Source organism: Anser brachyrhynchus (genome assembly GCF_964034855.1).
Source record: "Anser brachyrhynchus genome assembly, chromosome: 5".
Classification (NCBI taxonomy): Eukaryota; Metazoa; Chordata; class Aves; order Anseriformes; family Anatidae; genus Anser; species Anser brachyrhynchus.
Genome location: NC_137699.1, coordinates 55,055,790 through 55,187,991, shown reverse-complemented (window position 1 = coordinate 55,187,991; position 132,202 = coordinate 55,055,790). Strand labels below are relative to the sequence as shown.

General features: G+C 47.7%; 1 protein-coding gene across 1 annotated transcript; it reads right to left on the bottom strand.

Annotated features, from left to right (window-relative positions):
- Positions 1-46,291: 46,291 nt before the first annotated feature.
- On the bottom strand, positions 46,292-130,560 carry RCOR1 (REST corepressor 1). The gene is made up of 12 exons (XM_080593964.1): positions 130,138-130,560; positions 129,975-130,034; positions 88,443-88,526; positions 70,726-70,778; positions 66,552-66,713; positions 63,746-63,864; positions 60,166-60,244; positions 55,650-55,844; positions 54,585-54,662; positions 53,797-53,854; positions 53,028-53,257; positions 46,292-50,715 (listed from the first exon to the last, which is right to left on the bottom strand). The coding sequence occupies exons 1-12, from the start codon at positions 130,340-130,342 to the stop codon at positions 50,674-50,676; spliced, it is 1,365 nt and encodes a 454-aa protein (XP_080450090.1). The 5' UTR covers positions 130,343-130,560; the 3' UTR covers positions 46,292-50,673.
- Between the last annotated feature and the right edge of the window lie 1,642 nt (positions 130,561-132,202).

Here is a 132,202-nt window from a genome sequence, read left to right as displayed (position 1 = left end):
GCTGTGGGATGGCATATCAATCACAGGCATCCACCCTGCAGAAAAGTGGACAAAGAAAGGTAATACTTCGTAGTAGCTTCCCTCGTGACAATAAAAAAGAGCTCCTTTGAAACTCAGGAGAGATGCTGAGGCTACAACTCTGTAAAGAACCCTTGGAACAGCGGGAGATGTATGGAGAAGTCATCAGGTCAGCTTACTTAGGACCAACACAGGAACAGGACAAGGGGATTTCACCATTCACTAGGTCACCCCATAACACTCCCCAGGTTCTTCACTCTTTTCAGTCTTCCTAGATTATATCCCAAAGAGATAAGAGCCCACGTCTGAGCCTGCACTGTTTTCCTGGGTTCAATTTCCAGAGGGTCTGCTCTAGGATGCTTCCCCTAGGGCACTGAGAAGGGTGCTTCCACGTCCTGAACTAGCTGCATAACTTCAGTTTGCTGCTTAGCAATGAAGCGTTCCCCTCGTGCAGACAGATATGAGTTAAAAATGCACAAAATCTAATGTCATTTTTGTGCAGAACTGAAAGTTGAAAAAAAAAAAAAAAGCTAAATTCTTCTTTGGCCTCGGTCTTACCTATGCTGGTTGGTCCTTGTGCAATCTCTGCAGAATTAAACCACAGTAAGCCAGAGCAGATGGGAGACCCTAGCCTCTCCTGTTCTTTTAGAGATAATACACAGTCATAAAACCGAAAAATAGTATCCCTGCCACCTTCAATTTCCACAAGGTATTGGGAAACTTTCTGATCTGAGATGCAAAGTGGAAAGCTGTGGCATTTTCACCGACTTTCCTGGAGCTGCTCCCAACCCATACTGTGGTAACAGATTGCCGACTCAGCTGAGATCAGACTTTTTTTTCCTCTAGCCAGGCCTCCCATTTCAGTGGTTGTGGAGAGAAGGTGGCAATCTGTGTCTTTTCCTGGAAAAGTTATTTCCTCCAGGTAATGGTATTGCTGCAGAAGTATAGCCTTGCATCTTTTATAGACTTCAGGAAATTCTTTATTTGTAAGAAGGGCATATCTAAAACTCAGACACCTTTGAGGAGCTACAAATTGCCAATTCTCCCAATTTTTATCATAAGTTTTGTGATATTTGAGGCTTTTTCCTCAAAGTACCAGCTTCTGGAGTGATGTGATTACACAAGAAGCTCTCATTTTTCTTTCACTTAAACAAAAAGGCAGTAATTTTCTTGCTCTCATGGCTGCAGAGGGAAGGCTTAAAAATATAACCTGAGCACACTGCGAAGGCTCAGAAAACAGAAGGCAAAGCAAAATGAGTTGAACATATATTCTCTTCTAAACTTTATAATTAGAAGCCCATGTCATTTTTTTATTATTATTTTAAGATGTGACTCATGATTTTTAAATTATTTGATTTGGCAATACTGTATAGATTGACTATGCTCTTGGATAAAATTCTTTGTCACGCTAAAGGCTGAACTGAGCCAAGAGTAAATTCACTATAAACAATTACATATATTGTCTATTCTTGGCTTTTTTAAAACATCATCTACTCTTTACAAAAACTCTATAACACAATGAAGACTAATGGAAAAGTATAGCTTTCATCCCAGCCAAGCCCCAGTATATGAAAAATACAAAAATTGAAAGGCCCGACAGAAAAAGAAGCTAATAAAACTTGAAATAGTTGAGATTTATTTCTTTACAGTGTAACTTCTCCTATACCCACAGGACCACATTCTGTTCTGGGTTACACTAGGGTAAATCCAGAGTAAATCCAGTAAAATAATCTGACTTTATTGGCCACAACTAATATATTTTGCAGTGAATTGATATCAGTTCTGCTGGGTGTATTTGTCATTCCATTTCTAGTTGCAGCATTTATATCAAAATCTAGTAAGAACAGTGTGACTGGGGAATTGAGGAAGTACTAACATTAAGCCTGAGTGCGCAACTTCTGTTTGACTGATATCCCTTCTGTCCTGCTTCTGATTATTAATTCTGAAGCCTTTAATGATGTGATCACATACTTCCCCCAGGATCATCTACCTCTCTGAGTAACAGATCGCTCTGCTTGGGGTAGGTCTGCAGCAGGAGAGATTCTCGACTTCCAGATCTCTGTTTCCTCTTAACCTTAAGAGGTACTTGGAGCTACACAAACCGTGTCCAGCCGAAAGTAGGTGAGAATGGGGTGTTTGCATACCCAGCTGGTAAGGAGTCCAAGATTGCAAAGAGAGTTTACCATGTTCTGCTTGAAATACCTTGAATGAGAAAGAAAAGCACATGGCCTGAAAAGAAAAAAAATGATCCAGGAGGCAACCTTGTAGTTTTCTGATCTATAATCAGAGGGTGTTACCCACTGCTCTTGGCAAGGTCTTTGCAGGGACAGAGGTACTCGATAATCAAAGTTAAAAGACTGATAATGAAATTTATTTCTGAAGCCCCACATAATTTCCCCAAAATAACAGAGCAAAATGAAACCCTTTCCAGGCTGATATGAAGATGAACTTAATGTTTGTGAAGCCCTTCAAACCAGCAGTGATGAGCACTGGAGAAAATTTTAGGGCTTGAGCTACCGTATCGCCAATATAAAGCGAGGGGAGTAAAAGTCTTAGATGTTAACTCTCACACCCTCCAACTCCAAGAGCACTCATCCCTCAAACTGCCCTTTAAAATCCTGGTTACTTACTAAAAATCACCTGGATGTGATTCAAAGGGCAGAAAAGAAGGATGTGCCAGAGGAAAAAAAAAAATATACGGCATCCTTAGCTAGGAGGAAATAGATGGTCTTTAAAACAAGTCTGTATAACATGCAATAAAATGTGTAGGGGACAACTCATTAAATGCTGCAGATAAAACAAAATGACTAAGGGATCCTCTGCCTCTCTCTTGTACCAAAGAAATTTGAGTCCTTTGGAAAAAAATAGTATCCCATTAAGAGCTGCCTCATAATGCAGTCTTTATTCTGTCATTTTTCTGAGTCATCTGAATTTCTGAATCACCTGAACTTCAACCTCATTGTCACTTGCACGTATAGATTTCTATTTTGGGGAGTGGGGAAGGAGTTTTAATACTTTTTTCTTTTTTTGATGTGGCATCTGGAATCATTCATATCCTCATGCTCAGGAAGAGGTGACTCTTTAGATCCACTCCACGCACTTCTGCTGCTTGACCTAATGGAATATCTGCTCACAGTACTACAATGCCCTGTAGTCTGGATGCGAGAGCACCTACCCTGCCACAGCTTCACAGCTATTCATTGACAACGGAACAGGGAGGCTCAGCAGCCAGGCTGCCTGTCCGTGCTCTGATGGGGGGATGTCACACACCTTGATGGGCATTCCCCTAATACAGACCTTTCTGCATCCCTGCCCCATTCTTTTCTTTACATCCATGGCTTGCTCTTGCGCTATTCACTTTTCCCACTGTTTTCACTTCACTCTCCATTGCTCAGGGATCTCATCCTCATCCCAGCTTCTCTGATGACCTACTTGCAACCTCCATCTCTGGATTTTCCATCCAAGTACAGTTCTCAGTGACTTTTCACCAAGGACAGCTGCCTTTCAATGAGGTTAATTCCTGTTTCTCCTCCCTATTGCTAATTTCCCTTTCCTTTTTCTCCCTCTCACCTCTAGGCCTATGCCCCATACCAGGGTACCATTGTGAAATCTTTGCAAAAAATAAAAAAATAAAAATAAAAAAAGGAGGTTGTTTGTTGAAGACTGCCATGGTACAATCTGAGCTCTGACTCGGTGCTTGAACACTACAAGTACACCCTAACACAAGTATTGAAATGACACAAAAATACTTTGAGAAGTAAGGGTTAATATGGTTGCCTGTAATTCAGGTTCACAATTTCTGTAGCCCATTGCACAGTACACTTCACAGAACTTACACAACTTTAAAGTTAAAGGAAGAAACCTGAAAGGCTGGATCCAAGAATTAAGAATGTTAACATGTGCTCCTCTCTGCTTAAGAAATCAAAGGAAGGGAGCTCGTTAGGTTGACACCATCACTCCTGGAGGTTCCTAGACTTGTTTTTACAACCCAAATGAAATAGGAGGAGTTGTCTGGTGAGGATATTTATTGGAAGTGAAGATATACAATGGAATGATTTGGTAAACCCAGGGGCTCAGTCCATCCTGTACCCTTAAAGAATCAGGCAAAAATCACCACTTTTCTTGTGGCACGGTTGAAGGCCTTTCCTCACTGAAGAAGATCAAGGATAACAGGTTTGGAAATCTAAAATTCACCTAATTTCTCAACCAAGAAAAAAAGAAGAAAAAAAAAAAAAAGGATGATTTTACTATGAAGCTTTAGGAAAAGACACAACTTGCAAGTAAAAGGGTCAGAGAAAATATGGCATATCATGAAGCCTTCACTGATAGCAATAACACACTTAATACATCAGTGTCAAATGTTTATGTCCTTGGTGTATTCTAGTAATAACTTATGTAAGACTGTTTTTTTCTCTAAGCTTATGTGTCTCTTTTCCCACAGTTCACAGAAATGCTGCAGTCTAGAATAAAGTTTGGAGGGGACAAAGACAAAACAAGACTGACTAGATAAATTATTAGGGATAGACTGGGATGCTGGGACTCAGAGGTAGGTGCTGCAATCTCTGGAACAGAATTTTTCCTCACACTTTCTCCTCCATCCTTTTCCCTTCCCTCAAGGATCTCTAATTATTTCATGCAGCAGAGAAAAGCTTCAAAAGGTTTGCGGGGTCCTCTCTTCCAGCATAGTTGCAGCTACGCCTGGATGCTCCGCTGTTGGGCAGTAGGTGAATGGATCTCTTTGTCAAGTGCTCTAACCCCTGTCTCTTGTCTCATCTCCAGCAGCTGACACAGAAACAGCAGAAACAACAACAGAAAGACTAATGCAACAGAGCCAAGTTTCAGACATCTGGCTCCAGTTTGAATTTCAGACGGAGAAAGGCACTGCCTGGTGGCATGCAGTGAGATGTCTATGCCATGGGAAGGGGCAGATCAGAGGGGCAGATCAGGGGCTTTAGGCAGATGGTCTCTTGAAAATGTATCTGTGGCAGCGTAAGGAACTAGCTCTTTGCCCTTCTGCTACTTCTCCTGGTCTGAAAACCACTGCTTTCCCCTAGCAGAGCTGGCAGAGTTGCTCATGATGTAGCTCATCTGCTTCAGTGCAAAACCCACCTGGTCTGGCTTTGCTCTGGGGTGGATGAACCACATTGCGGTGACAACAGTGATCTTAGGGAGAGACCTGGCAAACAGTTGAAAAGACGATCAAGTCCTAAATTGCTGCAGCCTCTTCTGAAGTGATAGTGTGCATCTAAGGATGTCTCCTCTTTCCAGGGCCTCCTTTGGACTGCTTTAGGTAAGTGTCACTTCAGCGTACTGGTGTTTGTGGATCCCCTCCTGACGCTCCCTTACCATCTGCATGTGCCGGGGCACCAAGGGAGCTAACACAGACCCGTGGGTTCTGTGGCTGGTGTGTATCTCTGTGTTCTTAGGACCACAGCTGTAGGACAGTCCTCCCTTCACAGGGAATAAATGTACTAACAATTTGAAGCCACTAGTAAAAGACAGGAAGGAGTCGTTTACAAAAAAGGTAAAAAATATACTTTTCCAATAACTTGTAGGATAGGGATTTTTTCTCATATCAGTCTTACCACAAAGTTAGTCAGGCTTAGCCAAGAGCCAGTTGTTCCTAAAGGGAATATCCTTTAGCTAAAATATTGTTGTCTGTGTTACACGATGGTCCAAAGAATCATTTTAAATTTGCCTTCAGCAAACAAAATCCAATAGCGGCAGTAAGGTGTGGAGAAGCCAGCTGGTGCCTGCCCAGTCCTCACGATCTGCAGACACGCGCCAAGCCAGCAGACTGCCTTTTGAACCTGGAATGTTTTTACTATCGACTGACTTTGTTTTTGTCCTGTCTCCTGCCTCCCTCCCTCGTTATCACTATGGTGACTACCATATCACAGCCTGTCTCGCAGCCGTTGAAACCGTCTCTCTCTCTCCCTCATTCATCTTTTCTTCCTTAGCATCCTTTTTCCCTTCAACCCAACCCTGCCCTTTAAATGAAAGGATCGGCTCTGGACCAGGGCTGAAGTCATCTCAGCTGTCCAGCCTGTCCCTGCTGCGTGCTTGTCTCATCGCTCATCAATCATCTCCTGAACTACTTCAGTTTGCCAAGCAACATTTTAAGGCAAACCAAAATAAGCAGTGGTTCACCTTGAAGCACACACTTCCAACTGTGGCAGCCAAAGAGCTGACTGACAAGCAGCTGTACAACAAAAGGGAGGCGAACAAATGTCCTAAGGTAAACTTTCCCTTCTCTTACTACAGACTCCTCTATAAATACAGGTAATAACTGCTCATCCATCTTCCCCTTATTGATTTAATCTGATGTCAAACCCACCTTTTCACACGTTCTGGAAGAGATCCTGTTTTCCTCCACGTGTCACCTCGCATCACCTAGCACAGCGGCTGAGAGGAGCAGAGTTCAGGAATGATAACGAGCTGTGCTCTTTCTGATGCAAGACACAGCCCCAGAGGCTCGAAGGTGCTAACTCAACTCCAACTTGTTAAATGAAGTCCGAGGCTTCAGACAGCATCTCAGGCTTGTGTGTTTGCCTTAACGTATCGAAAGAGAGAGAAAATATTAAAAGCATCTGAGACGCAAAGGATCAAGTTAGGCTGTTATTTTTAACATTGCTTATTCCATTTCCAATTACCTTTTATCCCAATTTCCTATAGAAATGAGGCTTATGAGATCAACCGGGCAATGCATGCCTCTCCCCACCATCTTCTTTCCCCCATCAGCCAATCTCAAGAGAATTTAATAGAGAAAGTAGAGCTCTTCCGAGATAATTAAATTCTCACAGGATTTATAAAAGCCAGTGGCCAGGAAGCAGAGTGTGGTTTGAACCTTCCCAAGTTGACCTCTGGTGCTTTTTCTCCCGTCACCCAGTTTTTAGAATATCACTTAGCTTTAAAATACTGTGTGTGAGGAATGCTGTCAGGGAGAAGAAAGGGGAAGTGGAGCGCTTGGGGAAGCGGAGTGCTTTGGTGGGCACACACAGGGTGCGTTAGCTCATGCTACATGCAATAGCCACCCAGTGCCACCATGGTAAAGGCCGAGCACAGGAGCCCTCCCGGCTGTGTGCAGACAGCATGCCCAAGGAAGGTGGTAAAGGGATGAGGGCAGGTTAATGCAATGCCAAGAACACAGGGAAAAAAAAAAGGAAACTTCTCGTGTAGCTCTGTGGCTGCAGCCATGCCGCTGTGAATGATAAACTTCTGAGTGGCACGGCTCACGGTCCAGGCAAGGACTGCCCAAACCCTGCTCTAAAGGTCTGAAGTCTGACTTCCATGAGCCAGAAAAGGAGATTGGACATTAGGGGACATGTCATCCTGGAAATGTCTAAATATAACTTTACATTAGATGAACACGGGGTGCTGACAATGACTGCCACGAACGTGCGACCTTAGTATAAGGATGAAGAATTAATCAATTAAAAATGCATGATAGGAGCTAACGGGCAATGCGGGAGTGCAGAAAGGACTGAGTGAAAGCCAGCAAGGAGCAGCTGTAGCCCAATTCTTCTGCCTTCAGCGGCTGTGCTGTGTGGTCCCTAGTACCAGAGTCACATTGGCTGTCCCACCCCTGTGCAAAGAGCCGAGGTAAGCCCCGAGCTGTCAGGAGCTGCATGAACGAGCTGTAGTCCCCATAGTGAAATGGCAGCCAGCAGAAAAAAGAGGTTCCCTAGTGGACTATGGTCAGCTGGTAAATGGCCAGCGGTGGAGGAGTTGGTGGGTCCCATCTCTGGAGCACGGCCAGTTCTGGAGAGTCTGCTGTGGCTAACGGGGAGATGCGAGGCCTTGAGAGAGCACCCGCCATGGGGGCGTGGGGCGAGGAGTCTCCCCCTTCCCCTGGTGCTCCCCTTGCACAGTTCCCGTTCCCCACTGCCACAAGCACAGCTCGTGAGGCCCCCAAAGAGAAGAACGCTCGTGGTAAGGGAAGGGATGGGTTAAAGAGGAGGAGGAAATGACAAGACAATCTCAAGAGAAGCCTGGAGCAGCAGAAAAACAGGGAAGCCGTGAAGTTCAGGGATGATGGAAAGAAGGAAGAAAGCCAGCCAGCTGAAGGCAGCAGAAAAGCGCTGGAGAGGCCAGGGAGGCAGGACGGCCGAAGAACATTGAAGAGCACAGTATCATTTATGCTTTATGCAGAGATAACAGAAGACCTGAGTATAATTCACTTAAAAGTCAATACTGCCCTTTACGTGATAGGAACATAGATCTGCAGAGAAACAGGCTTCATTATTTTTCCTGCTTACAGAATGACCTAATATCGGGGAAAGCCACTCTTTGGCTGGCTGTTATAAGGTACTGGAGGTGACAACAACTGTCCGCTTTGGCGAAAAGGGAAAAGGTTATTTTAAATGGGCCAGAGCAGACATTGTTTTCTTTTGTTCCTCCAGAGGAAAAAAGACAAGAGCACACAAATGGAGAGAGAGAGAGACAGGGAAGAGCTGCGGAGACAGAAAACACAGCATCTGTTTTGGTGCCGACTCTTCCTCTCCATCTCATTGTGAAAGAAAGGGCACAGCACGCAGTCTTATCATTTCCTTTGAGATGATTTGTTCCAGTTTTCAGCAGTTCAGGGCACAGCTCAGCCTGTCTGAGCACCCTCACAGCACTGTAACAAAAATACAGTCATGGGTCTGGCTGATCCAGACTTTGAAACAGGGGCACGAGGAGACAGAGGAGAGAGGAAGAAATAAGCAGAGGGAAAAAGAAAATAACACGTATAAGTCCACCCTGGTGGAAATTAAGATTTCAGCCAATTCCTTTACCTCAATTTCCCTGCCTAAATCATTTTTCCAGAAGCAGGTGGAAGAAACCCATCAATAACTCAGTGGATGCTGGGGTTTGAGAAGAGCCTGGGCAGGCCAGCCCAAATAGCAAGAACCTCCTCAGCAGTCTGTCCTCCTCACCCTGTGCCTGCTGCAGACCCCAGATGGGCAGAAAACCCACTCTCCCATCATTTTATCCTGTATTAATGACCTTTCAGTTTGCCACACTCAAATTTAGTGAACCCCTCAGCTGTGAACCCTGTGACAATAGGTCTTCTGCTCCAATCTATTCCATTTATTTTAAATTTTTTATTACTTTCATCTTTTAAAAAATAGTACATGATGCACTGAGTTGAACCTTGTATTACCCCAGATAATTTAAAGGTGTTGCTTTCTGCATCTCTACCCTGCTTTATTAAAACAAAATCTGCTTTAAGTTAACAGAGCAGACCGCAAAGGAACTCCTGCACATCCTCCCATCCCCTACAAAGGGAAGGGGCTTCAAGAAGAAGGCTGCTGCATCCCCTGCCCAGCACTGCAGTGCTACCCCAGCCTTTCCCACCTCCACATTCAGAAAAGGGCACTTCTGTGTTTCCTGCAGCACCCCACTGCAGCGCAGCTCTCTCCGTGCCCTGCAGCACAGTGGGCTGGCTGCTCACAGAGAGAAACCAGCCCCACCACTGAGGGGTGGAGGTTGGCAGGGCCCTCTGGAGGCCACCTGGTCCAACCCCTGGTCAAGCAGGGCCACCCAGAGCAGGCAGCACAGCCCCTGGAAAGGGTCTGAGGAGCCTCAGAGCCCCTCATAAACCAGATCAGAGCCTTGGCCCAAACCAAGGGAGCACAGGAGAGGCACTGCAGAGCGAGGTTGTCCCCTGGGAATGCTCACAGGCTCTGCCAAGTTCACATCCCCTCACCTGGAATCAAGGAGAACACAGCTGCCAGGACATGGCTGTTGGGTTGGATCCTCTTGCAGGCGGGTTGGATCCTGCTGTCGCTTCCATGGCACACATCACACGGGTGTCCCTGAGGGAAGAGCACAGGCACAGTCTCAGCATCACATTTTCAACTCTAAGGCTGGAGCACCTCCACGCACACGGAAACATCAGGTGTCCAGCAAATTCTCAGTTTGAAAGCCGAGGTGGTCTTTTGGCTAGGTTTTAGCTCAGGAGGGATTTCCAGGATCGTGGTTTCCCACTTACCCAGTGCCGATCTGCCGCTCGCTGTTTGTGTGCTTCCTCTGCAAAGTGGGTAGCAGCACCTGAGGAACCACCTGCTGCCTGTGGGGGATACATATTTCTGTGTCGTTTTCTTATTCAGTTGTTATGTGACAGGCTGAGGATCCCAGTTGTTAATTCTCCTCTCCCTGTTTCTTACCATGGCCAGTCCCACCTGAGTCATGCCAGCAGAAACATATTGTAAAAGTACAAATGTGAGAAAAAATGAGTTGTTAAAATGTTGGCCCTGAAGTACTGAATGAAGCAAAGAGAGCCTCCTGAGAAAGCCTGCTCTGCTGTGTTTTATTAAACAGAAAGAACTTGGAGACACCAGAGAGCCAGCTATTTGCCCAGGTCCCAGCGAAGAGATTTGATTTTTCATTTTCTCTTGCCTCTGCTCCCTCAACTTGCCAGGAAGGGAGGAGGATATAAACGTCTCTCTGGTTTGGCAGGAGGGCCCTGTTCAGACCCTGACCAGGCTGCTGAAAACTGAGGAGGCTGCTGGCAGGAATCTGCATCTTCATTTTATTCCAACAAAACTTAAAAAACTAAACAGATTTTTACCTCCACCCCCCATAAACTTTGATGCTCTGAATTGGTTTGGTCTTTGCTTTTGCTTTGGGGCTGTCGTCTTTTTGAAAAACCCGGGTGTTGCTTCAAGAGAAGCCTTGGGAGCTGAGGGAGTGTTAATGATGAGGAACACGGGTAGCCAAAGAGTACGCTGGCCGAAGAACAAACCCAGTAATCCTTCAAGGAAATTAAACATTACTGGAATAGAAGTTAATATTTTAATATACTTTTGAATGCATTTTTAAAGGTACGGAGCCAAGAGTTACATGACTTCTCCAGAAGCTGAAGTGTTCTGGTTTCTCTAGGTTCCCCCCAAGCCCCACAGATGACGTGTGATACTGGGAGTTTAGCTGCAAACACCCACAGAAGGACACCGGTCTTTTTTAGTCCTCGGTGCCATTTCTTGCCCTTCCATGGAAATACCCGTTTTGAGTCTCTTTGCCTCCATCCCCTCCGGCAGCCCTTAGTCCTATTGCATGTTGGCCTGAAAAGAACAAAAGTCAGGCAATTCTTTGAGGAGTTCACATATATTAGGACACCAACGCTAGGGAGGATTTGTCTCCAGCTTAACTTTGGAAGGTTATTTGGAGAAATGATTTACTACCATGGTGTATTCAGGGTGTTCTGGATATTGAAGTGAGGGTCGGTTACTTCTCTTATTAAATAAGAGGTCGCTGGCATGTTTTCAAACAAGCCAAACCTCAGCACAACCTGAGACCTGCAATGGGAGGCCGGTCCCCCTTTCTCACACATCAGCCGGCCAAATCCAGCCCTTGGCTGCAGCTGTCTGGGTGGAAGGCACGGTGACGTCCTTCTTGTTGTTGAAAAATAACAGATTTCAAGACAAACTCTGTTTTTTGTTTGTTTGTTTGTTTGCTTTGTTTTGTTTTGTTTTTCAAAATGGACAGCAGCTTCTAAGTTGGAAAAACACTTTTTTTCTCTGTAATTACTAATTTCCTAGGTTCTTACCAAATCTTGTTAGCTCTTATATGCAAGACTTGCAAGACTGATTTTTATTTGGACGAGAAACAGAACCAAAATCCCAGGGAGAGCTAGGCAGCACATGCTCCTACAAATATTGGCACACAGTTTTCAATGGTCCAGGGCCGCCTGAGCTTTTGGAAACAACGTCTCGAGAAGCTGAGACGCGCATGCTGCGAAGGAGCAGCTTTCCTCTTGGAAGCGTAGCATTTCCAAGAAAAGGACATTCTGTTCTCTGCCACCTCTAAAAACAAAGCTGATTCTGTCATCTCCATGTTTGTTTTGCTACAACTGATATTTTTAAATTGTTTATTAAATACAGTGGTGATTTAATTGAATGTTTGCAATAGCAAGAGATCTGTGCTATTGGCTTGAGCCAAGTGCCAGAAGGCATGCAGAAAAACTTCCCCCATCACGCTGCTGTTGCCAGGCCTCCATGGCTTGCAGAAAATCCCTTTCTGATCACCCAGTACTAAACCTCCTAAATACTGTCCCCTCCCTGCCAGCACCAACTGGGATGAAACTGCTGTGAGAAGTTGTCTCAGAGGCCAAACTCATTAAACTCTGGAGCCAATGCACAAGGGGTCCATCTTTAATTTCACCTTATTTGTCAAAAATTGTTTGCCAGATCGTACCGTAACCACAATATATAGAAAGAGTCCATGCAAAAACCTCACTGCATTTGCCAGAATCATGGGATTCATGCTGCAGTACTATTGCACTGGAAACTATTACAATGAAAGCTCATAAATATTTCATTGCAGAAGTGACCAAATATGAAATGCATTCAGCAAAAGAATTTCAAAGAAAATCTTAAAAGATTCCATCTCAGGAAAATGAAAACATGGGGGTTTTGGTCTGGAAACTGACAGAAAGACTGTGATTCTGTAATTGCAATGCTAAAACAAATATGAGAAAATGCAGAAATCAGCTTTGTAGTGATGAGATAAAGTCAATGCCCATTAAATGACGGCTTACACAAAATACACCGAAAAGAAACCCAAACACCACAACATTAAAATTACAATATTAAGACATAAATCCACAAAAGGGGAATTCTGAATTAAATCAACTTTCTGCTTAATGCATTCTTATAACGTCACTTTTCCAAAAAGATACTTTACTCCCAGTACATTTTCTTTCTATGTACTAGGCCACAGAGTAAGAATAAATAAATGATTTATTTACATGGTTTAAATAGTGTTCTGTATTTCACAGTCACAGCTAAATTAAATATATGGGACGCAAGACATCCAGAAATATGACCAAGCTACCAGGACTGTATTTAACAACGGCTGTCTCTCTTCCCGTCACTCTCCACAGCCCAAAGCCACTTCTGCAAGGGAATCAGTGACATTTATGACCCCCTACCCCATACTTCCCCTCAACACCACCCCCCAAAAAAAAAAAAAAAAAAAAAAAAAAGGAAAGTAAATCACAGAATCACAGAATCATCTAGGTTGGAAGAGACCTCCAAGATCACCGAGTTCAACCTCTGACCTAACACTAGCAAGTCCTCCACTAAACCATATCACTAAGCTCTACATCTAAACGTCTTTTAAAGACCTCCAGGGATGGCGACTCAACCACTTCCCTGGGCAGCCCATTCCAATGCCTAACAGCCCTTTCGGTAAAGAAGATCTTCCTAATATCCAACCTAAACCTCCCCTGGCACAACAAGCAAATAACAAGCAATGGAACCCCCTGCCTTATCCCAGGGGCTGCCCTCAGCCCTCTCTCCCGCACGCTCCTCATTGCCCGCCTGCAGCAGCGTGAGGCCTCCCCTGAGAGAGGCACCACGACAGCACCGGGGAGACCCTGAAAGGAGAAACAAGTAAGGGCTCAAGGGCTGAGAGCTCGGTGTTTCCACTAAAACGGAGAAAAGATGCTCTGGGTGACATCTTGCCCTTGTTGAGGGTTGAACACTGGCCCGAGCTACCTCCAGTAGAAGTCCTCAGGCACCTCTGTAAAGCTGGGCCTGGCCCTGGGTGGAGCAGAGCCCAGCCAGGAGGTGAGGGAGCCTGACCTGAGCTGAGCGGGGTGAAGGAGCTGGTCTCCAGGAGGCCTGGGCATCAAAGCGATGGTGGAGACAAATGGGGGCAGAAGTGACAGGGAATGCATGTGCCAGATGCCAAGGGAAACAAAGCTAGAGACCAGTGGGAGAAAGGTGACATAGAGGAAAGGACTGAGGATGCAAAAATTGAGGAAAGAAAGGAGAAACAAAGAAAATTACTGTAGTCAGTTTGAGGGGGAGGCACTGACTCCCATCTAGACAAAGCCTCCCTTCAGTTTCCAAATTCCCCATACAAAAATGTGGACAAGAAAAATATTCCTCCTGCTCCTGATGAAATAAATTGGAACATGCCCTCTAACAAAAGCTGCTGAAGCAGAGTCAGCACTGGCACGAGAACAAATGGGTCTGAAGTGGCCGTGAATACATTTAAGGGGGAAGTGAGAGGTGCGGTTCTGGAGCAGCAAGGGGCAGAAGCTGAATTTGGTGTGAAATGGAGCATGATGCATTCATTAAAGGGATTATATAATGTGATCACCCACAAAGACAGGGAACTTGTTTCGACAATCCCAGAGACCCCCAAGCCCATTCCCAAATCCCACTGAGCCATCTGAGCCCCCCTTTTGCCAACCTCTCATGCTTTCATGGACTCAGCAGCACCACACTTCAAGAGTAAAGGACAAAGACATAACACAAATTTAGAACCATTAATGTGATGCCATACATATTTATACTCTTACACTGATAAGGACCAACTTTTTGACTCATGAATACAGGGCCAATCAAGTGCCGCAAGAGCACACACAGATCCATCCCAAAATAATGCTTTATATATATTTCAGGAATGAGCCTTAACTATACTTAGGATAAGGAATTTGTCTTCATGTGATGAGCCTGACCTCATCATCTACAATAGGAGCAGTTGTGAGCAAGCAGACGCTCCTCTCAACGGCAAGGTCCAAATCACCCATATATTTCATACATTTAAAGTACTGATCTGGAACCCATTGCCGTGGCGTCTGGGTGCCTCGTAGTCTGCCTAAAAATAAACAAATATCAGTTACCCGAGTGGGTGACTCATGATCATACATGAGCCCCTCACAGTGTGAGCAGGCTGGCTGGTTAATTAACTCAAAGTCTGACTAACAGATGATCCTAATGCTACCTTCAAACTATCATCACTTTAATTAGTATGTGTAAATGGGCCCAAGTGCACAAAGCCAACAAACTAGTTTCCTCTTCCCTCCTACATCAGCTGCTAGAAAAAAAAAGAAATCCCTATTCTGAGGCCCAAAATCATCCCTATTGACAAGTAACACTCCCAGAGCTCTTTCTGTCCCACATTCAAAATACGGGCAGAGGAGCAGGTTTTCACTTCATCGTACCAGCAGGGAAAACATACTGGTGCAACTCTTCACCAGACTGTGAACCCAGCACAAAACTCAATGTACTTTTCAGATAACTGACATGATGCTAGTGTAGCTTACTGTTGATATTTCTGATAACTTAACCTCACCATCCATCCCATTCCACATGACTAACAAATGCAGTCTATTGGGACAGTACTTGTGAATCTTGACCTCATAGACAATACTGCCTTAAATAATACAAATATTTTGAAAGAAAACATTTTTAAAAGAGCAGAGCCCTTTGGGCTGTGACAGGATGGTTTATTCTCTCAACTTTAGCTTTTCATTTAAAAAAACCTCTTGCTTACAAATATGTATATGCACACATGAGCATCTCTCTCTCAATATATAGATATGGATATATGGGACCATATGGGAAACTTTTTACCACGCCAGACTCAGCCCAGGGGGATCTATGCTGGCAAGCACAGGAACCTCTGCTGTCTTTTGACTCAGTAGCAGCTCTGTCACTGCCAGCAACATTAGTTCAGTTACCATTCAAAAACGCAGAATAAAAGTCTGGGCTTAATTTTCTAATAAATCCACCACACTCAATTGTTTCAAAAATAAAAAATAAAAAGAAATAAAGGTTCACCTTTCTTGTTTCAGAACAGAAGTAGCGTCATCTCCCTAGGAAGTGTTACAGCTAGCCGCCTTTAAAACATACTTGAGTTTTAAACCCATTTCATTTTCCACATGCTGGTTGCTCTCCAGTCCAAGCAACTCCTCTGGGTTGGAGAGGGAAGGAAGGGGGATCCCAACAGACATTCCTCATCTATGATCAGCAGCTATAATTGCACTTTCTTTTACCTCGCTCTAGCATTTTCCAAACCCCACCGTTCTCATGCAGGGAAAACTCTTCGGAAGTCAATATGGAACTACCTCTCCAGAGTCAATGAGAATTGACTTTTTCAGTGTGCCTGCAGGTGCTGGCCACTGTCGCTTTTTGACATCCTGCATTACACCGGCTTTGTGTGTACAAATGAGTGAAGTTGTTCCCTGGTGACTGACTTGAAGAGACTTATTACTACCGACAGCTGCAGGAACTCTCTTTTTGCTCGAGAGATAAAAATGTGTGTTTTGGAGCCAAAGAACCAGAGAGTCAGAATAAAATGCACTGAAGCTGATGATAAAACTCCCACCAGCTTCAGTGGGACTGAGTTCACCCCATCTCAAGGCTCCTGGTGGATATGTGCAGTTGTGCCTCGTAGAGTTGTGTCTTCCTTATCCCGAGGGTCTGCTCGGCCACGTGCAAGTACAGCGATGTCAGGTGTAATGTCAGAGCTCAAAGTGCTCTCTTATCTACATCAACCCTATCATTTTCTGTTGGAACAGAAGTGTATGGGCCAGCGCCATCTAATGAATGAGAACAAGATCTGGTCTCATAACCCCTTCCGTGGGATCCATCACACCCAACTGACATTACACTCTTGAGGCTTAAATGCACACTTCTCTTCACATTACTGCTTGAGTTTTCTGTCAGCATCCCAAAATGTGTAAAAACAAAGATCATTCAAGTTTTCACCTTACTTTATTGACTACTTAAAAGTGGTGTTCACTAGTGCCTACGTAATTATCTAAGTGGGATAACACAATGTCACAAAAAATGCCTTTAGAGCCACAGGACTACATCACCGGCTGAGCTGTGGATACTACTTGTACCATGAAAAATACTAAGACTTTGTCTTATGTTATCCTTCAAAAGCTGTTTTTTTGCAGGAGTTATGAATGCGCATGAAAACAAATGGAAAAAATGTGCTGCAGAGGCAAACACAATGCTCACCACAAAAGCTGGCCCAAAGGAAAAAAAATTCCAACATCGCTTTGTGAGGGCTTTGTTTCAGGGAGAATAATTAGCACGAATAGTGCAAATATGCGTTCTCTGACCTAACCAAAAATCTGAACAAAGGCAAGAAAATCTTCACACTGTGAAGTTTTTTCCTTTCTATTTTAAGATGACAGTGAATTTCATGGGACATTTTCAGCCCGATATTAAGAAAGTGTTAGAAAGTATGAGCAATTTCACATATTATACCTGACTCTTCTCTCCACACTGAATGCTTTTGTGGAAGCATAATTTCAGTTGCATTCTGAGCTTCCCTTTCACTCTAGAATAGAGCCAAGAACTGCAACGGAAACAAAATAACCTATTTTACAAGAAAATAACAGTAAAACTGATTATACAGAATATATCCTCAAAATTACCGTGTGAATACACTAGAAAAAATAGAGATATTTTAATTACTTTGGGTAAAAGTAGTGTGTTACTGAAGTGGGTAGCATCCTTTTAGCATTAGCAAAAGCCAACAGTTTGCACTGGGGGGTCAGCACGTTCTTCATCTTTAAGCAATGAGGTTTTCTCATATTAGGAACATACATGCACCTCCCTCTGCTATCAAGATTTTTTTTTTCCTAATTCTGTTAAGGAAAGCAGGGGATGACATAATATATATATATAAATACCATGAAAACAAAGGATGAACTTAAAATAAAATTCAGACTGCAAGTTTTATTTTTGTCTAAAATATGTCGTTCGTGTCAATGTAGTAGGTGCTATGACATTACACTGCTGTAAAGTGAATTCTGTTATGAATGTTAGTAAACGAGAACATTTTCTGTTGTAACTTCCACCTGGAGACTTGTGTCTAGGTTTGTTTTGTTTTCTGAACCGAGATTTTTTTTTTCCTACTTTAAAGTTCCTGTGTACAGAACACCCTCATTTTTGATTGTGTTTTGTTTTAGATTTCAGCATCTAAAAAGGAATTCATCCCTCTTGGTTGGTCAATCCCTGTGGTGTGGTAAGAGCCCATGCCAAGAGGACTGCCCCTACCAGCACCCTCACAATTTACCCCTTTCCTGTGGCTCCCTGAGACCTTTGGGGAAGAGCTGCTCACTTCTCCTTCACCTTCTCTTTGTTGCCAAGAGCCTAGAGATTGTGCTTCCACAATACTTCATCCATTGCTTGTTTGCTAAGCAATTCCTCCAGGCTCCAAAGGACACACACTTGGCCCCTGTCTCCTTTGTCTGCCGTACACTGATGGCTGAACCAGGTCAGAAATTGTATCTAAAGTCCATGGAGAGCTCAGAGTCCAGAGAGTTTCACACGCGTTGTTTCATGACACCAGTAACAGAGGAGCTTGGAACTTCCCGTGATCATCTGGCCATGAGGAAAAGACCATCCTACACCACTGGTGCCAGGGGTAGTGCGGTTGGTATCACTGAGGGCAGGCAGGCAAATTTTCAGAAATCCCTGCCCAGCCCTCACCTCCATGACTCAGTAACCAGCTGATCCTGCTACACCTCTGCCAAGCCAGTTCGCCCCAGAGGCATGCCCCGGCGGTGCCAGCAGTGCGAGTGTCTGCAGGAGCCTCGGTGTGCACTGCTCACGTCCTGGAATACCTCCAGAGCACCTCCAGGCGAACGGTGTCAGTGCCAACGCCGGTTTGCAGGGGCAGCACATGCTCTCTCTTAATGGTCTTTGAGCACAACTCTAAGGTATCCTGGTACCTTGGCACAAAGCGTGTCTCAAGCTCTCACACATCCTCCTCCTGAAATGCAAGAAGGAAATTGCAGCCTGTAATCACCCATCTCTACCATGCTGTCATCATTTTCATCACCAGACATTGGAGAGGCTGTCCTGCACTCGTGCTTTGACCAGACCTGAGTCTCTTTGAAAACCCTGAGCCACAACATCATGAGGCCCTACCTTGGACCTTCACACAGTAAAACAGACAAGTGCAATAAAAGAAAACAGGTAATACTGCATACAGCAAAATAAACAAACTTTCTGTGGACTTCACCTGAGAGTGGGCCTGCAGTCTTCCCAGACACCCCAGCAAAGATGAGTTGCTGCCTCTTCCCCGTCCAAGCAGTGGTAGAAATGGAGGGTAGGGGACAGGCAGCAGCAGGACCTGTGCCATGGAACTGTGTTTGCCATGGCAAAACGTGTGCTTGTCACACACCTCGAACGGGACACCTCGAATGGGTAGGTGCCTGTTGCTATTTTCTCCCCACTGGCCCACTAACGCCAGGGACTGTTCTCACAGTGAAATAAAGAGGTAAGCTTTCGTAACAGGGGTAGGGTTGCAAGACCAGGATCACAAGGACTGGTACATTCATTGCTCGAGAAGAAACCAAGACCAAAAAAACCTCTCCCAGTAACGGGCTACTTTCTCTGGACCACATTTGAGGCCTGACATTTCAGCTGTCAGCTGTGCTCTGAGCTGGGGCAGCTGAGAGGGTGACTCCCCTCTGTGGCTATGCGGGCAGTAACGTCCAGCGAGGGTTTGGGTGATCAGATAGGGGCAATCGGGCTTCAAACTGCTGCCACGGGACCTCCGGGGCCTCCTCCGACCCAGCCCTTAGTCTTTGTGGCTTAGCCATCCTCACAAAGATAAAAACTTCCTTTCTCCACTTGCGCCTGTCTGGCTCCCACAGTAGCTGCAGGGGTTCAAAAAGCATGCGGTGCAGCACCCCTAAATCCTGTGGTTTGTTTCTTCATTTTTCTGGCAACAGAAAAGCATTGCGGTTAGTTAATGTTGTAAAAAGGATATTTTTCCCTTCTGATTATCCCCACCTTCCCCAGCTACAGGCAACATCTCCCAGCAAACACCCATGCGGAAACGCAGCTCATCGCAACATCCTTCGGCTGGAGATCTCAGGCTGGCTCTTGAGAGAGCAAACCATGCCAGCAAAATCCTTTGCAAGTGATACAACTGCATCAGCACTGGGACCTCTGCCAGCACAGCTATTTTTTTGGCAAGAGAAGGGGTAAAAAGCCCCTGCTCCGACCAGTGGAACTAAGCTGGAAAACAGAAGCACAGGGCATTGCACCTCTAACAGGGTCTGCCTCCTGTGCCCCCCTTCTCCATCCCCACTTTCTCCCAGCACCGCTTACACACACAGCTTCAGGTCTGCCCGGGAAGGGGAGGGATGTGCTGCTAGCTCCTCCTGAGGATCCAGCCAAAACCCGGTGTAAACAAACACAAAGGACCTGCGGGAGACGAGGGCCGTATGCTGCGAGTCAGTTCAGTAACTCGCTCATTCACTCCTGACCTCACTGAGCACGTAACCCGACAGCATCGCCACGGTTCTCACTGCAAAGCTTTTGTTTCAAAGGGAAACGGCTTGAATGGTCTTCATGGAAAATAAATTAAAAAAAAAAACAACAGCGAGATAGCGTTTTGTCTGTGATAGCTGCAGTGCTGCTGTTTCATCTGCGGAGCGCTGCTGGAAGCAGCAAACAGCCAAAAAACATTGCTGCAGCCTGCTCACCGTAATGAGCAGTGAACTTCATGGATGAGTTGGGACCGTTTAATCGATAGCGTTATTAAGCAAAGCTCGCTTCCCCCCTCACCTTCCCCCCATGAAGAAGAGCAGCTCAATAGCGAGCCGTGTGCTAACGCGACTGCAAAATTACAGTTTAACAAATATCTCAGAAAGGGGAAGCTGCACGCCTGGTTTGGCAGCAGCCGTGCCCTAGCCCTCTCGCACGCCTCGCTGCAGTGGCACAGGTGGGTGCGAGGGGCGAGGGCACCCTGACACTGCCCCAGCACCGGGTGCCGTGCTCGGGCACAGCGGAGCACGCAGGGACACTCGGCACAGCCCGAGTGCAATTCCAGTGCCTCTGCAATCTTGTGCCTTGCTTTTTGTTGTACCAAGCGGTGCGTGGTGCAGTCTGACAGTGCCTGAGAGGAGGCTGTGCTACAGCTACACGTGCACGCAAGCAAACTGAGGCAGCGAAAAACAAAGTGTACGCAGCCACATCGCTGTTGACACGCAGGTAAATGCTGAAGGCGGACTCTCGTCCTCCTTGTTAACATACCTAAGCCTCTTCTTGATTTAGCAAGCTGATACTATTTGGGCAAAACACCCCAATCAACATATAAGTTGGCAGGGATGGCGAATTCTAAAGGCTTTGAATAGTGTTGACACAATTCCTAGCTTGAAAGCTTATAGCTTACAAACAACATAACACGTAACAACATCTTGTATTGATTTCATTAAATAATAGCACTGGGTAGGGGCAAATTGTTCCCAACAGCAGCTTTTAGGAAAATCACTTTACAGTCCATAATACCTGATAGAAACGCACTGCTGGCAAGCTAGACCAAGGGGAGAAAGAGCTGAATCAGAGGCCCCCGGGGTGCGGTGCCGGTCTCTGCTGCAAGGGTGTGGGAATCCTGCAGCAAGCGTTACCGATTCTCCTCCAGCCCTGCAGCAGCAGCAGCATGTGACTGCTTGCGGTCCCGGAGCCCTGCTCTGCCCTGCTCTGCCCTGCCTGCCCGGGAAATGCAGCCCGAGCCCTTTGCTCCACGGTGCAGCGTCAATCCACACGAGCAGAGCTTGTGCTGCTCCCAGGCAGATCGTGCTGCAGAGCAAAACATGGCCGGGGCAGCCTGGGACGTTTTGCAGGCGCTGCGCTGGTGGGGTTTTACCAGAACAACTAGATGTAGACCCCGGGAAAGCAGCCTGGGTGCAGACACCGTTTATCTGCCAGACTGAAATTCTGCCAGCTAAATGTTCCTAATCTCTCCTCTGCTCCCCTTGCCCCAAACAAGCCCTAGTAGGGAAAAAACTGCTTGGGGTACATCCAAGGTTTTGTGTTTTTTTTTCCAACGCAAATCTGTCAGGCACCTATTGCTTCTCATCACACCTCCAGCTTCTCATCACACTCTGCCAGCGCCGAGGCGAGGCCAGAGCCTGGCCTCAAGCAAGATGCAAGGGAAAAGCCTCTGGTTTGTCAAATTAGCTCATGCTCCGAGCGGCACGGACCACATTAGGTCCTGGCGGGGCATCAGTTTAACCTCTCCATTAGTTCCCATCAGCAAATGCTGCTGCCCCTGCCAGGGTGGAGCCCACTTAATTGGGCTTGTGACCTCCACATTCTCTGTCTCCTCTCATTCAGAGCAGACTCATAAAAGCACAGACACTGCCAGCCAGAAGTGGGCTATTAGTAGTAATAGTAGCGGCGCTGTTATTATTAGCTAGTCTTTTATTTATTTTTTAGGAAGTTATAGTGCCGGACTGCAGACCTGCCCGTAATGCTTTTCTAAGGGGGGGTGGGAGGAGCAGACTCCCCGGCACCAAACCCATCATTAATCTATTTTGAAAACAAGATCTTGTTTTCCACATCTCCCTGCATGTCTCACTTGGATTCTGCCAACACATTTTTATGGTGGTTTGGGATTTTTAGGGGGTTTCTTGGTGGTGGGGGAGGAGGTTAACGATTGATAAGTACACTGGCTGGCTTCGCGGTGAGTCAGGAGAGCAAACTGCAGCCCGTGCCCTTGCATCCAGTAAGCAAAGCCCTTCTGAAGCCCCTCTCTGCGGGGCGCTGCGTGTAATCGCTTCCAGCTGGCAGATGTGCCCATTTCGATGCACAGCGGCATCTGGAGGCGCCGGCATCACCGGTCACTCATGCAGGAGGTTTGCTGGGGGAACGTGTCCCAGGAGTGTGGTTAACCCCCCAAGAACCAGAGTGAACACAGCCTGACCAACCTCAGGATCCTCCGCCAGTGCTCTGCAAAGCTGCCTTTTACTGGTGCATCCCCAAAGGGACAGCTGCTTCTCCCACGGTGCAGGCTCCCCAGCCCAGCCACCCCATGGCAGAGGAGCCATGGGCCGCAGGCTCAGCCAGGGCACCATCCTGCCCACCTGAGCAGTGCTCACCCAGTTCAGAGGTCCTCTCTTCATCACTGCTGTGATTAAAGATGAGCCTCGGCTACAAGCTACAACGTCAGAGATGATCTGAGTGGTTTATAATGCTGGAGGGAGGCACTCCGAATCGGAGGAGATTTGTCCTGCGTGTCAGTTAAGACTAGCTTAGGCTCAGAAGCTAGCTCAGCCCCTGGCTGCAGTTGTTTGAGGGGGAGGTGTGCTGTCCTGGTAAGAAGAAATCATTGCAAAGGGTTCACCGGAGGAGAAGCGAGCTCTGCGTTAGCAGCCTTTGCAGGCAGGAGCAGCAGAAAACCAGCAGTTTTTCTGTGAAGATGCTCATGAGAGCTAAATGATAGCACTTCAGCTTATAGCTTTAGACCCTGTTTGGGGAATTTCCAGCATGCACGATTCATTCATTTGCTTTTTCATGGGGTCCCTCAGGAGCTTTTGTGCAGTTACAATTGTGTGTAGCAGAGCACGAAACCTGGCTTGCCCCCTGGATAGAAGGGGCAGCCCCATCCTGTACCAGGTGCTTTCAGCAACCTGGAGGAAACATGTTGCAGTTCCTCGCCCTCCAGACCAGCACAAATGTTGGTAAAAGGCATCTGAGCAATCAGCAACCCAGAGGTGAGAGCACAGACCTTGGGAAACAATGTCTCTGCTTCAAGCACCACCTTTGCCTCCAAGTGATCCTATACAAGACCCCCTTCTCTCTCTGTGCCTCAGTTTCCCTCTCTGTAAAATGGGCTGGCAGGTCCAATCAGTTCTGACCAATCTTTGAAAGGTCCCAAGGGGAAAGGAAAACAATAATCTTGGGTAAAGGAAAAGAAATGAATAGTCAGGTGAGAAGCCTGACACAGCTGGAGAAAGCGAAGCAGAAACTAGCACAAACAAGTTGGGGGCCAATTCACTGACACCCTCGGTAGAGGGTCTCATCAACTACCGACACTCAGAAAATCCTGGCAGATAGAAGTTCATGTTTTATCTCTAAATAATGCAGAAAGTCCCAGCTGCTGCAGGGAAAGGAGTCCTCCCCCTAGGACAGAGCCAGAACGGCTCAAGAGGACGTGAGCGTGCTGCAAAACAAATCTCACATAAAGGCTACTGCGTGCTTTTCTCATTTAAAACGGTGTTGTGCTTATTCATCTTTGTGCAATGTCCCCTGTGATTGCACATGGCTACATGCAATACTGGAGAAGTTAGGAGAAATTCAATTATATTGATTTACAGAAGAAAGAGACAATAACAAATGTAATGGGTAGTTGTTATTCCATATTTTATCGTGATCCATTAAGACTTCGGTTTCTAATATCCTCTACCTTTAGTGTGAGAATGAAATTAAAACAATCATTTTCAGGATGAGGCTTTTCTCCACGTAAAGCCCTGGGCTGCCAGCTAACCAAGTGCAGGCACACATAAATCAAGACCTACTCAAATCTGGGTGCATTCAGATCCTTGCTGGAAATAAATTGAACCTGTTTCCTCTCAGAAATGGTGCTTCTCAATAGCAAATATGCCAAGTGGTCATCCCACTCTAATACAATGCAAATCTATTTGTGGAGCAGATAAATATACAGAAGGAAAGAAAGGCTTTTTGTTTGAAGATGCACGTCCTAATTACCAGGTAGGTGACCACACAGCCACAGCAGGGAAATGGAAAACTCCAAGCATTAAGGTAAAGCAGGTGGAGCATTGCCGGTCCGTAGCATGTTCCAAGCACCACTGATCAAAACCTGATTGATTTTAACAGAGCCTTGAAAAAAGAGAGATTTTTGAGAGAGGGAAAGAAATCAGTCATCCAGACTTGAGGTTACTGGCTAAGAAATCTCTGGCATCTCCCAGTGCTGGATACGCATATCACCAGTGACAGCTTAATGTGCTGCTGCTGCTCTGGCACGGGGCACGCAGCTCCATCTACACAAGCTAAAGCCCTTGAGCCTCCCCTAACCCCGCTTTCCTCCTCTGCCTCACCTGTCATTAGGATTCACATTCCCCTACAACAGGAGGGCCCAGATTAAACACAAGGTGCAGCCCGTTCTCCAAAACCCTTCCTTCCAGCAACAAGTCCTGAACCTCTCTTGCTCACAGTCAGGCTATCCCCACAGGAATTTCCCTCCACAGGGTTCAGACCCTGCTGCTGACAACACAGCCACTTCTTTCAAAAACACACAGAAAATGACTGTGCTTTATTACGGTCAGAGGCTAAAAAGTTGGTGAAGCACATTCCAGTGCTATGATATCGCTCTGAACAGAAGAGCAATAGGATGCAGCCCTGGCTCTTTGAGGTAGAGCATTCTATGTTAATTGTGGTTTGGGAGCCCTGCTCAGCATTTGAACAAATGACCATTTGTTTCCAGCATCTTAAGCTATGACTGCATCCAGTTTATGGTGATTTAACAGAGTATTTACAGCTGAGGTTAATCATTTCCCTGCAGTATTTCTTATCTCATTGCCATCACTTGACACCCGGAACAGCTCCTCCCCATCCACCTTCTGAGACTGCCTGGACCAAGCAGCAATGTGCTGCTGAAACCGCAGCAAGGCCTCCTTTGGCGTGCTCCTGCCTTGGACGGAGGCAATCTTTGCCCAGCTAAAGCACTGTCTCCTTTCCCCAGAAATCACTCCCCAGGTCACAAATCTCCCCCCACAAGCCCATCAGTGCTGACGGCGACGAGGCGGGGAGACGCACGGCCTGCCTGGTGGCTGCTCTTCCCAAAACGACGAAAGGCAGAGGAACCTGGCCGGCCTTCCTCCGGTGAGAAGACGCTGGCGCTGCTGCAGCTCACAGCTGTCTGGCGCTTCTCCAGGCCAGGCTGGTTGCTCTGTAAGAAGAGCAAGCAGCCCACAGCATGCTCCCCAGCGAGAGGAGACGCGAGGAAGGCTCACGGCCCAAGGAAGTTCCCCAGCCCTCGCCTGCTGAGAGAAGCCTGAGGCACCTCATAGTCCCAAAACACCTGTGGGGAGCCAATGTCCACCCCAGCCCCGGCCCCGGACACCGCCCAGAGCACCCCCTGCTCCAAAGGGCTCGTGGTTTCTCTCAGCAAGCTCCTTTCCCTGGGGTGGGATGAGCCTGAGGGGGGGAGCTGCCCTCCAGGCTCTGCCCTCTGCCGCAGAGCATGCGTTTCGCATCCATGTGGATGGACAGCTGCTGCCTCACAGCACACTCTTTCCAAATTAATCCCTCCTGGCTAACACACAGGTCAACGGCAAGCACAAGTTAGTGCAGGCTGGCTCTGCCCCAGCCCCGAGATCATCCCTTGGGTCCCTCCAGGGTCCCCCTTTGGGGACTGAGGGCTGGGGGCTGGGTGGAGGCCCCCGGCAGGCACACGTGGCTCTGAGGGGAAGCAGCAGCTGCAGGCCCTCCCCAGGGAGCACGGGCGAGTTTCGGTGCCACTTGTAAAGGCACACTTTCTCACAATTAACCCTCTGGCCCTCCTGCATGCCCTGGGCCAGCCTATTGCTGCCTCCTTGGCATTTCGGGGATTTAGGCTCCTGGAGATCTACAAGAGGGTGTCAATACACCAGGTGTGTCCCCAAGCAGGAGGAAGGAGCAGGAGGAGCAGCAGGGCAGCATACACCTCCACCCAGCTGAACAAGGCTCTGGATGGCACAGGGGGCTTTGAGACACCAAGATGGCTGAGGCTGAGGGCCTCAAGCGGCCATCTCTCCACTCCCCCCTCTTCTACATAAAACTGACGCCCTTTGCAGGGCCCCAGACCAGCTCTGCTCCTTGGTGCCCGTGCAAACCTCCACCTTGTCAGAAGTATGATCACATAAGCACAGGAGATGTGGTCTCGCAGCCAGACCTTCTCCCCTGAGTTCACCACCCATGTATTTGATAATTCACGGATTCAAATATTCTACCTTTTGCCATTTAACCTTTGTCAGCAAAGTTAATTTGCAGAGGCAAATTGTGATCTCTGTGGGATAAAAAGCACATTTTCTACTGTGTTGTACATAGTAACAGTTTCTATGTGGTATTCCACAGAAATACGAGTCTTTACAGGACCGACTAAATATAACAACTCTAATGAAGTTACCTCTGGTCTTAAACATAACATGCTGCCTTCCAAACGGCAGGGCTTCAGCACACACATTGTTCCCCTTCATCAGAAATAGGGGAGCAGGGAGGCTGTTTTTCTGTCCTCAGGTAACTTTACCTGCCTCCTCTTTAGCCCTTCACTTTTTCAATACCAGGTGGTGCCCCCTGAGTAGTGTCACAGCCCTCCTGAGCTACCTCCTCCTGCCCAGGACACTTCCCTGCAACCACTGGTGCTCTCCGTGGCCTCTTGAACTTCACCTCTGCCATTGCAAGAGCCCTTTACTCCTGGTCTTCTTGGCATCTCCTTGCCTCACCAATTCACATCACCACCCAAATCCCAGCAGAGAACAGCTCTGCCACATTTTGCTACGTGTATTTTTTTTGATTTCTGGTTACTACCTCTGTATAAAGAAGGACGTAAAGCTTCTATGAAAGAAAACAATCATATACCATCATCAGGATGAAAAAAAACTAAGTGTTGCCTGAGTTGCCTGGTTAGATAGGGCAGAACTGAAATTTCCCTTCAGAAGTTCACAGCATAGCTGCTTCAAAACCAAGGACCCGTAACGATCTCCTGTAGTTATGGCTATGAATTTGGCTGCTTGGGTTGATCCCTGCCTGTGAGTTATACAGGGTGGCACCCAACCCAGCAGCACGGCCGCTCAGGTTAAAGACACACACAATAACTTCCAGGGGTTTGGACAGCAATGGCAGACAGGGACTGCAGCCTGGCCAAAGAGCAGGGTCCCTTGGACCACCGCACCCTAATGTCCGTGGTTATTAAACGCATTTCTTTGGGCCATCTGCTCCTAAAGCTACCGTGAGAGTGCAGAGCAGGCAGAGGGGTGGCTGCTTACAATAGCTGCTTCTGTTTAGCGTCTTATCTGGAACCTGAGTCACAGTTGGCTGCCGGTCCAGAACGGAGAAGCAAAAGACACCCAAAAGAAACGTAGTCAGCTGGAGCGCTGGTTTAGCATTTCACTAACAGGCTGCCTCTCATAAAATCACTTGCAACTTACATTATGTACACAGAGGGAAAGAGCACTCCAGGAGTTACCGATACTCTACAGACACAGAAATAAACAATTGTTTAGCTACAATTGTGTACAGTTACGGAAGGCAGGGTGGATCAGTATCTCTATTATGCATTTCAAGCTCATGGATAATAAGAATCGGATTTTCCTTTTCTACCTACTGTCTGCTTTCTCTTACACTGCAGGCAGTATCTGAAGAACCCAAATGAGCAACGAGTGCTTGGTGATGTCGCCCTCAACCTGAGCAGATGCTTATTTGCACAGAATGGTCTCCGTGATAACAACCCAGGCACCCAGTCCCAGCACTCCTTCACATTGCACACCCACACTCTGTACCTTACGGAACTGGGCTGTGTTGGCTGAACACTGGGAGTTCCTTTGAAATGCCCATTTCACGTTGCCTTTAAAGGCCAGATCCAGCCAGCAGCACACAGTACTGCATACATTGTGATAAGCTGTAGATCATAGTTTGGCAGGAGACTGACCTGCAGATTGCCAAGTTGTCCAGGAGCTGGTAAAGCAGAAACCTTGCTGCCTGCTGCTAACACGGGTGTGCCGGGAACCTGTGAAGCAAGCACCAGGTCCAGGTCATGAAGTTTCTCATTGCTAATAGTAACTGGCACATCTGGCTGCACCTCAAGTCACAGCTGACAGCATTTTGGCTGGGGTTGTGCTGTACACCACCCCGTGGTCTCCTCTGTGCAGGGCATCCAGCCAGGGACGGGGGTGATGCCACTGCTCTGATGGCTGCCCCCCTCCTCCCTCTGACTAATTCTCGTGATATCACTGGAAGATCATCTGCCCTGGGGGAAATTTGAACTTAGGATGTTCAAATTCCAAGGAATAGTTCAATTTACAAGCCTAGACCCGGAGCTTTGTGCTCTCTGCAGCCTGAGATGCTCTTACAACACCATGCAAGTGAAGCTGGGGACACAGCATGACACCGAACCACCCCTTGCATGATACGTCCTCATTTTTTGTTTCCCCACTCCTTAACACTGTTTGCTCAATTGCTCACCACCAGCAAGTGAAGGAAGCTCAGCAATCACGTTCACCCTGGCACCTGGTGCAGAAACCCAGCTTGAAAGCATGGCAGGGAGATCTGCACTGGGGACTGCAGGGCCAGGAGGGTGGCAGGGGCAGGAGGCATGCCCTTCCTTCTGCCTTGCTCCCTGTTCAATGCCCAGCACTGAACTGGGAGCTGTGCTTTGCTCAGGGAAAGAGCATCAGCGCCCCCTCCGAGGTCGGTCCCAAATCTCCGCACCTCTATTTCCTTTCAAAGATTTTTTTCCCCACTAGTCCAAAAGGGTGTGAGCTGTGTGCGTGAAGTGAGTGCTGGACGCCACAAGCAGAAGCCTGCAGCAGCAGAGAACAGCCTTCTCCAGATAATCCGCTTTACTGGTTCACCGCAGCCCCTGGAAACTCCTCACCTTACCCAGGCTGCTAACACAGAACAAGAGCAGGCATCACTCCAACGCACAGCCACCAACAAATTCAGATCTGTTGCTGGTAAATGTGAGGGAATGCTTCACAGCTTCATGCATCTGCAGCCTCATCTCGGTCATATAGCAATGAATTATTGTTTTTGCCTTACCTGCCGCCTCCCCTTACGTCTTCCAGGATGTGAAACAATTAGCCTTGGATGGGGGGAAGACAGCCTCCAAGAAGTGCTTCCTCCGAGTTCGAGGAGCAGGGGAGAAAGAACATGCAAAACATTTCCAGCCCAAGGAAAATGCATCAGGAAAACAGTCTGACACCAGGGAATTCGACAGAAACATTAGATAGGATTGCCACTGAAACAAACCAGAGACGGATGGAGAATTTTCAAGGTTTGGACATGTATGTTTGTTGTTTTTTTTTCCCTTTTTTTTTAATACAAATAAATTTAGAAATAGAATGCAGAGGTGCCCCTTTTGTATTGGCTCAGCTCAGAAGATGTTGATTTAGAGTTTTGGGGAGGTTTCAGAAGATAGCGCTTGCTTTTGACGTATCAGCTGGCTTCTAGGCAATGGACACACCACTTTGTTTCCCCTTTGCTAATTTTAGCAGAATATTGTCATGTGGCACTACATTTCCCTTCTCTGATATGTGTATATATATAACACACACATATATATATAACACATACAAAAATAAAAAAATATAAAAATTATATATATATTTATACATACGTTTGTTTCCCATGTCTGTATTTTGGACCTCCCTTTTTCTCTCCAGGCATCCTTATTGACAGACCAATAAATATTACAGCATCTCTTGCCCGTGGATTAGGAGGGCTGGAAATATCTGTTCAAATGCTCAGAATAATCCATTTTTTCACTGCACATAATAGGGGAGGGGAAGAAAGACTCATAAGCCATGATGGGTGATCAGACAGAGGAACAGCATGTACACAAAACACTCTGCAGTGTGTTTGGAATTACGCTGTGCCCATTTTTGAAAGCTTAATTTGTCATTTCAGGATTTTGTATACCAGAGGATACAGCTGCAGGCTTGAATCATTGTATTCCCATCAGGGCAGCTCACAAAAATCATCTAGGAAGCAAACCATGTAACGGCATTGCAAGGTATGTTGTTTTCGGTAGGCCAGCTAAGAACAGGTTTGCCAAAAAAAAAAAGGGGGCACTGGAAAAAAAACAAACGAACAACAACAAAACAAAACAAACAGTGAAACAGTGTACCTGTCGGTCTGGAAAGGCAGGATCAGGTCTCGAGTGCTTGAGTCAAGCGAAACCTCCTGGTCCTCCAAAGCACCCAAATGTCTCTGGATGCCCCAGCCCAGTCTCCCTTCCCAGCACGATGCATTTCGGGACTGGAGGAAAGCCACACCAGTTTTGCAGGCAGGCTTTACATCTCCAGTGCATGCTGGATGCAGACAAGACCAAGGCAACAGAACTTACTGAAATTGCCGCTTTTCATAATAAATAAATAAATAAATCTTTTCCCTTTATTGCAGGAAAGTTAGCCACCAACACGCAAAGCTTTAAGAACCCAAGGAAGCCCAAGTGGATAAAACAGAAAAGGTGAAGGAGAAACAAGATTTGAAATTAAATAAAGGATTATAACACTTGTCTCTTGGCTGTGAGAATCTGGAAATGTGAGACAGTGAGGTGCCTAGCACCAGAAACGCCATCAAAAAAGGCTCATGCAAGATTTCATTTTTATGAAGATGTACTCCAAATGAAGACAAGCAAAGCGTGGCTTTAAAATAAATAAAATTTTTCACAGTCAAAAAGATTAGTTTTGCTCAATAGTCTACAGCTAAGTGGGAAGAACAAGTTGGTTATTAGACTACACCAGAAAAGAAACAGCAGAACACTGCAGTCTTACAATAAATAAATAAATAGAGGGATAACAGTTTCATATGAAGACAGAAGCTGCCAAGGTCTGAAATAGCAGATTTATATCAAAGCCACAGCCTAGCAAAATGCCTAGTTTAAGGCTAGATTGCAAGGGCTGTCAGAGACACAAAGCTGGAAAAGAGCCTGCTAAAAGGGCCTGATTTGATGTCAGCCTGAGAAGAGCAGCAAGAATTCACTGCTGCTGCAGACGACGACAGCAAGCCCTGCACACACAACCACGCTCTAGCACGGTGGGACGAGTCGGCAAATCCCACTGGAACAGAGAGCCAAAGCCAGAACTGCAAGACCAAAGAAAAGATTAATGGAAAATTAAAACCCGTTAGCAGCTCGAGCACTTTGTCTGTGGACCAGCTGATGACCAAGAACATCGTGAGGAGCCACAGAAACCACCAGAAAGTACCTTTAGAAACCTGCCTTCAGCAGCCCAGTGCAAAGACAAGCCACAGCAGCTAAGGAGAAGAATGGTTGGTGGGGATTTCTTGGAAAGCCACAGCAACCAGCGAGGGAAACATCAGCATAAATGTGAAGACATCTTATAAATGGAGCAGTCATGTGAGGGTGGATTATCTGAAGTTTCAATAAAGGGGTTGAAAAGAAAATGTAATTGTGGCCATTGTTGGACAAGTGACTCAGATATCGCAGAAGGAAAATGATTTCTGTTGTAGATATCGGCAAGCTAGATGTCAGAAGAAAACAGAATGCTGAAGAGTTTGTTTCAAGCAACAGCTTCCTATTTCAGGGCTGAAAACATTCTGAGCTCAGCTCAGTTTGAGTTCATCTCCCCAAACCTTCACATCTCCAGTGCGGAACCTGCATCTGCAGCACCTGTCTGGGAGCTCTCGGAGGGTAAGGGAGAGGAGCCAACACCTCCAGCATGCTGTGCATCTGGGCTAGGTTAGACACCTAGCTTAGGTCTCACTTAGGAGGAGATATTTTAATGACTCATATCCTATAGCTTGGTGTTTTTCTGCATTGGCTAAAAAGTGAGTCTTTACAAAGTAGATACCTGCAACATCAGCTGGTTGGCCACCAGCATGCAGAAACAGGGTGGGATTCATCTTACCTTACTGAACACAAACTTCCATCATAGGACAGGAACTTGCAAAGAAAAAAAAAAGAAGAGAGAGAGAGAGAGAAACAGAACTAAAGAAGGGCAGAAAAACAAAATAAAAGCATGATCCCCAATAGTGGGTGAAGGCAATAGAGAAAGCAATACTTCTAAAGCAAAATGAGAGAGGCAGAATTTTTTAAGAAGACTGAACTAATGTTTCTGAACATACTGGAGGAAGCCAGATTCACAGTCCAAGGCTGGCACAGGCCTTTTTATGCTGGGAAGACAGATATTGATTTCGGATCATCGGTCTTAGAATCCAAAAATAACATTATTAAAGATCAAAAACCAGTAACCACGTGGTCTCCTGTTTAAAAGTCTGTCAGTCAGTCACAGCATAACAACTAAGGAAACAGCCGCTAACAAACCACAGCTTGATTGTTACAAGTTTAAGTGATTTTGTTGGTTGGTTGATTGTTTTGTGTTTTTGTTTGTTTGTTGGGGGCCGGGAGGGGGGATAGTGAAGGAATTCCTTAGAGTCTGAGGCAATTTGGCTCTGCCTGGGATATCTCCTGCTCATCCACCTTGTGGGAAGCGTTGCTCACAGTCCCAGGGCTGCATACAAGCATGTAATGAGGCGTTTTTCTACGTGCAGGGAGGCAGTTCCACGTGCCTCATGCCTACGAAGGGCTGCCATAGGAAAGCTCTCCTGTAAAAGAAACAGAAAACCTTTCAAGATCCCTCAGAGCAAGGGGAGGTGGCACTCTGTTCATCCACGATGCAGACCCAAACCTGCTGGGGCTGAGCTCACTGCAGAGTAACAGCGGTGAGGGGGACCTGGGGTGGGTGCAGAGATGCTTGGGACACACAGGAGCAAGGCCAGCTCTGAGCACAAGCAGGTCCTGCTGCTTTGCTTTTGCAGTGCTGCTCAAGTTCTTCCTTCCAAATGACCCTGTGAGACACAAAACGTGGAGTCCCAGAGCACTCCAGACAGAGCACTTCTGGGAATAACCAGTGCTTGCAGCCAGCGACAAGCAGAAGATGCCTTTCCTCAGCTGGCAAGAATATTTATCAATTTGCTACATCCAAGCGTTACATCCGGCCAGGTAGTGATGGGATTTGTGCCCCATACATCACAGGCAGCCAGGAGCCATGTGCATCCTGCAGCCTCACCCTTCTCCAGGCTGTGTGACCCCTGGGTCCCCCTTCCCACGACTCCTGGAGACCCACGGGGATGCTGCTGGCTCCCAGCCCAGCATCCACCCGCACGGCGGCTGCACGAGGCCCCAGCTCCCATGGTGGGATAGGAACCTACCTTCTGCCTCCTCGGTGGCCCCCGGGAATTGCCACGGCTTCTGCTAAAACCGGTCCGCAGACAAAGCGCTTGAGATGCTAATGGGTTTTAATTTTCCATGAATTTGCAAGCAGCAGTATCCTGCAAAGCTTCGGGTGATTGTTCATGCTTCCTCACCTAGTCTAACATTTATTATATTTTTCAAACAGACATTAGTATTAATTTAATCTTGATTTTTTTTTTTCTTTCCTGAAGCAGGCTATAATTAAATGTCCTTTTCCCGTGACATTTGCTAGGATATAGTGAGGCCAGGGCTTTTTTAAAGACTCATTCAATATAACTAGCTTTTCAATTAGTGTAAGTGCACGAAGTAAACATTTAGAAAAACAGCCCGGTCCCTTGAACTCATACATATGGGACAGTTTGATTTTTAACTGACTGTATTTTTTTTTAAATGAGAGGAAGCCTGACTGAATGGTAGAAGTCCTAGCGAAGCATACATGTAAAGCAAGCTGAATTTCTTTTCATTTTCTCCTCACTGCTGTAATATATTTTCCTTTCCTCAGCTGAAGCTTCATGTTGACACTTCATCTCTGCATTGCCCTTACTCAGGTAGATTTTCATGTAGGAAATTTCCTACTGAGCAACACTGTTTTACTGAATAAAGCTGGTTCCCCTTTGGTCCATCACATCAACATGCCCGAGCATGGACTGACAAAGGTCTGTGTAACATTTCCAGTGACTTACCATTTCTCTTTAAAAGCAATCACAGAGAAATATGGTATTCTTCTTGTTCCTATTTTTTCAGGGAAGATTTCTAAAAAAAGGCCTCCTTCAGGGGCTCGCAGACACCAACCCTGTGCTGAGAACAAGGTCATTAAGGCAGGAGCCGCATCCTGATGTACATCAGCGCAGCATCTCCCACCTCAGCCCCTGACCTTGCTCAGGGTGCTGGGCATGCTTAGGCAGCGCTGTACAGTACCAGCAGTAATTGAGCCTTTAATAAGTTGTCTCAAATTACCATAGGAGCCATTAAGGAAAGGGACATTTAATTACAGTTCTCTGTTAGAGGGGGGAGAAAAAAAAAGCCACGATCATTTTTATTCATCTCTGCGGAGCGCAGTGGCCTGGGGACGTGCTCTGAGAGGGGACACGCTCCTGAAGGCACTGCTCAAAGGCTGGGGACAGAGCCCGCGGCACAGCATGAGGACATGGTGGGGGACATGGGCAGCATGCCTCGCCCTCGGATCGCTGTGAATCACAGGGACTTCAGGCCCTAATCACCGCCAAGACCTGCAGAAACACGGTGACGGCGCTCAAAAAGAAACCCAGCATCCGTGCCGCTGGTCCTCTTCCCAATAATCCTGTTACAGCACCAAAATGAAGTGTGATTATAAAAGCCAAGTGTATTTCTAAAAATAAAGGAAATACCAGTAAATGTCTGCGTATGAAATGTAGCATTTTATCTAACACTACCAATTGAGCTAAATGCTGTGCTGCACATTCTGCTGTTCCCAGAATAAGCACAGTGCATCTCAAATTGATTTACCCTTATTACTCATTTTGTACCAGGGTTTGCAAATTTCTCTCCCAGTGCAGAACATAATTTCTGTCTGTTGCTCATGGATGGCAGCAGGCTGACTCCAATAAATCCCACTCGGTCAGAATCGAGCATCTACATAATGATTCCTCCTAACCAACCGACTGAAGCGCTGCCCGCGCTTTCATGTCAGTGCTAACGGGGGGCGATTTCAATAGTTTCATTTGTTGTTCCTTTAGCCTCCGTTATAGATTCCAGAGCTTTCCAATTATTTCAGACTCTGGAGATGCTTTCATCAACTGAGGTGCAAAGTGATCCTCCAGGAGATGAGATGCGAATGCTGTCATTCCCAGCTAGAAGCTCACCTTCATGAGGGTTCAGCCGTCAGCCGCCTCCGACTGGCACTGAGCACCCAGTGCCCTTTTCCCATTTCAGCCGATTGCACTTGGGTTGAGTTGGAACAAAACAGGCCGTGTTGTCGGGGTAAAGGTTTATGAGCAATTTAGCAATGCTGCTATAACGTGTTTATTTTTGCTCCGTTGGTTTCTACAGTTACTACGTACTGACGAGTGGCCTCAGCTTTGTACGAGGCTCTCCTTTCTGTGCCTGGCATTTCCTGCCCAACAAGTCTATGCAGGGCTCTTATCGATAATCCCTCGCCGTGCTCAGTATTTGCTCGCAGGAGCTGCAGCAGGGATCGGTGCTCGGTTTTCCCAGGCACCGTGCTCACAGGCAGCACCGGATCCCCCCCTTTTTTTTGGATCAAACTGCAACAGGTGGGCATGGGAGATAAAGGGGGGAAGAGGAGGAGGAGGAGAAGTTGAAGGCTGAAGCCGACCTGCCTGGCATACTGATGAGCCACCTCGGTGCGCTGCCGGCGGATGATTTCCCCATCGCTCCTTACGGCGGCGAAAGCACGGCGCAGAGGAGCGCTGCGCGGAACAGCAGCCCGACAGCAGTGCCTCTGACTGAGAGGCAACATCGGGAAAATGCTGCAGAAGGAGACCAGCACACCTGGTCTGTCGTGCTCCCCATCACCTCCAGCATCCTTGTGAAGGGACATGATTTACGGGAGCCCCCTCTCCTGCCCCAGCAGCCGAAGCCCCCTTCTCTGCCCCAGGGACCGGTTTTGCCTCCAGATCCCAGTGCCCCCCCTCAGGCCTTGACAGCAAGCCACAATGTGCCTTAGGGACCTGCTTTTAACACCTGAAGCCTCTCCTCTGGACTTTGCCAATTAGAGGCATAGTTGCAGTGACTGCAGAATTGCTCTCATTTTGTATTTCATTTTTTCAGTTAGATTAGTTCAGGGATCAGAAAATGAATGAGCTTAGCTCCAGTCCCACAAGCCTGCTTTTCCTCCAGGCAGCTTAACACACTGCTCTGCTTGCTAGACAAACATTTAATCACTGTCTGCACTCAGTATCCTCCACCATGCTGGGAGATGGGCTCTTGCCAGGTTCCTCCAACAGGCAGAGCAGCCACACACATACATTTATTTCCCTTGCAAGCTGCGGCCAACACGCAAGGACAGACACAAAGAAAGGAAATCAGTTTTCTAAGAGAAACGCCTTGTAAATAAGATCATGTTAAAAGGGCTCTCTGGCTTCCAAATCATCTTCAGTGTAGCTATAAACCAGGAACATATCCAATAATGTAACTATCAGACAATTTATCCCAGGAACCAGGGGTGAAGGGAGACTCAGCACCACCTGCTAACCAATACCAAACACCACGGTTCTGAGTGGAAGGGTGACAGGAGCGATTTCAATTTTATAAAGTTTGATTTTTCATGAGAAGAGGAGAAAACCCGTGCTACTCAGTCTATCCCAAGTGAGGCTACGACGCAGCCAGCTCCTCACCTATAAGTACCCGGCTGGGAAGAAGTGCCTGATAAAAGCCTTTAGCCTAGCAGAAGGAGATGCAGCAAGAGATACCAAGTAGAAAAAAAAAATGCTGGGCAAATTAAGGCAGCAAAGGTAACTTACTATTGAAGCAACTTGCTTAGGGACCTTGTGAATTCATTGTTGCTTGAAGTCAAGCCTGGGCACCTTTCCAAGAGCTACAGCTCAAAAAATAAATTACAGGTGTGACAGAGCTGATGTTCTGGAAGCACAGAGATATGATGAAGGCCAGGGAAACAGTCACATCAAGCAGAAGTCGTTACGAATAAATTGGTATTCTTTACCCAACAGGAACTGCCGAAGTGTGTGGGAGAGGAAAGGGGAGAAAGGGGTAATTAAGGCAAGCTCCTGCCATTGCCTACATAGATGGTTTGTCCTCTGAGACACCACCTCCTGAAGAAAACAGCACCGCTTGGTTCAGAAGGCCCGATGAGGCCCTCAAGCTAGACACCAGAACTGCCAGACCTGGGGGAACCATCTCACCTGGCACAACATGAGGGACACGTGAACACACACGTGCGTGCTTTGTGGGAGGGCGTTTGGGGCTGCTGCTGCCCCTGACAGCTGTGGAGGCCCACCTGAAGTCAGACGCATGGAAATCACCACAGTAAATCAGAAAGCAGCTGCAGTTTTAAAACCTTTCCCCGGAGGCACTGGAGGAACACGGGACAGAGACACCGGAAAGACCTGGAGTCCCCGAGGAGCCCCAGGAGAGCTGTGAGCACGGCCAGCTGAGGGTCAGGAAGGGGTCCCCGTGCAGAAGCTGTGGGGCAGATTCTGAGGGGGATTAGGGCTATTAAAGCCTGAGTGGAAATAGGCGGGATAATCCACACAAATCATCGGTATGGGCCTCGCTGGCCTTCAAAACCCTCATGAATTCATCCCACTTGATCATTTATCACTACAGGTGTGGGTCCTTCATGCTTTCCAGCACAGATTGTGCCTCCCCCTCAAATTACAGCCATCTAGATTTCTCTCCAGAGAAACCCCCCAAATAAATCATCTGTGATTCATAATTTATTCAAGCATTTCCCAAGCCGTTGGGCTACATATTACTTGGGCTGTCATCTGACAAGATTAATAGCTTTCAGGAGCCATAGGGAACACCTTTCCCAGCCTCTTCCCCTCAGAGCTTTACCAGTTCTGGCAAAACACAGGCTGGAAGTGCCACCTGGCAATCCTGCACTGAACACAAACTGTCAAGGAACAGTTTGCGTGGAAAGACTTCCGAACTCAAAGTTTCGCAGCAATAAAGGATGTGACACATCTGTCACTCAGCTCTGCTAACGATTAATTCCCTTCGCCGCCTCATTTCCAGGACTTCCTTTGTCAAGAGCTAATTTCTGGCCTTGTCACAGCCCGGGCTGCAGCAGCACCTGTCCACCTTCTGTGGCCCGAAGCTGTCTCCCACAGAAGTCCTTCCAGCTCTGGGCTCCTCTCTGCTCCCACAGGGTAACACACACCACATGCATCATTTCCGCATGCAAAAAACTCCCACCACTTTCCTCCAACACCTCTCCATTCCTGCCATCACCCTCCTGAAACCTCGGCTTCACAACCAGACAAGAGATGGATGCTTTAATTTAATTTAAGACACTGATTTCAGTATCTTCGAATGGCCGGAGGACTCTGGGCTTGCAACAAGCTTAGCACATGAAATACCTTTTTCTTATTTGGGGTAGAAGAGAGGAAATGAGAGCACACATCCATGCCCCTTCCTCCCGGAGGGTCTATGATTTATTCCCAAGCTTCTGCTGCAGGTAATGTTTAAGACAGCAGCACACACTGCCCAGCTTCCAGCTACAAACACGTGGCTTCCAAAGACTTCTGCACACATTAATCAAGCACTTGAGGACACACAATTTTCACATACTAATTTACTTAAATGACATGTTACTTTGTCTTCACAACTGAGACACCTAAACAGCTGAACAGAAATCACAAACTGAATCTCATAGGAATAATTAGTATATGAAAAATAAAACAGACCAAGCTAGAGCCACCCAGGCAAGCAGCCCTTGGGGTCCGTCGACAAAACAACTCATTTAGAAACAAAATAGTCACAGGCTAAAGAAATTTGGACAGCATTCTCCAAAGCTCCAGCTATATTAAGAAAACAACCTGCCATAAAGTTTATCATGAAAAATGGATCTTGTGACATGCAGCCAGAGCCAGCCTGGAAAACAGGCCAAATTGTTCACGCAGGAACGGGCCTAGAGGTGGGACCGAGGCAGAGTGAACAGTTATGTTAACAGTAATCCTCAGTTATCTGAGGATTTTCTTCTGTGCTTTGGTTATCCCTGGTTAGGGGCTTTCAGAAAATCTGCTACAAACACCGTCAGTGCCAAGGAACAAGCCAGTGCCGAGGGCAAGGCCCTTCTGGCAGCAGGAAACGTAGGCCTTCAGAAGTAGGCCCACACGGACGTCTCTCTCCAGAAGTTTCTTGCACCCAGCCAAGGACTCAGCCCTCCAGCCTGATGTTCAAACACTCGACCTCAGCCTCTGCAATGTTCCCCCAGCAGGGCCAGGCACACAACCACACGCAGCTCCTCAGGTCAACCTCCTTCCCACCAGCACTGAGTTTTCATAGGGCTTATCCTACACAAGTCAAAAGCAATCCTTTGCTACTAAGCATATGCTCCAAATCTCTTGTATGACACTTTATTTGCATGCACTGCCTAACTACCACGGCACTCTCAGAGCTTTTGGTAGCCACGCATCACAGCTATTGGGAAACGCTTTCTTCCTTATACATGTAATTGCTCCTCTACAACTGTGCAACATTACGTTTTTTTCTCCAACAGACTGGAAAACCAAGCCCTACCTGGGCATTATATTAGGACTTCTCTAACATCTATAGGAAGGACACATCCTAATACTTCCAGACTGCTTTCACGCTGGCATTACCGCTCTCTACCCTGTGTTCACAGGTGAGTTAACATCAGCTTAGTTCTGGCAGAAATTAGCAGAAATTATAGTTTGCTTCTCCTCCACGAGCATGTTAATGACTCTCAGCAGTGCTGTCAGTCCCCCCAAGCGAACAGCAGTTGCTTGAAGCCTTTACTAGGTTCTGAATTTTTAAACAAAGGCTTATTCTCTTGAGTGTTTACGGGGCATTAAGTAAACATTAAACTTTTTAGTAAAGTGTAAAGACATTTAAAACCATCTCAATTACTCAGCTTTCATCTACACAGCACTGTGACCTCTCCGTCCCAGGAGGAAGGAAAAACGAGGAGGAGTTACTAAATGAAAACAACAAATACACCTTTGCAAGGAAAAGAGAAATGACTCCACTACCTTCTAGGCAACCTTCAAATGTGAAAGCAGCGACAAAAATAGTATCAACACTCTTTACTTCATTTTGCAGATTACTTTTTCTTTTCATTCCAAAGCAAAACAAAAGCATTACAGAAAGAAAACTGGACCGTGTGCAGGTTTGAAGGCACTACCTCCTTGCTAACATAGTTCACTACTCAAACTCTTGGGAATCGTCAGTTTGATCCAGCTTTGATTTTTACTTTGACCACCTCCAATGCACAAAGTAAAAAGCAAAGAGTTTTCTGAATGCAACATATTGTGCTCCTCAAAGTCCTCGGAAAGGGTCCCCAGCCAACAAACACGAGCAGTTCAGAGGTGCCAGATGCTCTCCCTAGTTGATCAAGCATTGCTGAAATCTTGCTGCTTCTCACAGTGTGCTGACGCATTGCTCTGTTAGCAAGGCACATCCTTCCTTGTCAAGTTTCTGCTCAGTCCCAGACACTAATGAGGGACTGGTGGGTAATCACTTCAAACTGCATTTACTCAGAAGTTATGAAGTTATTTACTGTCCACCTGGTCCAACTCTCACTGCAGACTATGGAAAAGCACCTAAAAAGGCTTGAATCACACTCTGTGCTATTTAATGCCTATAAGCAACATGATCCTAGTGTGGGGAGACTTCTGAATTTAAAGCATTAATACAGCAAATACCTTGGGAAATCCAGGAGAAGTTAGGGGTCATGAATTAATTTATATAAAATTTTTTGCTCTTCTTATTTTAGGAGATTCTCTGTGCATCCCGAGAGTCTGGCAGAAGAGGATGGAGTGAATTTCACATTACGGAGTCACTAGGCAGTACACGTGTGAGGGCACTGAAGATACAAGGCAGTTCATAGTTATTTATTATGCTTCTTTTTTCTTTACACCGGATTCAGAACTGCAAATCTGGAGCCATGGGCAGATCCCAGCACTCATTGCTAACACTGGACAGAAATAAAACAGGAGTCCCTCCTGGAGGAAGAGAAGCCATCCATCCGTGCCCAGGGCTAAAGGCAGTGTTTGTAACAAATTGCCTGACCAGTTTATCTTCTTTATGTCCATATCACAACTCTCTCAAATTATTTTTCTGCTGCTAAATCCCCCTGTGGTTCTGGGTCACTCATTGAAAGTCAAACCAAGAGTCTGTTTGTGGTGGAGCACAGGCATGGGTATTGTTTGCTTCCAGAGGACAGCATTACTGCACCTTGGGCCTTGCATGATTAATTGTGGGAAGCGGGATCTTTGTACAAACACTTTTAAAGGAGAATTTGATTAAACTTAAAAGGTATCTTCTAGGAATATTTGTACCAGTGAGACTTGATCATGCAAGGAGGAGAGAGAACTAGCCATGCAACAAAAGGAAATTAGCTTAAAGAAGAACATTTAATTAACTGCTTTTTTTTCTCCCTCGGTTACATTAATAACAGCATGACGAAGATACTTGGTTTTAATTTTTTATTTTTTTTTATTTTTTAAAAGGCAGAACATTAACAGCACAGCATACTGATCAGAGGTGTAAAGTTACTTTGACATCAGAAGAATTGTCCCTAAAGTTGCATTGGAAAGGCCAAAAATGATATTAAATAGGTAAGAATAACATTTTCATCATAAGTGAATTTTGGCAGTACTGACCTGAACTGTTTCTTCAAGAGAAATGGGACACAGGGCCCAAAAGAACAGCAATTGGGTCCAATGATTTTTTTCTCCCAGTACAGGTATATTTCTAGAGTTCTTATGAGGTACCAAGTCACAGGAAAGCCAGTTCTGTTATCAGAGGCATATTTCAGCAAGCAACTAAAATTTGGGACCCCCCTGAGGACGTTTGTTTAGAAACTGTAGAAGTTTCCAGCTCTAGCCCAGACTTCCCAGCCTGTCTTGGGGCAGGTCGCAGATTTAATCCTCCTTCAGGAGGAAAGAGCACAGGACAGGAGTAGGGACCCTTCCTACAGGAAAGCAGGAGAAGAAATTCAGAAGTGATGGAGATGGACAAGACTATGGGACGCGCCAGGCTGCAGTTTGGGTAAGCTCGACATCCAGTAACTACTGAAATTAAAAGAAACGGATTCCTCCAAGCCAACCCTTCCTATAACGGATCTATTTCATCTTATGCAAAGGAAGATGGAGAAGAATAAACAAGCAAACAAACAAACAAACAAATAAAACAACCACTGGCACAAAGAGCACAAACCCCAGAGTAGCAGAGACCTGTAGCAGCACTCACAAGGCTTGCTGATGTTCCTGCGAACGCCCTTCCCAAGCCCTCCCTGCACCAGCAGCGAAGCCCCAGAGCTGCTGCATCCCAATGGCAAGCGGCCCAGCTGCTGCAGGCTGCGGTCCAAGGCAGAGCAAGGCACCTGGAGCAAGGCAAGGCTTCCCCAGAGCAGTTCCTCCACCCAGAGCAGCAAGTGCAAAATCCAGACCAGGGTGCCACTACAGAATTTTTGCTTGGCCAAAGGCTCCTTTCTCTTAGTCTCCTTGTCCCCAGGGCATTTATCTCCATCCCATGGGCTGCACGCCGAGCACAGTCATGGACCCAGCAGCTCCCAAAACAGGGAAAGGCTCCCAGTGGAGGCCTGCCTCCTGGAGCACCCTCACACCATAGGTTGTGGCCCTACCAACACACAAATCTCTAAGGTTCAACGCCACTACAGTCCCACCAGAGGAAAACCAGCCAGCAGAAAGGGTGGACCCAAATGGCAAATGGCATCTTACCCAGTGCTCTTCATGTGCTTGCAGAACTGAACATTGGTGGAGAGATTTGAACCCCAGTCAGGAAAAATCACCTCACCAAGGTTACAAGCAGACTAAAATCCACCATAGTTTTCCTCCCACCAAGGCTGTCTGTCTTAAGTGGCAACCTCAGGGGTGCCATTTCGAGGGAAGGGGCACAACCCCCAGCCCTTGTCCCACCTGCCTGAGCAAAGCAAACCCACGCACCGCCGCCGCTTCCTTCTGTTCAGGCTGATCCATCTTCAAGAGGATGAACCCAGATCATACACAATACACCAGAGCAGCTTTTCAAACTGTCGGTACGACAGCGCTAATGTTTCATCTAGCTGGAAATACAACGCTGCCACACAGGGGTCTTCGTCGCGTCGCTGTCCCTCCTGGGGTTAGCGCACGCCACGGCACTACCGCGGCTCGTGCCCAGCTTCCACATCTGAGGCAGAGCCTTAGGCTCTGTGTAATCAAAGGAGAGAAATGAGCACTTTCAGGGCGTAATACATTAGATCAGTTTTCAACATATAATTTAGGATTAAATTAATTACACCCTAAGAAAGCTTATTTCTCTCTAAGGAATTCTGGGCGACCAGCTCAGGCAGCGATAACCATACCCACCGATGAATCCCACGCCTCGTGACTGACTAGTCTGGCACAAGTCTCTCTGCCAAACCCACTGTGTACACTCTTCTATTTTATTAATCCTCCTTAGTCTCCTTTCAATCAGGAGATATTCTAAACCTTGCACACGCAAGGCAATATCAGGAAGTCTGCAGCTGCCTGGATCTTCTATTCATCTTTTTCTTTTAGATATCACCGCACTCTTATCAGTTGTATAGCATCATCCTCCATTCTAAAGGCTCATTCAGGTCTTCACACGCTAGGTTTCAGACACATTATATCTGCTTCCCCAAAGTGTGCAGATGCACAGAAGTTTCCCCCAGTTCCCATGCGTGCATTTCATTTCCATTATCTCACACACCTCCTCTTCCAGACTGCCTTAGAGAAAACTACAGCAAAACGTCCATCCAAAATTTGAGTAGATTGCTGCCTCCCTCAGCCATCGCTGGTAGAAAACAAACACCAGTCAGCATGACACTTGTCTTCCTACTCCCATTGCCTGATCTTCACAGTGTAAACTTCTTGGCTGAGCAATCTTTCCAGTCCTTGCTCTTTGTTGCCGTATTTTAGGCTGTGTTATGCAAACTTCCAAGCGAACTTTCTCTGTTTGAATAGGGGAAACTTCCAGGTAATTTCTCCTTTTCTGATGAAACTTCAGACCTCCTCCATGTTACTGACCTCAAGACTTTCCTTTCTCGATGATACTAGTTCCCTTAATATTTCATAGCAATTCCCTCCCTTTTTCAGCAAACAATTCTCCTACCTCTGTCAGCACACCTTTGTTTTTTTTTTTGTTTTGTTTTGTTTTTAAAAGCACACATTGTTTACTATTTATTAAAAGGAAGACCAGAAGTTACATTTCTTACTGGTTCAAAGAATTTGGTAGACGAGCCAGAGCACGAGATGACATCTGGCACCCAGTTTTCTCTCTAACATGATGCTCTATCTTACACACTTAAAGTTAGCGTATGACATGAAAACCACGCTTACACTGTTTTATTTCAAAAAGCTGGCATTTGGGCATTAGATTAAGACCTCAGCACACCACAGCACCATCACTGCACTCTTCAAGTTCAGCCTCTCCAGCTTATATATTCTACCTTGTGTGGCAGCTCTGGTGCTAAGGGAGAAAGCTCTTGGCGCTGCTCATACTCACAGCTTGCAGAGATGGGAAGGGCCTGGAGGACACACACACGTGCTTTGGAAACAGAGGTTTGCCCATATACCTATATTCCCCTTCTCAGCTGGGGTCTAAACCTTAATTAAATTTATACCCTCAAGTCTAAACCACAATAGCTGATGCCTTAAGACTTCAACAGTGGAAGCCTAGGTACCTAGTTATTTATATAGGAAACAGGCTATCAGGAGTACTAAATACAGAATTAAATACAGCATTTTTAATTCCGTTCAGCGTTAATTCAACACTGCACCTCCACTTACAAACACATACTGTTACTAGGTAGAAATGTAGCCCCTATGCTCTCAAAAATGGGAGCACCGCCACTGCTTTACCTTTGCTCCCCAGACTCTCCAGGAGATTTCTCAGGTAAACGTTTGGGCACAGGGAGTCCCAGGCTTCTTCCCTCCTTAAAGTTCCTTTGTTTCACTTGCTTTTGCTTGGGGCTGGGGGGGGGAAATGTGTGGGCAGGAAGAGGTGGCTGGTTTTGGAGGTTAAGGGCTGAAAGATCCAAGTCAGACAGCTCTGCTAAAGAAGCCGATTACTCCCTTACTGTCCTGGTACTGCAGTCTCTACCACCAGGAAAATTACAAAGATTTTTTGCAGCAAAACACCCCCAAAAAAACACTCCCTATGTTTCCCTACCCTCCCAGTTTTTCAGTATATGAAGGCATGACTAATTGCTGCCCTCCACACATTACTAGCATTGGAAACCACCACAGTAACTTGCAGTATTAGTTCTGCCGGATTTAACACATGCAAGCAAACCATTTACCACGTACCAATACCCAAAAAGCTCACAGAGCACTGCTGGCAACCTACCTGTTGAATACAACAGGACAACACAAAGCAGTTTCCTTTAACTGCCCTGTAGTGTCCTGGCTGCTTCTGCACGTACTGCTTTGTTGCATCCAGCATGGGAAGACAGCAAATATTACCTCGGAAAATCCCAAGGTACAACCCCAGGGCAAAGTTTCCTGCCATTTGGAGCACGCGGGGTAGCGACATCCACACACTGCTAGGCTTGAAGGCTACGACTCCGTTTTTGCTGTGTATTTTAAACGCATTTCTTTCGTTGCAGCCAAAGATGGCAATTTGTTAAATTGTATAGCCGGGTGGCTAGCCCTCGGTACGCCGCAGACAGCAGTCTGTACTCACTACGGCAGTGACAGGCAGCCAGGTCGTCTCCATCCACACCCTACGGGCCAGGCTCTGGCTCTGGGCTGGAAGCACCGAGCCAGGACCGGTCCCCAGCGCTCCCCAAGCTCCGGAGCTGCCTCGCAGCAGCGCTGCCAGCACAACCTGGGGAAGGAATACACCGCACGGGCAGAAAAGGAGCAGCACAGGTCTCTCCAGGGCCACCAGCGTGACCAGTGCCTGCCCTTGGGCAACAGACAGCCCTAGGCACCCCGGCCCTACGAAGGTCTGAGCGAGTTTCCCAAAGCTGGGGCTCTGCAGCGACAGGCGACCGCTGCTCCAGCAGCGCCATGCCCACCGTGCGATACGGAAGGGGCAAGCCCCCCGCTGGTGGCTCTCGTGACCAAAATTTGAGAGGTAGGTGATCAATCACATTTCAGAACAGTATTTTACATCAATAACGTTTTACTACATATTTTATTACATCAATGGCTTGAAAAAATTTTATTTGATGTCAGCAAACATTGGAAATCATAGAAAAATGAATTATGTAGAATTTCACAAAGGAATTTACCCCACTATAATTCCTCATACAGTAAAATAATTCAAAACCAAATGTTACTTTTCAGTGGCTAAGCAGTTTTATAATGCTATGAACATTCATCACAGTAAGTGTGCTGAATAATAGAAAACAGGCAAAAAAGACATTTAAAATATTACTTACAACAGCATTATTACAACATACTTTCTTTAAAATCCCAACGAGTATTTTATCACTTCAAAAGCTATACAGCATTTCCATTATATTTGCAAACTTAACCTTATACATCTTTTAAAATCTTGAAAAAACTTCTTTTAAGCAATCTATAAGCAGTTAACAAAATTGATAAAATCTACATAATGGAATACTATACACTCCAGTATAAATTTTATTTTAGGAGAATATGAATGTAAACACTCATTATTATACAACATGCATAGACTATACTGACCTTCCATCTTCTGAACTGTAACTTTCACTGCAATTGTGCTTTACTATCAACAGGAAAAGCTGCATTAATCCAGGGAGTGGCAGAAAGTATTTGCTTTAGGGGCATTGCACAAGATCACTAGATTTTGACTTGCTGAAGACAAGCTGGAGCTCATAAAATGATTTTATTTTTATTTTTTTTTAAAAGAGCAAGTATCAGGCCATTCATCATTGAATGGGGTATGCATAATTTTATACAGATTTGAAAAAATGCGTTATCAGAAAAAATCTCTTAGGACATTTTTGCGCTTCACTGACTTGGGGATTTATGTTCACAAACCCAGTGATCAAGTTAGTGTAATGCACTGTTTGGCTCATATTTGGTGTGCAAGAATACCAACAGCATTTTAGCGATTTAGATAATAAAAACTGAAATTTAAAGTGACAATGAGCATATTTTAATACATAATGTTTCAGATGTCTTTGTACAGGAAAGAAAAATGTTTGTCAGGACATTGCTTTAAGAGATTAAGAGTTTTACTCTTACTGTAACTATTAAAAAAGTGTTCTAGTGAATATTTATGGGGTCTTCCTGGTTGCAAACTTGTAAAAATATATTAAGATTTCGTTATCCCCATTGGTATTAAATATATCAAGACAACCATTGTGGCTGCACTACCAGTTATGGCTACTATGGTCTTAAGCGTCTGATTGTACATTGTTGCTATATTGTTAAGCACAACTGAGGCATGTATTTTTTTTCCCTTGGTTATAAGATTATATTACAAAAGTTGATCACTGTTTCAAACCAGTTAAACACGAATATTCAAGTAACAAGGTTGTTTTAATGGATAAGCGAAAAAAGAAGTTACCTAGCACTTTACACAACTACATAAAAATTAAATAGAACAAATGAAATTTGTTTATGCATATGCAATACACTTTTATATCTTTAAGATTTCTAAAAACTAAAACTTAAACTATCATTTTCTTTAACGATACCATATTTTGCACAATAACTTATACTTAGGAGAAATAATTTCCCATTTTCCACAAAATATATATAATTATGACATTCACATTGATAGTTTAAGAAACAAAATTTAAGTGAATATTCTATCTTACGCAGTTATCTTTGTGGACCCTTCTAATCAGAATGCAACCAGTTGATGTATCTAATGCTTGATCCATTTAAAAAAGAAAAAGAGGGTCTTCACCTAAACAAGACCAAACCATTTAAACTTTCAAAAGCTAAGATGATTTCATCGCATTTAAAAACATAGTTAAAGAGAACGTAAAAAACTAAACGTTTAAAATACAGTGCTATTATATTGTATGTATCGACTACAATAAGATAGCTGTCAACTGAGAAGTAATTTAACAACTTTTTTCTTCCTAATATCATGAATTATACATGTTTCCCCCTACCCCTTGGGGATGAAGCCAAAACACAACTTTTCTGATCGTAAGATGGACAGATTTGAGGGCAAAAACCGATGAGAAGTCCTCACAGGTAACTAACTCGCCAGCAGAAGCCCTACCTGATGAATTTCACCAGCTGGGATGCAAGTTTACGCACTCCTCTCCCACTGGCATGGTCCTACCAGCGAGAAGTTTAATGCTGGAGTATTCCTAATGAGCGGCATTTCTTTCCACCAGAACTGCCAGCCGAATTTGCAGTGCTATTTGCCCAGCCTTAATCCTGATTCACACTGGCTAACGACTAGTGTCCTCTCCCACAGGAGCCTCCCAGCTCCAGCTGGCGCAGGGCTGAAGGAACGCATGCAGGTCCACCCTCAGAGCTGCCATTTCACACAGACAGCTGTAGAGATGCTGCCACAAACTTGGGTCACCTTAAGTGACTACAGGTCTCCAACAGAGGACAGGGAATAGCTCCCTTCTATCCCCTCATCACCTCAAAAGATCCCTCTGGAGCTACCAGAATGAAGCTGCTCAGAAATAGCCGCAGGAGCGGCTGAAGTAGGCCCCTTCTGGGCTAAACACTGTAGCTTGCCCTAAGAAATGCTCATCTGCTCCTTCGCCTGTGTGTCACAGCTTGATTTCTGATGTTGAATCACCTTCCCCACACGAGGTCCAAGGAAGATGTAACCTTGGCAGTAACTGAGGGAACCTCCCCTGCCTTTTCGTGGGTTGTGTCCGCACAGACAGAGGTGCCATCACAGCTCTCTGACGTTAACCTAGCTGGTTTAGGGTCAGAGGACGGAGCCACCATGGCACACACCACAGCACGGCCCAGCAGCTCAAACATCAGCACCAAGTTTGGAGCTAGCCTCTGAGCTGCAGCACCTCAGCTGCGGGTCAGGACGCAGGCGAGCTCATTTCGGGTTGTGTTAAAAGAGGCTGGTGCTGCACGCTGCTGTGTGCCACCCTGGCTCGAATCCTCTGTAGAGGAAGAGGGACAAAAAAGGTCCTTCTCTCCATCTGCAAAGACACCTGTTGGTTTCTTACCACATCATTAAATTAACCATTTTTAAATGCTTTGTGACTAGTGTTATCTTGCAGCTTCCCATCAGGCAAAAGAGTAATACTGCTGCTTCTAGCTTCTCTAAATACTGTCTGCTCAGCAGTCAACCACCCTGTTCAAGGTGCAAAGTCCTAGCGCAGGGCTTCCAAGAACAGCTCCAGTTCAAGCCAGCTGGACAGGCCACAGAACGGATCTGAGCAGAGGGCTGGGGATCTGAAAGCTGCATGCACCAAGTATTTGGAAAAGCACCTCTTAGATTTTAAATTGCATATTTTGGTTCAGAACATGAAAGCAATGTGTGCTTCAGAGGGGTTAAAATGGCCAATGAAATTAACCCGGTTCTTCTCCATTGAACTTCCAAGAGACCAAAAACTACTTTAAGGTTGAATTTCATGCTCCAACCCTCGCCCAGACTTCCACTGGGAGAAGTAGTTTGGTGTCTTTGGCTAACAGCGCTCTGAAGAGGAATGAGACACTGGGACAGAAAGTGACCTATGGTAGCCAAATGTAAAAAGGCACATATTCCAAAAAGGAGAGGCACCAGAGAAAGTTGCTTTGACTTAATCCCACAGAGGATCAGGAAAAAGAAAGTTGTGTAGCACTCATTTAACAAGTTACAATGCAAATGCTGAATGCCAGGGGTTAAATAGCGTATCAAACAGTTTCAGGTTACGTATTCCCTTTTGCACTAAATAAAAGCCATTAAAATATAAAGGAATAAAAATGCTCAGTTAGGGAGCTTTCTATGAAGCAAGAACACACAAATACAGTGGAAAGAATTGCACAAACCAGAAGTGTAATGAGTTACATTTACAACCTTGGACTGACCAAACCTTAGCAATAGAATTTCCTATCACTTTGCGTTGTTCAAGATCGCATGTTAACATGCCCTGTCATTTCAGAACAAACCTGACACCACCGGCATGTGCACAGGCCTCTCCTTTATAGAAAGCTCACTAACAATAGTGTCATCTTAAGAATACACAGGAAGCGGAGACCACAAGGCCATGCAGCAGTACGTACTTATACCCTACGGACCAAGTATTATAAGAACTCCTAACATGTAGAGTTACTGTGGGGCCTGCTAAGGAGCTCCTTGTTTTGCAGGTTGGTCAAAATTACAGACAGGTGTTACTGGTTCTAGAAATCCTCATGCTTAAGCAGGACGTTGATGAAATGGAGAGCTGAGCTACCTGGGTGCTTTTGAAAGAAAGTGGAGGCAGTATGGAGGAATGAGGGGAGATTAAGGCAGATGTAGCACAGGACTGGAAGCGTTTGCCTTTTTTTGGTAATAGCTGCTTGTCCACAGATATGATGCAGATGGCTGTCTGAGGTTTGCTAATACCTGATATCCTGGATAACACAGTAGTCAACACAAATTGTTCTAGGCTACAGCACCTTCTCACGAAGCAGATGCATATCTGACATCAAGAACAGAAGTAGCCTGGAAGGAAGAGGGAGGGGAAAAAAAAAAAACATTTAGTTTTAAAAAATGAATACACATAGGCTTTCTTGCATCTCCAAACTTTACCCCAGATTCAAGGTACTGAAAGCAACGAGACAGCCAAACCCTGGCTTATGGGGAGAATCCCAGCAGCTCCCCTTATTCTGAGCCACACCAGGTTTTGTTGGTAGAACACGAATTAAGACCAGAGCTGAGGCTGCTTTATAATCAGCAACCTTACCCAACTGCTTCAAAGGTGGGGGGGTAACTTGCTGTGAAAACACACTCAAGGGGAAAGCCCAGAGAAGTCAGGGGGGCTGATGAAGCTTTTGTTAAGCTGGTGGCCAGGCAGACAAGGCAAGCCACAGGAGAGAACACCTGAGGGACTGCTTTCAAGAGCAGGCTGCAGCTGCACCATACTGCTCAGGAGGGACCAGGAACATCCCTCCTAGCCCAAGGAGATCGCTTACAGGTCCCATTTCTCTTTGCCTCCAGAACCACCCAGGCCCCCGTTACCCAGCTCCTTGCAGCACCGTGCTTACAGTAGCTCTGATGGCAGGATCTCCACATTCACAGCCACTCTTGAGAAGCAGTATTTATGCCTGATTTGCTCAGAGAGCTTGCAGACCATTAGATCTCCATTGTGGGACAACCTTGTGCCCGTTCCTCTTGCATCGTTGTAAAAAGGTGCAGGCTGGGTAGCTGAAATCCCCACTGTGCTGCCAGCACCTTCCTCCTCCCAGCCATGACACACCAGTTCCTACTGTCCAGAATAGGCTGCATCGAGAACCACAAGCCACGTGCTGCTAGCATAAGGCATAGGCAGCATGTCACGGCTGGCAGCTCACTGCCACCCTGCCTGGCTCCCCCCAGCATCAGCCTGGTGCAGACAAGCTCTGTCCTCGTCCCTTACTGTACTGCACTTGCTTGGCTCCAGCCCGGGCACTTTCCCTCACTAGTCTGGGGCCCATGACTCCTATTCCACCAGTCATTTCACCAGACCTTGCTGTCGTTTGAGGTTAAGGTTGCGTTTAAAGCCAGACAATCTCTGAGGGCTCAGAGGAGAAAAGTTCTGCATTTAGTGCTGCACTTGTGCTGGTCACAGGAAAAGGCAGTGACATCTGCCGCTTGTTTTTCAAAGATGGCTACGTACAAGAGTACAATTACTTCTTTGCTCCACCTCCCAACTCCGTAGGAATGCAACGATTTCACTCACAACCTAAGAATGCAAGTTTTTTGAGTTCGGTTTTGTTCATCTGTCATACCTTTGGACCTAGCCCCCAGGCGTAAGTAGCTTCAGAGAACACATTACTGGGATTTGTGAAGCAATCAAGTTCTGTTCTTTGAACGTCTGAACAACAAGCAACGTACAAGTGAACCAACCACAATCAAGGCAACTTAGAAAAACATATGCAGCACATGGAGAAAGTCTTTAGTCCATGCACAACAGACCAAAATTCATCTTACACCGGTAACTGCATTTGCATTTGAGAAGATGCAGCTTTTGTGTTAAGCTGTCATGTAAAATTAGCCACAAAGGAGCCCTGTATCTGACATTTTTACATACAAACCTCTAGTGAGGTTTTTCTTCTGAAAGAAAGTGTTAATAACACATTTTTATAACGAACTTTCATATTTCAATACTCAGTAGTCTCTTGATTAACTTTAAGCACACGCTGCCTTTGGAGAAGTGTTACCTTGGTGAGCTTCTATCAAGGAGAGCAAGAAAAAGATTGTTTCTAGAATGTGTCTTCACAGAAACTGCTGTAAATTCAAGGAAATTTTGCCTCCAGGTAATTCCAGAGCAAATAGTATCACACACTTCCCTTGTTTATAGCTTTCTTCCCTTCCCTCAAGTGAAACCACTCCATGATGAAAATGAAAGAGCGAGCTTTGCCTCGGAAGACTGTAAGGTCTCACAAAGCCAAACCTTGAACAGCTCGGAGAACTGAGTGCAGGGAAAACATCCAAATGATATAAATACCTATCAGGTTTCAGCAGTAATCATTAAATCGTCCACGTGCTGCTGCTGCTGACATACCAATATCATCAGAGGGCTGCAAAATTAAGTGTTCTCTTTCCACTTCTATAGATGTCTAGAATTCCCCAAAAACAATACTGGGATTGGAATACCCAGATACAGTGAAATATGCTCAGAGATATTTTATTTTGTTTAGAAGTAAAAACTGACTGATTGAAGATACTTGTGCACACATATACACTTTTAAATATAGATATCTATTAAATATATAATATTATATATATGAACTGAGCTCAGATTGGGAACTTTACATGACTTAAGTGTGATTTACCTCATCTTCCTCTTCGGACATTTTAGTGGAATTATCGGGGGATTTTACAGGCTTCTGGCTATTGGTTCCATTTGTCTCCTCTTTGCCGTGCTCTGCCTCCCACTCCTGTAGAACTTCATCTATGTTGAAACGACGTCGGTAATTTACAAAAAAGTTTTTCACTTGCACCACAGATTTGTTTCCAATCACATCAGAGATTGCCTGAAAGTCTCGGCCGTATTTCCTGATTGCTAAAAGCAACAAGAAAAACAAAAGTAAAGTGTTATTTCCACAAAGACCACAAATTAGGCTCAAGTCACAGCATGAGGATCCAAAGCTGAACTTCTGTCCAGGTTTCAAGCCTTTCTCTGATTAAACCAGCATGAAAAAATCTAAATTCTCCATGAGACAAAATTAAGACTAGCCCTGGAGAAGAAAAGGAATTGCAGGTGTAGCAAAGATGAGCAGAAGGAAATCTAGAAGACCTGTGTAAATATGCCTGTATTACTTGAGAATTTGCACAGGCAAATAGCAAAGCAGTCTCCCCAGTGGAGTTTCACTTTCAGAAAGCTTGGACAAGAAGAGATCATGTGCAAATACTCATACGGTACAATTTACATTGCTGGGGGAGGGGTTGAGAATTGTTTCCTTGTTCAGATCTGTTCTTTAGGCATTAATAAACAGCAACATCAAAACCCTTCATTAGTTGCCGAAGTGAAACACAGCTCTGAAACGTAATAGAGTTTTGATCATAACCTCCTGAAATACAAACAGACTTGTAGTGCCATACCTTGCACAGCAAGAAGCTGCTCATCTGTGGTCCAACGTGCATTAAATTTCTGAACAACCTAGAGGTCAAAAAAATTTGGTAACTACCATTAACATAAGCAACAGCTTTCACTTGTACCCAAGTTCATAAAAAAAAAATCACAAAACCATGAGTAATTAACTGTTAGTCAAGCTATCATTCAGTTTAGTAGCAAGATGTTTTCAAAAAGAACTGCACGTGGCACCCATTCAGTTAACTGTGACACACGCGGTGCCCGTAACTTGCTGGGCAATACAGAAAGAGAGGGAATGGTCTGAGCAGATAACCAAGAGCCACAAACTCTTCAGAAGCACCTACTTGTCTTTATCACAGACACCTTCTGTAATCTTGGTCAAATTATTTCCAGCACGAGGTGCCAGAGTTGGAAGAACAACAACAAAAGCACCGAGTGCCAAGAGAAAGACAGGCCGCTAACATCTCTCCTACATTTCTCAGTATCTAGAACCACCACCTCTCACAGGGGCATATGGACACAACTCTGAAAAACATGGTTTATCTGGGATGCCAGTGCTTCTGCTAGAAACCATTTTCACATGTTAAGCCTTTTTTTTTTTTTTTTTTTTTTTAAAACTTTCTTCTTGCCTCCCATCCCCGTTATGCAGCAACAGTGAACATGGTAATAGTCTTGATTCATACTGACAACTAACACAGCACCAGCCCTAGTCTACTGGGAAGATCAATAGCTCTGGTATGTGAATACAGATTAGCTTTTATCTCCACAACAAACAAGGGTCAGAAAACGATCCTACCTCTGGAAGTCTGTATTGTTCTATCCCACCTTCAAGTTTTTCTTTGAGAGCGCTGTTTGTCTGTTTAATATTCTGAATCTGAAAAGAAAGTGTCGTCCCTTTAACAAGGATAGAGACCTTTGACAAACCTTCCAGCAGCCCTAGTGGAAATCGTACAAGTTCAGCATCCCACTTCTCCTCAGCACTTTTCTTTTTCAAAAAATTTTATTGTACTGGAATAAAGGAATGTAGGAGCAACTGGCACATTGGGAGACCCCCTTTACTTTATTCTATCCTATCCACAACTTATTTGGAGGAAGAACTGCTCCAACTTCCAGGTCTGTATAAAGCCCAGTATAAAACGAAAGCCCTGTTCACAGCAAGTAATGAATCAAAGACTGCTAGAGAGCTCTGCTTCTCCCAGAGTGCCAAGAAGGCTTCAGGCCAAAATACCAATTCTATTAAGTTTAATAAAGAGCTTGAGCCAGTTCTCTGCTTTAAAAAATACTGAAAACGTTCTCATCTAGGAAACAGAGTCATGTAGCAAACCTGTCTTTACTAATAGATATTTGAAAAACATTTGTCTGTAACATTTATCCATAACCATTTAAAAGGGAGACCTATCAGACAAACAAAAGGTACATGAAGTTTGTAAGATGCCTTTATAGGAAAGAAGAAAAAAATGTCTGGCTGTTCCACAAGTACCACAGGAAAAGGCGAAGGAAATTACAGATTGAAATCAGAAACTCCTGAATCCAGTGATACCTGAAGGAAATTCATAGTTAAAACACAAGGAACTCTAAACTGCAAGAAACTGAGAGCCAACAAAACTTCCTTCAGGTCAGTGCTGTGGATTTTCCTTCCCTTGCTTCACTTTAGGTACAAAGTATGCTGCCCACAAAAGTAAAGCATAAAAGAAGAAAGCGCAGAGCTGCATTAATTTATAGCACAGGCTAGCAGCTTGTCAATTAAGCCACATAATGATGTGCATCATCACCATCTAGCTACAAGTTCCTGGGAATTTTGCAGACGTGACAGACACTGCCACCAAAAAGAGCACTTATTCTTGCACTCTCTCATCCATACCTGTCGCTTGATTGAGACTAATTCCATATCCAGTTGTCTGAGTACAGTGGTAGCAGCTGTCGCATTGGCAGAAACAGCCTCCACGTCTTCTTGAGAGAGGAACATTCCTTTGGGAGGTTTCCTCTTTGCTCTGTTCTTGGCCTGTGTACTGTGCTTCTCCTTCTTCACCTGAGGAACGGTTTCAGCGGGTGGCACCTGAGAAATAGCAGCCATTTTACAAAACACAATGCAACGTTTTAAGTGACCAAAGAAATATTAAGGCAAGCTGTGGATGCTGTTTTCAAGAGCCCTGAAGTGATCACAAAATCTGATTCTAGATTCCTCAGCCATTTTCAAACCAGGATTTATGCCCTCAGATTAGGTAGGTGTTTTAGTTGTTCATTTTCGGTCATCCTCAAAGCTTGGAGAATGAAAAGGAGTAGCTTGCAGTCTGAAATAATTGTTTGTGCTTTAAGCAGCATGTCATACACACACTTTTATACAAATCTGTCCTTTCTCCTAGGCAGCTTTCAACATTTCCAGGACATACTTCTTGCCTCCTTCGCCCATTCTCATTTTGGGAACTGAATTTTCAGTCAGTTAAATATCCTCATTATTTGCAAACACTCCAAAACCTCCCTTCCTGCTTTCAACATCAGGTCTCAACAAATCAGTTTAACTGAACACCAGAAGAAAAAGTGGAGTCTGGAGACAGAAGAACACAGCTAGAAGAGTTTGCAGAGATTTGTTTTTCTGCACGTCAAACAAAAAGGGATAAACCAAACTTATTCAAAGGCTAAGGATGAAGGAGCAAGGTGACTACAAAGCAACTCTTCGATCATTATACGGCGTCTTGGAAGCTAAGTTTTCCTGCACAGCACTGATATATAACTGTTCCATTAAACTGATGCAGTTTGACCACAAAATTTGAAACACTTTTGAAAAAGGGAATATTTCGCACACCACTAATTTTTATGCCTTCTGTCTAAAGCAAAGAATTAGGCACACACCGCTAACAGGTATGTTAGCTAAGACGCTATACCACAGGTCCTTTCAAGAGCACATTTGATTCTCTAATACCAAAACCACCTCTTCCAGAAGTTACTTTCAATAAGCAACACATACCCAAGATTTATTATCCCATGGCTGGAATATTGCCCAGAACACAGAACAGAAGAAGTGGTTGGAGAGAGAAAGGAGGGAGGGGAGGCCGCACTCAAGTCCTCTACTTGATCACTGCCAGCTTTAAAACATTGGCTTCACTTCGCACTATTGTTCCCCTCCTAATTTGCAGCTACATGCAGTTTCTGCCCAGTCTGCGGCATTTGCTCATTAGCAAGCATTAAAACCCACATGAAGTTGCACAAAGCTCCACGTAAGCACTTGGCTCTGCCTCCCAGAGCCTGGAGAAGCCCAGTGCAGCTGCTAGCAGATAACAGCTTGCACCCTCTCCATAGGCTCAATGGCCAGAGCCGCACTGGAGCAGTAAAGCGGACAATTGGCTCTTCTCAACTTTTTTCTTGCCTCTTCCAGCACAAAGAACTCCATGAGACACAACGCCGAAGGCAAGCCCAGGAGTAAGAAATAACTATTGTTTTTTGCAGGACAGATAACAGATTTCTTTTTTTTTGCAGTGGAGAATGGGGAGCAGGAGAAACCGGGCTGGCTGAGCCACAAACAAGTGAGGTAAGCTCTGCACTCTGCTTCAGAAGCAAGCACTTTGATGACTGAGCCAGGTAAATTATTCAGCACGGTTAGATGTTTCGGATCTATTCATATTTCATCTGCATACAGAATTCCACAGGATCATGCAGTAATGCCTCGCAACAAGTTCAAGCTGCAGGGTGACCAACAGGCAGTACCTGCAGTGGAAATATCCAAGAAGCCTCAAACGTTAAGTAAAAATGGAAGCAAGTTTCAAATGATTGTTTTACACAGTTCAGAGAATGTGAAGCTCTTCTGCGCTGCGGACAAGAATCCAGACCTCCAGCAGAATGGTTTTTGACAGCTCCAAATGTTTCTAAGCCCCAGTGATATTGCACAGGCTGTGAAAATTCAAAAACCTACCCTATCTTGGAAACTTGCTTTCCTGGCCACACATTCCTGTAGAATTAAATCAACTCATGAAAAACAGAACTGAAATGCAAGGATTTAGTAGCACTCCTCTATTTATTCAGATAGTGCTGCTGCCATCCAGAACACATCAGTGATACAATCCCGCTTAATATAAACAAGGTTTCCTGAGATTTCATGGTTTAAAAACAAAGACCAAGCTCAATCCATGTAAGAGCATGGGCTGAAACGAGAGGCGTTTCCAGGAACTGCCTCAGGAAGAGAGATGTTAAGCAGTTCTTATGGAGTCAGTATCTGAGGAAACCTCAACAGTCGCACTAGCACTGAAAGTGCTAAGAAAAGGGAAGACTCCCCCTCCAATGATCCCCAAAAGAGGAAACACAGATGAGAGATTTCAGATACTCTGAGAAATCCCAGTATTACTCGACAACTCATAAAGTAACTGACACATCTTAGAGCTGGAAAAACCATTTCTGCGGGGTTGGGACAGGGAGGTTCTTTACGGTAAAAGTCCTGGGCTAGCAGTGCATTGCTGACCAAGTGGTTGAAACAACCACAACCGTCAGGAACAGACCCCCTTCCTGGATACCTGCTCTCCTGAGGCATTTTCAATCAGCCCCAGGCTCAAGTACTGCGAAATCAAATTAGCTCTGAGCAGGCTAAGCAGGTTGTCAGCTTCATTTTGCCCAGCAGAACAATCACTGTCCAGAGGAGCCCCCAGAAGGCCGCCTGCTGTTGCATCCACAGCGTGGCTGCACGCGCTTGGCCGAGTTCAGGTGACCTTTCGGACGGGTGAGAGCACACCGTGCCCTGTGCTAGTACAAAAGGGAGGGCAGTCACCTCCTGTGCAAGGCTTTCTGCAAAAAAAAAAGATGTATTGATGGTAGCTCTCTGCCATCTGCTCGCTTTCGGCCTTAAAATAGAGGCAGCTAAGCTGGGGAAGAACTACTGTTCCCTCTGTGTACCAAGTTCACAGCACACCAGCACGGGAGGGAAAGAAGCAGTAATAAAAGGGACTGAAAGGTCTCTTTACGGATGCAAGCTTTCAGAAAACTTAGGAAGAAATCCTAACTTGATTTGTTTTTATTAAAAAAAATGGGAAATTAGATGATAGTATTGATTATTCACAAGATATACGAGGCAGCTGCAGCATGCAGCTGCAGCTTAGCCAAGCGAGAATCCTTCACGTTTGGGTGTCGCTGAGGCTTTCAGGAACTCAGCTTCTTGTGAGAGTGCATGTGAGTGGCTTGACATGCACCCTGCTCCTAGGAAGTCACTGGAGATGCTGGCTTCTTCAGTGAAAGTTAACAGCTAGGCTTTTCTGGGAAGTCTACAGAGAGCACTCTGGCATGGGTGGAGAACAGACCAGCATACTGTGATTTTTCAGTTATTTCCCTTCAAAATAATTTATCAGAGGAATTAATCTCACTGACAGCAACTGACAAAAAAAATGCTCTAGGCCCTTGCTTTTGCCTGTTGTGCAATCAGTTTTAAATAATTCTAGTGTTTTTTCCTATATATAGCCTTTTAAAAAAATTAAAAATAAAATCAGATGATGATGACTCTCATCCCTGAGAGAAAGCAGGCTGTGAGAAATCAGGAGAGGGAGCTACCTCAAGGAGAGAAGCCCTTAGGGTAAACATCTTCCTCTACCGCGCACATATACAACCCATACTACTGCTGAATTGCAAGATTCTTGTTTAGTAACAGATAATCAGACAAGTTTCACACGTGAAAATAAAAGTATACACTTTCCAGTTAGGCATCACAGGTGGTTTAATGGTTTTCAGAAGTGTCTATTTGCGTGGCTCTACTTCCATCCAGAACTGGATGCCAATTTAAAACGAAGTACTTGCACCTCACTTCAAATATTATGCTTTAAGTAGGTAAAATATTCTGCATATGACAGGCTAAGGCCCCTCTGACAGATAAAAACTGGCCACACAAGATGACTCCCTTACCATGCACCACTGTAGTTGCAATCCTGGTGTCACTGAAATCCTCAGAACTACTGCTGAGGCCTTCAGCAGATCAAGAATTGACCTTAAAGTCTATGCTGCAGATAAACACACTCCTGCCAGTCTACCCAAAACAGGTCAGAGGACTTACTTCCCTTCCACCAGGCCATCCAAGGAGGAACATAAGTGCTTCTACTCCATCTCAGCACACAGTTAGCTTGACTTCAACCATCACTGAGGTGGTTCAAGCTAATGCAGCCAACCCTGAGTCAAAGGCTCTAAATGTTCACATAGTACACCAGCATGTGATGGTAAAGTCTAGAATTTTTCCAGCTCCATCCTTATTTGTCTATACTTGTCTTTATCTAAGAATAATTCTGAAGACAATCCTTTTCTTGTATGACAGCCATACAAAGCACAAATAAAGAAAATTAGATACTGTCAGCTTCTACATCAAGTAGTAAGTAAACACCTTCATTTGTACAGTAGTAAGAAAAGAATTATACCTCCTTTTTGCTCTCCTTATTTTGTTCGACTTCAATATCAATAGGGTTATTTCCATTTGCTTCCTCCATTTCATCCTCACTGGAAGACAAAAGCAAACAGCACTGTATTACTTTGTGAGGCTCTGTTTCTCTATAAATAGCATACTAAAAATGCATGGATGCATCAGCAAGTCCAACAGCTTTCCTTTCTCTTTTTCCACCAGGGTGTTTTTCTTGGGGGGTCTGTAGTGTTATTTATTTTCCCTACTTACTTGTTTTTAAGTCAAGTAATTTTTAATTATAAGCATACTAGAGACCATCTCTTTAAAGAAAGACATCAGTAGTGTATTTAGACAATGGAAGTCTGCTTAGATGAAGGCAAGACACATGAAATTGATTACATAAGTTATCTTTCAAAGAACATTGAACACTGAGCATTACAACTTTAGACAAATGCAGACAAAGAATTACAGCAAGTAGCTCTAACACAGATTTCATACAATTCTAACATTTAGCAAAAAAGATATGCACAAGATGAACTCCCTCAAGAACAAGCATAAAAATGTTTTTTCTCAGTCACAATCTGACATTTCATTCTCCCCTGTAAAAGAAAAAGAGGCATCAGTTACAGAATAATAACAGGCATAAAATTGGGGCCATATTGAAAGTGACCTTGGCACACCTGGCCAGTTTGGCTTCATTGGAATTTTAATCAGACATTAAATCGAATATATTTTCAGCATTTAGAATTTTTGTACTGTACACAACTGAAGTTAATTGCACCATTTGGGATGATGCCCAGAAACTGGAGAAAAAAGCTGATCTAATCAAAGCCTTTTTCGAATTACTATATAAGAAAACTAAACCTATTCTGTCATGTCAAACTTCACAGCCTGGATGAGGAACTTCAGCCGGAACAGGTACGTCACAGCAACACAGCGCGAGGCAGGGCAGAGGAACCCAGGCAGGAGCCGTGCTCAGCGCCTGGATGCTGGGAGCAGCCTGAACTTGTCCCCAGGGGAGCAGGGGACAGCAGGCTCGGTGGGCGCAGCAGGTGAGGTGGGTGCTAATTTCAGACTTAGCTCACGGCTGTCTCCACGCTGCTGCGCAGATGTCACCTAAGGAACAAACTGCTGGGTGACTCGAGCTGGTGTCCACCACCACAAGGGCAGTCACTCGCACGAGCTGTTCCCGCTCTCCCAAGCCACCAGCTGACCCACGAGGTTTTTAGTTTGTAAGGTATTTAGTTTGTACAATCATGATTGCAAGGAATAAAGCTCTCAAGCACCTCCCTGAGAGCTGCATACACATGGCTCCTTGCATACAGCTCAGAAGGGCTACTGAAAACCTGGTCCCAAATGCACTGGGAGCTATTTCTGTGACAACCTGAGAGGTTAGGGAATTTCCCTGCCTAGCTGCAGAAGAAATACCGCAGTACTTGAGTGAGATACCTCCGGCTGCCTCTTCTCTTAAGGCAGCTCTGCTGGAGATGGGGTTGTATTCTCACCTGGGTTCAACTGTCAGCCTTTCCACAAAAGCCAAACCCCCACAGGCTTCGCTTCACTTGCAGTTCGCTCATATTCCAGCAAGTTCTCTAGACATGAGCTAGATCAAAACCCTCTCACTCATTTTTGCAGTTTTGGACATTGATCACGACTAACTGAAGAACACATGAAATTTTGCCAGCACCCAGTGGCACAGCACATCATCAAAACTCAGGCATGCTAACTTCACCCAGCTTTATTTCCACACTCCACGTGGCTGAGCTGAAAAATCCTTTGGGAGTATAGAGGTTTGACTATTTTACATAGGGGAGGGGAAGAAGGGGAGACTAACATCAAGCTGAAGGCCTGGTGCTGAGCTTGCTGTAAATGTAAACCAAATTATGCATTTCCAGTCCAGCTGCCTTCTTCAAAGGCTGCAAAATTACAGCACGTGGCAGCCCACACAGTTCTTTCCCAGTCACCTCTTGGTCAGAGGTGCTGCTTCATCCAATAAACAGATATATGTTACCAGAGAGGTACATTTCCAAACTGCAGTACTGTCATATATGAGCACAGGAAAAAAAAAAAAAGAGAGATAGTATTAAAAAGATCCTTGACTACACAGTACTAGACAAACACACACTCCTTATAAGAGATTTTCTCTTATAAGTTACTAGGAAAAAGAAAAAAAAAAAAACAAGCAGGATGGGAAAGAAAAAAAAAATCAAGACAACCTTTGCAGAGAAGAACAGAATGAGAAAGCCAGGTCAGAGGAAGCCAACCAACTACTGAACGAGTCGGCTGGTAGTATTCTCCCTGGCCCTGCCTGTTAAACAAGTATTGTTGATCTAGTGAGAAGATGGGAGAGGTTGAGTGAGTCATTGGTGTAATACGTCTCAGCTCTCGCAATATGCATCTCTTCCCCCTTCCCAAACAGGGCTCATCATACAGCGCTGGAGCCAGCACATGGCTCTCTGGGAAGCGCTACAGCAGCGACTCCTTTGAGGGAAAAGCTTTTGCAGAACATTGCCCAGTGTGGTTAGGAGTCTTCCAAAGCCACGCATACATCTCACGATTAGGCAAGTTGGGTTGCAAAGATGTAAACTGCATTTTACTGCAGGTTGAGAAGGCACCCACATCAAGCAGATGCCCTTGCTGCTGTTCAGAGGGATGGCTTTTCTCCCATGCACCCAAGGCCACAGCATTTCTGAGGCCCTGGAGCTGAGCTCCAGAATTAGGCAAAGTCACCAAGTGGCAGCTCTAACTGCGCAGGTATTTCTAGCAGTACACACGGCCACTGGCTGACCCACCTTCTTCAAGGGCACACATCCAGGGGGGTCCAACTTGCAGGCAAAGCTGCACAAGCAGGAGTCAGGCTCATCTGCAGAAGCTGGTGACCTCCTGACCACCACCACCACCTGGATCTTAACTCAACCAGCTTCTTGGGACACCGCTCAGCTCTGACACCGTCAGAGACGTCACCCTAGGCTCCCATCTTCCCAGTCTAACTTCATTTTTCTCAGGAAACAGAGCTTGGCCCGAAAGCCTTACACTGGTAAGAGTTTTCCACGTGAAAGGCAGTGGAAAGGGGGTGTGGGTGCACATGCATAGGCTGAGAGGTGCTGCACTGGAGCCTGTGCCCCAACAGGTGCGTGTTCTCGTTCTACTGAGCATTGCATAGAGGAAATAAAGGCAAATTTCTACCTCCTTTATGACTTCCTTTTATTGTGCTGCTCATCAGCTTTTCTGGCTCTGCTGGCAACAGCGCCAAACAGCTTGTAAACACCAGTTTTAATTTCATTTTCTCCACCCTCAAGCAGTATCAGAGAAAAAAGTACCTAGAGTGCTGGGATGGTGACCACTCCACTACAGGGCAATCAGGAATTGCCCAGTGTTGGAGAAGGGAGCACAGTTAATTGCTGTCAGATTCCTTTTGGCTTTGAGCAAAGCAAAACATGCACAGCAGGGAAGAAGGAGTGGGGAAAGAAGGAGTGGTACCAGGAAACATCTGGGGGGAAACTCCTACACCTAGTTTCTTACCAACTAACAGCAATGTCTGAGGTAGTCTAAGGAAATCAGTGTGCAACAATACACAGCCTTTCTGCTTGCAAACCTACCTTTCCTCACGTTCCCTTTTTTGTTTACGAGCATGACGGTCCATCACGCTAGTTTTAGTCCTTGTCTTCTTCCAGGAGTAGTAAAATTTCACCAGGCTGGCTATTGATTTGTCAGGAAGCTGTAAATTAAACATGTATCCTTTTATATGCTTATATGTAAAGTAACCCCAGGAGTTCACCCACAATTGGTTTGGTTTTTGTCAAGGAACATCTGACTCTCTACTTCGGATTCTCTGAAAATTTCAAGCTAGGCAGTTCTGCAGCCTTTCAAAAAAAGAAAGAAAGGAAGAAAGAAAAGAAATCTGCAGGGGACTGTTTCAGGTTAATGCCTACCATTTGGGACATTAAAATCTATAAAGAGCATCTCAGCAAGCCTCCACTGACCAGCCAGGTAGCTGGTTCCCTTCAGAAAAGAGGAACATAGCAAGAACAAATCCAAAATGGATCCTTGAAAGTGAGCAAACAGTTTTAAAAGCCAACACAAGCATGTGTAAGCAAATGTAGGAATTGCTGAATTGCAGGCTACATCCCAAACAGATCTTTGATGTCAGGTTAAAAAGGCCTATTCACACCATTCACATGATGAAATCTATTCAGAGATCTCAACAAAAGATGCTTTCAAAAGGTGAAACATCATTGTCTGGTTAACTGAGGATATCAGAAAACCACAAGTCAGATTTTTTTTTGTCCTCTTACACTAACTACGATGCCCTGTAGCTATGAGAATAAAGTCTGCCTCAGGAAAGAGTAAAGCTACATTAAGCCTAGTTCTCTGCTTCTGAGGTATTCAGTATGCATATTCTTACACAGGACTTCCACAAGGTGAAAGACCAGCCTTTCGCTGAATGAAACAGGTTTTAGATAAAAGTCTGATTCAGCTTGGAGGGCAGGATGGCTGGGGAGGGAAACAAAACTGAGCATCAGCCAGACCTCTCTTACTCAGGTACTAGAGCTGAAGTCTTCACTTGCAATTAGCTGGTTCTCAGACTGCAGATTGACTTCAGGTCCTAACAACGGATCCCACCAGAACTACCACGCTGGTCCACAACCGCACACAGGCGTAACTCCACCTGCTCTGGCAGAACATGGACTGTGCCTCCTCAGTGAGCTACGCTGGTGTTGGGCTGCCAGCAGCCATGCAGCAGGCTGGTACGTTGGGATTACAGAGTTCCACAGAACAAACTCAGGGACAAGGCTGTTTGTGACAAACATCAGCTTGGCTATAAGCACACGCTGCGAGTGCCAAAACATCAGAATCAGCTCCGGTAAATAACGCAACTCACTTTTCATCCTCTGACTTCAGTGACTTTCCCTCTGTTCCAAGCCGCAACGGTGCTAATGGGCCAACAGATATAAACTAACAGCTAACACGCTCCCCGGTTCCTGTCCCCTGCTAAACACAAAGCTTCGTGCCATTTAATTCCTTTCATGCAGGGTGGTTTTTCTGGGAGCAACAGTAAAAAAAAAAAAAAAATCATTACCCAGGAACAGTGCATGAGCTTGGCTTCCCTGTATTGGAATGCACTTCACTCAGGGACAGAGTCATGTTGCTGCACATAAACTGAAGGGTGATTTTTTATTTTTATTTATTTATTTATTTATTGCTTTGGTGGTTAACCAAGCAGCAGGAAGGCCTTCACATTCCTCTTTCTTTTTTTCCCTCACCAGGATACTCCCTCCCTCCATGTAAGAAGAGAGGAATAAAGAAGAAAACTGCTTCACTCTTCAGGAGTCCCCAGCTCTCCAGACTGTCTTTATCAGCTGCCACAGTATGTGGACACCCTTGTCACCTGAACCAAGGCAGCTGGAGCCCACAGGACTGCAAGAACAAATGAACATCAGTGAAGGTACATTCAAGGAGGACATGAGGAGAGCAAGCCTCTTCCTGCCACCTTTTTGGAAAGGGACCTTGCATCTTTCCTTCATGCTTGTGAGGCAGGTTGCCTTTCCCTTTTAAGCAGGATCAGGGACACAGACCTTCAGGCGTGCTTTAAAGAGGCTGAACAAACTACAACTGCATAGGCCTGCTTCAGAAAGTCACAACCATGGTTGAAGGAGAGAGAAGAACAAAGTCTGGTTCCCACCCTGGTGACAAACTAGTCAAAGAAAGACTCAAGACTTAATTAATAAACAACATCTACATCCCATCCTCTCCATATTTCAAAAAGGCTCTCTCATTACCTTTTGCTTGAAGTCAGCTTTTTAACATCCTGCTCCCTTATCCCACACATACCCCAGCGATTCCCTTTCAGGCAGAAGTCTACCCTTGAAGTTTTCAATCTTAGTTTTAAAAATATCGCTAGCAATTGAAAGCAAAGGACTGAATACTTGATATGATATATAAACCTCCACCACAGCATCCACTGACAGTCCCAAATCACATTAAACACAGACTTCATACTCAAATAAAATGAATTCCTAAAAAGCAGGCTGCAAGAAAGGAAATCAACTTTGCACAGAGATAATCTTTACTCAGTGTGTGGGTGGGCACGTGTGTACAGACCATGCCTGAACTCCAACTGAGACAAACACTACCATGGCACACAGGGGACTGAAAACCATAATTTCCAGCCAATAAAAATTGCACAGTCAAAGTTTATCCTGAGCTGGTAAAGCACTTCAAGAAAACACTTCTGCAGAGACTCCAGAAGCAATGTTGTTTTTATCTAGTCACAGTATTATTTTTCCTCCAACATCCCCTTTGGCCCGTTTTCTCTCAAAAGCATTAGACAGCAGTTCAGCACGATCAGCACAGGAGATCATCCAACTGCCTGTTCTGCTTTTTCACTCCTCTGACACCACTTACCATCTGCTGGATCCTGTGAAAGGTTTTCCCATGGAAACTGAAGGCCTGTTCAAACAAGACCTTGTCTTCCACTGTCCACTCATCTGGGAATGGAGTAAAGTTTGGCAGATCTGCCAGAGACTTCTCGATGTTGTGCTTGTGCCAAAACAGCATCCCGAGAGCCTAGAAACAACAAGGACACCACAGAGACAACTGTAATCACGAGCTGTATTATTATATGCGTGCAAAGGGAGAGCTACAGCATTTTCCTCAGGCAACACGCTGACCATAATTTTTAATTCCCTGCTCCATCAGACACTTCTGTGTGCCAGAAACCTGGAGTTTGACCCCACACCCTGCCAGGTTTTGAGGAACTACTGAAATTCACACAAACCACGGAGGTAGCAAAGTAAGAAGGGAGTACCAACAGAGAAAGGGGAGAAGAAAATCAAAGAGGTGACTCCTACTTTACTAATCGTGATATGCACAGGACAGGTAAGAGAACACTACCTACAAACCAGACTGGACTTTAGCACTGACAAGAAGTTTCCTGACCTCCCATCGTTTCCCGTGCAGTCAGGAGGACGGTTTAGTTGGCTGGGGTTCCCTTTGGGTGTTTAGGGGCTTTTTTTGAGGGGGAGGGCAAGAAAAGGCGAGAGGGCGGGGGAAGAACCAGGAGAAGGAAGGGGCAAAGGGTGCGCGCAGCTTTGACTAGCTGCCGAGACGTCCCCGGCCAAAAGGAGGAACAAACCTCACTCGTTTTAGGGGCTGCTCATTTGTTCCCCTCAACTACATCTCGTTTCGCTGTGGCAGTCTCCGGTTTCCAGTTCCACAGGCGAAGTGCGTGCGCTGCGCTTCAGCACCTGCAAACGGTCCTCCTCCCGCCTGTCCCCAGACACTCACTCAAAGCCACCCCTCTCCCGAGGGTGATGTGTTATGACACATCACTACATCTGGCGTGCCGGTGACCACCGCGAGTCATTTTAGGAAGGCCTGACTCTGCAGAGCTAGAAACCAGCCTTTCACAAGAGCTGCAAAGTGAAAACAACACCTAACATGCTGAGTAAAACACCAGAGGAACCCGCTCAGCATATGCAAACTCAGTTTGGGTTTCGCAGCCTCGGTTACCCTCGTCTAGTAGTTTCATCCTGTCCACTCAGAGCTACAAAATCCCTCTGAGTTTGGGGTTTCCCCACCGTGCTTCGCTATGCAAAAAAGCAGTTCCCCTTTGTGTTCTTGCTTCACTGAGATCTGCACGGGGCAGGACTACGGGCATTAGCCTTATCCAAGATCTTGCCCTGACCCTGCTGGCCTTTCAGTGGCGCCTAAGCACCCTCTCTCCCCCGGTTCAAAAGTCCCTTTGCCAAGACGCAGAACAAGAAAGGCTTGGGCACGGCCCAGGCACCAGAGGTGGCCCAGAAGCCACACACCCAGTTATCTCCGTCCACTCTGGAAAGCGTGAAGCCAAAGAAACTATTCTGCAGTCGTGAAGGACCAAGCTTTCTCTCCTGTCATCCCTTCCAGCTTCAGGTATATGCTATACCAAATGTCCCTGTGAGAAAGCAAGGGGAAGACACGGAAGGAGCCATTTTGGTGCTAAACACCGCTACAGCAGGGCCAAGGGGATAGCTGCTTCCACAAAGCAAAGGGTCAAAAAAATAAAAAGCTCTTCCTTATTGCTGTAAAAAAGGAATAGATTCAATTAAAAACAACAACAACAAAAAACACCTAAGATGATGGCTTATTATAAACAGATGACACCTGTAAAGCACTGAGAAGTTCTTATACACTCCTTCACCCCGTCCTGCCCAAGGAGAGCTCTCTGCCCTCGTACACATGAGCACGCAGCTTTGCCAGCGTTATTCGTCCCAGGACATCTGACCCAGGCTGGCAGGAGAGCACAGCACACGGCCAACCCGCTGCAGCGCTCCCAAAAGCCCATAACCTCTACACCTCAGCGCGACTGCCTGCTGCAGTTTGCCAACACCAGCCCAAGCGGGCTTGCCCTGCCAGAGCCTGCCCTTTGCCTGCCTCGAGCTGGCGAGACTGAGGGGACTCCCTCGGGCACAGCCCCGAGCCCTCCGGCAGCCGCCTGCCAGCAGCAGAGCCAGCAGCGTGGCGCCTGGCCACTAGCAAGCAGGGAGAAGGGACAGTGACACGGGAGCCGTGCTGGCGCGGACACGGCCAGCTGGAGGGCCGGTGCGTGGCCCAGCCGGCCTGCCAGACAGCTCGCCGCTCGTCCTCACTGCCACGGCAGGCGGGCCCGGGTGGCACAACAGCAATCCCTGTTACGGCTGTTAGCCAGGCAACCTGCACAGGAGACCGGCTGTTTGGGAGTGCACGTGTGGGCAAGGCCTACATCAGCCAGCAGAGCCAAATCCTGAAGTGGCCAAATCCTGAAGCCCGTCCTGACTGGCTTCCAGGGGAGCCGTATGGGCTCTTCCAAAGCTACCCAGCCAACAGTGACACTCCCGGTAGCTGCTGAAGAGAAAGCGTCCCTTGGTAACACAAGCCATGGTACGCGGCAGATCCTTTCCAGTTATTTCCTAGAACTGCCTAGCTTGGTTGTCTAGGAAATCCCAAAGGACCTGGGACACATGTTCATCTCCAGAGCATTACATGAGAGCGCTGGAGAAGAAGTGGAAAAGTTTTGAGAAGGAGGGACACTTTTAGCTACCGTGCCCTGGTTTGGAGAGTCCCAAAACTTCTACTTCTGTACCCAGAGGAGGGGTGGGCAGGGGGAAGGCAGATGGGGAGGAGGTGCTAAGAGGAAAGGGTGGGAGGTATCTATTTCCAACATTAAAATGAATGCAAGGCTGTTAGCCAAATAAAGTTTTCCAAACTACAAGAATTCGGTTTGTCTAAAAATCACAAGCTTCATTTTCATCATTCTTCTGGATCAGTCTACACTCTCCAAATATTTCTCCACTGAAATGACGAAACTGGCTTTTATTATCCTGAGCTTTTATTACTCTTTTAGCAAACATTACCCACAATTTCCAGTACTTGGATATACCTATCTCAGTTGAAGTGAACCATCCAGGATTTCATTTGGATTTAAGTATGCAGCCTTTCAGTGCTTTTTTGTTCTTTTTATTGGCATTTTCTGCTCTTAGAAACTACAAATATTAACTCTGATCATCCTGAGTTTTCAGAAACTTTTGCTGGCTATTTCGATTTTAATGTTCACATCCCACAAGAAGTCTTTTTGAGGATGAATGTCAACCACTGAAAGCCTGACTCAAAGACAGCAGAATCATTTAAATAAACCCCCTGCCTGACCAAATCACAGACTTCTATGGTAATAGGCAAAAGCCTATGAACAAATTCATAAATTTTCAAGTTTTCTTAGAATCCCTTTGTAGAGATTACAGTATGTAATTTGCCAATACAGTAAGTCATGAGATTCCCCGCCTTACCTTTCCGGGCAAGTATTAGTGCATAAGGAAACTCTAGAGAGAGTTCAGAAAAATTTCCCCAGTCACTACTCATCTCCCTAGGCAAGTGTTGAAATCAATGTTAGTTAATACAGGGAAGATTAGTACACAATCCTAGACCAAGTGGAGTAAAGGAGAGGTCTGCCCCTTGAAACAGGATTTCAGTCCCTAAGCTAAAGGCAGTGGTGAAGCTGGTGAAGTTGTCTACTGGTACTGCACAGGCACCTGAAGAGCTCATTTACGAATGCCAAAATCATCTGCAACACAGTTTTAAGGTGTGTAGCCCTGGATATTGGTTTGTCTCGAAAGAACGTGATGGTTCAATAGCTCGTTAATAATCCAAGAGATCCATGAAGCAGCTGTGGAGCAGTCAACTGGAAACTGCAACACAAGCAGGCAGCAGTCCAAACACACGTCATTGGTCTTTTTAATGTTGTTTAGGGGTTCCGAAAGCGTTCAACAGGTGGTCACCTTAGGACACATAATACTTGTGGTCAAACTCTTCTAGAAACTATGACGTTGTTTTTTTTTTTTTCTTCTTTTGACTCTATGTAAAATTCAAGGTGAACTCTATAATCCCAGAGCATGGGTCACCATTAGGAACAGCCAGTTTGGGGAGAAGTAAACAGAAGAAAACAGACAGTTAAAAAAAAAAAAAAGTAAGGGAAGAAGAACTTGCAGACAGTCACTTTAAGCCAAGTTTTAATACCTGCTGAAAACAACTTTTTAAATAAAGTAAGCACTCAAAGGATCGTTACCTGCTCCATATTGTATCCATGCTTCTCTTTAGCAATGGCAATGTATTCGTCCACTGAAAAACAAAGAGAAGGCATAAGGGCATTTCATACAATTATCTCATCTCTTCTTCCCTTCCCAGGCTAAAACACAGTCCTGCAGCTCTGACTTCAGCCATGGTCTTTGTATCCTCCACACAGAACTCACATAAAGAGCTGCTGTTGCCAACCATTCAAGAAAGGAAGGAAACAAAAGAAAAAAGCCAAACTACTACATATTGTCCTTAACAAGCTTAAATGATGCACGATATCCAAGCCAGTTTCAGTACTTCTGAAACACAACATATAATATTTCAAAACAGGTATTTTTGAGTTAAAAGCACAAGCATTTCTCCTATGATCTGCTCCCATTTACTCTCTGAAAGTTTCTAATATCTTCTTCTAATATCAAGTTACCAATCTTGTTCTCCAGAACTGCAGAGATATGAGTCTCAACTCTTTTTTTTTTTCCTTTTAACCCCCCCACCCCAAAGCAGCTGTTTTCTTAAGAACCCAACACCCCAAACACGATCCATACCCTTCCAATACTGCCAGAATCCTAGCATTACACAATCACTGCGGATATCTTGGCAAATTTTTCAGTCCCTATGCCTCAGCAATTCTCATCTTGGACCAAACCCGACCTCTACATACCAGGCCCCTGCAAGTTTTTTAACCTTTATAACATGAAGATGCCCTGTGGATTTGTATTTTGTATAGACAAAACTAAATCCCAAATGTTTCTTCCCATATGAGTGACTGAGCCTACATTACATCCAACTGCAACTGGATCTAAGTCAGTGCTGATCTTCCAAAACCCGCGTCCTTGCACTTGGTCATCATTAAATACACCATAATGATAATACCCTTGAAAAACAAGCTAAAAGTGAGACTCCCACTTCACTTGACGGAGCAGAGGATGCTGGAAGCATTGGTTGTCTGCAGGATTTCTGATGCGCAAAGCACCTGGAAGGCTTCGAATAAATACACATGGCCACAGTTCTCACTGGTGTACAAATACTGAACTTCAAGACAAGTCACTTAGCAATAGGCTCAAAAGTCATTCCCCCCTCTTTCTCTGCACACACTTGCGGAGGAATGCAACCAAATTCCTGCGCTGAGCATCCAACAATGACGTGGAGAGCACGCACAGCAACTAAGGAAGGAAACAAACGGTTCTGTGAGCACTGCAGCTGAGGAAGCCACATTTCCCACGGGTTGTGCCTCATGATTAACTTCAGCTCTCACACGTGCTGCTCCCATGCCTTTTGCTCTATGAGAACCCGCAGTGACTCGCTGGTGTCTAACAACATGGCTTTTTTTAAAGTCTCCTCTTCATGCCAGGACACTCCTCGGTTCTGACTTCAACTGCGCAAACTGAACAGTGAGCTCAGAAGTTATTGGGCAAAACAAGAGAGAACAGATCAGAAAAGGCACAGCAGGAGAGCACCAGCCTCTTGATTTCAGCTTGTCACCATTAGAAACAAATGAAACCTAGGTAAAATAGACACCCCGTCTTACTAGGCAACATGGCATTTGGTATCAATGCCCATCCTTCATTTGGCAAGATGCATTAACTCATTTTCACACAATTTTTTTTTTGCAACACCTTTATTTTGTTAAGTGCCATGGAGAAGCCTGTGAGAACATTAACACACAGCCACATGTCGTGGCAGGAGAAGAGCGTGTACTGGATGCGGGCGCAGCCGCACGTCGGCGAGGACACCCCATGGAGTTCTTGCTCTCCAAGCTCCCACTTGCTCTCCCCACCCACCTGCACACAACGGGCACTCCCAAAGGCTGACAAGCCTGTTTGTTGGACCACGTTCAGGATGGGTTCGCTAAGTTTTATTAGCCCTCGGAGGAAAGGTGTAGCACAGCCACTCGTTTGCAGCCCTGCAGGAAAAATGCATCTGTCTCTCCAAGTCAGCAAATTGTTTCTAAGGACCGTGCTGGACTGGGGTAAAAACCCTCCCTTCTTGCTACCAGCCTTTTCTCGCGTTATGCGAACATAGCAGAAGAGTCGCACAGACGGTGGAGGTGGCAGGAGGGCGATAGAGGCTTCGTAGGCTGAAATTGCTGCATTGCTGAATTGAACATCCTGATGGTTTCAGCAAGGCAGGAACCTCTGAAACCAGCCTTGCCACAGGAAAACAAAAAAGGTCACAGAACCACAGCTCGAGGAGATAACAGAATCCAGGAGGACCACGTGGGGACAGCAAAGGGAACTGCCTCTTCTTCACACACCATCCCTTCCCTCCTCACACTGAACGAGGAAGGGAAGAAATGAGGAAGGGAAGATCAGTAGGATGTAGGCAGATGTGCAACTTCTGATGCTCCCAGACTTTGTAAGCATACCAAAAGCAGAGGCTGCCAGGAAATCCTAAGTATGGCATTTCCCAGTACTTCAGCTAAGTGCTCTTGGCTTCCTTAGGCCAGGTATTCCACATGCAGTGTGATAAATTTTGTCTAAGGGGGAGGTGAAGGAAGGGAGAAGGGAAAGGAGTTGTATTCTCTGAAGTCCAATGCTGAATTAAGCCCTTGAATGCTAAGTACTGCTGCATTAACTCACTCACTTCACTGTAGAAAAATCTACGGTTCCTGATTTGACTTCAGCATCTTATCCTTTAATATATACAGAGAAGGGATGAGGTCATTCTGCTCTCCAGCATATTACATTTCTTATGCCAAATATCGTAGGCAATGAAAGCATACTTCTTCCCTCCCTTGCTCCCCACCCCTAAAAATCATTACAGCCTTTTCTCTCCTAATCCTAAGATCCTAAGAACATTAGCAAGGATCCCCCACAGCAGCGGGATTTTTCTTGAATTAAGTCAGAACACCACGAAACCAAATAGTCTACTATCAGCAATCAGCACCATGAAAGGAGACAGGATGCCCTTCCTGGCATGGTGGGGATGTAACACCTCCGCGTTGTACCTCGCTGCTGCAGCAGAGGAGGAGAAAAAGAGAGACAATAAGGCAGTAAACCAACCACGAGCAAAGGAAAGCTCTTTCTATCCCCTAGAAGTGTTTGCAGAAGAAAGGACAAGGAGTCCATGCTGTACTCTTGTACACAGGCAGGGAACAAGCCGACCTGGCCCACTGTGCCTGTCGTTTCTTGGCGCACTGTGGCTCACTCACTTTGGTGCTTGCACCATCTGAGAGGTCTGACAGTTTCCCGAGCACTCCCTTCTTTACCATCCCCCTCCACACGAACTGAGCAAGAAGGAGCAGGGCACCAGCTGAGTCACAGGATCCCTTTCGCCTCCCATACCAGCAGAGCCTGGAATTGCCACAAGCTTAATGCTTCACATGCCACACCAGATAAATAAGCGCTCCCTTCCATCTCTGCCTTCCCCTCGCACTTCCAGCGAGCCCAGGGCAGCGGGCACGTGAAATTCTGCTCCGCTGCATTTCAGCGGCGTTCAGTCACGCTCGGCGTGTAACCCAGCAATCTGTTCAGACGTCGGAGTTCGGAGCCAGAGGAGCCCGGGGCAGAGCCCTGCTTACACCAACAGGACGGTTTGCCAGCCCAGCCCCGAGCTGCTTTCCAGAAGAGTGAGGACAGCAAAGCAGCCCCGGCGTAAGCTGTGCCACCGCACGTCCCTCTACCAGCACAACTTCAGCTGAACAGGGGAGCTGAGGACATCCTCCCCTCCCGCCTAGCACAGTGCTGGAAAGATTTCTGCACAGACCGGGCCAGAACAACACTTGAGCAGAGATAGTCGTGTGACACAGGAGATGCTCTGCTCCTGTGGAGGCCCTTGTTGCTACTAGAAACCAGATGCGGGAGGAGGGACAGAAGAGAAGCACAAACTGGTTCGTTTCTTTACCAGTTTGGCTACATCGCTTCTCTTGCATGCCTTTTAGCTGTGTGGGGAAGAGCAGGACCCCCCCGCACACCCCCTGCCCAGGGTGGAGTGAGCGCTAACCCAAACAGCTCCTTCCTACAGGCAGTCGTGTGCAGGAAGGCAGGAGGATAAAAGGTGGGGACACGAAGGGAACAGAGCTACACATAGGTACTCACCAGCAAAGAGGAGCACAGGGTGCTCAGATGCTTTCAAAAAAGCACCCTTTAACGCAGGGAGGGAGATCTACAAAAAGATGACCGAAGGACCCCAAGTGTAGCATTAACACAAACAGAGAAGGGAGATGTAGGGGAACGAGAAAGGGAGCAGAGGAAAGTACTTCTCCTCCGCCATCTAGAAAGAGGAGTTTCTGACCAAAATGGTGCCATCAGCCCCCTGAACGCTGTGGTCTTGTTTCCAGCCGTCTCTCTCTCTCGCAGCCTTTTCTTCTGCTAGCTGCCTTTCCGCAAGAATTCCTCACTAGAGGCAAAGGGAAGGGGACCCTCTTGGCTGACACGAGCAAACAACTGCATTGCTGATTTTCAGTCCCGCATCCTCGAGCAGTGAATTCAGAGATGTAAAACAGGAGCATTGATTTGGGGATGGGGGGTGGGAGAGCTCCGAGAAGAGAAACGCCCGAAAGCGATGCCTCCCCTCACCACCATTCGATCAGATGAAATGCTCTCTCCAAGTGGGTCTTTTGGGAGAGTTCCCCCCACACCCCAGCCCCAGTTTGCTTCTTACAGACCCCACAGGTTATCACGTCGTGCTTGGTGGACTCAGCGACCCCGAGGAGGGTTTGCAGCAGAGGCAGGAGCGCTAAAGCCTACGGAACGCGCCGGGAATGCAGAGGTAGAGCTGCTGCTGCAACCTCAGTTCACCCCTATTACTGGGGTACTGCAGGAGCTCTGAACACTTTGCATATTACGTGATGCAATACCCTGACAGAACAGGGTGAAATAAGGACAAAAGCAGCAGCCTTCGCAGCCTCAGTAATGTGCTTCACGGGGTTCGATCAATGCTGGAACCTGTGAGGAATTTCGGATGTGGCTCTCCATCTCCCCCTCCTCTCCCTTCTCCCTTCGGAACAGAAGAAGTCGAGACCCAGAACAAATCAATGTTATATAAAGAAAATAAAGAGCAGGGATTAGACATATACATGTGAAATCCTTCCAATTTTCAAAACACTGTTATGACAGTACACAAACAACTCGCCACAGTTTCTACCTCGGTGTAGAAATAAATGAGCAGCTGCATTGCCGTCTGGCCGCGTCGGTGGAACAATCCTGCCACCTCGTGGCCCCGGCACAGGAGAGGAAGCCACGAGAAGTGCCAAGCTCAGACAACAAAGCGCCTCGCTCAAGTGAGCGGCAACAGGAGGCGGTGGGGAGCGGGCAGAGACCGAAGCGAGGTGGGCCTGACCACTTTTTCTGGGTGGAATCACGTATAAAAGCAAACAAAACCCGTCTACTTAAAAGGCTGTTACGCCTTGGAAAAACTGTTTCCTCTCCTTGGCAAGAGGCAGCGTGCCACAGGCAGGAGAGGGATGGAGAGCCAGGGCACAGCCATGTTTTACAGCCCTCGCTGCACTCACCTGGGCAGGTACGTGGCCTCCTTTCAGACTTACTGTAGGAAGAGAGAGCACTAGAGCGACACAAAGGCTACTTCAACACTTCGTGAGTTAAAGGCGTGTGAAGATTTGGGCCTTAACTCCACTGTATCTACAGCAGGTGAGGCAAAAGTCTGGATGCAACTTCAAGGCAAAGAAAAACTGACCTCAGCTGGCAAGTTACCATGATCAGGAGCAAGACAAAATACCCTGCAGCAGGGGCAGGGTACCTCGAGCCAAGCGACCACACAGGAGGTCTCAGCTCCCACCCACCTACCTCCCCATAGCTCAGACTCCACTTGACCGTCACCTCGTCTCCTTTGGCAGCAGGGCCAGGGTAAGCATCCCTCACCCCCAGGCACCCTGAGGAAGGCCAGGTCTGAACGGCAGGGCTTGTCCTCCTAATTTCAGTGAGCCTTTAGACTGGCCCAGCCAAAAGCGGAGCTTGCTCCTTACCCCAGCACAGCACGAGGGCAGGGCTGAGCAGGCAGGCAGGAACAGGCTTGGCTGGATGGAAACCAGCGCCGATGAGGAAAGTCGCTCCCAGCCACACCTGGAGCCAGGGAGCTGCAGCCTCAGGTAGCAGAACGAAGGGATGAAACGGAGCGCCCCGCTGCCGTGAGATCTGACCCCTGCAAGCAGCCCTTGTGCCTGCTGACAGTTTTATTTCTCAAAGTGAAACGCACTAACACGCTAGCAAATAAAAGCAGCTATGTCCCATCTTAATCCTTCCCTTTGCATTGCCTGCATCTGAAGGTAAGTCCAAAGTCGAAGCTCCGGTGATGGTTCAAGACCTGACCCCCCTGCCTTTAGATCCTGCTGCATCAGCAAGAAAGCTGTACCGCAGACGCAGGTGTACTGACACATCCAGCACAGCTTCCGTAGCTTGTCAGAACCATCTTAAGCTGTTTACCAGGAAAGGCCTTTTGCTAGTATACACGTTTCCCTTAAAGCTTTTGCCAACGCAGGCTGGTTCCTGAAGTTGCGCCCTCAGCTGGTGCCGTTGCATCAGGAGAAAGGCTGGGCTGGGCTTTCGGCACGGGGAGCGGGGCTGTCGGCGGGGCCTGCCAGGAGGAAGGGAAGGGAAGGGAAGCCTCCCTTGCTGACGTGTGCCTCAGGGGCCACGTGGATGCACACCGTGAGGACGCACGCAGAGGACTCTGGGGAGAAAAGACCGCTTCTTGCACGTGCAACGCATTTAAGCTCCAGCTAGAGATTTGCTCTGCCCCGGCATCAATGCTGCTTTCCTGGAGGGGTGGCACACCTGTACCTGCAGAGAGCCCCGGGCGCCTCATATGTGCCACAGGGGAGAAGGATGAGGGAGATCTGACAGCCCAGGGGAATCTGCACCTTTGGGACCCAGCACCAAATAGGCAGAACCACTCAGACCACTAACCTACGAGGATATGGGATCTGAACAAAGATGGATCATCCAGCAGTGCAAATCTGACCCTAAATCAGAGAGGCACTTGACTGCATCAAATGTAATGATCTAGAGGTTGGGATCCCATGTAAGACCATAAAGCAGCACACGGTACCTGCTGGCAGGGAGGGAATACTCGGTCCCACATGTGACCTTCCAAGATGCAGATAAGAAAGTGAACGTGGGGTAAATGAATAGAGCACGTGCCTAACAAGAGCAGGCTTACGGCAGAGCAGTTCTTTGCACGATTCAGTACAGTGCTCCCAATTCGGTACAAGGAGTGCCAAAGCCAGAGGTACCCCGCTATCAGACCGTGGCTTGAGTTAACTCTGCAGAGAAGCTACAGCCTCAGATTACATACTTCAAGGCAGGAACATGCCCAAGCAATGCAAGTAGCAACATTATCAATGTACTTGTCACAACGGGTAGAAGATTTAAAAAGTTATTTGATCAGATGGTTCAATGCAAGAGACATTACCTTGGATTAGAAGAAGCCTCCCTCACGCAGACTTTATTATGGAAATTGCTACTTTTTGCACTCCTAAATAATATCTGATTCCATGCATCATTTCCAAAAGCCACAGATTCATAGAATGGCTCGGGTTGGAAGGGACCTTAAAGACCACCCAGTTCAACCCCCCTGCCATGGGCAGGGACGCCTCCCACCAGCCCAGGTTGCCCCCAGCCCCATCCAGCCTGGCCTTGAACACCAGGGATGGGGCACCCACAGCTTCTCTGGGCAGCCTGTGCCAGCGCCTCACCACCCTCTGAGTGAAGAATTTCCTCCTGACCTCTAATCTAAATCCCCCCTCTTTTAGTTGAAAGCCATTCCCCATTGTCCTGTCATTGACTGAGCAAAAAGTTGCTCTCCATCTTTTTTATAAGCCCCCTTTAAGTACTGAAAAGCTGCAGCGAGGTCTCCCCAGAGCCTTCTCTTCTTCAGGCTGAACAGCCCCAGCTCTCTCAGCCTTTCTTCATTCACTACTATGGAAAAAAAAAAAAAAGTTTGACACTAACAACAGAGCCAGTGTGGGGAAACAGACTCAGACTAGCAGTCTCACGGAAGGTTCATCCTAGGTCTCGTACCTAGAAACATTTCTCAACTCCTCATCCACATGTCATGCTGTATATGCTGAAATTCGTTTTGTATTATACCAGCAGCATGAAAACACAGCTTTCTGAACAAGTGAATAAAGTAATTCATGGAAGAAGCGGCCTCATATGCAAAAGCAAACAAAAACCTACCAGAAAACCTAACACAGAGCAGCCACTCTGGGTGAGCAGACTACTCAAAGGCCAGATCAAGCAGCCTGCTGTCAGCCAGCCTCAGAAGCTGCCAGCGAACACCCAGACACAAAGCCCTCTAAAGAGGATGAAACCTTCCACAGGGTTCATTTCCCACCCTCAACAAGATTTTGAAGGCTCCTGTCTAACCCCAGAACTGTTACGTTGCCCACTGTGCTAGGAAGACGAACTAATAAAAGCACTGTATCAGAGCCAAGCTTCTTAAACAGCACGGATAATTCCGCTACGCCACGACCCAGGGCTTTTGTGCAGCATGAGGGCACACGCACAGAAGGGGTGTGTGGGAACAGAATAGCCATCGGGCTAAATTACAGCTCATTATTGTTGTTACTGATAATAAAACCCATCGCGAGAGAGTAGGAGCCATGCTGACCCCCTTTCTAATGCATACAAAAGCCAGAGAAATGAACAATTTGTCCCTTAGCCACCTCCTTGAAGAACGTCACTCGGGCGGATAGGACGCATCGGGCAGGCCAGCAGACAGCGAGGGGAGAGAAGCCGGAGTCACGCTGCGGAGCTGCCCACGGCTGCTGGAAGGCAGCGATGTGCTGAGAGCATGGAGCTGCTCGGGCAGGGCACAGACCTCCAGGTGCGGCCACCAGCCTCCAGCTCCGCGGCAGCTGGAGCAGGAGAAGCCTCTGCTCTGGGATGGTGGGGGGGTTAGTCACAAAAGCAAGGCTTCTTGGTTTAATGTGGGGGTTTTGGTGGTTTGGTTTTGGGGTTGGGTGGTTGGCTGCTGGCCTCCCTCACTTCCAAGCACAGCCAGATGAATGAAGGAAGTCTGGAGCAGATACTGGTTCTCAGCTACCCAGAAGATCTCTGCACTCGAGTGAATAAGAAGCTGTGAAACTAGGTGGAAAAGGATAGGGACTAAGTGAAGGCAGCTTGATGTTGGACGGGAACTAATCTTCATTGTATTTTCTGAAGTACTTCTCAGATGCTTTTGTTCCTTCTACATATGCAGTTAAAAACCCATTTTGAGATGTTTGGGACTGGCCCCTTCTGAGAAGGGGAGGACCTTTTGACAGCAGCACTCTTTGCACTATGGCACCGGGGCGCTGAGAATCAAAATTTACATCTCAAACTTGCTTGGAAAGGCTCCATTATCCCCTGGGTGCAAGCAAGTTGGAAGGAAGCAGAACAGAGACGAGACAAACACATCCAACGCACAGGGGACTGCGTAACCTAAAGGGAACGACTTACCTCGAGGGTGGCTGTGGCTCTAACCCCCAGCTGTCTGCCCCAATCTCTCGAAATTCCTCCCCTTGCTTGCTGCAGGAACAGGTCAGCTGCTGGACTAAAGCAGCTGCTTCTTCACTGAGCATGGCAGGCCATGAACTAAGGCAACAAACAAGTACCTGCCGCAGGTTAAGTCGAAGTGGAATTCCTGGTACCCCAGACAACATGAAAACATGATATGTGGTCACTGCTTTTAGCCAGGATTTAGAAGCCCAGTCCTTACTCAAGTTATTATTTATTACTTCCGATGCTTGCCATGCTAGGAAACTCATAACTACCCCTACCATCATGTGAAAGTGCATGAGAAGCATATGATTGGAAAATAACTTGAATGGGGAGGGCAAAAATAAGAGTACAGGAAAAATAATTAGCAGGAGTGGTTCCTAATTAGAGCAAAGAATGCTAGAACAAACATTATGGAGAGGGAAGCTCTGGCACATGTTCTTGAGAAAGTCTGGCTGCTCTGCCTCCTGCACTAGCACCTCTGTAAAGGTCACACTCAGCAGCAGGATGAATTCATCACAGCAAACTTATGCCCGTGACGTCCTCAAGCATTCCTCAGTGAAAGACGCATCCCACAAGAGCTCCTCCCTGCCTGCACACAGCTCCCATCGCATCCCTTTAAACGTGCTCCTGTTGGTGCTTTTGCTGACCGGCCTGCTCCAGGACAAAACGGTTCCCTTCCAGACCCTGACCCTTCTTACTCCTCCCTCAAAGCTACAGTAAGAGACACGAGGTCAGGAAAAAAAGACCTACCCTGAAAGGCTCAGAGCCTGCCATTCCCACTAAAGCCAGCAAGACTGGAGCACGCTCAGCCCGGCCCAGGGCTGGGCCCGAGCAGCACTGCGTAGCTGCAGCCTGCTAGTTCTTGTTACACTGGTCCTACAACTTACACAGCGCCTATCAGGCTGGCTAGGACTGCTCCCAAACGCATTTCAGATCAAGGCTTGCTGCCAGGGTGACTCTTAACAGTGCTATCATCACTCCATTACATCCACGTCACCTCGTCTCTAAACTTCTCTTAAAAAAAAACCACACGCGTTTCTTCCCAGTGCCAGCTCTGGTTCGGTCCCTGCAGTCGCAACCATGGTGGCAGCTGGCATTTTCAAACTGGGTCATCTCGACACGTTTGGAGGCCTGTTTCTTACTGCAGTGAAAAAGAGGAACAAACAGGTGGCAGGAGAGAACAAGGCACATGAAGAAACTGGTGACTGCCCCCCCCCCTCCCAGCACAGCAGCAAAAATTCCTCTGGGATTACACAGCTACCTTAGATAAGACGCCCTTTTCCTGGATACTCTCCAACACATTTCTCTTTCTTTGGGGGTTTTGGGGGAATTTGGGGTTTTATTTTTTTCTTTGTTTGAAAAAGTCCACTGTACCTTGGGTGAAATGCACCCCAAACGCACGCGCACACACCAGTCCTTTCGAACTAAATTGCTTTCCCGGCTCTAATACAAACCACTGCTGTGAAAGGGTTAAAGCCTCATCTTCATTTAAATATGCATCCAGGATCCAGAAATATCAACCTGCAGTAATAATGATGAAAGAGCTGCTCTGAGATTTCCACACGGCATTGCAACAGCAACGAGCACAGCAGCTGACAAACAAAGGGGGAACTGCAGCTAAGTTTGAGGCAACCCAGCCGTTTCTGGGATACACCCAGAGCCTTTGAAGCCTGCTATCTTTTTTTGCTGTTGGTAAGATCGACACTTTAAGCATCAAAAGTTGCCTCAGCTGAAATGAAATGCTGCCTACCTTCATATTTGAGCATTTTCTTAAGTGCAGCAACTGCAGCTTCTGGTAGAAGTGGCCATGGCTGTATTATTTCTATAGCTACACTCAAGCAGAATCCTAAATTAAACACCAGTTATCTCATTTCTGGATTCATGGACTTGTATTCTTCAGCTATGGTATTTGCATCCAAGCTTCACAGCTGCCAGGTTCGCTGCATAATATGAAATTTGGATTAGGGATAAACATAAACCCAATTCTGCTCTTCCATTAATCCTTTTTGCTGTCACTGGGACAGCCAAATTGGTATTTCTAGGGAAGGAATGGAAGGAACACATACAAATAGAAAGATCAGAAGTGTTTTTTGACCTTTTTTGCCTTTTTTTTTTGCGGGGGGTTGTTTGTGGGGTTTTTGTTTTGTTTGTTTCCTTTCTGTCTTCCCTGGAAGCAAGAAAAGGTGAGCATCTAGCTGCAGGCAAGAATTATAACCCCTGAAGTCCACCCCTTAGAGACCTGGAAGCTTTGGATCTACCTGGCAGCTATTTTTACGGCTAACATTTTTCTTATTCTCAAAAAAAAAAAGGGGGGGGGGAACACTAACAAAAACCCTCAGACACGAACAAGAAGAAAAACCCCAAACAACAAAAAGCGCAATACACACGCTCCATCTTACAAAACCTCCCACTGCACTCAGCCAGCCCCAAACAAAAAAGCCTAAGCTCGGCTCAGAGTTCAACACCACTTTTCCCTCTGGTGGCAGAGCCCGAGCTGCTCCCACTCTCCCACCCCAGAGCCAAGGGGGCTGCGCTCTCCGTGCCAGCGCAACCTTCTGTGGGGTTGCGTTATAAACCAGATCACTGGGTCGTAACCCTCCAGCAAGGGGGATTGGAGGGAAGGGGGGAAATCATCAAAACCACAGTTCCAGCTATTTCAAAGGCCTTGCTTGCAGCATGTTGGAGAGGAGGGACAAAGCAGCTTTGCTGCTGCTGAACACACGCGGGACTCCATCCTCCTCCTTGCTGCTGCAGGGGGCACAGGGCTGCGTTGGTTCCTGGGTACCTCTGAAGCATGAATCCCATTTCACATGCATCCTGTTAAACAGAGGCTTCATTTTTAAAGGGGAAATTTTAAGATCGCTTTCCCCAGTCTCGTCTCTCCCATTTGTGGTTTTCCGCTCACATTTATTTATTGCTAGCGCACCCCGTGCCCCAAGGAAATGAGGAAAATGAGAACTGATGATGGCAGTTAATGGAGTCGTATGTCCACACAGATTCCACAGGCCAAAATAAGTGAGCCGAGGGTGAAAGGATACGTGGAAGCAGAAGCCCTTCTTGGAGCCATTTGGCTCGGCTACCCACTGAAAACAGAAACTCAACACAGAGCGTGTTGAGCCTTCTCAAAGCCATGCTCAGCACCCTGAGAAGACAAATATTGTCCTGTCCTCTATTCTGTCGTTTTAGGTTCGAAAATCCAGATAAAGGTGATTTTCAAGCTCGTGTCACATCCTTTTAAAAGAAAAGGGAAGAATAACCACAGCCTGTTCTATGCAAAGATTAACCCTCGAACCACAGCTCGAGACAGCCTCTAGTCACTTAGAAGCAGCCAGCCCTCCGAAATCCGGGGATCCACCTCTCCGTGGCACCTGAGGATGGTTACCAAAACTCTCTCACCCACGAGGCAGTGGCTGGCAGGCTAACAACCAGCACACGCTCACAGCCTCCGGCAGGACCCAGGCTTTGAGCTCCCAGAGGCCAACTCGGCGCTCCCAGGGCCGGGGCGCCGCTGTTGAGCGGGGACAGGTCCCTCCCCTTGCCAAAACGCACCCCACAGGGTTAACGTCCCCAGTAACCATAGCAACCAGCACTTCTTTCTCCATCAGAGCCTCAGCTGGCACGCTGCTGCCTTCCCAGGATCGGGTTTTGCAGCACGTTTAAGGACCCCCCCCAGCCCCTTTTGTCCCCACAGCCGGGGGGGGTTGGCTGAGCGCACGGCGAGGGTGCCGGAGCGCCTGCTGCTCTGTGCGACCGGCATGCCTCCGTCCCCAGGTGCCCTGGGCACATCCACCATCCTGCCCGGGGAAAAGGGGGCTGGCTGCGGTCTCCCCAGGCACACTGAAGCGGGCACAAGGAGACGTAGGGGCAGTCCTGCAAGCAGGGTAACAGAGGGAGGGCTGGGGAGCGCCCGGAGCTGGGGCACTGCTCGGCCATCAGGTCGAACGGAAGAGCAGGGGACCCAGCTGGCAGCCGTGACCTGCCCTCCCAGGGGTGCTGGGGACAGGGCCGCCTCTTCAGCACCACCCAGAAGCTGCAAGTCCACGGGGGACACCCACCAAAACATCCCCACGTCCCGATAACGGTGAGGAACCAAACCCCACATCCAGGGCACGTGCGTGCTGTCAGGAAGAGAGCAGACAAATGACTTTCAAAACAGAGCTTATCGCAAGCTAAACAATACAGCTTTCTCCTCTCGTAGTTCACCTCTGAACTACAGATGCATAAAAGCACTCATCGCATCCTATTCTCCTGCCTGCTTTCCATCCCTTCCTCCTGGGCAGCCGCAGCATGCCAGCACTTGCTTATTTCCAGACCAACCCAGTGCCACTTTTATGGTTCCACCCATTGGAGCACTTGGCACAGCGATAGACACTGCTGCGGTATAAATAGCTTCATGCTGGCCCAGCTAACTCCTGTGCAGGATCTCCACAGCATCATTACAATGCATTTTTCACTCCCTGCCTCTCCCTCCCCACCTCCCACGTGCCAGACAAAGAGTGCGGATGCCCGTCTCCCACCGAGCTGTTCCTGACCCCCCTCTGGCAACTGTTATGACCCCCTGAAAGAGGAGCCCGACAGGAGATAAGGACCACGCTGGCAGCGTTCAGCTTTGGGATCAATATGGGGCAGGGCAGTAAGCGGTTTGTGCAGGATTAATGGTTAACAAGGCACAGGATAAGAAAGTGAGCAATGTGCCAACAGATACTTTTGTGTGTGTTTTTGTTGTTGTTTTTTTTTTTTTTTTTTCCTCTTTTTAAATCTTCTCTACCATACCCATTATTTTGTGGCATCCAGGCAATCAATTCCTCCAACGTGCCAGCACATGGGACGCAGACAACCCGTAACCACCTGCGTGAGCCTGGAGCAGCAGGCATGCAGGTCCCCACCAGGCTGTCAGGGCAGACTCGCTGGTCCTTCCAGGGCTCGTTCCAGCAGCTTACAGAGGACCCGCAGACACGCACCTCTGCCAAACATCAGCACGCACAGCTCTGGGCACTGTCTCAGGGCTGCTCGCAGGTTTCTGTGGCACCTGGGTACTGGAGGTGGATCCCAGGAGGCCGCACTGATTCCACAGAACCGCTCTGCTCGTGGGACCCACCAGCTCTGAGCCATCGCTAGCGTGTGCTGCAGTAACTTCCATCTTCACACGGAGCCCCAGGAACACAGCAAAGCCCTAAGACTCTTACCACAAGAACAGGATGGATGAAATCCTAGCTAGGATTCACAGCATTTACAGACCAAGGGGCCATGCCAACTTTCTGGAGACCCCAACTCCTTCCGCTCCTACTTTATAGGGCCAATGATTTCCTCCTCCCAGGATAATACACATCACAAAAGCCCGTGGTTTAAAAAGGCATCAAGAAATAGGGAATCCTTCACTTCCCTGGATAACTTCCAATAGTCAATCAAAAAAATTAAAAAACACACACTCAGGAATTTTATTTCAGTCTCTGTGGACTTTTCTTGCAGCCCTTTATTTACATTATATACATCTTTTACTATGTCAAAATTCTCCTTTGAGAAAATTCAACAGTCCCCTTTTAGTCTCTACTCAGTAAACTGAACAGATGGAGTTTGCTTCGTCTTCAGTTTTCAAAACATTTCAGTAGCTCCCATTCTCCATTCTTTTCTCACATTTTCCATACTAAAGCTGCTATTCTGGCGTGTTTTTTTTTTTTTCCTGAATGCTGCAGGATTCAGAGGCAGTAAACCACTCCAGTTACCACCTCATTCTTTATCCCACATCACCCTTTGGGGCCAAGCACGATGCTGGGAAGCCCTTGCCAAATTACCTACCCGCTGTGCCCCTAGAATTGCACTCCAAGCTACTTCTTTCCAAATATTAGTCTTGATAAGGTAAGGCCAGAGCTTTCAGCACTGAGACTTGTAACTCTGCAGTCAGGTCATTAAGAACCCACTACACTGGCATCAGTCCAAGCTAGGAAAAAGACCCAAAGCATTCTGTAAGACTAGTGGCAGTGTTCGCTTTATTTACCATCTTGTCAACCTACGGCTTACCCCTCAGTTTCTCTCCACAGCAATCCCGTATCAACTCCATATCGTTGATGGAAGTGTGGATCATCAACCCTATTAGGCATTCTCACAGACCCCATTTAATTAGCATTCACCGTCAGCAAATGCCAAGACTGGTAAGTGAACACCAGAACAGCTGAAGAGACTTCCTTTCCCCTGATGCTCCTTCTTCATAAGCCATGAAGCAGATTAGGGAACTTTGCATGCCATACACCAAATGCCCTACAGACTTTGCAGAGCACTGCAGTGCTTCGTTCTTCATAGTTCATTTTTGGCTAACGCCAGGCAGAGGTAGGAATGACTGATACTTCCTTCGGTATTGTCAGCTCAATTTGAGCTAAGACAAAGAAATGTCCACTCTTACCTTGTTCTTGTTCTCTCCCTCCCTGCAGAGCTGCCCTCTCCCCACCTGCTGGAGAGTTCCTACCACCCCCAGGCCCCCTCAGCCACCTCTCCCGGTGATCCTTGGCTGCTTGCTGCTAGCAGATTGACAACCACATCCCCACACCCAGCTAGGTGCCTGGGAGATATTTGTATGTCACGTATTGCACAAGAGGATCATACTTCTCTCCCCCAAACACTGTATGAAATATTCATTCATTTTTTTCCTGTATCTTTTTGGAAGGTAAAATCACTGATGTGCCTACGCTGTTACTAAAATTTTAATCAAGTCTTATGAGAAATTTTTCCTTGCCCTCACATTCACAAGTTTTCCCCAACTTTTGTTGTGCCAGCAACAGTCAACTGCTACCTAGTTTTTAAATCAGTCATACTACGTTTTTCATTTCTTAGGTTCATGACATCTTAACAGATATCATATCCTTTTTACTCTGTAATATACTTGCATATTTTGTGCCAGTTACCACGATACTGAGTTGAAGATTTTACTGTTCCACTAATCCTTTCTTTTCCTCCTCCATTCTCTCTTCTGTCTCCAAGAAACCCACTTCCTATCAGACAAAAACTAAATGTTCCAAAGCACAGCTGAGATTCAGAAGACTCTCAGACTTGAGAGGCAGCTACAGGAATCCTGTGTCACAGGTGACCCGTGCAGTCTTGCCTCCTGGTGGAGGCATCAGTTTTTTGCTCTTATACCCCTTCACAGGTTTCCAGCTGTAGATAACTGTCAAACGTATCCCTCTGCTCATCAGTCTTACTTAGTTCAGCACGCAATAGCCAGCAGAGAGCAGACAAGACACCACTGGTAAGGGAGAAAGCAAACATGATCTTTGCAAAGCCCTTTTTATCTGCAGATCATAGTACTATTATCCTTTTATAACTCAAGGGGCAACTTCCTCAGTGGACCAAATGCCCCAGGGCAGATCCCAGCCACTTCTTGACCGAGCCAGTTTATGCAGCCTCCGCTGCCTTAATTAGCAGAGGCCTCACAATGGTGCTGTGATGCATCTCAGCCCCTGGGCCTAGGGAAAAGCCGTCTATCAATTTAATACTGCCACCACAAACATCTGCAGAGGACAGGCACGTAAGATTCTTATTCTTGGTCCCAGATTCAGAAAGAAAAAAAGGTACAAGCATAAAATCAAAAATAGCCTCTTTCAGCTGCCTCCCCTAAAAACGTTTAGCTTTAGTTACTGCATTCAAACAGCAGCCCTTTAATCAAGGAGTCCCACTTATTCATGAGGATAACTGTAGCTAGACAAACCTTTCAAACACTAGTTCTGCCATCTGGCAACAGCACTGAGACTAGTTCCCAAATACACACACAGAGCCGGTAATTGCCCTCACGTGGAATTCCAAGGCACTACAATTGTTCTGGCATTTAAACCTCCATGAGCTCCAGATGTGAATTTTATTTGTGGCTTTATCAGAAAAAGGTACTACAAATTGCCATAGATTTCTGCCACCCCATAATTCTAAAACACTTTTCATTTTGCTCTCAGCAGTTATTTCTGTCATCTTCTATGGCACCAGCAAACAAGATCATGTAGGCCTGAGAGTAAGTATCTTAAAGAATTCATGCCAAGAAAAAAAGTGTCACATTTCTCCTGCTTTCCCTGCTTCCATGTATTTGCTACACTGAACAACTGCCTGAAGGGAACAAAGTTCTTTTTGGAGGGTTGCTTTGTAGGCTTTTCTTTTTTTCCAGTGCTCAAATTAATTTCAAAGCATAATGAAAAGGTCACAGACATAACCTCTCTACTGGAAGTGGCACCTTCACATTCTTTAAGTGATACACTTATGAGAAATGGAGAAAGAAGAATTTGAAGAGACTTACATTTTGCTTCAGAGAGATTCTGATTAGGCGACCAGACCAGCATGCCGAGGTTCTCCCTCTCCTGACTTCGTCTTGCAAGTTTGGCTTAAGAGAAAGCAGATACAATCCAAGTTATAGAGAAAGTCGTTTCAGATGCAAAATGTATACAACAGTAACTTATCACACATCTGCAGCTTTTAATCAAGCCATGAAACCCATCTGCAGAGTCAAAAGCCGATCTTCTCATTCAGACCTGAGGCTTTTCCTTGTGTTTTTTTTCAATGCATCACCCCCTGTATAACATGACAGATACCACACACTCACTCTTTCATGCAGCGCACTAAGAAGCATATGTTAGATCTAAATTAAAAGTTAATTAATGTTTCTCTTCCAGCATACTTGATTATTTTTTCTTCCAGCCACTGTTAAATGAAAAAGGGAGGAGCTAGGCTCAGGCAGCAGGCTCCAAGCCCTTAGTGTCAGGAGACCTTACCGTGCACTTAGATTAACGCTTCAGGGTAGGCACACGGATGAGCCTTCCAGATTTCACTTCCAAGAGCCTTCTCCCAGATCCATCCCAAGAGCCCTGCTGTGCCGCCCTCCCCCGTATATCCGCACGCCCACCAGAGGACCACTGGGTGTCCCAGAGCAGAATCAGGCCCTCTGCTCAACCCATTCAGAGCAGCTCTCGTGCATCACGCCCACTGTCTGCGCACACCCACGCTCCTGAAAACGAGTCCGTTTTTAGCCAACCTAACACTTGTTGAGCATGAGAGCACTGAAAGTCTGAAGTGAAGAACCACAGCTGCGCGTACTTTGAAGAGGAACCTCAAGGTAAAGGTTAAGTTTCAACAACAAGTTCTCGTGAATCTGCTGTTCTTGGGTGATGAGCAGTCAGAAGAGGAGGAGGAGGAGAAGAGAAGAGAAAGAAACTTGCCCTGTTGAGTCAGCACGCCCAGCCAGCTCAACCACCCGCCCTGGCCAAGAGCAACTTGCAGGTCCTGTTATGAACGGGTGCCTACAGTACTACTTCCACTACAGAACTTCGTAATGCTGAAGGTTTATGCAATGTTTCAACACGACGCTATTCTCTCTGTGCTGCACAACGAGAGACAACCACCATTTCACGATGCGCTGAAAAACACCACAACAGGTGAGGAAAGTTCTGCATCTTCTGACGGAAGACGCAATGCCAGGACCCTCCTCTCTCGTGGCACGGGTATGAGATCAGGACATTATCTGCTCCTCTGTCTCCGCTGTGGCAGAAGCAGAAGCCTGCCAGCACCCAGCCTTCTGAACAGATCAGAAAGTTCAACTATTACAATGCTATGAGCACTCACAGGTTGATTACTGTTTTTAACACTAGATCTGCTCAGCTTATAACATTTAGGAATAAATGACAAAAATACTTTAATGAGTTTAAAGTAAAAACATGCATATATAGCAAAAATAGCATGCATAAAAAAACACGCCAATAGCATATTTACACTGAACTAAAATTTTTACTTTCAGCTACCCAGAGTCTACCTTATTTCTCAAGCCTTGCCAGAAAACAAACTTATTTTCACCACTGATTTCTTAGGATTAATATCCAAAGATCATTATAATCTTTTAAAAAAAAGGAAAAGGCTGTGTAAAAGGGTAGCAACTGCACACCTAAGGTATTCTGTGCCCTGTGCACAATCATTACTTTCTACACTAGGCAGAAAAACAGGACTGAGAAAAGGCAAGAGATGGGGGGTGGAGACTGGGGCTATATATAGAACAGAAAAGGTGTCTGAATTTATAATTACATTTCTTGAACTTTACCAAAAAAACCTTCATACTTCTGGGATTAAATTTTACTTTTGCCCCATACCAAGTCTAGGTCAGAAATGCAAAGGAAAATGCAGCTTTAAGCCTCTCTATCAAATTTCACTCCTCACTCTCCCTGCAGCAGAGTCTGTCCTGCTATTTAGTTCATTGCAGGGTCTGAAATATACAGAAAGAAGGCTCTCTCCTCACTTGGCATTACATTGAAAAGCACTTCCACATCCCATAAAAATACTCAAGGGCAGAAATCATCAGGCAGGCCTCCAGAAGCTAAACCCTCCCAACCCCAATCCCACACCCCTCCCCGCGACAGTAACCCACCCCCATTTAGGAGTCTGGCGCCCGAATTCTGCCAGCAAGCCTTCACACCCTGGCAACCCATCAGCCTGGCTCACTAAACCGGCCAAAACGCCTAATCCAGGACAAGGGAAAGGGTCTCCCCCTGGCGCAGCAGGCTGACACGCCAGGAGGCTGCCACACACGGCACAGGGCAGCCCGGCTGTCCCCTCAGCAGGCTGCTCCCTGAGGGGAAGGTAACACAAAAAGGTCACAGCCATCCCCAAAGCCTGGGAGGCGGCAACCAGGGCAAGGTGGTATTGCAGGATTCGTGGCATCAAGGTGGCCGGTGAAACACGTTCCTTGACCTCCTTTGCCAGGGGAGTGCTTCACGTTAGGGGCTGCCCATGTCCAAGCCTCCCACCCCTTCCCTCTGGCCAGGATAAGCCTCCCGCTGGGCCTCACTTGAACACGAACTCTCTGCAAATCATCAAACATCATCAAGTCCAACGTGAGGCGCCATGCTGTCTGCAGGATCCCCTCCTGCCCAAGTACCACAGCCCCGCTTCTTCCCCTCGCCTCCCACCAGCCTCAGCAGCAGCCCGCGCACGTCCCTCAGCCTTCCTAACTCAGCAGAGGCCAGCACGAGGCATACGCCAGGGTTAAGTTAGAACTCTGCAAAGGACAGACGCACCTACAAAGGCCAACACACATCAGAGAACACGGAGGGCAAACGCCCCCAGAGGCTAGGACTCCCTCCCTAGCACCACGTATGACTTAGCCCCATATCCTCCCCTCCATCACCCCTCAAAGCCCACAGACCCTCGCCCTCCATCCCCTGCAAGCAAGGCAGACCCAGCACCTACTCCTCCTAGCAGCCCAGTGCTGACCCCTGAAATACAAGCAGCACCAGGACCCTTGCTACATGACATAGCAAGGAAGAGCTTAAGAGCTTGCTCAGAATTCGGAAGCACGTTGAAATGGTTATTTTAGAGCGAGAGCCATCAGGAGAGAGGATAGGGCATGGCACAGCTTTTGCAGAGCAGTTATTATGTCCCTTTTCTATATCTTTCCAAACAGCACAAGGCCCACCAACATGGGGGGATTCCTTCCCCCATCCTCTGCTTCTGCACAAAGGTTAACAGGGTGAATTCAAACACTCTACACTTTAGTGACAAAGCTAAAAAGCTACATTAATTTAATCCATTATATATTTTACATTAAAAGAGCCACTTAAGGAGGGCAAGGGTTACTCTTTTTAGGGTAACATCAATTTAGGATCAATGGGGTTTACTCATTTAAGCAAGTGCAGTTAAACCTGTGCAACCTGTGTTTAAAGAAGCTGTATATTGGCAGAAAGATTGTCTGACATTTCAGTTAATCCTGCATTTTCATCTACACTACCCACTAGGTATTTGTAAAGTCTCTGCCGTACCCATTAGCTCCCTATCACAGATGATACACGAGCAAACAGTTCGAAATCATTTCCCCACTGCTGGCTCTCCTGTTTGTCCCAAAGTCACGGCTCAGAGGAATCACAGACCCTTCCTCCTCTCCTTTGTTCCAGTGCCAGAACCCATAGGGGATGCAAGTTCCCATTGCCTTCACCCTAGCAGAGATGGGCAGCCCCTCTGACCAGGCACAGTACCATGGCTCTTTTCCAGAGCTGTCCCCAGAACATGCTCCTACCCCACTTCCTTAGCCGCACAGACAATTGTTTTATGAACCATACACTGAACCAGAAGAGGGGTTTGATCCAGGTTAAAACTCACTTTGTAAAGAAAAGGCCATTTTTAAAGTTGGTCCCACTTACAGCCCTGGTTGATGGCACAAGCCCACTAACATTTCACCTGGTACAAGGGAAGAGATGAGGCATGACCTGATATCCACCAGCCACATCTCAACAGCAGCATGCAGCTGACCACACAGTGTATAGGAACGTGGCGCTCTGTTGTGCAGCTCGGTAACACAGCTGTTTGAGTTACTAACCCCCGTCTGCTTGTAGGGTGATGTCCTCCACCCCTGGGGACTCCCCACACAGCCCCTGGTAAGGCACAGGCCTGGCACGCGCGAGAGCAGCACATGGCAAGGGCGTGAAGCCCACACCCAAAGCAGCTACAGCTCTTCCCCAGCTTTTGGAAACTTGTTGCAAGATTGCCGCACAGAAAAAAAAAACACAAGATGGAGGTTTCAACCAGCAGCAGCTGACTCTAAGAGGCATTGGGCTGATTTAAAACAAAATATCTATCTTGCTTCTGAGTCTTTAAAGCATCTCTGCCCTGCTGTGAAGGCTACCAGAAGGGACAGCCTCACTCCCAAGCATGTCTGCCCAATTTTCACTTGCACACAAAGATGTCAGTCCTGCTCTCCCACCACCACACAAAGTTTAAAGCCTCAGAAGTAAATCCAGCTTAAGGTCAGCCCACACCTGAGCAATCCCAGCTCGTACACAAGGCTGAGAACAAAGAGGAAAGTGAAAGTCAAGAGATTCAAAAAAACCCTCTTACAATCCTCCCTTCCTCCTAGAGCCACGTTCTGCTGCATTCACTCCAAGTCAGAGAGCAGAGGTTTGGCCCTGCCAGGACCCTCTGCAGAACCAGGATAGAAGTGACGCATACAAATTCCTTGCAAGGAACTTCTTAAATGCACTGAGACCTAACACCCTTGCAAATCCCCCGATATCAATTTACCTGCAAGGTCAGGACCTCCTCCTCACACCAAGAAACACAGCCTCGAGCCAAAGTCAACAAGACCGTGTACTTCCATAGCAGAGGGACTGGGCCCCACAATCCCTGAGCAGCACCCACAGCCTGATGCGCAGCCTGATGAGATACGCACGTATCTGGCATCTTAAGGGCTTCCTGCAGATAGCACGACTTTGTTTTCTACACAAACTTACGCTGCACCGGTGCTAGAATCGGGACTGTATGAATACGGTCAGCGCTGAATGTGCTGCGGAGTTTGTCATCATGAACACGTTTGTGCTGACACGAAACCACAGATCTTTGTTCAGGCTCTCTCCAGAGCAAAGCGAGAGCAACGACACGCGCGTGCCCTGCAGGCTGCGAGCCACCACGCTCGCAGAAAGTCTGCCAACAAAGCAGGACCGGGAGCAAGAAGCGTGCTTCTCTCCCAACCTCTGCCAGGGTGCTGGGAAGCCAAGACTACTTAGGAGAGGGAGGTGGAAGCAGCATCAGAAGCACTAAGTCTCCTCCACAGGTCGCAGAACCTTCTTTGTGTCTGACCCCTCCCGGTCTCACAGCGAGCCATGGAGCAGCTGAAGTCGGGGAAACTGTAAAAATGCCACTCCCTCATCCCACCTGCACCTCCATTCGGGGAGGTGAACCAAGAGCCTCGGAGAAACTGAGTCAAAAATGCCAAAGTGTGAAACTTTTACTTCACAGCTGGAGCCCATCTCACACCTCACCACTGCTGAAGGCGGAGGAGGGCCTGCTCAGCCAGCATCTCCCTGCCCTCCTCACACGCGCTCCCCGCCTCTCCCCCACCTCCTGTTGACTCTGGCATTTGTCCATCCAAGCCAAGCACATTTCACTAAAACTAACCTGGCAAAATAAAAAGCAAACAGCGTTTTCCCTGAGTTATTAAATCAAATCAGCTGGCTGCGAGATCAGACAAACAGCAGAGCGGGTGCGCAGGGAGCAGCAGGCTCACGTGGACAGGGCCTCTGCTGTCACGTAGCTTCACCCCGCTGCTGCCAACCTGAGCAGGGGAGCCTAATCCAAATTAAAAAAGGTTATCTCAACTAATTCCTAGTTTTATACTGCATACCCTAAGAGACAAGGAAGGGAAGGGGACCAGCAGGAGACCTCCTTCCACCACGGCACTGCTCTATGCTGTCTGAAGGACTGCGTGTGCAATTCCAGCATGAAGGACAAGGAGTACACCTGGAGCTTTGGCCACCTCAGACCCACTGCTCTGGCCCGACACAACCCATTTTACTTTTCTTCTCCCTCCTAGAGATGAAACGTGCCAGAATAAACTCACGGGAGCCAAGGCCTCTGAAAGAACCACCTATTGCTGTCGCCTACCTTTTGCTTCCGCGCAAGGCAGCGGTGCCAGCTCCCACTTGAGTTTCTGCACTTGAGGGAGCTGCTCGGTCTCACAGCTCTGCCCAGGGATGCTGCATGCTCCAGCTGCGGCTGTGAGCCGCTCAAGAGCACGCTACGCTTTGTTTTTGGCACCTACCCTGACCCCTCAGAGAGATGATCCCAGTCTCCTGCAGATGCCAAGACACACTTTGCTCCCAGCTCCATCCTGCCCAAGTCAGGACGAAGCTCTGCCAGGAGGATTCCCAGCCTTCGTCCTTCTCCATAACCCTTTCAACAGCCTCAGGTGCGATTTTTTTTTTTCTTTTGCTGTTGCTTTTTGCATAATGCATTTCAGAGCTACTGGAGCCCTCTGACTTTCAAAGGAGGCAACCAGACTAACACACCACCATGACAGCACTGCAACACGCACCACAAAGAGTGGGAATCTGACACTGTTAAGTTCCTCCATTACTTAAAGCAGCAAATGGTAACCCAGAAAAGCACTGCCAGTGCCAGGTGCTCGATACAGATGCACACTGCTGTATCTTCTTCGGAAGGCAAGCATGGAGAAATCAACGTAGTTTCAAAAAGCACTTCCCATAGTAGTAAATGGAAATCTTAAGGTAATGATATTTTGCAAGGCAGCAGGTAAGAAAAGGTTTCCAGATCTAAGCAATGTATTTCATTAAGAGTTATTAAAGTTTACACAACAGACTGAAATCTCCAAGGTACAGGATGGCAGAATTCCCACCTGCAAAGGCTACTGCATTACTAATAGCACTTACTGAGCCCTCCCATAAATGGTACTAATTCATCTTTAAATCACATTTTGCAGGTTTAAAAAAAAAGACTAAGAAACCTAAGAAACACCCCTTACCTTTAATATGTAACCCTTAACATTTTACATAAAACATGCATTGCATTGCGTAATACACAAAGGTGAATAGATGTTTTAATTGTTTGGGGAAGAGCTGGAGCTGACATATAACGACTTAGCTGCTATAAATGCTGCTTAAAGCAGTTTTGGACCAGGTCTAAACGTATTTACTTCTGATGAAGTGAGATTAAACAAGTACTTCCATTCCCAATCCTGCGTTTTCTTTATCAATGCAGACCTTATATTTATTGCATAGGGTAAAATCCCCTGCTTACAGTACCCACGATGACTGTTAAACAAAATAAGACAAGGGAGGCACCGGCTCCCATAACTTGAAGAACTCCTCCTTACTGGCTCACTGATATTACTCAGGCTCATAGCGTAATTGTACATGCACAGCTGCAATACAACGAGGTACCTATGTGACACAGGAGAATTCAAACAAAATTAAGAATTAGAAGAAAAGCTGCTCCGCCTTCCTTCCCTGCTGCTGCCGCTGGGGTCTCCAGCAGCAGCTCACAGGCGTGGGGAGAGCCCTGCTGCCCATCTCCACCTCCTTGGGCACGGGGCTTCTCCCAGGTCAGCAGATAATGCCTGCAACCCCCTTGAGCTTGTGCTTTCTGAGGATTGCCTAGATTTAGGAGCTGGTACCTCGCAGAAACACCATCCTTGTACACACGATAGCAACACTGAGCGTAGGGGAATATTTTAAACTGGAATCCTGCAACTTAAGGAACGTTTTTTAATTTAAAAGTTATGAATTAAGCAGTGCTTAGCTCTTCCTATACGTGACTACACCTGACTGGCACCGTAATCTATATGCAAATAAAGTTCTGAGGGCATTTTTGTATCCTCCTAAGGAAACAGAGGCTACTATTTGGGTTTCCATACAGAGCAGCAGCACTGGAAGTGCAGACCGAAGGGCCGTATTGCTTCAGAATGACTGTAGGTGCTGTGCTACAAAAAACATGGTATCACACATTATGACAGTGTGAAAAATATTGCTTTAAAAATTACCCAGTTAAAGATTAATCATCCAGCAATGATTACAAAGGTCACTTTGTAGCGATAAAAATTATTACCATTAGGAGAGCTAGAGGAGAAAATGAAGAAACCATGGATAGCAACACAGTTCCCCTTTTTTCAAGTAATCAAGTTCAACCCATACCAAGTCTGAACTTCACATCATCAGATTTTATTTTTTTAAAAACTTTCTTAAAAACATATCTGATCCGAGACGCTTTTTTAGTTTAAGAGCCAGCAGTAAAGCAAAAGCTATGGCCTACATTTTGCCCACAGCCCAGGCCAGAGCGAACAATAAAGCCAGAACAGATGTTGAGGCCTCGCCTCGATTTTTTTTTCCTGAATAATACAAGTCCACTCATTCTTTCCTGCAAGCAGGTGGCACCAATGTGCAGCCATAGATGAAGCCTGAATAACTATACAAGCAAACAGCCTTTCAATGTATACTTCGAGTGTGTAAAATTATTTTTCTATATGCACGCGATTCCAATCCGGGCTTTGCCGGGAGTTGTGCATGCACAAGGCCTGCAGCCCCTGCAGGAGCAGGAAACACATTAACATAACATCAGAGCACGAATACACCCCCCCACGCTCCGCATTAAGAATCACACCTCTGCTAATCACAACAGGCTTTTGTCTAGACATGGCTGGGGCTTTGTACCGGGATGGGAAGGGGGGAAGCTTCTTTAAAGAAAGACTTGAAATATGAAATTACATTTTCAAAAGGCTTGTTTTCTCCTCTTCAAGATTTGCAACATCCACTTTTTCTTCTCAAAAAGGAGGAGGGCTGGTAGCTGTAAGACTACAGCAACCCCGAGCACGCAACCGAAAAAGAAAAGCAGGCCTCCCGAGGCTCACCTGCCCCCCTCGCCATTCACTGGGAGCACCCATGCAGGACCTCCACAGAGCCATTTCAGCGTTGTCACAAACAGGTAAATGCACACATGGTATTAGTTCTGAGAGCCAAACCCCAACCCGAGTGAGACAACTGCTGCTGCTTGCTGTTCGGTTTCCCTGAACACTGACCCAACAAGAGGTTTCCTTCCTTCCCTCCACAGTTTCCCTTCCACTTACATTCAGTGACCAAGCCATGCAGGCAGACCTACGTGCACGCAGGAAAGATCTGAGTATAGAAACACACACCACAAGAAATCTTTAAAAAAGGAACAATAACATGGCACGATTCCCTCAAGTGCCAGGTTTCAGGCTGCTGACCAGCACCTAGGCACTGCCAAATCTGTCCGAAGCCAAACAGTTTTCTGATGAGGAAGCAAAAATAAGGCAAACGTCTTCCTCTTTGCACCACAGGCAGTTCTGCCGCCTCCCCATTCCTTGACAATCACCAACTCCTACACACAAGCTCTGCACTCGCGTGGCCTCCCATTCCTGTATGAGGCCAGTCCTCAGCTCTTCCTCCCCATTAAGCGGGGTCCTCTGCCACGTTCCCTCACCCCGGCAAGAAGAGCTGCTCGGGATTATTCACTGACAGCACTTAGGAATAACGTATGAGAGCAGGACAAGCACAGAGACTTCCTGAGCCTGGCACTGTATCTGCATCACTGGATTTAATGGCCCTTCATGGAAGGAGGAAAAAAAAAGTCCATCAAATTGTCTAATCCTTTTTGAACCCATTTATAATTTTGGCATCTACAACATCCTGTGGCAGAGTGCTACAATTTAATTATATGTTTATTGTCTGAAGAAGAACAAAGAAAACCCATGCACACACTCCTTTCTCAGCTCTGAAGCTGCCACCCAGTCATTTCATTTGGTGGCCCCATTTCCTGGCTTATGAGAAACAGAGAATAACTGTGCCCTGCTCACCTCCTTCATGTCTCGTACTGTTTTACAGACCCTCTGCCATGCTCCTCTTGGTCATCTGTTTTCCAGGCTAGACGGTCTGGGCTTTGCTGCCTCTCTCTTGCACAGAGAAGAACAATTCCTGTACTTTATCTCGTTATCTTACAGCCCTGAGAAGCATGTATGCATGGGGGAGGGATGGATACGGGGCACAACCAGAACTGTACACAGTGTTCGAGAAGAGGGTACACCACAGAATTTATAAAACATGCCATAATTAGGTTCTGTTTTGTTCTCAGATGCTTTCATAACAGCTTTTAACAATACACTTGCCTTTTCACTATTACCATCGAGTTGATGAAAAAACCACTATGACTCCCAAGATCTTTATCTGGAAATGCAACAGCTAATTTAGAGACCACTACTGTATACATACAGTTAAAGACTGTTCCGCCCTCTCCCCCCCACCCCAATATTTCTTAGCACATAACAAGTGTCACCTGTCATTTCTATTGCCGTGCTGTCACTGGGCTGAACAAGTTGCCCATTCTCCCCCCAAGTAAATATCTACAGCCCCCCAGTCACCCCCTCCTCCTCCCTTTCACAGACTGTCTTCACACACCGACAAAAAGACAATCCAGTTGTTAATAGTCAAAATAAGCAAGAAAAAAATGCATTGTTTGAAACGGAGAACACACAAGTGCTGCTTTATTCAGCGAAAAGCACACGGTGGCTCCTCTACAGCCGCAGCACACCGTTGGCTTCCCAGGGCTCCTTCCCTAACCCCAAAGACACAATGTGAAAAGCGAAGAGCCCACAGAGGTTTTGCAGACCTCATGGTTCCCCCCCCCCCTTCCCTGTCAGGTCAGGGATTCAGACCACAGACCCAAGCAATTCCTGCTCCCCAGCACCTTTTAGGGGATGAGAGGAAGGAAAGGAAATGGGGCAGAGTGGGATCAGGGCTGTTGTCTCTGCTCAGAAGGGATGCTCTCACTACATCTGCTTCAGAAAACCCCGAACCTCTCCTTAATCACAGAACAGGCCCAGTTGCACCCCAGTCAGGCAGCATTTTACTTGTCTTTCCCACACACTAAGGACCAGCTGGCCTGTTTCCATTGCCCACTGCTAACACCTGACTTTCTTACAAAGAGATTACTTTTCGATGATGTTAGTGACACCTCTTCCTTTCCCATCCATCCAAAGTTCAACTACAACATCCTCTTGAGATAGTTTACACTGATTAGAGAAAGTAATGAGCGTCTAGAAAGCAGTGTTAGAAAATGCAGACTCTTGCTTAAAGTAACTTTTATTTATTTTTTCTACCATGCCTCAAAAAGCCTTGCCAAAAGATGGCCAGGAATGGATCTGACTAAGTAGAACCGGGACCCCAGTGAGTATGGGGTGGGGGCACTTCTCCCCACCACCTGACAGCCCAGGAGTTCAAGAAAACCAAAAACAACAAAAAAAAGTCACAACCAGCTATGCTCCAAAGCTTATGAACTAAGGCTGCTGGACGAGCGTGTTACTGCTTGGCAAGAGAGTACTGTGAAAGGCACGCAGACAGGACACACCGGTGTTTCCATCTGGACAAAAATCCACCCAAAAGGCCAAATTAGAGAGAAATTTCATTTTGCTGTACGCTAGCTATACCGAACCATTTTGCACAGCAGACTGAGTCAGTCAGCAACAGCTAAGCACAGTCAGCTCAAAGGCAGTAGAGATTTCTCACATGATTGTGCTCTTGAAGCCGGGTCAAACCCCACCGCGTTTGAAGGCAGCAAGCAGACAATCCCACCGCGTTACAGCGGCAGGCACGCAGCTTCCCAACCCAGCCGCGTGGCGCGCAGGGGCTGAACAGCCAGGCAGGCATCACGGCACCTCCCTGCTGGAGCCGATACCCCGACGAGCAGCAGAATCAGGCCCCCAAAAGCACACCCAGGGGAGACCTGACCTTGGCACGGGCTGGCCGATGCCCCCTCGCTCAGCCACGAGGCACTCCCTGCAGCGACAGCACGCTCATGGTGAAGGGTAAAAGGGTGAGCCTGGGAAGACGGAAAACCCAAGAATTTACCCCGCTGCTTGGGGCTGGGGTTTCCAGTGGTTCAGTCCCTGCAGCAGCAGGGATGAGCTTCCCAACGCAGCCCACCTCAGGTAGGGGTGAGGACAAGCACCGCTGCAGCCCTCCCAGGGGAAAGCGGCCAACTCAGCTGCAGTGCACAGCGCCTACACTACCCCAGCCAATTTTACCTGAAGCTGGCTTCGTATAGATTATATGAGCAGCCCGGCTGGCAGGGGCAGAGATAGCAGCCTCTAAAAAGGAGGCACCAACTTGCTCTGACGATGCAGCCGTCTCCAGAAGGAGACCCCTCTCCTCAGGCCAACGCGAGCGTAAGAGCAGCTTATGTATCAAATCCCACCCAGCCATCTGAGTCATGCACCAGCGTGGCGTGCAACTGCAATCAACAGGCTGTGAGCATGCCCGGTTTAACCCACACAAATCCGACTTTTAAACGTCTGTGACGGTCACATATCCTCCTCTCACCCCCTTCCATGCCAGTCTCCCGGCTCCTTATCCTCACAGCACCCCTAGCAGCACACGAGAGCTTTTATCAACACAAAAAGTAGCTGAGCGCCAGGCTCACAGGAGCCGAGCCAGGCTTCCCGGGCCCTGTGGTGGAGCCCTAGCTACGGGTCATCCTTCCTCATCATCCCACTCTCAGAAATGCTGAAATCAAATAGGAGCCCATAAATAACACATTTAATATTTCAAATCAGATTTTAAAACCTCGATCTGCTTCCAGTTCTCCTCGGAGATGACTGCTGTATTCATTAGCTCGCGAGCTCCCCAAGGCACAGACACTCCCTCTCCTGCTGCCTGTACAGGGCCCAGCTGCTCACCGTGCTGGGTGCTGTAAGGATAACCTTAATACCCAAAAACAAAGTCAGATTTAACGTGCCCTTCAGACGTAGGCAGCTCCTGAGAGTTACCGGATCACATTTTTCCTACACGTTTCACAAGTGAGTCGATTTTTTTCCCCGTTTTTGCCAAGCTCGGAGAAGTAGTAAGCACTATATTTAAAACGCAGCTAGCAATCATGACAGATCATGTAATTTTGTTCCTAACGTTCAACTTTTAGTAACAGACTATCCAACACGAGTTCCCTGGCTCCTCTCCTCCTCCCCCCAGCCTTCAAAAGGCTCTCAGAATTAGTTTGTCTCGCGTCCGCATGAATAACTTCAGAGCACGAAGCGGGCTGATAGCTGGTGGAGCGCCTGAACACCTAACTCATCGCTGCTCCTCCACGGCAAGCAGCGCCCTGTGCCGTGCTCTGCCCCTGCTCCCACCTCACGCTGAACACACATGATCCCAAAAAATGCCCGGGAGCAGCGAGCCGAACCTCGGAGAGCCAGGCTGTCGGCACGAGGCAGCGGCAGGGACACCGGCGGCCAGGAGCAGGGGCAGAGCCCTGCACAGAGGTTGGATTTTCCTGAGCTGCCTCCGCTGTGGGATTACGAACGCTCCTTGTGCAGCGCCAGCGTTTGCATGCCGCAGCATATTTAGAAAGAAATCAATTAGGACGCAAGCAAGAAGGTGAGCGCTGAGAGGCCTGTAACCCTCGCAGCACGGCACAGGGAAGCACGCGGCCTTCTGCCCTGCTCCAGGGAAAGGCAAGGCGGCCAAGACCCACCCGCAGGTAACCACGGTAGGCACAGCCCGTTCCACAAAGGGGACAGAAGTTTGCACGCACGAGGCCTCTCATGGCGAATATCAGGGCTGGGCAGGCCGTGCCATCAGCAGCAGGGGAAGGCAGAGCAAGCCTTTCTCTCCAGTGAGCACAGAGGGGCCTGGGGAGGCTGGGCACATGAGGAGAAACCAACCCAGTGCCAGCCTGGCAAATAAGGGGGAGCCGAGACCCCGCTGGAAAGAGAAAATGGGGGTTTGGTGGGGAGCCAAGGGCAGGGCCTGGTCTGGTGCCCGAGCAGGGGAGGGTGGCTGGGCTCGCACGGCACTTGCCGGCCCCGCAGCACGTTCCTCCCTCGCTCACAGTGATACCCAGCCACAAAATTAACGTAATTTTACCATGTTCAGGGCCATTACTCTTTCCAATCTGAGGCCTGAAATCCTATTCAGCACTTAAATGCCTCTTTATCGAGGCTGAAAATTCTTCAGTTTTCTCCGATTTGAAAGAAAAAAAACCCTTTTAGATTTAATTCATGCTCAGGGCAAAACAACCCCTCTCCTTCCTTCCAAAACCTATCATCTCAGGCAAAGCAGCCAGAGCGTCCCTGCCGCTGCGAGAGCCTAAAGTCTCGTTTCCCTTCCCACAAATTATATAATGGAAAAATGCAGTGGCCAGCCCCCGGCAGCTGCCTGATAGGAGTACAGCTGTGCCTCCTCACACATCAATTGTGCTGCCCCGCGCCGTCCTGGACGGATTCAAAACTCCTGGACGGATTCAAAACGTTACTGCTGGGCTCATCACGTTTACCCCATGACCACCGGGTAACTCCCTAAAAGCAACCAGCAGCTCTCCCCAGGGCGCGGGGCCGAGCTCCAGCCACTTCAGGCAGCATCACGCCGCTGTCCCCGCGCTCCTCCACCCGACGCTGCCACCCTGAGCACTGCGGAGCACTCTCTCCACGCTGTCACCTCCTCAGCAGCAGTGACCCGTGCAGCCTCTCTTGTTCTGCCACCGGGCCACTTCAGTTCCAAACTTCAGCTCTCGCAGCTTGTAGAAAAGCGCTTAATGGGGTGTTACACGCATCTATGCGGAGGGGGGAAGGAAAAAAAAAATGAAGGAAAAAAGAGCAGCAACAAGAACAGGGCAGCAAGGGAAACAAAACACACAGGGACATAAAGAGGACAGAGAGCCCCAGGGGAGGGACAGTATTTAGAAGAGCTGAGTTATTAGAGACTGAGAAGCTAAACCATGCTAAGGTTGCTGGGGCCTTCAAAGGAGGAAAAAAAAAAAAAAGAAATCTGTGCAGAGCTCCCTGGAGAACAGAACAGCCTCACGGGTGTAGATGTGGGCTGGAGCAGAGAAAAGCTGAGACACCCTGGCACCAGCGAGGAAAGCAGACTGTCGAAGAACACAAGGCAAGGCAGGGCAGGGAATGTGCACCATTTACCCACAGAGGGGAGCTTTGCCAAGCGTCGAGACACCTGCACCCTCCTCACCAGAAGAGCTGCGTCGCCTTCATTTCTGTCCTGGCCTGCACCTTTTCCGTAACACTCCCAGCACAAAGTTTTGCACTTATGGAAAGATCATTTTCCCTGACAGCTGGATTTTCATAGGCAGCTACTTTGTGAGAAATTTGTAGTTCATTCTTTAAGGCAAAAGGACGGGGACCATGACACCGGGACCAACCATCGCCACTCTTAGTGCCGTGAGCTGCTCTGCGACCAGGACCTGTAGGTACTGCTGCAGCAGATTCCACCCTACACATTACTAGAAAGTCTCGCCAGAGTCCTCATCTGCTCTGTGCCACCACTCAAATACAAATTCATGTATCTGCTACAAGCTCAGTTATATCTATGCTGAAAGGAAAGAGTGTCAAAATAATTCAGGGCAAGCTGACTCCATAAGCTTCTCTCTTCTACTCCTCCTCCTCACCCCAGAAAATCCCTCAGTCTCACCTCCCCCCATCCCCTGAAAAGTCCCATTTTCTAATGATAAAACTATTTATTTGCAGTCAGATATTTGTGATGCTGGCAGAGATTCTTGGTACTTTTCTGTTCATTAACACCTAGCCTGAACACAAGACAAATGAGGAAGAGTTCACAGCCTGTAAAAAATGCCTGATTCCAATTAAAAAAAAAAAAAAACTTAAAAGTAAGAGTAAACCGGTTTCATCAAAGAAGACAACTGAACTTCTTTTCTACAGGTCTCTGCAGCACGTATGTACTGCGCAGAGTGACAAGAACCTCTCATTCCACCTGTCCACAGGATCTCACCCAAGCGATGCCCACAGCAGGCGCTGGCTGCCTGCGCTGTCCCTAACCACAAGCAGGACTCCAGGTTCACCGCACTCTTGCCAACGCAGAGCCCCGCGTTAGGGCATCCAGCCGCAGCACTGTGACTTGCTCCAGCCTCCCAAACTTCTGCAGACAGCTCTCCCGCTGCTCTGCACCAGCTGTGGAGGCTTCCTGCAGGAACTGTAAGCGACACGTGCCGTTGCACAAGGTGCAGAAGCAGCAGGTAAGTGGGACTCCTAAGTCCCAGGCAAACCCTGCCTTCAAAAGCCGTCATGCAGCATGAACGCAGCAGCCTAGGCTTTCTCAACAGCTGGATGCTAGATCTTCGTATATCCAGCATCATCTACAAACTTCAGCCCTTTAACTCCAGTAATCATTCTTGCAAGGCCTTTGCACAAAGGAGGGGAACAGAAACATCCCTGATGAGCCCCAAGAACTCTATGTTCATTTCTTCAAGGTCAGCTATTATCACAGGTACCAGCACTGCGTTCAGGATGGCAAACCACGTGCCAGATCAACTCATATGGCCTCCAGCCACAGTCCTAACATTAGTCTCAGACCTGTAGCCAGCTTTTTGCACAGTACTTCGGACTGCCAAGCTCCTGACTTTGTGCGGCCTTACTTTTTCCCCCCATGTCCCCACAGAGAAAGGAAAAGGAAAGCTTCTCACAAAAATCTTTAGAAGTCCACTTTCTGATAGCAATGTTCCACACCCATCAGCAGCTGTCCCAGGCTCACCGAACAAGATGATCCCATTGCACCTGATGCTGTGCTGAACCAGAAGCATCAATTTACATGCAGGAGAGTTTAGATGCCTGTTGCCTGCCGAGTTTGGTCTTAACTTGCAAATGATGTCCCCTCCAAGAGTCTCAGTTCCTCCCCACACCTCTGTACGAGGCAACAATTCAGCCACCAGTGTAATAAACAGGTTCATCAAAGACATCATCAGCCCAACAGCAGTTCAAGGATGAGGCCCAGAGCCCCAGCATGTCCCCTCCATCAACCTCAGCACCTCAAAGAGCCACAGAATGGCTGAGGTTGGCAGGAACCACTGGAGGCCATCTGGTCCAACCCTTGCTCGAGGGCTACCCAGAGCAGGCTGCCCACAATCCAGGCAGTTTTTTGAAGATCTCCAAGGGTCCACAACCTCTGTGGGCAACCTGTGCCAGCTCTCCATCACCTGCACATTACAGAAATGCTGCCGGATGTTCAGACAGAAACCTCTTGTGCTCCGGTTTGTGCCCAGTGCCTCTTGTCCTGGCACTATGCACCAAAGAAAATGGCCTGGCTCTGTCCTCTTTGCACCCTCCCAATGTATTTATAGACATGGATAAGATCCCCCCCGAGAATCTCCTTATGCAACTGCCCAGCCAGTATGGAGACGAGTCACATGAGACTAGCACAGATGCTGGGAGCGCAGGTTTTAGGCTATGCCTGCACAAGAAAAAGGAGCAGTAATTAAGCAACGCCTAACAAGACGGGGGCTCTCTCTGAGAACCCTTGCCCCCTTGACTACAGCAACACCCCAAGAACACAGCACTCCCTCTTCACAGCACATCTAAGTATCGGCGCTACCTCCAGTAAGAGAACTGCAGCAGTTTCTAGGAAAGGTGACACCGGAGCACCGCAGCTCCCACACCTCCTGCTCGCTGCCCTTGGATAGCTTTTCCTGCAGAGTCGGACGGGCTGGAAGACTCGCTCCCGTCGGACACTGGTGATGCAACCTCCCTCCCCCACTTCCCAGCCCAGAGCCAAGCCCTTCTGCAGAACCCAGCCAGCAGCCTGGGGGAACAGGATACCACCCCTGCTCCTTCCAGGCCCCTCTTTGCTGGGGGGGATGCTGCTGGAAAGCTGAAGCTTTCACAAACAGCTTCTAGGTTGCCTCTCCATTCCCAAAACACGAGGCCATGTGCCAGCAGGCTGAGCTAGGGCCCTGCAGTAAAGCTTCACGTAAGGCAAGGGCACCATGCCTTTGCTGTACTGCACCACCTGCAAGGAAGAATTTCCCCTCTAGTGGCAGGGGAAAGACAAAAGGGATGGGGAACACACCAGGCGGTGGTACAAAGACACGAAATTGTTTGGCTCCTATAGCCTTCTCCTGACAGAGTAATACTGTGATCCCTCCACACACACACACACACAAGCTGTATGCACATGTGCTCACAGTCACCCAGACCACGACAATGCTGTGTCAGAAACCCTCTAGGTGGTCAGCTGCTGTTCCTTCATCAAGTTTAGGACTGGTCACGCCTACCTTTACCCTGTGAACCTTCCTGAACATCTGGCTTCTTCATCTGAACCTTCCTTTACATCTGGCTTGCAACTTCTGCAAGCCAGATGTAAAGGACAAGGATGCACTACCAACACTGCTAGGAAAGCAGATTTTTGACAGAAGTCCTTCTTCTGCTATTCCTACAGAACCATCAATTTCATGCCACAGAGGGATTTTTTTTTTTAAAAAAAGCAGCAATTACCATCCCCAAGTTTGCCATTCTAGCAATAACAGCCCTAAATAAGCGCCCTCGCTTCCTTAAATAAGCTTGACCCTTCCATAGAAAACTCACTTGTAATGACACAACCCTACCACTTCTACCATTGCTCAAAAAACATGGGGAGTTTCCCTTTTTTTCCCTCTTATTCATTCTGGTGATTTCAAGGCCACCTACAATAATACCAATCTCAGCACTGCCGTGCCTCTAAAAACACCACTTGTGAATTAGAAAGGGAACCTCCCCAGCCATCCAAATCCTTGGGAGCACTGTGCAACACACGCAGAAGACAAAGGAAAAGGCCTGTGCCATGCCCTTTGTTCTCACCGGTTGGACGCTGCCCTGTCTTGTTGCATCAGAGCACAAAGATGATCAATCTTGTTCGCCCTATGCATCACCTAGAGGTGTAACATTTTGTGAAACTGAGACATGCATTGAAAAGGACTTGTTTTTTTCTTTCCACCTGCCCTTTCCCAGATTTATTTTTTTTTTTTTTAAGTCAGCTGTAGGAACATGGACTTCATTTACTAGCCTAGGAATGAGAAATATCGTGCATAACTGAGTTAGCACATCAAGTTTCATCAGATATGCTTTCAAATAAAACTCTAATACAAGGTACAGTTGCCGTTATTCAGAAGTGAGATTAGAATGTCACAGCACAGTGAGGTAACAAGTGCATTTGTTGCCAGTTGGTATCCCTCTAAAATGAGACAAAGGAGGGAGGAAAAGAGTGTCAGAAATAGAAAGTACCCATATTGTTAACTCAAACAGAAGGTTACATATCCTTGGGGCTCTGAAATGGTACATAAAGACCTAGTGTCATAATGCAAACGTAAAGAAACAAGTACAACACCCCGGTCTACATAAAAACGGCCTTCATTGTAACACAGTAACTGCAAGGAACAAATGGAAATCTGATCCAACATTATCAGTAATTAAAAACATATATACTGTGTTTTTTTTTTTAAAGCAAAGATTTGAATTCATTAATTACAGAAAACATTCTGAACAACATAACTGCACTAGTGATCTCCTTTTAAAGCTTTCCACCTCTAATCCTAAATATATCTCAATAATATCTTTCCTGCTATATCCACACTAGACTTCAGGAGGGTAAAGTGATTCCAAGCACTGAGAACTTACTCTTTTTCCCCTATCACTGACTCCTTACATTTAGTACATCACACCCACGACCTTTCCACAGAGAGAAGGTGTTGTTTCATGTACTGCATCTTTCCCTGCAGAACCTCCTGGCCTTCCCGAAACACAATGCTACCATCTATGAACTAGTCACAGGTGTCATTTACTTCTGGTGTTTAGTAAGTTAGCCGACCTTGTGACACTGAGCACAGAATTCACAAGACACCCACCCACAGAATCACTTAGAATAGAAGGGCTCATTGGAAAGGACCTTAAAGATCTAGTCCAACTGCCTGACCACTTCAGGGCTAACCAAATACATGGCATGTTACTGAGGGCATTATCCAAACACCCCTTGAGCTATGACAGGCACGGGGCACCAACCACCTCTCCAGGCAGCCTGTTCCAGTGCCTGACCACCCTTGTGGTGAACATTTCTCCTCATGCCCAGCCAGAACCTCCCCAGCACAGCTCGGTGCCGCTCCTGCCATGGGTGACCAGGAGCAGGGACCGGTGCCCCCCTCAGGGCGGCGCAGAGCCCTGAGGCCGCCTCTCAGCCTCCTCCTCTCCAGCCCAGACAGGCCCGGTGTCCCCAGCCTCTCCTCACAGGACGTGCCTTCCTGCCCTCTTACCAGCTTGTTGCCCTCCTCTGGACACTTTCAAGGACCTTAACACCCTTTCTGTAGCGTGGAGCCCAGAGCCGCACACAATACTCAAGGTGAGGCAGCACCAGCAGTAAATCTAGTAGGAGAATCACCTCTTAATTTATTAAAATGAACAAAAACAGAGGGAATTATTTTCTTCCTGTAGACCTTAAAGATCTGTTCCTTGGAAGGAGAATCCCTGTGTTTCATTACTGATTTATGAAGACCTTACCTTGCTAAGTTACTTTACAGCCAAGAGCCCCATGTCTTCTCCTCTCAAGCACAGCTACAATAAAAGCTTAGATCATCTGCTATAAAGCTTATGCACTGCAGTTCTGAAGAAAAGGCTGTATGAAAATGGATTTGTTTCTGACTACCACAGAAAGCGACTAAAGACAAGAAATAAAAGAACTTGGGATACTCTGTAGAACTATCCACAGAAGTGCTACACGTGGAACAGGGATGCTCTGTAGGAAACCAGGTTTTGTTCCCTGGGGACACAAGTCATTTTACCTCAGTGCCTTGATTTTCCTCCTGCCCCCAAGCTCGAGACAATACCCACTCTGCAGACACACACGCAGAGTGCTTGAAAGTCTGAACAAGATCATCAGCACAGCATCCCAGGCTCCATGGCAGAAAACATTGCCACATGCATGCAAGCCAGGCACAGGCAGACCCTGGGGGGTATTTTTACCACAGCACGCTTAAAATTGAGAAGAAGGTCAAGTAAAGTTACCTCCTGGAGGTAACGGTGGCAAGAGGAGGCTTCCATCTATCACATCTATCTCCCGGTACTCACAGCTTACCAACACAGGCAGATCACCACACCTGCTGAAGAACAACTCGCACAGCAGACTCAACTGCAAAAAATGCCACTTCTGAGGAAGGGGGAGGAAAAAAAAATAGTGTTTGGCAGCAGAGCTGCTTTGCAGTCACACCCTCAATTATTTCATAACTTTTCCAGTGCAGACACCAACAGCAAATACAACTTGCCCATCCAGTTCCAGTGCTAATGGGAGCAGACACCGGTGTCAGGCCAGTTACCTGGACAAATCTCTTGGTAGCTGTGTCACTTCTGCTTCAGACACAGGCCATCCCAGTGACCTAGATATCCCTAAGATGGTTCCTGGCCTGAGGGGACAGAAACCTTTTACTCCAGCAGTACTGTGAAGGGAAGGTGACCTTAGGTTCACAGCCTCGACAGGTTTCTAGTGGTATATGAGATGCCTTGCTTACCTAGGAAAGGCTACAGCTTCCCAAACAACAGTTAAGATTTCACAAAACCCCCTCCTAAATAGGACACCCCAGGGAAATGGGAAGAAAGGATGGGGGAAAGCAAGCCATTCACAGCTGGCTGGAGTTTCCCCATAATGGTTACACAGCCTGAAGTACAGAAGATTAAATTCATACCTTAGCTCAGGTCACACAGGAAAAGCTTTCTAGTAAAGACAAAGAGCAGGTGAGAACTCTACACCTCTGCAGGTCTGTAGCCATAGTTGTGCTACACAGCTTAAACATAAACTACTGAAAGGACATGGCAAGGGGATGATACCTGAGCTATAGGAAGGAGTTCCTGAAGTTCTTACACCCAGGGATTTCGCTGCAGCTCAGTAAGCTTACCTACAGCTGCTACCCCAAGCAGGGACAGTCATGAAGTAATCCAAATCTCTGTACAGGTATTGAAGATGAGAGCAAGTTAAACTGAATTGTCTTACTCAGGGGGAAAAGCAGTCACACCACATTTTATGTCCATTCTCGCAGTGGAAGGAGGCCGCTCTGTGGTTATACTGGTATGACTGAGTCAATCCAGCACCAAATCCTGTGTCCATCTGGTGTGCTGCTCCTCAGAGGCTGCCAGACTAAGTAAGCCTTTTCCTTCAGTCAGGTAAGACAGACAGCAACCTTCAGGCTGAGCACAAGGACGCTCTGACATTCTGCAGTTTCTCCACATATGGCACCTTTGCGTGGAATATTGCCAAAACACGGCAGAAAGGCAAGGCAGGACCAATCCCGCCCTCCCTCGGATCCCACATATTTCTCTGCAACGCAATTTGATAGGTTATGATGTGTCACGAGGCAGTCTAGACCTAGATCAGGACAAGTGAAGCCATTAAAAGGAATTTTAACTGTGGCTGGTAAAATGTTGGATGAAAAAAAATCCAGCTGAACCACCCAGTTATTTACAGCACTGCAGACTTCCTGTCTTGATGCAAGTCAGCAAGATCTTCTGGAAAACCCAGGAACAAAAAGCAGTAAAGGAGGCTAAGTTAGTTAGAGAAGCTAATGATCTCTGTTAGACTTCAGATCAGAAGAAACTGCACCTATGCCTATCCTTTTCTAGGAACATGTATTTCAAAGACTAACAGACAGAAAAATGAAGCAAGGAATTAGTGAATTAAGAAATAGTTAGCAACTAGCCATCAAAACAGGAGGCTATCTATGCCTCTGCATTTTCGGATACAAGGCTTCTCCCCTACCTCCCTACTCCTTCCTTCATGTGCCAGAGCAGTTTATTACAACCAGGCACTGCAGTGGGGACAGCGAGGGCAGAGCCTCACAAAGCAGCCTGGCAGAAAGGATTCTGAGATGTGTCTGACCTCAGCACCAGGTGAGCCACCTGAAAAAGAGCACTACAGATAGCTATTAAAAAGAAAATCTAAACAAAGACGTTTAGATTCTAGAAATCTCATTCTTCTCATCATATGAAGTCCTGGACTACTGAGAAAGCAGATTTTAACATATTGCTAAGCTTTAATCAAGTCTCCTGCAAATTTACAATTTTGGAGAATCACAGGTGACAGTATTAGACAACTGTGGGTTAAATCCCACAGCTATATAAAAACAAGGGAGAGGGGGAAAAACACTATCCTTTCGCATGAGAAATTGGGAGAGAAAGAAGAAGTGGCAATGCAAGGCCCAGCCTACAGTCCTCTGACCTGAAGGGACTTGTTCCACTGACCTAGCTGGGCTCTGGTTCATGGCATTTATGCTCTGAAGTTCACAGATTCACTTCATAGCAGTTAAGTACAAAACCATCCCCAGAGCGTTCCCACTACGTACCCTGCTCTATTGGCAGAGCTGTGCTTTGTACTGCTCGAGCAAAACCATCTCCCAGCAAGTTTTGCTGGTAGCAAGGCAGGTTTCGCTAGCCACACGTGGGACCTCTGCCTGCCAGCAGCTGATCCACACCTCCATCTCAAAGCTGAACTAACAGCACATCACAGGCCTGTTCCCAGCCAACGCAGAAATTCCGCATTTATTTCTAAAGCCATGACTGATAACGCCACGAGGACAGAGCTTTGCAAACCAGCAGCAGAGCCATGCTGCAAGCCCTCGATCAGAGCAAGTCACGATGTACCTGGTACCTGATGATGGGCCTCGAGGACTGCTCTCCCAACACCAGTAACATCACTCTGCTCTCCTACACACGGCACTACAGCCACAACGTGCTGCTGCACACCTCTTTCTTCCGAGTCCCCGAACCAATTACTGAGAAAGATCATTCTCTTAAAAGCACGAGACCTCAGCGCTGAGACGACCCAAGCTGCAGGCAGCCAGGCACCGAGCAGAGGCCGAGCCAGCACCACACGGCTCAGACCTACTTCTCAGCCCACCGAGGTGTTCATATTGTGACCAGTCAGCAGCAAGTTCACAGGAGAAAATAATGTGGATTTTTGTTCCTAGATATGGCAGTTGGATGGTTTATATTAGTGTGATTCACCCTACAAAAAGCGTTAGTATAACCAAGGCACCGCTACAGACCACTCCACCCGAGAGACGTGTTCTCCTGTGCAGCTAGCAGCACACCTTAACGAAATGTTTCCAAGTCACTTGGGTGCAGGCTAGCAAGCAGGGTGCCGAGCTGGTTTTTATCCTTCTCTCAGAAAGCCCTTCCCGCAGCGTGCTCGTTAGGACAGCAGCAATTCAATGGTGAGACCCAGCACAAGTTCTTGCTGCTACCCTGACCTCCTACCCTCCTCTCTGCTCACTTGTGCACTTACCTAACACGCACAGTGAACTACAGGAAGACACACGTGGTCGTAGCCCTGGACCACGTTCTGCTAGCCCACAAGACAGCATCTCTTCGTGGTAAAGCAGGTCATCAGGATGCCCGAGACAGGCCTCCCTAACTTCTGCCTCTGTGTCAGAGTAACCAAAGAGTCTGTTCCCCTCAGGGTGCCCTAAGGCTCTGTTGTAGCGGAGCACAGGAGGATAACTCCACCATCCGACAGACAGCGGTTTCCACAGACCACAGCAGACACTCAGGACCTGCTTCTACCCCCTCCCTTCCAAGAGCTGACTGAGCACAGGTCTGTTAGGATTTCCAAGCAGCGGGCACCTGCACACAGTACGGACACTCCTTGCACGGAGGGGCTGGAGTGAATCAGCCACACGCTGCCGCTACCGAGGGCTTCCAACGGATGCTGCAGGCACCCTCTGGCTCCCTTACGTGTGCCAGAGTGACAAATGCTGCGGTGTCTCCGTAGACCAGCTGGCCTCGCATCTCTCAGCAGGGGATGTTGCCAGAGTTGTCATTTAATAAAGGTTTGGAATTTTTTTTCCTCGTTTTACACCGTCACAGGGGAAAATCAGTTTAGCTCAGAGGCATGAGACCAAGGTGTGACTGATGCACAGGGTGTTTACTTAGGCAGGCAGCTAGAGAGGAGTCCAGGAGAAGCAAACACGCTCCGATCGGCATCGCCTGGCATTCACCGCTGCAGCTTTAGCAGTAGATGAAGCTTCTGAGGGTGAGAAATTCTGGGCTTCAGGCACGTGCTTGAATCCAGCACACCAGAACGAACACACTACCTCGAGAGTTTCCTTACTTTCTCAGATATTTTGTGTTCCCCTCCGCGATTTCCAGAGGACAAGCCTCCAGATTCTCAGAAACCCTCTGGTGAAACAGTCGCAGAAAGACGTGTGGAAGGGAAACTGCCAAGTCACATCCTCCAAACCCTCTGTTTAAGGTGGAAGAGGGATCCCAAGCCAACAAAATCCCCCTGCTCCAGCGCTGCAGCTGCTCCACCATGCCAGGCTTCCCCCGCAGAAGCATCGTTCCAGAACCACGGGACAAAGCAGACATGGAGCGGAGGACTTCCTTACCTCAGTGGTCCCCGGGGAACAGTTTCTCATGCACGAGCAAGCAAGAGAGGCAGCACCATGAACTAGAAACTGAGGTAACCTGGAGAAATGTGCCCTTCCACAAGTAGCACTGGACACTAGGAAGCTTTCCAGTCCCTCATCGCTCCGTTACAAGCGGAGGGATGGGATTCAACTGAGATGTGTCAACGTTGTTGGTAAGGCGCAGCACAGGTCTGGCACGACCCAGTCCAAGCCCAACACGCATTTATCTGCTCTATATTGCTATATTGCTTCCTTCCAAGCAGCCTGAAAGGGAAAAGTGCGAATCTAGCTCCTGCCTTCCCTGCTGAAGAGACATCTCTCCCTTCCCCGCTCCCAGCACACTCGTGCAGGCTCCTCCCCGCGATGGCCAGGCAAGCCAAGCACCAGCTGCACCTGCTTCGCTTTGCAGTGCGGCTACGGCACGCTGTCTCCAGCAGGAATTCACAGCGGAATAGCTAATGCTCCTTAGTTATCCTGCAGTCAGAAACACTTCTGACTTATGCGAGATAGATTACAATGGAAAAATTCTTCCCATTTTACCTTCAGAACATGAATGAATCCACTGTGGTCAGAGCAGACTTCAGGCACATCAATTCCGTTAACAAGACAGACCACAAACCCTGCCATCTCCTCTCCCCCCACGTACTCGTCACCAAATTAGACGGTGGGGATTCCAGCCCCGCCTCGTAAAGCATTAGCTGGTTTCCTCTAAAATGCTTCTAGATAGACTCACGCTTCCCCGCTCCACTTTTGCCCCCATGCTGAACGACACAGCTAGCTTTAACATAAAGCAGAGCAAACTAAAAGGTTCAGCTTTCTGCCCAAGGTCATGCTGGAAGTCAAGTAATGAGTTTCCCATGGTGAAACACCTGTCACAGTCTCTGCCAAGTGGAAATGATTCTCACATCAAGATTTTAGGTGACTTTGCTTAATGAAACCAGGCCCTTTTTAGAGTTTTCTCCTCTCCCCCCCTTACTTTCAGATGTCAGTGAGCTTCGCCACAGGGCAAAGTAACCTAACCCAAGCTTACCTGCCCTTCTTAAAAGCCTTGCTTTTACCCTGTATGGAGAAAAAATTCAACTGGAAGGTGCTTTTTCAGAACAAGGACCACAACGGAAAGAAATACCACCACGCCTGCATATCAAGCAGGTTCATCTCCCAAGTGGTTTGTCATTCATTCAAGTCCAGCCTACACCCTGCAAAGCCTTAAAGAGAGCTGACCCAGCTGGGGGCTAACAGAATGAGAACCACAAGAACTTGATTAAGGCTTAGCCATGGAGAACACACACGCAGAGCAGAGGTGCTAATTGCTCATCTTAGTGCCTGGATTAACTGGGCACTAAAAGACCTGCCCTAAACATGACCACTGGCTTCCTTCCCTGTGGCACATGAACACCCCAAGCTCCCCTATGAGGGAAATACCAAAAGCCATGAATGCTGCAGGTGAGAGTCCATTTTCCCTGATCTGAACTCAAATTCATATTCTTATAGTCCAAGGCCTCAAACAACTGAAAACTGGGACGCAAATGATTCCCCAAAACACCCAGTGCTGTTCCAAGCAGCGTTCCTACCACCTGCAAAGGGAGCCTGCACTCCTACCCCACTCAGCTGCAGTTGCACAGAGATAGATCCCTACAATGCTAGCTAAACAGCCACTTAAACAGCTGCTTTGACCACAAGATCTTTGTCACCCTACTGTTGTGTGACCTGGATGCGTCTGTGAAATAACAGCCTGCAACTGTACCGTGCTCCAAGGAGGACAGGGATCTTGAGCCTCACAACATGCCAGCACAAAGTGCTCTTAACAAGGAGCGTCCTGGGCATGGCTGGCCAAATTGAGGGTCTGCAAGAACCCCGAGCAGCAGAGGTTCCCACAATGAACGCACCACACAGGCACAGCACCCAAGCGACTGCTGTACTGCTTGGTTTTCGGAACAGGAGATTGATTTGCTGCATGGAACAAGGCACGGGAATTGGCATGACCTGGGAGATCTCCGTTAGGCAAGGCCCGATCCCAGCCTCACACAGGTCTCGGAGGTATTTCCGTCTCTGAAACAGATACGGAGCTTTGTGCAGCTCGGGGATGAAGCAGCAGCTGCAAAGTATGGACAGGCAAGGAAGGAGTCTGGAGAGACGGGAGGTTAGGGGTGGGAAGAGAGAAAGCCCTAAGGATCCAGTAAGCCAAACAAATAGTTGGCCAAGAACTCCTCTGGACGAAAGCAGAGAGATGGAAGAACAGGACCCGTGCTGTTCAACTCGCCCGAGCTCAAGTGACAAGACCTGGGGAGATCCACTGAGGTGAATTTAGGCTGCCTGGCTTCAAAACAATCCCCCCCACCTTTATGGCAAGGCAGCGTTAGCTCCGCGCTGACCATGCTCCACCAAACCAAGTACCAGCACACTCGGAGGACATCACACGTGGCTGACGGCCACAGGAAATCGCAGTTGAGGACTTGCCACAAGCTGCCCTTGGGCAAGGCAGAAGAGGCCCAAGGAGCTGCAGGCCGGCAGAAGGCACGCAGGCAGAGTAAATGGTTGGTACCCAACCATGTACTTGACCCCCTAACACAGGCGAGAACAGCTGCTGTAGACAGAAGGGGTAGCTCAGCTTGGCACGGATGTGCGAGGCCTCCAGGTACAGCTGCCCCTGGCTGGCGAGATGCTGGGCTGAACGCAGCTCCCCTTCCAGCACCACCCGGGGCCAGATTTCTCCCGATCTCAGGAATTCATTTCAGGACCACATTCTCTGAAGTGCAGGAAGGTCAGGTTTGGATTCACCTGAGCTGGCAACTACATATTTATTCCATCAAGTGATAAAACAACAAGAACAACCACCAAATACCTTTTGAAGAGGACATTGAGAGCATGAGATTATTTTTTACTATCTTGAAGATTTTTCCACTGCCACTTTTCAGCCCTTCTTTGCTGGTTCTCTTCCTCTTGCCCCCTCTTAAGACACAGCTTCCAGCTCTGCTGACCTCGCATGTCCTTCTTGCACCTTCGCTGATTTCTCCCTCCTTACAGTTGCCCTCCAAGACTACAGAGCCTTGCCAAAACGCAAGCAGATAAAACACATTCTTGTTGTCAAATCTGCTTGTCCTTTTAACATATGGCACACAGAGTTTTGTTTCATCTTAAACTCAAAGCAGCAAAGTTTAGCAGCCAGCTCTCATTATAGTCTCACAGAAGTTGAAATTTTGGGCTTATTAAAAGATAGCGTATTTAAAATTCTACACAGATTCAAGAGCACTGGAAGCTGCTTTAAAGAAAGGCAACAGAAGGACCAAAGTTTCATGCAGCCTGAAAGCAGTTCTGCCATTTGTTTTAAGCTTTCTAGTAACATAACATGGCCTTTGAGTTAACATTTCATTTCAAACCACTTTAAAAATGTGATTGCTCTGTGATTGTTCTGCACTCATGGACATTTTGCTTGTGAAAAAGTAGAGCCTGGATACATATGTTCCCTAGTCAATGCTCATTGATTCTCTAAAACAAAGGGCAAAACCCCCAAGGGAACCAAAAGACGTTTTTAATTACTTTTACACTGTTGATGAGAAGCAGACACTTAGTCCAGCTGCGTAATTCCCCACGTGCCAGGTACTGGACAACTCACCAGGACAGAACACACCAAACGCTTAAAACAAGCTTTTGTGTTTTGACCATGCTCTCTACCAAGGCCGTACAACAGTTACTAATCAAACAGGGAGGGAATAACAGAACAGAACGATTCCGTTTTAATTCATTAGACCCATCGTTCCTAAAACTTCCAGGTACTTTCTGCAAACATCCCCCTCTCCATTCCCATCAGCGGGGCAGAGACCGACGAGATACAGCTCAGCTCAAGAAACTTCACTTAGGGTAAGCCTCAGTCAGGTCCCAGCTCCAGCCTCCCTTAGTCAGGAAGGAGAATTCCAGTTAGAATAGCCGTGCCCAAAAAGATACGGAAAGATGGATTTCTTCTGAAGGCAGCATCCCGTATCAAATCCATTTCCACCAAGAGAACAGCTACTTAGAACATTTTGTTCAAACTGAAAAATTTCCAGCCCTTTGATTACAAAGGCAACCTGCCAAGTTGGAGTATAAAATTAGCACGTTAGTGCAGCAGTGTCTTCCTTAGTCTGAAGGCAGCTCCGGTGCCTCGACTGCGTGCCACAGTCCTACGTGGGTAAAACCCAGCTAAGAAACTAGATTCATTCTTTCCTGCTCCGGAGGCTCACAATCACTTGAGCAGGAGCGAAATACAGATATCAAGCCAAATTGTTTCTACTGGTGGAAGAGCAAGAACTGAGCAGCAGTGAGCACTAAGGCAGACCCAGCGCACACGGAGCCCCGCGCTGCAACAGCCGACCAGGAGCACGGCACGCGAGCAGCACCCACCCATTTCATTTCATCCCTTCGTGCTGCAGGGTGCATTGCAGCAGCGCAGGTGTCTCCCACTGTGGCTCCGAAGCGCCAAGTCAGTTTTTCAAACCCTTGTTATAAACGCCGCTCTCGCTTTAGAAACGCAAGTTATTTTTAAAATGCATCATCAAAAAAAGGTTAAACGTAGCCTTCTTCCTTTTATTCTCACGTTTCATAAACATTTCAGCAGGCGCCTATCCAACTTAAGCAAGCTCTGGGTGAGCACCTGCTCCAAGCTTTGTCCAAGCTCTAGCAACATGAATTAAATGTGCTGTCTTTATTTATACAGGCACTAGATAGTCGCTGGAAAGGTTTCTCCTACCCAGCTCTTTCCCAGAGGTCCCACATCACATCTCTTCCTACCTCTACCCCCTTCCCCAGCAGACACCGAAATCGTTTTGCAAGCAACATACTGCAGCCGGCAGTTCCCTTGTCTCGAGCTGCAACAAAGGGACTCGCTCCGCTCGGGAGGTACTGCTCGGGGCACTACGGCACCACCGCAGAGCGAGCGATAACTGGGCAGGGCAGCATCCCGCCCTCCTGAGCCGGATGGAGACGTTGGGTTCCAAGAGGAGACCAGCGTCTGGTCCCACAGCCTCTTCACAAGGTAAGACGATGTGGAACAGTCCCCTTCCCAGCGAGTTTCAGAGCAACGAGGACTGCTGCCAAGCCTAATTCCCCTGACACCTTATTTATTTATTTTTATAAACTCTGAAAATATTTTTATTAGGGGTTCAAGAAGCGCTGTCTTGGTTTCTCCCCCATCCTCCAAAATGACTTAAGACCTGGACAGTAAGAGCAGTACAATAAAAGACATCAATTTCCCTGCTGTAACTCCTTGCACGCGTGCTTTAAACAGCTTAAACATTTATAAAGCTGCTCTCGGCGTGCATCCGTCCCCTCAAACCAGCAGCAGCCAGCCTCGGGTTGGCAGACAGAGCCAGCGCTGCCCACCCCTGCTCCCGGAGCAGCACGCGGGTGCTGCGCCCGCGCTACCTGTGCGCACACACAGCACGGCACCAGCTCCAACCGCCTCTGCTCCAACAGAAGAAGTCATTTTTCACCCAAATACATGATTTTACAAGCCAGATATCCTTGCCAGTTTTCGGGACGTTGGCGGGATGGCTGGATTTGTGCCTGTCCTGTTTGCATTGTAAGGACGGTGTCGGATCCGTGCGTGCAGGACAGCTTCAGGTGAAATTGCCCCAAAAAAGGAACTGATCCCACACACCCACTCTCCAAACCACCTCTCCTCCGTGGCATGAGGGAACACCTTAAGAACCGACTCGCGAGGACTAAAACCCCCCCGAAACACAGAAGGAGCTAGAGCACAATGCAGCGGTTTCCCGGAGCGCAGCCCCGCTCCCCAGAGCCAGCACACACAGAAGGAAACGATTTGCCAAGCAACTCAGATCTCGGGCTGAAAGCCAGAGGACAGCTCTGAAAAATCTTCCCTCCGCCACCAAGCTCCCACCAGCCAGCCTCTCCCCCAAGTCATTCAATATTTGCCTAAAACTTTGCAGGAGCGGGGAGGCACTGAGAACATCGGATGAGATCCAGCTGTATTCTCCCCCCCCCCCCGCACCAAGCTCAGCAACACCCAAAGAGGAGCCCAACACCGAGTCTGTCACGAAAGGAGTACTGCGGAGCACTCGCCTGTCCCGTGCCACAAGCCCCTGCCCTCGGATGGGGTCACCCACATCCCCAGGGCACGCGTTGTTCACCGACCAGCCGAGGAGACCTCGAGGAGACCTCCCCTCCTCCCCGCCACCTCCCGGCCCCGGGGACGGGGACTGCTGGAGGCTCCTGGCCCTGCCTGCGACTTTCTCAGCAGCAGCAGTTCAGAAAAGGAGCGAAACTACTGACCAAAACGATGGGTGCGGGGGAAACATTTGCTCCGACAAGCTCAAGCAGCACCCCGGGGAGAAGCTGCGGCACAGATCCTTCGGACACAGAAAAAGCCTTGATAAAGGAGCCCCAAAAGGCAAAGGTATCCCCACTATTTAAATGCTTGAAAAGCAGTCAGATACCGCATCCAGAGAGGCAGGCGAGTTGTAAAATCGGTTGTTAGGGGGAGGAGTCCTGCTGCATTTTCCGCTCTTCTGGGGAAAATTACAACAAAGTAAAAATCATGACCATTTTCTTCCAGCCCAAGAGGGAACTTCAGAGAACAACGAAACAGCTCAGACACAGAGAAGGTGCCTCTGTGGGACTGAGGAAGCACGGGGAAAGAGGTCCTACGAGCACAGAGAGCAGAAATTGGAGTAGGGAGCAGGGCTGGGTTAACAACGAGGTGGACAGATAGGATCTACAAGCTGTACACAAATTATAAGGAAAGTGAGAGAACCACAAACAGCAGCTTAGGAATGAAAAAAAGGCTGGGGCATATTAAAGGAAAGAAACCTTTCACAAGAGCTGACTACAAAAATATTTGGGGCAAACCAAGCAGCCGATTTTCACCCCCCCAAAAGTAGCTAATTTCGGGAAGGACGAGCAAGGACAACTGCAGTGCGTTGGGGGTGGCCAGAGGGAAAAGGCAGAGCAGCGAGCCACGGTGCGACGAGAGAAAGCGACTTAAAAGCAGTTGCTGTGGGAGGTTAAATTAGGTAAGAGTGGATTCTGCTAAGGAAGAAAAAGAGCAGGTGGTAATTGGGAGCATCTCTGTAAATGGCCTTATTCCAACAGGACCGACAGTCACGGCACAGCAAATGTTTATAAAATCAAAAGATCCATTTAAACCAGTGGCCAGAGCAGAACCGATCACTGCTGTGGTGCAGGAAGCCAACAGCTGCCGGGACAAAGGCGCGCTGCAGTTCGGCCCTACAGGAGCACACGAGCCCCGTCTCCCCTCCGAGCCCGGCCCTCTGCTTCCTTTCAGGACCCTGCAATTTGCCATACATCCCCTGCCAGGCGTCCGCTGCACAAATAAGACGAGGGAACAGGCTTGTCCTTGTTCACCGAACAGGAAGCGCCAAAACACGAGCCTGGGACAAGGTGGGTTATCAGCAAAAGGCTGCCCAAGCTGAAAGGCCTGGCCCAGCCCGCCCCGCACAGAACACGGGCCGCAGCAGCGCTGCGGGTTTGGGAGGTGTTTACCTTGCCTTAGTCGTAATTTTAAGTTTTTACAGCCAGAGTTTAGAAGTGACCTTGTGATATTTTAAGCCCGTGACCTTTGTTTAGAGCGTATGTCACTTTCAGCGGGATCTATTTTAACGCCGGCTCCAACTTTTAGACTCCGTGAGCCGTGCAGCAGCTCCGCACCGGACAGCACGCCGCTTTCCTCCGCAGCGCTTTGGTTTTTTTAAGGGAAGAGTGGATTAAAACCTACCTGCTAAAACTCCAGATCCCTTCCTTCTTCCTCAGCAAACCCCGTGGCCATTATTCAGCCGTGCAGGAGGGGTTGCCCCCAGGGTGGCTGCTGTCAGCAAACCCTTATCACAGGTTTGCTTCTGCCCGCCTCAAGACAAAGACCCACAATTTGGGGAGCGCCGAGCTGCCTCCCCCCCCGTGCACGAGGTGGAATATCAGACGGGGTTTTTTGTTGCTGCTAAGCCTACTTAATCCCCACATCGAGCCGGGTCTGCCTAGCAACAAGTTGAAGTTTTAAACTTGTGCCATCCCACTTGTGTTCCCATGGCTACGGCCGAGCGCGGCGCGTGGCAGCTGCAGGGAGCAGCGGCAAGGTCCCGCGAGGGACATCTTGAAGATTCCCAGACAGAAAACAATACCCAGAAAGCACAAACCCTACACCTGGCACGCCTGCCTGCCTATTCCCCCCAAAAAAAAGCACAAAGATCGGCCTCCTGCCGCGGTCAGGGGGACGTCAGCCCGGGGAGGAAATCCGCACGTGGTATCCACGCATCATTTGTGGTGTTTAGCACGAGAAAGCTTGGGGTTACAGATGTGGCACTTTTAGCTTCTCACAACTGCAGAACAATATACAACTAGTAAATGGTGTCTACTACATGGGACAGATAGCACTTAACACAATCAAAATGGGGGCAGTGAAACATCCTTGCCCTGCCCCAACACAAACTGGTGCTATTAACAACAACAGACAGACGAGCTTAAAACCCAGAGATGGTGAAAAGTCGCAGGGAAGAGAGGAACTTCCCTATTTCGGTGCAAGCTGTAAGCAAAGAGTTGTTCCAAAAACAATGCTGTTACAGAAAGCAGACTTTCCCAGTCCTGGCTTTCCAGTTCAAGAGGGTAGACCGTTTCCTACTTCGCAGCGGTTCTTCTCAGCCCCTAGCCATTCTCCGTCCCTCCGCGGGGCTGAAAGGTGTCGGCGTCCTCTCCACGGACCAGCTAACGGGGCAGGCCGGGCATTATGCCTGTGTCGGGTCCGTCTGTGTGTAGTCGTTGCCATTCTGGACCCCAAGCCAAAGCCAGGACTGCACATTCATTAGGTTGCGCTTCCAGCGACCCAAGGTCACGCACACCGATGATTATTTTCAATACCCAATTTTCAAATCAGAGTCGCTGTGTAAAATAAAGCCCAATCTGACAAGACACCTGCCTGTCTAAAAGAGCACACGGCGCCGGGACGGGCGATCACAGATACCTACAGACAGCAGCACCGGAACGCTGTGACGGACAGCCGTGCGGACAGGCTCCTCTAATTAGAGCTACGCTACGAGCCGCAGGCGCTCTCAAATTATTCTTATTTGCAAAAGCCGTCCAGGTGAAGAGGACAGAAATGAGGGAGGTGGCAAGGAAGCTGAAATAACTTTGAGGACGTAAAAGCTTTTCCTGCTCTGATGGGGAGGGGGAGCATTTTTTTTAGAAATACACCTGGTGACACACATGCACACAGCACATGGGAAACCCTGCTGGTGGCCCCCAGAGGGGCCTGCACGGCAGAAAGCCAGGGCTGAAGGGGGAAGCATAGAGCAGGCTTTGCACCTGAGAGGGGATTTTTGCAATTTTATCACACCGCTGCAGCCTCCTCCCCCCAGAGAGGCAACATTTACCAATACTTCCTTTATGAAGTTCAAAGAGCTAGCTGCTGCACAGAGCCGGATTGCTGAAGATACTTGGAAAGGTAAACGCGCTTGTTTAGTCTCAAAACCTGAAGAGAAGCAATTTTAGCGAGTTTGACCTACAATACTTAAAAGCAGTCACATCAGCCTGGTGCGTTTCAAAACAAATAGCAATAAGAGCACAAAGCAGCCCGGTTCTAGAACATGCTGGAGGAACACTTTCACTGCCTTCACTAGGACGTAGCGCATCCTCTTGCACTTTCAAAAAGCACAGAGCAGTCAAACTTTCACGTGGAGCTCTAAATGAAGAGCTTGTGAACCTTCAAGAGCGAAGCCTTATCTAAGATTCCTTTTAAAAGCATTATTTAAGATCATCCTTAGTTAACAAATCAACTTGGTATTTTCAAGAACTGAATTTCAATTCTTTTGAGCTTAAACAACTGAGAACGAGAGGTTGCTCATCCTGTCACACAGTCACGCCAGAGCCTCAAAAGACAAGGTCACCCCGTGCAGAAAAAGGTACAAGCTTCCCAGGAAGGCAGCAGGCTCTTTCAGCTGCCACAAAGTTGTCTCTCTGATCAGTCTCTAGAGTCACTGCAGGAATCCAGTCTCACTCTCACCTTAGACTTGCAAGGGGTAAGGCAAGTCTTTGCCACCACCAGGAATTGTACCTGAGGGAAGTGGACACCAGCACAAACTACCAAGTTTCTGAGGAGACATCGCTCACATTTACCTGCCTATAGCTCCTATTAAAGATGTTTATTAATGTTACAACACAATTAAATAAATACATGCGGATGTCCAACAGAGCATTGTCATTTATAGCACACTGAAGGTATGTGGCAGGACTAGAGCCCATTGTAAGCCGCATTATACAGTGCACCTTGATCAGAGAGGCAAAGATTTCCGAGCTAATTATAATGACTAATCACAGGGAGCTCTAAGCCTTCACTTGGCCAAGTCACAGAACTAACCAGGGCTGAAAACAAGAGTTTTAAGAGCAACTCATTAAGCAGCAGGAACCAGCTATGAAGAACAAAGCGTTCCCTCTACCTAGTATTAATTCCAGTCCAGCCATTAATACATTTGTCAGTGCAGGAGACAGCTATTACCTCCACGCACAAACACTGCGTGTGCCAGGCAGGGAAGGAAGCCACAGGCTTTGGCTGCACCAGACTTGTTTGTTTACTACAGCATTCAGGTTTGAGAAGGATCTTCTCGTCCTGTTTGAATGACAAGAAAGCTCCAAAACCGGACCTTGGAATGAGGCAGAGCGGGAGCTCTGCTCACCACCAGCAGCCTCTGCACCCCTTCCACAGGACAAGCAAGGAGTGGGTGAAAGCAAACTACAGAGCCACGCAGGCTTAAAATTGTCCTCCCTCGGGCAAGCAGCTCAGAGGTAAGAGGTACAGCACCAAATCTGCAGCTGCGCTCCTGCTAGGGTGCTAGGGGTACGGATAATAAACTCTCCAACTTGAGCTCTCTTCTCTTCTCCTTTGTCTCCAGGCTGGACTTAAGAACAACAAAAAAAAGCACAGCTTCCTTCTTGAGGGCTTCACGTGCCCGTTTTTCTCCAAATGGACCAAAACCTAAGCACATTCTCTAGAATTAATGATGCCTCTTTCCCCACTCCCTCTCCTCCAAAAGCCCCACACCTCGTTCCCAAGCATGCACCCAGCCCCCAAGTGGGACAACGCTCTTGCTGGGGACACAGCGAGTCTCCGCAGACGACAGTGAAAGGACCAAGACACAACAGGTTTAATAAAGAAACTCTGCGGCCTCTATCAGCCCAAACACATTGGGCATTAGTACATTATGGTTTGGTATTTCTGATTAGATCAAACATCCTCATTGCTCTTCCTTCTTTCCCAAACACACTGCTGCACTAAGGGAGTTCCTGCCTGCTGTGTTTAAGGCAAAGCCATTTGAGGAAATGAGATAGCCTTCCAGGATACCAGTATTTCCAGTTACAGGAGCTGGGCTGTGACTTTTCCACTTGCTTAGGTGAAGATCCACTCGCTCAGGCATAGATCCCAACGTCTCACTTGAAGAGAACACTTTTCCTGCTTCTCTTTCTGATGAGCCCGCTTATCTAAACACCATTTTCTCTTGCAGTCACCGGGTGCTCAGACTATTTGCAAACTACCAAGACTGTTAGGAGCAGGACTAACAGTTTTATTTGCAAACAAAGAAACAGAACAAGCTGGCTGGGAGTCGGGCTTGCCAAGCGCAAGTCGTAAGGTGCCTTTTAACAACCCCTTGTCGAAGAGTCGCCGTCCCCGTCGTGTGGGCCAGTAGGTGTTCCTGCAGACACCACTCAGCTGCACCTTTCTGGAGAACCCCCAGAAGTAGCTGAAGATGGCACAACCTAACGAGATCCGGCCTTTACAACCAGCAAAGAAACACAGCTATTCCAAGGGCATCAGGCACTCGGGGCTGGTCCGTTACATACCTTTGATCCTAAGCAGACAGAGGGTGGGCACATTTTCACAGCTGCAGCTGGATGGATGCACACCCCGGCTCCCCCCGGGCATCTCCTCCCACGGCACAAGGCAAAGCCCCCACCTGCCCACCAGGCCTTACAGCCCTGAGGCAGCAGAGAGCTTCTCCGCCCTTCTCAGACACACACACAGACAGCTTCTGACCACATTGAAAAGGTGGCTTTTTTGTTTGGAGGCTTTTTTTTTTTCCCTTCCATTTTTGGCAGCGCTGAGACACCACCACGGGCTTGGCCATGAAAGAAAGCCAGAAAATATCAAGGAGCACACCGAGCACAGCTAACGACGGAGGCCAGAGAACAAGATCCTCAAGGATGTCGGTGATGTTCTGGCAGCGAGCACCTTCCAGTCAGCTTTTGTGCTCCTAGAGCTGGAAGCACTACAGAGCATTGCCTCGCCTCCCACCATTTTTATTGTGACTGTTACAGGGCAACTAATAAACTGGGACAAGATCAGCATTGCTAACGAGTCGCTGACATCTGTCAGCCTACACGCAGCTCAACTTTGGCTCTCTACAACTGGACCCTATTGAACTGAAACTCGCTTTCAGTCATGTTTCCACTGGGAAGAGCCCCAGAAGCTGCTTTCCGAAGATAACTGACATAAACAATATCCAAAGGTACAGGAGGCGACTTGTATTTTAACTGCCATCACAGGGCAGGAGGGAATATACAGCTGTAGTGCCATGATGGAGGAAGAAGTGCTGATCTGCCTTCCAATGCATGTCACAATTTGGGACAGATCACTTCCTTCAGGGAGGGACTTAACACTCCTCACAATTATGGATGCTTTAATCTTTATTTAAATTCACTGACTGCGTGAGAGCGCTCACTAATGCTTTATTCCTCCCGTTTTCAATATTCCAGCAGTAAGGGAGTATAAATTAATAAGCAACAAGTAAAATGGTCAAGCACAATACCAGTGCTTCCCCATATGAAAGATTTTTTATTTAGCTTTAGGATACGCAATGTTTCCTGCCACTGAGTTTTTCCATTAACAGGACATGTGGGTTTCATTTGTATGGATTAAAAGAACCATAATAGTTTTCAGTTCCTCAAAACCTCCAGTGTCTCAGAGAACTAGCAGGAATCGCTGACCTGGTGACAAGAGCCTTTGTTTAACGCACAGGACATCCAGGTGGCAGGCAAACACTTGACTCCGAACTCTAACGAGAGGAAGGCACAGGAGAGGTGATCGCAAACGTTCACGATGTGTTTGCAGAATCAAGGCCAGACGGTGAAACACAGCTCAAGAGCAAGTTTTACCGATTCTAGCAAGCTCTGGAATAGGATTTTCTGTCCCAAAGTTTGCCTGGCCTCCTGCCTAGTTAAACCAGCTTGTCAAATAACAACGTTGCCTCTGCACGAGCCTCGTCTTCACTGTACAACTGCTCTGACCACAGCAAGAGTAACAGAGGTGTGAGTCCTGCACCGATGACAGCTGAGGGGTGACTGCTTTTGAGAGAAAGCAGGAGAAGTGGGATGAATGCAGGGGGATCGGGACAGGAGAGAAGAGAGGCAGCCACACCGAACGCGGCAAGGATAGGTGCCGGCTCCGGCCCTGCCGCCGCGAGGGGTTCGCTGAGGGAGCCGCCAGCAGCACCCCAAGGAACCGCATCACAGCAGGTTTTGGCCACAAAGGGTATCAGAAACTCGCCCTGAGATACTTCAGCCCATAACTGGAACTTGTTTTCGGGCTTTAGGAATTAGGCCCAACAAAGAAACGCAACCCTTGATCGTCTTCCCTGTCCTACCCCGCGCTCCCAGAGGCCTGTCCCGTCCCCCCGCACACCTAGGTGGGAGCTGAGGAAGCTCTGCCCGCTGGCAGGCCCTTCTGCCCCCTACTTTTGTGCTCCTGCCTGGCTTACATGTTTGTGGAGACCAAACTGGCATCCCACTCCGCCTCTCCTTGCTCCCCTGGTCTCATGGACATGGATTTGAGAAAAGCTTCCTTCGTTTTCTTGCTCTTTGCCACAGCTCGCTTGTGGCTCAGAAGTGAAACAAAATTAAATGCTTTCTCTGCCCTCGTGTACGGGGACGGAGGAACACCCACGTAAGAATGCTGATGTAAGAGTCAGCAATTACAAATATACCTCAGCCAAACCAGAGTTATAATTGAACATTAAGTTAAAAAAAAAAACCATACAAGGCCTAGCCTATGCCATATTTCACCTCAAACACAGCTAGAGCAGCACGAGCCCTTTGCATTTTATCAGCCAGCTAATCTCAAGGTGAAAGCCTCCCGGACTCTACACCAAATAACCTTCAAGCTTCAGGATCCTTTGGTCAAACAATCCCTAAAATTTCTACTGAGAACCAGATACGGCGTCTGCACCCTCCATTAATACTATTCCATCAATTTAACTTTGAAATTACCAGTGGGATGAAACAATTTAACAGTTTCATTGAAAAGGTCTCAGTGCAGTCTATTACACCTATTTAGGGTTTTCGTTCCTAAAAGCAGAGAGAAAAGGGGCACACCAAATAAACACACCATGATTATTTAACTTTAGGACTGCCTTTGGGGAACAATGTCACACTGCAAAATTATCCCCGGGTAATTCCACAGGCCAGGAAAGCAACACGAGCAGACAAAAGTTCACCGTGAACTTGCTAACTAAAAAGTATACTTTAAAAGAAAATTTTTTAAAAGGGACACATACAAAGAACAGACCCAATGCCCACTCAGGTCATCAGAAAACCGATCGGTTACTTCGAGCGAACCTACTTGCAGGCTTGCTATCGCACTGTGCACTCTGCTGGAGCTGTGCTAGGGTATATATTACTCAGAAAAAAAAAATTGTTTCTCCACATCACACACTTCCCCCACCCTTCCACTACACACAGCGAATGAAGAAATAACCTTTGTATAGGTCACGGTACATCTATAAGTTAAAACCAGAACAATGTATAACTGAGCACATAACAGAGAGGAAGGAGCACGCTGTATGTATGTTAGAGAAACGAATCGCACAAAAGAGTGTAATTTACAGGGGGGGACTGAAAAGCCCGAGTATTGTTGCGATACCTGGCTAATAGCCAGCGCGATGCGCGCCGTGCGTTACAGGCACGTTGCGTTTGACCTACAGATTGAAAAACCGTGTCAACTGCTCCCAACTACGAACGAGCTCCCCCACACTTTTCCCTTCTCCCCTCCTCCTCCTCCTGGTCCACCAAGAAACGGAGCTCCCATGTGCCAAGACCTTGTATCGTGTTTTGTGAAGAACGTGAAGGGGGGGGGGGGGGGGGGGGTGGGGAGGAGTGGGGAAAAACCATTCGGTGAATAAATGCAACTAACATTGAAGTTCAGGGAAAAAAAACCCTGTTTGCCTCCTGGGACCGTAACAGTTAAAAACACGTATGTTAAATAATAATACAGAGGCACCCGCGGTATTAGGACGCAGCACGAGGACGATCCAGGAGGAACATTTCTCCTGAATCCACACAATAGTTACTGCCGGGGTTATGCGATAAGGAGCCACCGAGGCTCTCCAAATCATTCTTTTTGTTTTAAGAGAGAGGAACAGAGAATTCAATTAAGTTTGGGCTAGGCAAGAGACAACTCCAAAAGCCGAGATCTCCAGATAGGAGGAGGGTTTTCGCTAGCCTTAACCTACAGTTACAAAGGAACAATGCAAAAAATTCGCTTACATTTCAAACTAAGGAGGTCAACAGCCCGTCTTTATGTACCCAGATATACCCGGAGATACACCAACACCACGGTGCTTCGAGCACCTGCCTTTCAGTACAGCCACAATTCCTTTGTTTGCTCAAAATTTGCTTCCATACCACTTTAAATTAGCTTACAAAGAGCTGCAGCAGAATAGCTGGAATGTGAAATATTTTGGGGGGAAGCCGAACGGCTTCTCGGAGAGAAAAAGAGGAGGAAGAAAGAATAAAAAAAAAAGAAAAAGAAAGAAAGAAAGAAATAGAGACCCGAGGCATTTCCAAATAGGTTAAAAAAAAAAGGCATTTATCCAACTTGATCTTCCCCAGTCCCACCCGTGGTGGCCGAGCCCACGAACACACGAGGAGGGGAAGAAGGAGAAGAGAGGGGAAAAAAAGGTGGGGGGGGGGGGGAGAGAAAGGAGCCAACTGCCATCTCCTGCCTCCTCTCGCCCCACAGCTTCCCTGTTCCTCCCTGCCTGCAAAGCGCCCTCTGGAAAGCATCGAGACTTCTTTATGCACCGTGTGCGCTAGGGCTTTTTCCGGGGGGGGGGGGGGAAGGGGAAGGGGAAGGGAAAGGGGGGTTAAGGCTGGCCCTGAGGACGGAGAGGGGGGCGGAGGAAGGCTTAAAGCACCCGGGGGGGGGGCATCATTAGCAAAGAGAGACCACGAGGGGCGGGGGGGTTAATTAATGGAGGAAGCGGAGCACGCCGCCGCCCCCGCGGGGCCAGCGAGCCCCCCCCAAGCAGCACCCCGAAAGCCCCCAGCTGCCTTCCCCCTCGCCCCGACGACTCACCGGGGTCGAAGTCGGGGACCACCGCCTGGTACTGCGGCCCGACCCTCATGCCGCCGCCGGCTGGGGAGGGAGGCAGAGGGAGAAGCGTTACCGGGAGGTGGGGGGGGGGGAGGACACCCCCCGCCGCCCCCCCCGGCCCCCCCTCGCCCCCCCACGGCCTCACCGTGCTCTTCATCGCTGGAGGAGCCCGAGCTGCCCTCCTCCCAGGAGTTGCTGCTGCTGTTCCCGTTGGGGGCGGCGGCCAAACTTTTGTTATTCCCGTTATTACCGCCTCCCCCTCCGCCGCCGCCGCCACCGGCAGCGGGGTTGGTAGCCCTGCCCCGCCGCTTCCCCGACACCTCCGGGCCCTTCTCGATCATGGCTGGCATTTAGGGGAGGGGGGGAGCCGCGGAGCGGAGTTTAAAAACTGAGCGGGGGGGGGGGGGGGGGGGGGGGCGGAGGGAGGCGCGGAGGCGCCGATGGGGTGCGGGCGGGGCGGGCGGCGGCGGGCGGGCGGGGGCCGGGGCGGGCGGCGGCGCTGCTGCATCCCCCGGCGCGCTCTGCCCGAACTTTGCTGCTCATCCCAGCCCTGCGCTGGGACCCGGCTCAACCTGCGCCGCTCGGCCCCGCCGCCCGGCCCCGCCCCCGCCGCGCTCCCATTGGCCGCGGCAGCATTTTGGGAGGGCGGGACGCGCTCCCATTGGCCGCCGCCTCACGTCCGTCGCGGGGCCGGCCCCTCGAGCTTCCGTCGGTAGCGGAGGGGAGGCGGAGCGCCGCGGCGGAGGGCTGGCGGGGCTTTCCCCCCTCTCGCTCTCCGTCTCCTCACGGGGGTTGCGGAGGGGGCCCCGCCGCTCCCTCTCCCGGCCCCGCCGCTCCCTCTCCCGCGGTCCCGCCGCGAACTCAGCCCCGGGAGGGAGGGAGGGTGGTCAGGGACTACTTTTCCCCCTCCCCCCCCGCGGCGGAAGGTTACTGCGCGGTTTGAATGGGAGCGGGTACAAAGCGCCCGTTGCCCGCGGCTGAGGGGCACTGGGCGGGCGGTGAGGGGGGCAGCGGGGTGCTTCGCCCTCCCCTCCCCTCAGGACGGTTGGCGGCGGCCGCTGCTCCGCGGGGGCGGGGAGAAGTCCTGCGAGGGGCCGGGGGAAGTCCTGCGAGGGGCCGGGGCAGCGACCCCAGGGCGGGCAGCGCCAACTTTCCTGTAGAGGGCTCGCCTGGGGGCGGCCGGCGGGGTCCTGAGGGATCCTGAGGGAGACCTCGCTCCCCGAGCCTCGTCCACGTGGAGCGGCGGCTCTGACAAAAAAAAATAAAAAAATAAAACGGGGGGAAGGAGCCTGCGCGAGGGAACGGAACAAAAGAGGAAGCGAGAGCGCTGCCCCGCGGGCAGAGCCGCCAGGGGGCTCGGGGCCGGCCGGCCGGGGGCAGAACAAAGCCCGATGGCTGCGGGCCGGGCGCCGTGCCGGGGCCGGCCGACTTGTTGGGGGGTGCGGGGAGCGGTGTGTGGGGGTTGTATTGTTATTTATTTATTATTGGTCAGTGCAACTACAGCCGCAGTCGGAGCAGCGGCGGTTATCTCGTGCCGGGCAGGCCGTCCCGGCCCCTCCCCGCCTCCCCCTGCCATGTTAATCCCGCAGTTCGCGCAGGGCCAGGGGGCAGCGCCCCGCCGGAGCTCCCGGCCCGCCGCCCCCTTCCCCTGCCCCAGGGCGGCCGTGCTGCTCCTCGCCGGGGGTACCCGGGGGCCCTCGCTAATTCTCCCCGTTAACGTCCGCAGAACAAGTCCGTACACCGTCCCTTCCAAAGCATGTGTTAATTTCCTGAAGTATAGCGACCTCAATTTCCTAAAGTATAGCGACCTCAGCGTCTGCTTTCTCCTCTGCGCTCAGCGTGCGTTGTGCACGTAAACCGACAAACGCACGGTCACTTTCCCTCGTGTACAACGTGCGTGGGTACGTGAATGTTAAATCTACACTGCGTTTATCGCACCTCACAGAAAAAAAGTTGATTTACACTGCATAAAAGAAACTTTTCCTAGCTCACAACGCAAACCCAAACTTTATGACAGCATCTCTTGACCCCACAATCTCTAAAAGTATCGACTTCAGATCAGGAGAATAATTAGCCGTGCTCTTAAACCCCGGCCCTGACAGCTGCAAAGGTTTCCCAGTGCGAAGCGTAATGGTTCCTTAGCGCAGAATGCATTTTCATAATGGGCCAAAACACAAACACGGCACAATATCCATTACCAGTCTCTGTGC

Excerpts from the sequence above, each read along its gene's own strand:
- RCOR1 (XM_080593964.1), bottom strand. The coding sequence starts at position 130,342 with ATGCCAGCCATGATCGAGAAGGGCCCGGAGGTGTCGGGGAAGCGGCGG. Across the intron at positions 63,865-66,551 it reads TTCACAGGATCCAGCAGATG|CTTCCTGACAAATCAATAGC; the intron begins GTAAGTGGTGTC and ends TTTAATTTACAG. Across the intron at positions 53,258-53,796 it reads GCAGCTTCTTGCTGTGCAAG|CAATCAGGAAATACGGCCGA; the intron begins GTATGGCACTAC and ends TGTTGCTTTTAG.